The following is a 144,179-nucleotide window of genomic DNA, read 5'->3' as shown; positions in this document are numbered from 1 at the left end:
TTGTGATCCCAGGGTGGGTCACTCTGCATTAGAGGTGTCAGATCACTTGTCCCACTGCCCTGCCTGCCTCCCCCCCCGCCACACCGTTCCTCTAGGCAGGGCCGGCTCTCTACAAACTTGAGCTTAGCCCAGGGCCTGGCTCAAAACACTCACTCTGTAAATGTCGTCAAATAACTGTGTTGAAGAAATGTCCACAGGCAGAAAACAGAACCTGTGTATATGACTTCACTGTGGGATAGGGGTGTATGAGGAATTATATCTATAAGAATTAAAACTGATGTTTTTTCTCCAATTCGCACTGTCTTGGCACACGTACGTGTCACCGGCTCTTTTTTTATTGTTATTAATTTTATTTATTTATTTATGGCTGTGTTGGGTCTTCGTTTCTGTGCGAGAGCTTTCTCCAGTTGCGGCAAGTGGGGGCCACTCCTCATCGCGGTGTGCGGGCCTCTCACTATCGCGGCCTCTCTTGTTGCGGAGCACAGGCTCCAGACGTGCAGGCTCAGTAATTGTGGCTCACGGGGCCAGCTGCTCCGTGGCATGTGGGATCCTCCCAGACCAGGGCTCGAACCCGTGTGTCCTGCATTGGCAGGCGGACTGTCAACCACTGCGCCACCAGGGAAGCCCCCTAAAACTGATTTTTAAAAGTCAGACTCTAGCACTTGATTGCCAGGGATCAAATCCTGGCTCTGTTCCTTACTGGCTGTGTGACCTTAGCCAAGTTGCAAAACCCCCCTGTGCTCACATCTCTCCATCTACAAAATGGTACCTACCTAAGAGGTTTGTTGTGATGAGTACACACTATGCATGAAGCACCTGTAACAGTGCCTGCCTGGCTCATGGTAACAATGTAACATTGCTTCTCCAAGTGTGGTCCATGGACCAGGTGAATCCACAACATCTATGAACTTGTTAGAAATGCAGGAATCTCGGACCTCAACACAGACCAATCAAATCCTAATCTGCATTTTAACAAAATCTCCAGGTGATTCATATGCCTGTAAAAACTTGGGAAAGACTGCCTTGGTAAGCCTTAGCTCTTATTATGGTGTGGAAAAGAATTGTCATGCATGGGGAAAACCCCTTCCTAAAAATTGTGTGTTGCCCCAACATGCAGGGTTTTACAGAGTGAGGTGACTTTGGGGATTAGGCCAAACGAAGGACAATGCCAAGGGCCGCCACACACTTGGCCAGCAGAATCTTCTCCCCTGGCCCCGCTATACTCCATCCTTCAGCCTTGCCTCTCTTCTCAATTTCAGGCTAATGCATGCATTGCCACGTGGCTCCTGGTTTATTTCTGGGCCTGATTCCTCTCTGCAGTACAAGTGTGGCTCATTGTCCAGTGCTTGTTCCAGATGAAGGGAAGTGGTATCATCTGCCATATCCCATGCCATGGAAATTTACATTGTCAGAGGCACCCCCCTTTGTTACCACTGTAAGTGCACCTGTCATTTTATCTCAAACCAGACGCCCATTTAAAAATATATTCCTTTGTGTAAAGTCTGAGACAGCCCCACAGTTAACACCTCTGCCGCTCTTGTGCAAAAATAACGATCGTGGTCTATTTGTGTACTGGTTCTTTTAAAATTTTTATTAGAGTACAGTTGATTTACAATGTTGTGTTCCTGTTAGGTGTACAGCAGTGTGAATCAGTTATACATATACATATATCCACTCGTTTTTAGATTCTTTTCCCATAGGTCATTACAGATTATTGAGTAGAGTTCCCTCTGCTATACAGTGTTGGGAAAATAGGAAATCAGTGGATTCTGCATTAGGGGTCCTTGGGCCCCTATGTTATCATTTGACTGATAAGGGCCACCCAGGGCTGGGAATGCAGTTTCTTTGCGGGCATGGTGGTGGCTGGGTCTTCCCCAGGAGCAGCAGGCGGGCTACAGCCACCGCACAGCTCTCTGGACCTTGTGACGGGGTTGGGAGCCGGCGGGGTGGGGACGCATCGTCCACTCCCCATCGTCCACTCCCCCATCGAGCCCCTCCAGCCTCTCCCTGCCCCATGGACTCCCCCTCGCCTCCTTTGCTCACAGCCATAGCCTCTTAAGATACCATGAGATGCCAGATGCGAAGTGGTTTGGAACAAAAAGGGAGGAAGAAGCAACAGCTTCACTGAGGCCCCTGTGCTCATGCCGCCCCTCCTCCCGCTCTGGTTTAAAGATTCCGTTGTGGGCACAGAAAGCTGCGTGTCTTTATGTCCCCAAAGGGAGTCGTTCAAATTTGCAAAGCCTCCATCCCAGCACGCAGGAGTCTGAAGGTTTTCTGGACCAAATGATCTCTCCCAGTACAAATGTTATTGTTTTAATATAATGAAAAATTCAGTGACATCAAGGGCTTACAATAACCTCCATCATTCATCCTTTCAAGCCCTGCAAGTGTATTTAGTAAACGGATAGAGTAATCAGGGAGCACAAGGCAAGCTGCTCTATTATTGAGGTTATTATGGAATCGGCAATGTTTCCCTTCTTATTATAGTTTTCCAATTAGTGGGAAAGCAATGGCAATAGCCCAGCTTGGGGTCTCCAGGGAGATGCCTGAAATTTTACATGGGACTTAAAGGGGTAGTAGGAGTTATCAGGGCTGCGGACTTGTGCTAATCTTCCCTTTCACCAAGGGATTATGTGGAGAATTGTGGATTTGCAGTTTTAATCAGAGGAGCTGCTGGAACTTTCATCACGGCTCTGAATTATGCCTGTGGCTCCTTCCCTCTCTGATGGAACAGGTTCACTGGATCCTTTGTGTGCAGGATCTAGGATTATCAGGGCTTTCTGGAATTGGCAGCCATGTGGGCAGCTGTTTCCTGCTCTGAGTCTGACGAACCTTCACTCCACTCCAGGCTCTGTGCCCCCCTGTTCCTCCTTGGGTGCGTCCGAGGACACCATACTTAGCTGGGCACCTCCCCTGCTCCAGCCAGCCTGGCCAACCCCACTGCCTGTGCCCATCACCTTCCCCAGAATGATGCGTCTCCTTCCTCTCGGGCTTCTACTAATCTGTAAATAGATCCTTGCTTCTTAAAAAATAGAGTATGCTGACATCCGATTATAAGAACAATTCATTTTAGAAAATGTTGATAATACAGAATATAATATAAACCACCATATATCCCACTGCCCCCAAAGGTAATCATTTTTAGCTCTTTAACAAGGGTTTTCATATGTACATATTCAGTTACTTTCCGCACTTGACAGTGTGCCATGAGCTTTTCCTCATGTCATCAACAGTTCTTCTACAGCATTGTTTTAAAGGGCAGAATAGTATTGGGTTGGCCAAAAAATTCATTCAGATTTTTCCGTAAGATGTTACGGAAAAACCTGAATGAACTTTTTGGCCAACCCAATATTTTATTATATGGATATCTCGTTATTGTTTTAAAATCAGTTCCTTATTTTGGGCCATGTAAGAGGCTTCTAAGAGTTCTCTCAAATAAACTATGCTGTGATGAATGTCTTTGCACATATCTGTTATTAGTTCCTTGAGATAATGTCTTCGAAGCAGAATTGCTGTGTTAAAGTGCATGTGAATTTTGAAGGGTTTTGAGCGATATTAACATTTTATCCTTCCTAAATATTGCTCCAACTTCCTTTGGCCCAGCAAGCAGTTGTACTGTTATGAGTGCACCCTAGTTTCACCAGGATAAACCTGTAAGTTTATGAAGGGTGGGAACCACACCTCCTCCTTTTGTCCCTGCACCAAATGTGTGGCGCTAGGTCTCTTGCCCAGCTAATCAAGGCTGGACCAGGTGAGGAACTCACTCTCAGGGTTGTACAAAGTTCAGGGTCACATCTGGTCTTATTATTTATATTACTGATCATTTTTTTCTGCATGGAATTTTTGGGCATCAATTTTGATTTTTTTTTTTTTTCAGCACGCGGGCCTCTCACCGTTGTGGCCTCTCCCGTTGCAGAGCACAGGCTCCGGACGCGCAGGCTCAGCGGCCATGGCTCACGGGCCCAATCGCTCCGTGGCATGTGGGATCTTCCCGGACCGGGGCACGAACCCGTGTCCCCTACATCGGCAGGCAGACTCCCAACCACTGCGCCACCAGGGAAGCCCCAATTTTGATTTTTAAAATAATATTGTGGGCTTCCCTGGTGGCGCAGTGGTTGAGAGTCTGCCTGTCGAGGCAGGGGACACGGGTTCGTGCCCCGGTCCGGGAAGATCCCACATGCCGCGGAGCAGCTAGGCCCGTGAGCCATGGCCGCTGAGCCTGCGCGTCCGGAGCCTGTGCTCTGCAACGGGAGAGGCCACAACAGGGAGAGGCCCGCGTACCACAAAAAAAAAAAAAAAATTGCATTAAAATATTATTTATCTCGATTACTGATTTTTGGCACTCCCTTAAATTTTGCTCCTAAAGTGAATGCCTCACTCTCCTCACCCTATTCCTGCCCTGTGCCAGCTTTTAAGGTCTTCCCCAACCTACTGTCACTTTCAATGCAGGGCCTTGACCATGTTGTCCTGCCTGAGCTGACCATTGGCTGAGCAGTCAGCCATGTCTCTCTGGTCCTCTTTTTGCAACTGTAAATGTGTCCCATCCCTTGTAGATGTAGCTGATGAAAATGATAGCTCTAAGGTTGAGGTCATCTTTGCCCCACTTCCCTACTGGGTGTCTGATGCTTCAGGAAGGGGAATCACTGATTCAGGGCAAAAGAATGAGAGCCATGCTTCTTGGTTCCGGGCTTTCCATGGGCAGAGGTTTAATTCTGGCCAGGAGGTTCAGGAGCCTCCCAGCGATCCTCCCTTCCTTCCCCTGCTTTCTAAATCCACAGGCATCCTGCTCCATGGTCTCAATTAATGGTAATAATTATGATAGTAATAATAGACACTGTTATCACTCACTTACTGTATGCTCAAGAGAACGCATCCAGGAGGAGATGGAGTCCTCATTTAAATGCAAGTCACCTGGCCATGGCAAATTGATTGCAGATTATAGTGATTACAGCTCTGGGCTTAGCCTACTGTATTCAAAATCTAATTTGGCCATTTTCAAGGTGGGTGACTTGGGGCAAATAACTTAAGCCTCCCTAAGCAAGCCTCAGTTTCCTCAGCTATAAAATGGGAATAACAAGAGTGGCCGTCTTTTTTTTTTTAATTTTTATTGGAGTATAGTTGATTTACAATGTTGTGTTAGTTTCTGGTGTACAGCAAAGTGATTCAGTTTTGTGTATATATATATATATATATATTCTTTTTCATCTTCTTTTCCATTATACGTTGCTTATTACAAGATATTGAATATGGTTCCCTATGCTATACTGTAGGGCCTTGTTGTTTATTTTACAGAGTAGTTTGTATCTGCTAATCCTAAACTCCTTATTTATCTGTCCCCCCCACTTTCTCCTTGGGTAACCATAAATCTGTTTTCTATGTCTATGAGTCTGTTTCTGTTCTGTGAATAAGTTCATTTATATCATATTTTAGATTCCACATGTGATACAATATTTGGCTTTCTCTGTCTGACTTACTTCACTTAGTATGATAATCTCTAGGTCCATCGTTGTTGCAAATGGCATCATTTTATTCTTTTTTTTATGGCTGACTAGTATTCCATTGATGTGTACCACATCTTCTTTATCCATTCATCTGGTGACAGGCATTTAGGTTGTTTCCATATCTTGGCTATTGTAAATAGTGCTGCTATGAACATTGGGGTACATGTATCTTTTCAAGTTAGTTTCCTCTGGATACATGCCCAGGAGTGGGATTGCTGGGTCACATGGTAGTTCTATTTTTAGTTTTTTAAGGAACCTCCATACTGTTTTCCATAGTGACTGCGCCAATTTACATTCCCACCAACAGAGTAGGAGGGTCCCCTTTTCTCCACTCCCTCTCCAGTGTTTATTATTTGTAGACTTTTAATGATGGCCATTCTGACTGGTGTCAGGTGATACCTCATTGTAGTTTTGATTTGCATTTCTCTAATAATTAGCAATGTTGAGCATCTTTTCATGTGCCTATTGGCCATCTCTATGTCTTCTTTGAAATGTCTGTTTAGGTCTTCTGCCCAGTTTTCGGTTGGGTTGTTTTTTTGATTTTGAGTGGTATGAGCTGTTTGTATATTTTGGAAATTAAGCCCTTGTCAGTTACATCGTTTGCAAATATTTTCTCCCAGTCTGTAGGTTGTCTTTTCATTTTGTTGATGGTTTCCTTTGCTGTGCAAAGGCTTATAAGTTTGATTAGGTCCCATTTGTTTATTTTTGCTTTTATATATTGCCTTGGGGGACTGATCTAAGAAAATACTGCTACGATTTATGTCAGAGAATGTTTTGCCTATGTTTTCTTCTAGGAGTTTTATGGTGTCATGTCTTATATTTAAGTCTTTAAGCCCTTTTGAGTTTATTTTTGTGTATGGTGTGAGGGAGTATTCTAACTTCATTGATTTACATGAACCTGTCCAGCTTTCCCAACACCACTTGCTGAATAGACTGTCTTCTCCATTGTATATTTTTGCCTTGCTTGTTGAAGATTAATTGATCATAGGTGTGTGGGTTTACTTCTGGGCTCCAAGAGTGTCTGTCTTATAGGTCATGCTTTGCCAATAAAGTACCAAGCCCAATGCTCAGCACACAGTAAGTGGTGATTCAGTGTCAGTGTGGCAGAAGCAGTAGTGATCCTCCAAAATCTGTTCTCTCCTTCTTTTATAGTTCCAGAATATCCCATTTTTACTAGGCATATAGTCATACTGAATAAAGACGCCTCTTCACAGCCCCCACCGGTCAGTGTGGTCACCCTAATTCCAGCCCTTTAGAGGATTATAGGCTCAATCCCGGCACAGAAGCGGCCTTAAGAAATCATCTTAGTCTTTTTTTAAAAAATATCTATTTATTTATTTGTCTGTGCCGGGTCTTAGCTGTGGCACGCGGGATCGTTGTTGCGGCACGCGGGATCTTTGTTGCGGCATATGCGGACTCCTAGTTGTGGCATGTGAACTCTTAGTTGCGGCATGTGGAATCCAGTTCCCTGACCAGGGATCGAACCCAGGCCCCCTGCACTGGGAGCGTGGAGTCAGCCACTGGACCTCCAGGGAAGTCCCTCAGTCTTTATTACACAGTGTGTGTGGTCTGAGGCCCAGCAGTGCAGCCGTCACCCGTGGGCTTGTCAGAAAAGCAGAGTCTGAGATGCTACACGCAGCCCTGTGGAATCAGAACCTGCATTTTTACAAGACCCCCAAGTGATTCCGGGGCGCCCTAAAGCTGGAGGAGACTAATCTAGTCTAATCCTTGGGTCTGCCTCTCCCTCCCCCATTCATCACCTCTGCCGTCTCTCCACTGCACCCCTACCTGCTCTTTCTCCCTCTCCTTTCCCTCTGGTGGCCCTCCTCCCATATGGGGCAGAGAAATAGGACAACTTGATGCCATGTTCTTGAGAAGTTGCTTGCCTGCTTATCTAGGCTCTCAAGGTGCTCCTGCCTTGCCTCACATTCTGGTTGTCCCCATACCACCAGGCTTGGCTCTGACTTGTAGAGGAATGGTGGTTGCTTATGTGGAAGCAGAGTCACCAGCTTCTGCAGGGACTGCAGCATCCTCAAACCTGCGTGAGTAGAGAACATGTCCCTGGTGGGCCCTAGAGGACATACTGTCAACATAGGCGCTGGGCCTGGGGATAGGCCTGGAGAGGGAGCACAGTGAACCAAAGAGCTAGGATAGCTGACAACAGAACGGCACTGATGTCACAGCAGCCAATCCTCAAATCTGCAGACAGGGACCCAGTAGATCCTGTCAGAAAGGCCAAGAGGTGTGGAATTATTTTTTCAGAGTTTGCAAAAGTCAACTTGCTCCATAGTGAGGGATGAAGCTAGAACACAGGTAAAGGATGACATTAGCGGTTAAGGAAGTAAAGCAGCAGGTTTTAAGAATTGTTGCAAGGAGTGGTGAGTGGGAAACTAGTTTGGATACAGAGAGTGTGTGTGTTTGTGTGTGTGTGTGTGTGTGTCTAGTGTTGGGGCGGGTGGGATAGATAAGGGGACTTACTATTCATTTGGCATGTATTCTATTTAGCACTTGGAGAATTATACCCTAGCCAGCATTTTATAAAATTTGTTGAATTAATAAAAAACAATATCAAGGCTTTTTTTGTTTGTTTCCTTAAAAAATTTCAAAGGCATCTGGCCCCTTGTTCCTGGTACACATCATTACCATTTTATCATTGTCAGTTGAATCTAGGCGTTGACTGGCCTTCCAGTAAAATGGAGGTAACGTAGTTAAAGGACTTGTTGGCAATTTAATTATTGTTTTCTAACGACCAAGCCAAAGGATCTCCTGGGATTGGTAGGAGATTCTGTTGGGCTAAGGCTCCTTGAAGAGAAGGTGTGCAAGAACACTGTCTCCCTTTGTACAAAGTTGGCTTAGGTTTCTTCACAGCTTCCTCTCCTGCAACAGCTCAGGAAGCGTAAATTGATTGGGGGATGGGGCATGTGTCGACTGGAAAGGTTTTGTAATTTCAAGGCAACCAAACAAAACAGAACCTGCAGAAAGGTTTTACCTCCTCACTAGCACACAATAGGATTTCTCACCTACAGATGGTGAAGAGAGAAGAGCCTAGCCAGAACATTAGGTAGAAATTACTTGTCAAGTTTGATCAATTCAGAGAAAATCCAAATCCCCTTTGAAAAGGCACAGTTGATATTCGAAGATTAGTGGGGGATGTCCTTATAGATCCATTGTTTGGCTAAACTGTCTGCATATGCAGCGTGTTTGCTAAATGAATGATACATTTGCATCTAAATGGTCCATAAATAATTTGATTCTGCTCCAGACAGGGTAATAAACAAGCCCCCTTCCCACTGTTGCACTTGTGAGCCGGCTGTGAGTGTGGACTCCTCTCTTATTGCTTGGACTGTGCTATTATTTGACAAGGCACTGGGGAAGGAGTACATGAATCTATTAAGGAGAACCAGTCTCCATTATGTGCTGAGATTTGAGGGAACTGGCAGAGAAAGCTTTCATAATGTAAAGCTTTTGGCCTCCGGCTGTCTGGGCAAAAATTAAAAAAAAAAAAAAGAAATCAGAAATCAGAGTTGCTGCCACTGTAGCAAATCTGCTTTGCGCGTTGGGGACAGTGTGAGGCATTAATTACCATCTGCATGCTGCCTTTTATGAGAGCGTTAAGTACCTATGCCTCCCATCCGGCACCTGAGTGAGTATTTATAGCACACATGTGAACGTGGGACCCAGGATCTGCGTTCGAGTTGATACTCTGAGGCCTTTAGCTACTAAGTGGACGCAGCCAGGTATTAGGATCACACAGATCGTTCCCTCCGTGTCCAAGCTGATGAGTTCCAGCTCTTAATTTGGAAGTCAGGGAGCTTAACGGCGACACTGCCAACTGCCAGTTTCCATTTTGCAGTTATGTCATGCCTGTTATGTCAAAACTGTGACTCTTTATGGCCTCCTTTCATGAGATTTGTGACGTTCCGTTCTTTTAAAGGCTCCAAGGGGATAGTATACCTTGATTTAAGAAAGCTCAATACATTAAATCCAGCTTCGCGTGAGAGAAATATAGAAGTACAGTTATTCACTTTGCAGAGGATGCACAACGGGGTTCTTTAAGTAGTAAATATTATATGTGGCACTTAGTATGTGATTTAGTTCATTGTTTCAGGAATAGGTGTATTGGCAAAATGCAGTCTACTTCAAGGATTTTGGTGCTTCTTACTTCAGATTATTCACCCCTTGTTTCCCAGCCCACACTGGCACTGGGCCAAGCCAGAACTCAGGCGATCAGCCCAGTGGTAGCTACTTTGAATCCCCAGTTGTGTTCCTGGAACTCTAAGCCTCTCATTCTTTACTGTGACAGGTAGTGTAAGTTGACTTGTGTAGTACAGATTCCAGTCCCTTTCAGTTTGATTTCTGGAGCTTACAGAGCCTGAAAGCTAAGACCAATTCTGCCTAGTTTCCCTGGCATTTAGAACTCCTCATATGATTTAGGGATTTGATCTCCTGGCAGGCACAGTGGCAGGGATATCTGGCCCTTGTAGGGGAGGAAAAATACTTTCCCTCTACCCTTCTGAGTTCTTAGCTGAGATCCCTGTAATAAAACACAGATGGACAAGAGAAAAACAAACAGCAGTTTATTAACATGTACACCTCATGTATGCATGGGAGACACCCAGGAAAAATGAGTAACTCAAAGAGGTGGCTTAGAATTCAGGCTTAAAAACCATCTTAATAGGGACAGGGAGAGGCGGGGGTAGGCCTTTGCTGCGGGAGGGGGAGAAATTGACTTTTAGGAACGATGAATGGACCCTTAGAAGACCAGATGGGAGGTGTGGTAGTTTGTGATGAAGTTTGTCTGAGTGTGGTGCCGACTTCTAGTTCTCTCTCCTGTGATGAGTCCATCTTCCCTGGTTGATGAAACTCCTGGGGAGGGGATTTATGACAGTTGAGTTCCTTCTGGAGGATCTTCTTTAGGCAGATAAGGGGAGTTCAGAGAAAGCCTTTCCTTGTACAATGTTTGGGATTTTCCAAGTGCCTAGGGCTCAAAATAATCAATATACCAAAGTGGCATATTTTGGGGTGGCAAGTCCTGAACTCCTATAGTCACATTTTGGGGTGCCGTATTCTGCTTTGGGGTGCCTTCACTCTTCTGAAGCAGCTGTGGCAGAGTTTCTGACCCTAGCATCTGGCCTCCTAGTGTCAAGGTATCGAGAAGCAGAAGTCAACACAGTGGTATTTCTGCTGGAAGAATTCTGTGCAGTGGCTGGGTGTTTTCTCTGGCTGCTCCGTCCCTGACTTTGTGACTCTCTGGCCTGCCTGTGAACTACCTCATGTATTTTCTACTTAAACTAGCTGCAGTAGATTTCATTGTCCACAACTAAAAATCTTGACTGATATACTCCCCCATTCCTGTGTTGTCCTGGGTGGTTCACACTCAGGCCTCTGGTGTACAGCTGTGCAGGTGGTGCACTGCACAACTCCAGAGGGCAGCATTCACCTAGGCTGAACACCTTTTCCTTATGAACTGCTGTTCTCCTGAAAGGCTGTTGTCGGTCTCTAAGCTCTGCTGCTCCCGCTGCCTTAGTTTGGGCCTCACTCCACAGCTGGTATTGTAGCCACCCAAGTGTGAAGGGAGAATTTTCTACAAAGATGACAATTCTTTCAGCCCACATGACCTTCTCCAAGGAATTAAAACTCTTTTAGTCTATAGTTTCTTCTGTCCAGACATTTAGAACAAAATTTTCCAGGGCCTGGAAAACCGTATTAATCATGTGTTTTATTTTTTATGATGTTTTGACATCTTGGGGCCTTGAGGACCTAGAAGAGGGACAGCCCCTCCTAAGGTTAGATAGATAATTCCTAGAGAGAGCAAACAACTTGCCTGAGAGCAGGCCCTTGATATGCAAACCAACCAATCCTGAGTCCACACCCCTACCCTCCTCCTTTTATCAGGCCCCTACCCTAAATCACCCCAGGGGCCAAGTGTCCAGCAAATAAGAGACAATCCTTGTAGCCCAGAGGCCACTGAGATTCAAATACCTAATTCTAAACCTGATCAGTGTTTCCTCTGCGTCACCCATTCCTTCTCCAAAAGAGTACCAATAATGGCTTTTGCCCAGGACGCTTTCCCCTCACTCCTGCCTCCAGATCAACCCTGGTGCTTCCTTGTGTGGCTCTGTGTGGCATGGTGGGTCCCCCCTCCTCTTGGGAATTATAAGTAATAAGCTTTTCTTTCAAAGGTAGTTGTCTCTGTGTCTACCATCTTATCAAATCTGGTTAAAACAAATCCTGGGCATCTTAAAACACTGGGAAAGAAAGTATTTGAGTGGCACTAGTTAGTATTGTATTCCAAAGTCTTTATGTCTTATGACAACCTGGATTTCCCAAGACAGCACCCTTGTATTTTGATTGTCCTCTGCTTCCGGGAAGTTATTTAAAGGATTCCCCATCAATGCATTCCCCCTCATTGTTATAATGAAGCAGTAATCCTGGTGTTTTGGACAGGTCACTGACCATCAGACTCCAAGTCCCCTTTATCATTTATTTCAGAGAACCTAGGAGCTATCATGAGTAAGGCTCTCTGTGGCCTTCTAGAATCTCTAGCTCTTCTAGAATTTTGGAGGTGAATATATAGATTAAGATTCTAATAGGGCTCTAACTTCATTCTTATATCTGGAAGAAAACTCAAAATGCCTGTAGAGTTTATAGTTACTCTACCAAGACCCTAAACAATTATGGAATATCAGAGTGATAAAGGATCCTACAAATTACCTAATCTAGATATTTCCTCTATTACTCTCTTCATTATTTAGTGCTTCTTCATCCAACTCTCTTCCCGTTGCATGAATCCTTTCTGCCATTCCAACATTTGATCATCCCCTTGAATCTGTATTAAAGTTCATTGTTGTGTATTCCAGTGCAGGAGTTGACAAACTGTAGCCCATTGGACAAATCCTGTCTGCTGCCTGCTTTTGTAAATAATGTTTTATTGGAGCACAGCACACTCATTCATTCATGTATTGTCTGAGACTGCTTCCACACCACAATGGCAGAATTAAATAGTTGCCGTAGAGAGCATATAGTCTGCAAAACCTAAAATATTTATTATCTGGCCAGCCCCTGTCCTAGCAGATAGAATGGGCTGGAGTCCTGGACATTATTTACAAGTTCTTCAGGGACAATGTCAAGTTCTTCTTCCTCCATGAAGCATTTTTTTAAATCATATAAGCCTCCATCAAGTTCCTCTTCAAACCATGCCAGTTAAAGTCTTTTTTTTTAAGTTTATTTATTTTATTTCATTTTTGGCTGCATCAAGTCTTTGTTGCTGCACGTGGGCCCTCTCTAGTTGTGGCGAGCGTGGGCTACTCTTTGTTGTGGTACGCGGGCTTTTCACTGCGGTGGCTTCTCTTGTTGCGGAGCACGGGCTCTAGAGCGCAGGCTCAGTAGTTGTGGCACATGGGCTTAGTTGCTCCGTGGCATGTGGGATCTTCCCGGACCAGGGCTCGAACCCGTGTCCCCTGCATTGGCAGGCGGATTCTCAACCACTGTGCCACCAGGGAAGCCCCAGTTAAAGTCTTAATCATTTCATTAGCTCTTTATTATCTAAGGCTGTGTGTTTCTACTCGTCTAGGCATGAAGAGCCTGTTTGCTCTAGAACTATCTTTTTAGGAATATCAGTGTAAGCATAGAGACAGTGACTCCTTCTAGAACAAATTTATTTACATTACTGGGTAGTAAAAAATAGAGGTATTCCCTCCTCAGAGAGATTTGCTTATATTCCAGAGTAATAAAAATAATCTCTCTCTCCAGAAAGGAGGATGGGCAGTTTTGCTAGCAACCCCATATAAGATCAGAGTCTCCTGATCTCAGAGTTCCTCTCCCTAATGCATCCCCACTCTGTGCACAGTCAACACCTATTCATTGTTCTTTTGGAACTGGGGCTCAGGGAACCTGGACTAAAATGTTCTTCTCACTGTCAACAGTAAATCATCTAAATCCATTTGGGCTCATTGTCTCCTTCTGGCCAAATCTATGGATGCATGTAATCCAACCCAACCACTGCTACTGGGCTGCTGCTTAGGAACTGCTGGACCATTTGAGAGTTGCTTGATGCACATTTAAATGCATTTATTTTGGCTCCTTGAGTCCACTAAGACGTTCCTGAGGGCAGGGACCAGACATTCTTTTCCCTTTGTATCCTCCAGCAAGCCCAACATACATAGGCATTCAGTAATATTTTGTTGCTTAGGTTGAAGGCACTCCTACATCCTGTCCTAAAGCACTCTTCTTAATGGCACATGAAGACTTGTGACTATTTCTAAACTGCCATGGCTTCCCTGTGCCCAAGCGCCCCTGAGACTCTGGGATCTTAAGCCATCCTGGGCTTGTTAAGAAGCAGAGGCAAGGGCTTCCCTGGTGGCGCAGTGGTTGGGAGTCCGCCTGCCGATGCAGGGGACACAGGTTCGTGCCCCGGTCCGGAAAGATCCCACATGCCGCGGAGCGGCTGGGCCCGTGAGCCATGGCCGCTGAGCCTGCGCGTCCGGAGCCTGTGCTCCGCAATGGGAGAGGCCACAACAGTGAGAGGCCCGCGTACCGCAAAAAAAAAAAAAGAAGAAGAAGCAGAGGCGAGTTCGAGCCCACCAGAGCCCACCCAGAGAACAGCCCACCATGGATGCGGCAGCGGGACCTAGGGAATACCGCTCCACCAGCCCTGTGGCCGGAGAGAATTGGCCATACACTCGGCTCCCCCGATTAGAGGCAGAATTAGCAAGATGGGGACACGCCCCCTGAGGGCCTACTGTGGCTAGTAACCTGCACCCACAATGAAACAAATGCACTTTAGGGACTCTTTCCTCCTAGGTTTAACAGATTTAGCAATATTTTATTTACTAAGCAGGCTTATCCTCCGCCCTCTCTCCTCTAGAGCCCATTCCCCAACTGAGCCTCACCCTCAGGATGTGGCCACATCACTAAACCAGCCCCAGTGACCGTGGTTTTCCTGATTCTCTTGTTTCACAGAGCACCTTTCCCGGGTGGGTGAAGATGCAGGTCCGAATGTTGAGGGGATGGACCCAGAGTTTCAGGAGACCTTCCTTGAGTTTTGCTGACCGACCGCGACCTTCTGTCATTGTTTGCAGGAAGCAGGACCACAAGGTAGGTGGTGGGCTCACCTTCTGAATGATCTGGCAGCTTTTCTGTTGCAGGAAGGGCGACCCCTTCCCGGGCCTGAGAGTGGGCTCTTGTCAAACACTAGGAAATGGATTGTCCGAGGAGACACACGTGCTGATAAAGCAAAAGATTTTATTGGGAAGGGGCACCCGAGCGGAGAGCGGCAGGGTAAGGCAGCCCAGGAGAACGGCTCTCCACGTGGCTTGCAGTTTCAGGTTTTATGGTAATGGTGTTAGTTTCCTGGTTGTCTCTGGCCAATCATCTTGCTTGGCCCGTAGCTGGTCTGACTCAGGGTCCTTCCTGGTGGCGCATGTGTCTCTCAGCCAAGATGGATCCAGCGTGAGGGTTTCTGGGAGGTTGGCGGGGCATGTTGTCTCCTCCCTCCTCCTTTCGGCCCCTCCCGAATTCTCCCTGTTAGTTTTCCTCGGCAGCACTGCATTCTTCATCGCGACCTCCAGATAAGGTCCTTCAAGCGGTTATCACTGTGCCTGGCCAAGGCGGGCGGTTTCCGTCAACGATTCCCTAACATTTCGATGTATTGGGGTGCTTGATTTCCTGTTTGATTGTGTTTTGTTTTTTAACTCTGTAATTGCCAGAATTATGTGTCAAGTCAGATGTAAAAATCAAGAAACGTCTATCTCTGTGTATTAACAAAAGCTGATTTGGAACCTGGGAAGAGGCAGAGAGAAGGGAAGATTGAATTACCTCATGGATGGGTGGTAATCCATGCCCCCAACTTTATCCTTAATAGATGCTTTTCCCAATGGCCCCCTTACAGAGGGTGTACAGAGTTTATCTTGTCTACCTCTAGGCTAGTAAGAAACTAGTTCAGTGATTTCCTTTTCTCTCGCCCCATAGGCAAGGCTTACATGGGGCTTAGCTCTGAGCGGCTGCCAAAAGTGGCCTGATAATTCACATCCCTCACAGAGGCCCCTGAAATGGTGACCCCTGTTCAGGCATCCTGGGGAGATTTGCAGGATAAATAAATGCCTCCCTGGGGATTTGCAAGGTATCTCCCTGTCAGGGCTGGGGGCAGAGATTTAAATATGAATTACCATCCCAACCTGGCAGGGATTTACAAGATAAGCCCCCTTCTGTGCTCCTGGGGAAGATTTACACAGTCCCTTCGTCAGCACCAGGCTGCCAGGATTGTCACTGCGTGACACGCAGCACTGAGGACCCTTCCACGCTGGCTTCCATCTGCCAGCCCTGGTCACGGCTCCGGCATCCTGCCTGCCCAGCCTTCTCTCACTCCTCTGTACCTACCATCTCTGCCCCCAAATGACAGGAGAATAGAGTTCCCTCTGCCACTCGGTTACAGGGAACTCCTACCCAATTGCCCTCTGCTCTCCTTTTTGGTCTCCATTTAAGTGTTTCCTGCTTCTCCATCTGAAGGTAACTGTGATTGCTTCCCGTCACCTCCTTTCCTGCCTTCCTTCCTCCCGCAGAAAGACCGGCTCTCTTCTTCAGGTGGCTTTATCTGCTCCTTTATTGTCTCCTGTGGCCCCTGTTAGCACCAGTGTGCTCAGTTCTGGATTTGAGAATCTAATCCTCAGCCACATACCTCCAGCAGAATCCTCTGGGGGAGAATGTTAAATCAGAACCCTGGGTTCCACTCTGGACCTCCTGAAGGAAAATCTCTGGTTTCTAGGGCCCAGAAATCAAGTTCTGTTGAGCATTCTTAAGCACACTCAAGTCTGAGAACTAACCTTGCATCCCCGAGTGGGTTCGGGACTGGGCCTCCCTCCCCGGCTGACTTTCCCATGGGTGAGTTTCCCCCTTCTTTCAGTGGAGTGTCTCTCTGGCACTCAGCAACCTTACTGTGCGTCTCTGAGTGTATTTTTAGGGCAAGGGCAAGTGTTTGGGACACCATGGTGTGCAGAACTGTCTCAAGAAAGGCCGTGGCCTGAAAAGTAACCTGGCTCATGAATATTCATGGTGGCCCTGTGGTCAGTTTTGATCTCTCAGATCAATTCAAGGCGCTTTCTATAAACCTTTGTGAGAGCAGAAAACAGGTTCTGGGACTAAGAACGGAGGGAAGAAGATAGAGGTTAAGACGACTTGACAGGCAATAGGATTAAAACTCTTGCTCAATCCTGATCTTGCGAGTAACTAACAGTGGCCTGAAACTAAAGAATTAAACCATGAAGGCTCCCTTGACAACTGATCTGATAGGCCCAGAAGTAAATTTCAGGGACACTGTTGTCAGGCAGAGGCAGGGGAGAGCTGAGATAAGGGGGCACTGGGAGGAAGGGGGTGGGCAGTGAAGGCCGGCGAGGGAGGCTTTGGTCTCTCTTCTCAGGGTAGCACCAGATGCTGAAATAGTACTGAGGGCAGATTAGCTGCCACAGGGTTTATTCACCTTCAGCCGTACTTTCTCCCTTACATCCAATTATGACTTTAAAATGGAGGCAAAAATGAAAAGGGGAGGAAGATAATGAAACATGAGTCAAACGTGGCAGCTGGTGAATTTCTGATCATTGCACTGCTGGGTATAGCGTTTCATTTCTATTCCCTCACGTCGCACAGTAGCCTACGGAGAGAAAAAACATCCCAACAACGACAAACAACTCCAAAGCCTCGAGGAAACAATATCAAATGCAATTTAATGACATTTTTCATGGGAGACAGAGTAGAGAGAAAGTAGAATTCTAAATCTGCTGCTGTTTCTTGTCTTTAACGTCACAAGAAAGCCTAGAAAATTATATATACATCAGTTCAGATCGAGTAAAGTGATTCTCGATTTCCTTTCTCTGTCTCATCTCAATACCCTAAAAAAAGGTTAAAAAGGGGAGGGGAGTGTTTATAGTACAGTACTCAAGGTGAAATATTTTCATACAATATTGGAAAACACAAACCCTAACCCATGTGATCATCTGATTTGGGGGAAACCAAGTCAACGCTTATCTACGACAGATTTCTTGGATCTCTTTTCAGTGAAGTTTTCCTTGGCTGGCCATTCTCCAGGTTAACACACTAGAGAGCTCACCAATTCTTAAAGGAAATCTTCAGAACAAATAATCTGAAGGTCTAACAATCTACTAGGAGACTCTACTCTTGATGCTATTTGTAGCTGAACTTTAATCGAAGCATAATTCTTTGACGTCCAGTCCACAATCCCTTCCCCTTCCACCAGAAATTGCATCCAAGTGGGGGCTTCAACAAGCCTCACTTCTTTCACTTACGTTGAAGCCACTGGGATCAGAGTAACGGATTCACCATTGACCCTGGAGATTCTGCCTGCTACAGGGCACTCAGCCTGGAGTTCCTTGTGACTTTTATCCTAGTGGGAACCATACCCTTAATGTGGAAAGAGTATTGGTCTGGGTAGGCTACGGATTGTGAACAGGCTCCTTGTTGGGTTGCAGTGAAGTAGCCAGATTAGCGCTAGGCTCTGTTCTTCATGTAACATACCCTGATCTGTCCCCGTTTTTGTCCTTCAGCTTTGGGGATGTGAGGGTCCTATTTCTGTGGTCATGCATTTTATGTGATGTTTGCAGCTACTGCCCACTGTGTCATTCTCAGATGTTGGATATTTCCAATCTCTAACTGCAAAGTAAAATATTTCTTTAGGTTTGGGTCTATGTACAGAGGTAAGAAAAATGACTTATAAGAACAAGCAATGGGAGATTCTAATTTTGTAGAGTTTGGTCTTACTTTTGGGATTGGGATTGCAATAGGTTGGTTTTGTGGGACCATAATTTTTCCATGAAAGTCATCAGATAGAACTTCCCACACTAACAGCAGTAGGGAAGGATCTGGAATAGGGCAGGGAGTGCCCTTGAAGTTGCTTAGAGGCCTCAGACTCCCTTCTCCGGAACAATTTGTGTTTTCCCGAAAATTTGCTATTTGGCTAGCTTGGCTGTTATCTCTACCCCTGTCAGTGTGGCCACCAGGCTCTTGTTTCTCCTTCCAAAGTCCCCTCTCCCCACCCTGCCATGTGCATCAGAACTGTCCAGGCAGTGGTGTGCTGGTAAATGTTTTCATAGCTAGTTCTCCAAGTGGGAAACACCCTGGCTTATAGCATTGACAATTTCCATGGGGTAGACACTGCCACCATGGCCAGTTTCAAGCTGTTACCGTGATGTCACCAAACATGGGGTTGGTGGTGCATCATTATATAGTATGTTCACCACACACGTATGATCAAGGTTAATAACCTTGAGAGCATAGAAAATAAAAGAGTAGTGAAATAATTAGGAAGTGATGAGTTTTGAGTATTTATTACCTTCTTTTTAATAGAACTTATTTAATTGTAAATTTATATAATTTAATTTTTAATAGTGGCTGTGCTTAACAGTTTGTAAAATTCCTAAAAAATTTAACAACTGTTACACAAGCCAGCTCTAGCACACCGTTCTGTCTTCGTCTGGGAAAAGAGGGAGAAAGGGAAGAAATGAAAGGGCGCATTTAATACAACTCTACTAAAAGGCCTCTGTGCCATTCAGAATTTATGACTGGTCCTTCTGAGCCTTGGGTCCATGAATTTCTAGAAATGACATAGTTGGTATTGGTCTGAAGCCTGGACTTTGGAGCAAGACACACTGAATTCCAGACCCAGCTGTACCATTTGCTACTGTGTGACCTTAAAAGTGTCTAATCCCTCTTAGTTTAAGTTTCTTCATGGGTGAAATAATAGTACCTGCTTCATAAGGTTGTTATGGGGATTAAATGAGATAATATGCTCAAAGTACTTAGCTCACTAGGTTACATAGTAAACCCTCAATAAGTGGTAGCCATGAGTACTATTATTACTATTAGCCTGATCCGTTTCTTAAAGGTCCACAATAGCCACAGGTAGTGATGGGGTCTATCCCAGCTGCAAGTACATGGAGAGAAGGATAATTAAAGGCAATCTTCTTTGCGTGGCCTGACTTCCATTCTGCTGGCTCAGCCTCAAGGGCAGGAATAACCTGCTCTTCACACCTCCTGCCTCAAGGTCAAATGCTGGTAACTCATTTCTTGCTGCCAAGGGCTGCTGTCTTCCTAGGGCTACTTTTTTTTTAATTGTAATTTGTATTGGGGTCTAGTTGATTTACAGTGTTGTGTACGTGTTCAGCAGAGTGAATCTGTTACACATATACATATATCCACCCTTTTTTAAGATTCTTTCCACATATATCCCTAGGCCTACTTTTTAAATGCAAATACAGTTGGCCCTGTGCATCTGTGGGTTTCGATTGTACTATGGCATTTTGTATAAGAAACTCGAGCATCCGTGGATTTTGGTATCCAGGGGTGGGGGTGGGGGGCGTATCGAAGACCCAATCCCCTGCAGATAGAGAGGGCTGACTGTACTCCTTAGAGTGTGGGTATCAAGTCAGCACCTGGGTGTGCATGAGGCAGTCAGATCCCAGGGCTCTGTGTTGAGCGAACTCCTGGGAATCTAAAAATGAGGAACCTGCAGTGGGCGATGTGATATAGGAAGGGGCCTGAGGCCACTGAAGACCCTACTCCTTGGTTCCCCTGCCCCCCCACCCCTCCCCCTGCTTCCAGGTTGACCAGTTCTTTGAGCTGAGATGCCTCTAAAAACAAAGCTACTTCAGACTCTCCCTGCTCCCCAGACCAAGACCCAGTGGACCCTTGGGACCCCAGTCCACTGATGAGGTGGGAACATGCTGACTACTCTGTGTTCGTCTTCCTCTGGCAAGAACACCAAGTTTGCAGTTGGTGGGCCAGGTTCAAGCTGTGGTCCCAACCACTTGGTGTGTGACTTTGGGAAGGTCATTTCATGTCTCGGCACTTCTGTTTTTTTAGTATATTGAGGATGCTGATGAGGATTCGCCTGAGACTCAAATGAGGGAACCCTCTGTGACTGTAAAGCTCAACACAGCACACTTTGTTGGTACCATTTTCTAATCCCTGTTCATTGTTTCTAGTTTGCTCCTTTTTCCTTCAATTCTTCACACATGGCTATAGAGAGGAAGGGCTTCTTGGGAGCACCATAGATGGATGAAAATAACACACCTCTACCCTTTAATCTAAAGGCTTCTAGCAACCAAAAATATCTGTTCCTACCTGGGATCACTTATTCATAATACAGTCCTGTGTGCACTACTAATAGCCTGAAGGTATTCTCAGTTAGGCTCTCCTAGCTTGGCACCACAGGAAGGCAGAGGTGGTGTCTGCACGAGACCTAAGGCCCTGTGGATGGTAATTATACTCTTAACGAGGTTTGGTTTGTTTGTTTATCTGGGGCACCTGTGACGCTACACAAATGTTTTCTAAGTGGTGGAGAATCAGGAACCATGGAAGGAATGCAGCTTCTGGAGGCATCGGACTTACAGCCAAGGGGGTCTTAGGTTCTGGGGAAGGGCCTGGGGGTAAAGTAAGGAGCCAGTCTCTCCTCACATGGACCAACCAGCCTCAGCTTGTTGCCAGGCCGGTGGTGCGGTTCTAGGCGGGGAATGCTGGTGCCCTGTGGGGTGTTCTGACAGCAGTAAGGGAAAGGAGCTTACAACTCTCGGGACTGCGCACCTGGCGTTTGCCCCAGTCAGTGACACAGTGTTCACTGGTCTCCTTAGGGCTCCTAGAGAACAAAACCTCAGATCCCAGGCCCCAGCGGTTACTGTATAACTAGAGGGGGCTGCATTCCGAACTCCTCTATCAACTGACCCTGCCCTTGCAGAGCTGGAGCTGCGGGATTACCCAGTTGTTGGGGGAAGGGTGTTGTGTCTCTGGATCAATTATTTTTGGCAGAGAAGAGATTGCTGATGGCCAGTCAGGGCAAAAGCTGCCCAAAACTAAATCCTCACTGGGAGGCCTGCCAGGACCCGGCCGAGATGGCCAGGGGAGGGAACGGGACCGAGAACAACGTCTGCTTGGTGAAAGGTCCACTGGTGAGCATCGTGTGGGGTTTGGGGGGCCCCATGCAGCTGCTGCAACCAGGGATTGGCCGAGGGGAGAACAAAAATGACCAAAAGGAGGGGGAGGAGGGCGTACCGGGAAGGCTGACAGGTGTTCAGCTTCCTTCAGAAGAGACAGAGTCGACCGGACATGCTTACTTTCTTCAGAACCACGAGAGACTTCCACAAGGAGAGGCCGGCAAGTTGTTCTGACAGCCGAATAAGGGAGGGCCCTCCACCTGGAGGCAGTATGGATTTTCGTGGCCTCTTCATACTGCAACGGGGCGCTGGATGCATACTGACCAGTGATAGCGTGTGTGTGCCGAATGGGGCCCTCGGAGCGTTTTAGAAGTAAGGGAAGGAAAGAGGACCCTCTCAGGTGTCTGCATGATGGGCACAGCCCTTCAGGTCAGAGGACCTGGCTGCAGCCTTCAAGTTCCTTGTGTTTGATGCCGAATCGTGGTTCTGCTTATGAGCTGTCAAGAGCACAGAGGGCTCTTTGCCTGATACAAAAGTGCTCCGGGCTTCCCTGGTGGCGCAGTGGTTGAGAGTCCGCCTGCCGATGCAGCGGACACGGGTTCGTGCCCCGGTCCGGGAAGATCCCACATGCCGCGGAGCGGCTGGGCCCGTGAGCCATGGCCGCTGAGCCTGCGCGTCCGGAGCCTGTGCTCCGCAACGGGAGAGGCCGCAGCGGAGAGAGACCCGCGTACGGGAAAAAACAAAACAAAGCAAAACAGTGCTCCAGCCCAGGGAAAGGATTGATGGATTTTATAACTTGATAATAAAGCTCTCTCAGGAGAGAACGCCCTCCCAGAGGTGGGAGATTCATTTTATCCTTCGGTTTTTCGGCTGCTTCTCTCCCCCTGCATCTTGCCCATCCTTTTCTATGACTTGCTCAACAGAAGGCAAAGAGATTTTCAAGAAAGCACCAAACCCTTGAGGCCTTTGATTTCGGAGCAGGAAAAGTTGGCCCGGGCTGAGAGCAAGCTCATAACAGCCTGCCAAAAGAGGGTTCAACCTCTGCCTGTTACCCCCAGCCCCGGGATCAATCCAGAGGACACATGGCGTGGTGGTGCCTCCAGCCCGGCGACCTGGCCTTCGGAGGAGATGCCATCTCCTTGTGTCCAGGCAGCGTGGCCCTGAGGTTCCTGGGAAGGTGGCAGACTTGCGTCTGGTTGGTCTGAAATACATACCTCCGAGCTGGCCAGGTCCCGTTCCCTAATCTGCTGTCGGCATGCATTTCAGAGTTAGCTCACTCTGAAATAGATTAAAAAGAGAAGGAAGAAATGATTTGGACGCTAAGTCTCCTTTCAACCCCAAGAGTCTGCTTTGTGACCTTGGTGACTTTTGCTCAGTTTAGAAGCAGCGGAGAAGGGAATTGCAAGGAGAAGGTGGTGAGAAATCACCATTCTGACTGAATCCGATTAAAAGTGTTCTATAAAACGATACCAACAAATCAGGACAAACCTCACACCCAGATCTTGAATCACAAGATGTTTACGTAATATAATGCCCATGGCAGACGAATACCAAATACCACAAAGTACCTGAGACAGAAAAGGAAAGGAAGGAAGGAGAGAAGGAGGGAGAAGAATAGAAAGGAGCCTGGAGTCCTGGCCTTCGGAGATCCAAGGGCCCAGGCAGAGTTCCTCGGGGAACGGGTGGCTGCACGTGACCGTCCGGGGCCCCTGCTTCACATCGCAGCTTCCGAGGAGCAGACCTCCGTCGCCGCAGTGATGGCAATCCCGATGGCGAGGCTGCCGTTGTCGGAGAAGAGCTGGGCCAGCGACGTGTTGAGGACGAGGCAGTCCCCGTCAGTGATCACCGAGTCCACACACTCCAGCACAGAGCGGGGGGTGGCCTCCCACTTGAGACGCCGGTGGTTTCTGTTGAGCTCCAGGCGGTAGGTGAAGCAGTCGGCCTGGGTGGGGGTCCCGATGAGCAGCATGGTGGCGAAGAACTGCGGGTGCCCTGCGTGCCTCTCCCGTTTCCTGAGCACCAGCAGAAAGTGGTGGCCGAGGCAGGAGTGCATGATGATCCAGTCAGCCGGTGCCGGGAGGTGCATGTCCGTGGCCAGGAAGACGATCTCGGCTCCCTGGAGGATGTCCACCCTGTGCACCTGCCGCAGGTGGGGCACCACCACCTCCAGGTGGCCTTCCCACTGGCAGGAGAACAAGGGGCAGGTGCAGGGCGTCACCTGGGCAGCGTGTAGCCCCGCCTCCTGGTGCGGGGGGTGGTGAGGGCGGGCGTGGTGGCGGAGGTGGGGCTGGCGGGCGTGGTGGCGGAGGAGTGGGGGGAGGAGGTGAGGGGGGAAGCTGCCGGGCTCCGGGGCGCTCTGGGTGACGGTGCGTCGGCCGGACACATACTGTAGGCGAAAGAGAAGAACGTTAGTGGCGGTGAGATCAGTCTCTCAGCCTGGCTGAGACTCCCCCGGTGTTCCGAATGTGGAAAGCAGAGTGTCCCGTACCAGTAGAGAAAGCTCTATTTCTTAAAAAAATGAGACCTGCCAGACTGTTTTCCAAAATGGTAGCACCATTCTACATCCCCATCAGCCATTTAAGAGAGTTCCAGTTTCTCCACATCCTTGCCAACACTTGTTATTATCTGTTTTGACATATTTTAATGAGACAGAATTCATTGTTTTGAATGTTTTGCCAGATTTAGATGCTGAGGTCTTCTCCAAGTCATTTCATTTCAGTATAGAATGTCAATTTACCCAATCGGAAATAGAAGCTCCTTCAAGAGATTCCTCCTGCAAGAAGAGATTTTCCAAATGTATTAGTATATTTAAAAAAGAAAACAGAGCTTCCCTGGTGGCGCAGTGGTTGAGAGTCCGCCTGCCGATGCAGGGGACACGGGTTCGTGCCCCAGTTCGGGAAGATCCCACATGCCGTGGAGCGGCTGGGCCCGTGAGCCATGGCCGCTGAGCCTGCGCGTCTGGAGCCTGTGCTCCGCAATGTGAGAGGCCACAGCAGTGAGAGGCCCACGTACCGCAAACAAAACAAAACAAAACTTTAAAACAATGAGGGACGTGGTGGATGCCTTGGGTGGTTGACATTCTGAAAACTCATCCAAGAAAATGCAATATTTATGCCTTTCTGATTCTTCAATTAGGTACTCAGGCAATTTTCCCCTTCAAATAACTTGCATTGATGGTCATTAGTCATAAAGAAAAAAGAAATCAATGCTTTTCTGCTTTTTTGGTACTGTTGATATTTTTGTGCAGGGACTGGAAGTCAATGGATTTTTTCCCCTCTGTTTTATCATTACTATTATTTTGAGAACAAAATTTTGGTAAATACCTATTTGTCCTTCCAGTGCTGCCAGGGGTTGTGCTATACACGGTGCCCTTCTGGGTAGTAAGGCAACCATGGGACCCCGAGCTGATTGTGTGCAGCTGGACCACGGTCCCCAGGGCGGGAGCCTGAGCTATGACTCCTGGGACTTTGCCCCACCAGGCACACTTCTGTCCTGCTTTAGGCTCACCGTTCCAGAACAACTGGCCAGGGGCTCACCACTAGGCAGCTTCCACCCTGAGACTCTCTTGACCTTTTGTTCTTCACGACAGTGTGCCCACCAGTGCCCCCAAGACATCAGGAGCTGTGACAACACTTTCTGATCGGGTATCAGTAAACATTTACTGAGCACCTGCCATGACCAGACCCTAGAGATACAGCTGTGAGCAAAATAAACACTGTGTTTCTCGGTGTAGGTGGTACCGACATTAGTACGTATCTAATTAATTATGGTTTTGAAAAGGATCCTGCCTGGCATGAGGACTGTGATTCCTGTTTTTCAGCTGAAGAAGCAGGCTTCAGTCGTAACATGCCCAAGGTTACAAAGCTGGGAAGTGAAAGATGGGATTCATTTTCACGCCTCATGACTCTGAACACAGCAACTGCCCTCCCCTCAATAATCCCACCTCCAGCTCCCTCCCCCATTCTTTGAGGTTTTTTTCTTTAATTAGTCTGTGGGATCTGGGCTGTGCAGGGGAGGTGGCTGGTCTGCAGGGTGCTCCAGGCATGAGGCGTTCACGTGGCAGCCTTCCCTGGGCTGCCCTCAGATTCGCTCTCCAAGCCCCTCTGGACTTCGGGTGCCTTTGGGCACTTGGCTCGCTTCGGTTCCTTCCCAGCATGTAGAGGACCAGGGTGATGGGTGATGGTCTGTCTTTCATACTCATCACTGTTGCGGCCAGTCTCTATCTCCCTGGGCTCAGAGAGTGGCTGAGAGTGGAGGCCTGGCGAGCTTCCCTTTCTTTAGAGCACCCAGACACACATACACACACACTGGGGGCCCGACTAGCTCTGTTCTGGAGTTGTTCACCCCCGCTCTCTCCCCTGCCCGGAGCCCAGCCGACCTGGAGGGTGAGCTACAGGGCCCTTCCAGTAGCTCCTGCGTAGCAGCTACTGGGCAGCCTGTCGTCACCCATCCTGCACACCCGCCAAGCCACCTGTCCCAAGGGGGACAGTGTCTTCCCCTTGATGGAAAGGCTGTGTTCCGGAATCCTGCTAGTGATGGGTCTGACTCAGCCTTTAGTGTTAAATATGGGAAAGGGAATTAACTAGTATGTAGCATCTACTAAGTGTTAGGTGCTGTGGAAAGTAGATTTTTTTGTGTGTCATTATTTTATTTAATTTCTCACAGAAAAGATCAATTTTCTTACTTTTTAAAAAAGTTAAATCTGGCTTAGTTCCTACCTGCTTGCTGGTGGCTGATATCGTTTAGTCAATGGGTGAAGGAGGGGGGCCAATTCCTAGGATCCCTTGGGATTGTACAAGTAGCCCAGGCTCATACACTCCACCAGCCAGATGCAAGGACCCCTCCCAGGTCCTCCCAACAGGCCCGGCAGAAGATCAGCCTCTTCTGTTTCGCTCAAGAGGACCTGGTGTTGGCTTCTCATGGAAAGCCCCAAATGCTGTCCCCTCTCCCAGCCTCTGAGAAGCCCCCCACCCTCATTTAGGTCACAGCAGTCACGAGAGAAACATGTTATGTGTGTCTTCTAGATGAAGAAACGGACACAGAGAGGTTGAGTCACTTGCCCAGGGTCGCACAGCTTATAAGGGGTGCAGATGGGAATGGAGCCCAGATCAGTTAAAGGTGATATAGATCATAGCCTGGGAAGATCACCAGCTGGATGTTGGCCAACTTTGGTCTGTTCCACCGTTTACTTGTCCAGCAGCCTTGATTAAGTCAGTTGCCCCATCAGCAAAATATTTACTTCATAGGGTTGTTAGGGGATCAAATGAAATAGTGCCTGTCAAACAGCTTTAATAACCACATCAAGTATTACATCAGTATGGCATTTCCATTTGGATACAGTTTGGGGTGAAGCGTTTCGGTGGCCTTCCCCCTCAGTCCATGGCTGCCTGCCTTGGTCCTGGTCAGCTGACCCTCACACCTGGGCAGCACTCTGGGTTGGACACAGGCCACCAGAAGGGTCTGGAGACCCCAACATAGCACTTGGCTGGGGCCTCCTGTCCAATGCCGATGCATGATGACGGAATATCCAGAAATTCCCATCTCAGAAATGGCCTCTGGGCTATTCTCTGCCCTTCTGCAGACCCATCTTCCATCTTCTCCATCCTGTTCTGTGCAGCTAGTATCAGAGATGTGAAATCAAAGTAAGGAGGGCATGAGGAAGAAACACATCGACCTCCCTTTCTTCCCCGACTCCAATCTCCTGCCAGTGCTTCCCATTGGCTAAACGCAGTCAGAGACATAGCAGACATAGCAGAAGGAAGCCCAGGAAGTGTACTCAGCGAGGGTCAAGCCCCCGTTGGAAATGGCCCTTCACCACTGAGAAGCACGTGTGAAGAGGGAATGCCCACCTGTATGCAAATGTCTCAGTTCCCTCCTTTGTGATGTTAGCTGATCCGACCAGTCTGGGCCTCCTAGGCTGAGCTTTGATGAGGCTGACAGGGGCGAGGCAGGGAGGGCTAATATATGCCCACAATCATTAAGCCGTTCGGCAAGAATGGATACACCAGCTGACACGTGCACCGCCTCAGCACAGGCTGAGAACACTGAGCAGAGTATGATCCCAGTTCCTGTCTCAGTAGCTCACTGTGATTAGTATAATATAACACAATGCAAAAATGCAGGACCGGAGTGTGCCAAGTGGGGGCCATAGCTATTCTAGTCAGTGCCAAGTGCTATTTACCCTGGGCGAAGCAGGAAGGGTGATGCTCTAACAAAGTAGGCAGAAGGTTTGCTGATGGGGTGAATAACAGGTTCCAAGGAGCTGGATCTGAAAGACCATGGGATTTCTAAGAAATGAAAAGTTCCAAGTGGCTGTCACTAGAGGCTCTGCCAGAGATGGTGAGGAGGAGGGCTGGAGAGCAGTCCGACCGTATTGCCAAAGTCTTGGCACGGAGATGACACCCAACACTCAGGGGCCATCCGTAGGAGGGCCCAAGGGACACAGCTTCACACTTGAGGGAGCCCCTGTGGGCAGCATGATGGCCCAAGCCCACCAGCAGAGCCGGTTCCAGCTGTCACTCAGGATGGGGCAACAGTGAGTCCTGGCACTTGTCCAACCCCTGGACCCTAGGCTTGGTCATTCCACCCAGACTCTCCCCTTGCTTCCCTTTGGCCTCGTCTTCCACTGGCCTTTCCGTTGTTTAATTGCTGCAGGGTAACGGAGCAGCCAGTGGTATAATCCAAAGTGACTGAAGTGAATGACTATGCAAATAAAGCAAGACATTATAAACTCACGGAGAGCCCTGCGCTTGCTGTGCCCTGAGAAGGCGCTAAGAATAAACACAGCCTTAATTCTCCATTTCTTCCTGCTCTATCTTCTGATGCAAAATATGTTTCATTTAAATGATCTTCGGGTGAGCGAGGTCACAGGGCTGCTGGCAGGGAGAAGGGATTCTTTTAATTGGCAAAATGCTAATCGCTTTGGAAAATGAATTCTAATCTTCCCATCTGATACAGTGGATGTGTGAGTAATTACTTTCCTTCACTAAACGGTTAATGCAACATTAGTGATTACATTAATTAAAGCTCTTACGGGCTGATAAACCCCTCAGTCCGTCTGCGGATGTCTTCCTTCCATTGGCCATATTTAAATTCCCATTTGGAAGAGAGATCTTGAATTAACCTTTAGAATAATTCGCAAAATTGGGTTTAGAAGTGTTAGGCTTTATGGACTGGGTATCATTCTCTCCCCAAGCATTAGTGAGACCATTTCCACTGAGGGTGTAATTGAATTTAAAAATGCCTTCCTTAATTTCATCAGCCACACTCCCATGGTTGGTAATGGCTCTCCCTCCAAATCCTGGCATCCAAAGAGGAAACCTGCCCCTGGAAAGCCACGTGACCCTTTCTCCAGCATCTGTTCCCTCTGGTCAGCGAGCTCACTTGGAGGACTGCTTTCTCCTTCCACTTGATCCCAGGAACTGTGCCATGCTAATTAATGCATTTCAGCTGAAGGCAGATTTTTTGCACCCAATTTCAAATGACAGGCATGTGCAGGACTTCCCTGGTGGTCCAGTGGTTAAGACTTCTCCTTCCAGTGCAGGGGTGTGGGTTCGATCCCTGGTCGGGGAGGTAAGATCCCACATGCCTTGCAGCCAAAAAAGCCAAAACATAAAACAGAAGCAGTATTGTGACAAGTTCAATGAAGACTTTAAACATGGTCCACATCAAAAAGAAAAATGCTTAAAAAAAAAACGACAGGCATGTGCTTTGAGTTTTCTCATGCCCTTATTTGTGAGAATTAATGAAGTGAAGCTTTCAGTACAGGGGGGAAGGGGAAAGGCAGCAATGCTATCGATGTATCTCACACACAGGAGAGAAGAGCGGGGAGGAGTGACATTTCAGGGCAGGTATGAGAACATTGGGATAAAGTCAAGGCTGGAACTTAGTTGGGAATCAGGTCTGCAAAGAAGGGAGGCTGATACGACCCAGCAATCCCACTACTGGGCATATACCCTGAGAAAACCATAATTCAAAAAGAGTCATGTACCACAATATTCATTGCAGCTCTATTTACAATAGTCAGGACATGGAAGCAACCTAAGTGTCCATTGACAGATGAATGGATAAAGAAGATGTGACACATATATACAATGGAATATTACTCAGCCGTAAAAAGAAACGAAATTGAGTTATTTGTAGTGAGGTGGATGGACCTAGAGACTGTCATACAGACTGAAGTAAGTCAGAAAGAGAAAACTAAATACTGTATACTAACACATATATATGGAATCTAAAAAAAAAGGTTTTGAAGAACCTAGGGGCAGGACAGGAATAAAGACACAGACCTACTAGAGAATGGACTTGAGGCCACGGTGAGGGGGAAGGGTAAGCTGGGACGAAGTGAGAGAGTGGCACTGACATATGTACACTACCAAACGTAAAATAGATAGCTAGTGGGAAGCAGCCACATAGCACAGGGAGATCAGCCCGGTGCTTTGTGACCACCTAGAGGGGTGGGATAGGGAGGGTGGGAGGGAGACGCAAGAGGGAGGAGATACGGGGATATATGTATACGTATAGCTGATTCACTTTGTTATACAGCAGAAACTTAACACACCATTGTAAAGCAATTATACTCCAATAAAGATGCTAAAAAAAAAAAAAGAAGGGAGGCTGGAACCTAGTTGGGAATCAGGTCTGCAGAGAAGGGAGGGTATCTGTACCCGCTCCAGGTCCCACTCTGTAGTCTTTAAAAATCCCCTCCGGGGCTTCCCTGGTGGCGCGGTGGTTGACAGTCCGCCTGCCGATGCAGGGGACACGGGTTCGTGCCCCGGTCCGGGAGGATCCCACATGCTGCCGAGCGGCTGGGCCCGTGAGCCATGGCCGCTGAGCCTGCGCGTCCAGAGCCTGTGCTCCGCAACGGGAGAGGCCACAGCGGTGAGACGCCCGCACACCGCAAAGGAAAAAAAAAAAAAAATCCCCTCCGTTTCTCGGAAGGACAGTCAAGGCTTAGTGCTCCGCGTTCCATTTTCCTGGGACACCCACCTCTGCAACCCTCTTCCGCAAAACCTAGCATGACCGTGCATATGCATATGAAACCCAGGAGGACTCTGGAAAGCTTCCAGCAAACAGTTGAGAAATAAGTTACACGGAGATAGAAAACAACAACGGGGCTTTTATTGCCCGGGATAGACTGTCTTCCTTAGACAATGTGTCTCATGCTCCTTTCCCCCCGGACGGTTATACTTAGAACACAGAATGACTGAGAGCTTCGTGTGGGCAGCATGATAATGTCTGTAATTCTCTTTAAAACGCTTTCACAGAGGGAATGTGATAGGAATGTGTACATTTTTTTTTTTTTTTTTTTTTTTTGCGGTACGCGGGCCTCTCACTGTCGCGGCCTCTCCCGTCGCGGGGCACAGGTTCCGGACGCGCAGGCTCAGCGGCCATGGCTCACGGGCCCAGCCGCTCCGCGGCACATGGGATCCTCCCAGACCGGGGCACGAACCCGTATCCCCTGCATCGGCAGGCGGACTCTCAACCACTGCGCCACCAGGGAGGCCCGGAATGTGTACATTTTTAACCTACACTCCAGGGGCTATCAATTCCCTAATCAGGAGTTCTCACTTCAAGGTGATCGCCTAACATTTTATCCAAAGATCACACTCCAGAAATAACGACTACAGTTGCTTCAATTAGTATCTGTATTTCTGATCCACACCAGATGCTGCTAATTAACATTTCCACAGAGGTTTCCATTGGCGAAATTAGTAGTTTGTTAATCAGCATAGTAGATGCTAGAAATGGACTCTCCTTGGTGAAATTCCTGGTTTTCAAGCTACGAAGATTGTTTAAAACACTTCAGAGGAATCCCACACTTTAGGGACGAGCCGGGGAGCTTGTTCCCTGACTATTCGTGACTCTGGCCACTGAGTCAAGGACTTACCATGGTCTGGTACCATCTCTAAGAGTATCAGAATCTTGCTCCTGGGAGATCACTGCATACAAACTTTCCTCACTGGCAATTAAAATTATGTAAATTGAGCAAGGAGACACTTGTTAGCAAACACACAGAAGCCTTGAGTCCTGAGCTACATATGCCAGAAATAAAAAAGAGGAAAGTGAGTTATTATTGTGAAAAGAGGAAGATAAAAATGTGGGTGGATCAAATTTTTAGAACCCAAGGTCCATGGGTGAAAAACAGTGAAAGGGATTCATTCATACAGATGTCTACACCGGCACTGGTCCTATGGTCTCAAAAGGCTCGTGACTCAGCTGGTCGTCTTATAAATTCAGACCCTGGCTGTGTGAGAGGCTGGGAAGAAATGTGTGGACGACATTGTGAAAACCAAAAATATGACTCAGTCCTCAAGCACCCCAGGCCTTTCTTTAGTTCCTAGATCCTGGCCCACGGCCGCCCAGCGTGCCTCCATCATGGTCCCAACTGGTGTGGTCGCTTTGGGACCACCAGCGCCTGTAAGACGGGGATGCTGCATCCCTCCCTGACCTGAGGAGTCAAGCAGTGGTCAAGATCTGTCCGTACAATTCATTTCTTAATTTCAACTCGTTTTGAAAATCACTAGTGCGTGGCTTTCTCTTCTTAGCTAGGTTGGAAGTCAGAGGGCAGAGACAGGGTTTAGTTTGCCCAGTGCTTAGCCCCGTGATGGGCAATGCCAGCACCGTGCAGTGTCTGGCATCTACTAGACTCCCTGCATATTTGTTGCTTGAATGAATGAATGAACGATTCATAAATGCACCCGCGTCCTGCACTGTATCCAGGGAAAGGCTGCTTGTCTTCAGTCAGAGGCTCTGTTCTCTACCCTCCCTTCCTGTAGACGTATGTGTGGCGTGGCGTGTGTGTGTGTATGTGTGCGCACGTGTGCGTGAGTCCATAGCTGTTGGCTTATCAGGTAGGTCTCCTGGTGGCTTCTCACCCAGAACTCGACAGTGATGGGACAATGGGACCTGACCAGGAGCAGGACACTGATACGTATCCAGCTGCCATCATGGAAAGTCAAATAACAGCCTCCAAGAAGGAACTTCTCATGCCAGTGAGGTACTTTCTTTGCTTTGACTTTGTATAGAGATTATTCGGAGTCTTAGGCATTCCCTTTATCAATAGCAGATTGTTTCTTACAATTTGTTTGGGAAGGACAGTCTGCTGGATCAACCCTGGATCCAGCAGACTGACTTAGATGGTCTTAATCGAACCCTCTTAGATTGGTCTAGACCTGCTTTCCCCTCTGGCACTTCAGCAGGACCAGTGACCTAACTAAAGGTTGGATGCCCCCATACTTCCCAGTTTCTGTTAACAGTCATCAGGAAGTAACTTGAGTCCAACCAAAGATTATGGGCCCTCCCCCAGTTTTCCCCTTCCCTGTAAGGTGGGGGGACTAATGGGTTGTGCCCACCCAGTGCCCTGAACTGGCCCTTCCAGACCATACTCCAGATAACTGGGATCCTGGAATTCCCTACCCAATGGCTCTGAGTCAGCTTCTGGGAGCCTGTGCTATTTCTGGGATCCATTATCCAGAAGGCGGACCGTTAGTCATGAGATGTGGCCCATGGGGGACTATTTGGGGCTTGGATGTGTGGGCTAGGGTGTCCACTTGCCTTTGCCTGGGACTCATTTCAGTGCAGGATGAAGCCTCATTAGGAAGAAAGTGAGACGGGTTGCGGACTGGGGGCTGTGGCCATCCAGATCGTGATGAAGGGATAATTATTAAAGTAGGAGGGGACACCATATTTTAAGTGTCTCTCACCTTGATCTTTTAAGTGTTTAGACATGCAGTGTGTGGGCCTCCGCCTTCACTTTTGCCTAGAGCCCCGCAAACGTTAGGGGCGGGCCTGCAGTCAAACCACACAGCAGAGGAATCCTGCTCATTTCCACTTATTCTTTGACTCTGCCTTTTATCTGCGAGGTTTTGAGCATGCTAATGAGTTTTATGAATCTTGCAGAGGAAAGACCTTTCCTGAAAAGCAACTTTGTGAGTAGTCAGACTTTTATATCTGCAACCAGCAAGTGAAACCCAGGGTCTGTATGAGCAATTTAAAGGTTAGGATTTGATTACCTGAAGACCCATTAACTGCAGGGATCTGGGTAGGATTACTTAAGGACCCTGGGGATGACTCAAGGGTGGTGTACATAGCATGCTGGGAGCAGTCTCACCTGATCTGGATAACCTCGGGTTGTGGGCGACAATTTTGCTCATGTACCTGATGTCGCTATGGTAGGATCCGGGGCCATAAAGTTAGGGAGGGGGGTGGGTTGCTAAAATGGTTACACATGCAAATGCAAACTTCAGAAGCAGATGTGTTGGCAGGCTACGAGTGGACCGCGGTATGTCCCGGGTGGTCTGAGACATTCTGATGGCCAGGCTGCCCCAAGGCCACATGCCACCCTTGTTTGTCTGGTTCTTTAAAGACATTGTGACCAGGAACTCCACAAATCCAGCTCTCTCCACCAGGGCTCTCAACCCTCCCCATCTCCCACCCCCGGGGTACCCTTTGGCCTGGCTAAGTTGTATTCCTCCCTCCAGTGTTCTGTACTGTTGCGTGTTCCTTTAAGACACATAGCACACTTAGGTGTTTTGCTGCTGGACCGTGATGTGAGCTCAGGTGGGTGAGTGTTGCATCTGTTTCTTCCATGCTGTATCCTTAGTGCTGGCAGTGCTTGGAACATGGTAGGAACCCGAGAAATATTTGTGGAGATGATGAACGAGTGAATCCTCTCCATTGAGCTGTCACCCTAATACAATCCAACCACTTCTCACCATCTGGCTGCCCCCACTCCAAGGCAAGTGTCACCTTACTGCCTTTCTGGGCTACTATGATAGCCTCCTGACTAGATGTAGTGGGTTGAAAGGTGGCCTCCAAAAGGTGTCCACATGGTAACCCCTGGAACTGAGAATGTGACTTTATTTGAGAAAATGGTCTCTGTAGATGTAGATAAATTAAGGATTTCAAGATGAGATCACCCTGGATTATCCAGGTAGGCCCCAAATCCAATGACAAGTGTTCTTAGAGACAGAAGAGGAGAAGACACAGACACAGACGAGAAGACCATGTGAAGACAGAGGTGGAGGTTGGAAAGATGCTGCCACAGCCAAGGAATGCCCGGAGCCACCAGAACCAGAAGCAAGGAAGGATTCTCTCCTCGAGCCTTCAGAGGGAGCATGGCCCTGCCGACAACTTGATGTTTACCATTTTGGCCTCTAAAACTGTGTGAAAATAAATTTCTGTTATTTTGAGCCACCAAGTTTGTGGTTTTGTATGGCAACCCTAAGAAATGAATACACAAGTCTTCCTGCATCCATTCTTGGCCTCATACAGACTGTAACTTTTCTCACAAAATCTTTTAATAGTTTTCCATCAGTATCAGAGTGAAACACAAACTCCCTATCCATTCCATCAAGAACCAACATACTCTAGAAGACATACAGATGGCCAATAGGCACATGAAAAGATGCTCAACATCACTAATTATTGGAGAAATGCAAATCAAAACTACAATGAAGGGCTTCTCTGGTGGCTCAGTGGTTGGGAGTCCGCCTGCCGATGCAGGGGACACGGGTTCGTGCCCCGGTCCGGGAAGATCCCACATGCCGCGGAGCGGCTGGGCCCGTGAGCCATGGCTGCTGAGCCTGCGCGTCCGGAGCCTGTGCTCCGCAACGGGAGAGGCCACACCAGGAGGAGGCCCGCATACTGCAAAAAAACAAAACAACAACAACAACAACAAAACCTACAATGAAGTATCACCTTACACCGGTCAGAATGGCCATCATCAAAAAGTCTACAAATAGGGCTTCCCTGGTGGCACAGTGGTTGAGAGTCCGCCTGCCGATGCAGGGAATATGGGTTCGTGCCCCGGTCTGGGAAGATCCCACATGCCGCGGAGCGGCTGGGCCCGTGAGCCATGGCGGCTGAGCCTGTGTGTCCGGAGCCTGTGCTCCGCAACGGGAGAGGCCACAACAGTGAGAGGCCCACGTACCGCAAAAAAAAAAAAAAAAAGTCTACAAATAATAAATGCTGGAGAGGGTGTGGAGAAAAGGGAAGCCTCCTACACTGTTAGTGGGAATGTAAATTGGTGCAGCCACTATGGAGAACAGTACAGAGGTTCCTTAAAAAACTAAAAATAGAGCTACCATATGATCCAGCAATCCCACTCCTGGGCATATATCCAGAAAAGATGAAAACTCTAATTCAAAAAGATACATGCACCCCTATGTTCATAGCATCATTGTCTACAATAGCCAAGACAAGGAAGCAACCTAAATGTCTATCAACAGGTGAATGGATAAAGAAGATTTGGTATATATACACAATGGAATATTAGTCATAAAAAAAGAATGAAATAATACCATTTGCAGCAACATAGATGGACCTAGAGATTATCATACTAAGTGAAGTAAGTCAGAGAAAAATATCATATCACATATATGTGGAATCCAAAAAAGTGATATAAATGAACTTATTTTCAAAACAGAAATAGACTCACAGACATAGAAAACAAACTTATTGTTACCAAAGGGGAAAGAGAAGAGGAGTGATAAATTAAGAGTTTGGGGTTAACAGATACACACTACTATATATAAAATAGATAAACCGTAAGGACCTATAGCACAGGGGACTATAGTCAATACTTGTAATAACCTATAATGGAAAAGAATCTGAAAACAAATATATATATATATATATATGTATTCTTATATGTATAACTGAATCACTTTGCTGAATCACTTTGCTATACACCTGAAACAAGCACAACATTGTAAGTCAACTATACTTCAATTAAAAAAAAAAAAAAGAACCAACATCCTCTGGCCCCCAGCTAACTCTCTGCCTCATCTTTTTTCCCCTGCATCCCTTTGCTACTCTGCTCTAAGCACATTGGCCTCTTGCTGTTCTTTGAACACGCTGTCTACACACTTGCCACAGGGCCTTTGCACTGTCTATTCCCTTTACTTGGAACAACACCAGCTACCCACATGGCTCACTCTCGCACTTCATTCACGTCTCTGTTCCACAACTACCTCTACTCTGAGGCTGTCCTTCACTTATCTATTAAGGAAACCCTCTCAATCCCCTTACTCTGCTTTATTTCACTTCCTAGTATTTATCAGTTCTATACAATTATAACATTATATTATAGTATATATAGTGTAGGTTATATATTTATTTGTGTACCGTCTGTGCAATGTATATTTCTTGGGACTAGGAATTTGGTTGTGTTCACCGTTGTATCTCTAGAACATTATCTGATACCTAAAAGAGCTCAGTAGGTTTTTTTGTTTTTGAATGAATGGATAAATTCCTTTGGGTCTTAAACTTTTCCATCTTAGAGAACCTGGGTAAAGTGCACGTGTCACTGGGATGTTGATATGACAGGGACTCTCCCCATTCCCCCCTCCCTCCACCCCCTGCCCCCAGGTCTCCCCATCAGAGTTTTGTCCAACCCTGACCTTGCAAATTTCTCATAGCCTGTGGCTGCTGAGACCATGAACTTCTGGTGTCTGTAGGGAGCTAGGGAGGCACTGGAGAGCAGTGTTGACTCATGTGTGTCCCTGACCCTGGGTGTATCTTTGACCTGCTTATTTGCAGATTCAAAGTAAAATGCAGCAAAAACAAACCTGAGCTCACTCTGACCAGACTTTGACCCCGGACCAGTGCTTGCGATCAGGCCTAGCTTACTGTGTAAATATGAGGCCTAGCCTCTAGGACTTTCAAGCCTGTCCCATCCTGGTTCCCAGTCTGTCTCCAAATCTCCCAGCGCTGACAAACTCATACCTACACACCTGTATTCCTCTAAATCTTCTAGGCCCAAGACGACAAGACTGTGAAAGAAGCACGGGGTCCCTCTCTGTCTGCTTAGGACCTCTGCTCAGAATTCTGGTTTCCTCCCTGAGGACTTGCCTGAGGATGACTGGGGCTGGGAATGGCCTCACTGTCAGGAAACGCCATGTCTACCCCCAGGCGTGGATGTAGCAGTCTTTCCCAGGATGATTGTCAACTTAGTATCCATGTAATAAAACCAGAGCTGCACAAACCTAGAGCAGAGAACCAGGTCATTTCACACACACAAAAATCCATCTTCCAACGGCAGGCTTAATTCCCAATAATCATCCTTAGCAAATTAGGCCTTCCTATAAGCCTGTCCCTAAAATAAGAAGCGTGTCGTTTGACCAAGCGTAGATGGAAAGACAGAGCTGCAGAGTAGAAAGAAAACATTTTTGAAGTCAGACCCACTGGGGTATGAATCCTGGCTTTGCTACTAAAAGCTGTGAGACCATGGACTCATTAATTAACCTCTCCCTACTTGTTTCTTCCTCTGTAAAATGGGAATTGTAATATCTCATAGGGTGGAAGTAAGGACTGACTGAAATACAAAGTACATTGTATCATGCCTAGCCCAGAGTAAGAAGATATTATCACCGTCATCACTATTGTTATTATTGTTATTGAATAGCTGGCTAATCGAGATGTAAGCTAAGGAAGTTCACCCTACATAATTTCTAGACACATAACTGAATTGGATGGAATCATAAAAACACCAAAGCCCTTCCAAATCTCTCTTCAAACCTCCCTGACTTGGGCTTCCCTGGTGGCGCAGTGGTTGAGAGTCCGCCTGCCGATGCAGGGGACACGGGTTCGTGCCCCGGTCTGGGAGGATCCCACATGCTGCGGAGTGGCTGGGCCCGTGAGCCATGGCCGCTGAGCCTGCACTTCCGGAGCCTGTGCTCCGCAATGGGAGAGGCCGCAACGGTGAGAGGCCCGTGTACCACATACATACATTCATACATACATACATACATACATACATACATACATAACATCTGAACATCTGCCATGTGGAAGAGTTCTTGAAAAAACAAAGGCCTGGCCATAGTAAAACAGATCAGTATGGCTGTTTGGCTGAAATGAAACAGATCAACAATACCAGGTGCTGGCAAGGATGTGGAGCAGTTGAAACCTCAGACACTGCTAATGGGAGTGTAAATTGGTACAATCACTTTGGGACCCCTTTTTTGGCAGCATCTGCTAAAACTAAATATAGGCCAGCCCGTTTGACTCAGCAGTTCCACTCCTGGGCATTTACCTGTTGGGAAACAATTCTCTGTTGGGCTCTTGCATTTCTGTACACCTTGTAAGCAAGGCATTGAACGTCCTTTGTTCCAGACTATGTTTTCAAGGATGTTTGTATACTGAACAGCCTTGAGATACAGAGATAGTGTCTCCCTAGCAAAAGGCAGATTTGCTTACAGTCTTGGGACACAGATATTGTATCTCCCTCCAGAACTAAAGGCAGGCATGCTTACTGTCCATTATAAAAAAATGTGGGTTCCCCAAGCATTTGTAATACACCCTACTGTGTGTGTGGGCATCATTTGTCCCTTTCTGCATTAGTTACCCTTTAGGGATTGGGTCTCAAAGAACTGGTGCAAAAATACAAATCCTCTGGCTGCTGCTCTTGCTGTGGGTGAGAAACGGCCCTTCACCTCTGACCCAGGAGTGTTGTGTCTTCTGCCAGCATCCATGAAATCGGCAGGCTACTTTGTGAGCCTTTAAATTGAGTAAAATCTCAGACCCATCTTGGTTACATTCAGCCCCTGACAGAAGTGAGCATTGTGTGATCAAAAAACATACACATGGATATTTATAGAAGGATTAATTCATAGTAGCCAGAAATCTAAAAACCACCTAAATGTCCTTTCAATGGATACTTTGTAGTATATTCCCACAATGGAATGCTACCCAGCTATCACAAGACAATGAAAGACTGCTACACATATGGCTATATTTCAAAAACATGTTGATTAAGAAAAGCTAGACATAGAAGAGCACATACTTAATGATTCTGTGTGTATGAAGTTCAAAACCATGCATAACTGACCTATGGTGAGAGGTCTGAACAGTGGGACCTTTGTGTGGGAGCATATTGACTAGGAAGGGACATGAGGGAACCTCTGGGTGGGGGGAGATGGAAATATATTAACTTCTGATCCAGGTGGTTAGTTGGATGCATATATATGTAAAAATCTGTCGGGATATATACTAGAGATTGTGTACCTCACTGCACGCTATACGTGAAAGAACAAAAACCAAACAACAAACAAAAAAGAAAGAGAGTGGGAGAGTGGGTGTGCATGGCTGTTGTCTCCAGGTCACTGTTAAATGGGCATAATGTACGGAGCTTAAGGCAGAACCCAGAAAACCTTTTCTTTCATGTTCCCATGTGTTCATTTGATCCTCTAGTGATCTGGTTGCCTGGGATGCTAGTAACTAGGGTGATCAGAGGATGGGGATGGGAGTCACAACAGGGACAGGCTCTGAGTAGCCAGGGAGAGTTAAGAGTTCCTTGCTCTTAAAAGGTGGGGTCTGGCTGACACTCCCAGGGAGACTGGAAACCAGAGGAAAGGATTGCAGGTATTCACAGCTGTGCCTGGAGTTTGGCAAGCCTAGCCCTTTGGTCCTTAGGGCAGAAGGCTGTTCCTGAGACTAGATTGGGGGCTAAGGACTGAAACTAATACCACAGCAGGACCAAGGATTAGAGGAGACTAACCCCTGGCTGCGGGCTGAGGCCCGGCTGAGTAAATGTCTCCTCCTGTCTCTGCAAGGAGGCTCTCCCCACCCCTGCTGATGGCTCCAAGTCAATCCCCTTAAGCGAGGTGGGGGCCAGTGTCTTATTGACTCTAAAGCTCTCCCAGTAGCTGCGTACATATTTAACGCAAATCTTAGTTAGGCTTAAGGGGGAAGACATGGGAGGGCAGAAAGGGGAACTGCTGCCCCTTGGGCTTGGGAGGTTAGCAGTCTGGCCAGTCCCTAATAACTCATTTATCCAATATTCATCTTTGAGTTATGACAGTCACAGTGCGTCTCTAAGGAACACGTTTATTAGTGTCTGCAAAGATAATTAGCCCAACGTACTTCAAGGCAATTGAAATTGTCCCCAGAGCTGTATTTCTTTACAGAATTCACCACGGCTACATTTCAACATTGGTCCTGTTTTGGTCCTGTTTTCCCCATTGGAGGGTGCTCACTTTCTACAAGGGTCCCAAACACTCCAGCTGGCCCAAGGGGAAGGAGATGGTCCCCAGGCTCTGGCTCGGCCCTCTGCAGGCTAGGATGGCAACAGCTTGAACAGTGCCTGCAGCACGGGTCACCTCTGGGGTCACCCCAGGATGGCTTCCTATTTCTCTGCCATTCCCAGTGCTCTCAGGGGATGTTGTAGAAGGGAAGGCATGTGTCCTGCACTTGTATAAATCTCCTATAGCAGCGGTCCCTAACCTTTTTGGCACCAGGGACCGGTTTCGTGGAAGACGATTTTTCCACCGACGGTGGGTGTGCGGGGTAGTTCAGGCGGTAAAGCGAGCCATGGGGAGTGGCAGGTGAACCTTCGCTCGCTGGCCTGCGCTCACCTCCTGCTGACCGGTACTGGTCCGCGGCCCAGGAGCTGGGGACCCCTGTCCTATATCATCCCTTGCAGTTTCATAAGGCGCAAAACTCTCCTTTCACTGTTCCGCTGAGAGTGGGCTACACCCGTCGTCCTCAAACACTGCAGCGTGCATGCGAATTAGCCGGGCGTCTTGTGAAAGCGCAGACTGCGATTCAGCAGGTGTGCGCCGGGGCCGAGATTCTGCGCTCCTACCTGGATGCCAAAGCTGCTGCGTCCCAGACCACGCTTTGAGGTTGAGCAAGGGGCTAGGCCGCCCTTCCCCGCCCGCTTAGATCCTACTGGGCATCTCTTTTGGAATCAAATAGATGGTCCTTAAGGACCTCAGACATTCCTCTTAAGTCTCTGATTCTTTTTTTTTTTTTTTTTTTTTTTGCGGTACGCGGGCCTCTCACTGTTGTGGCCTCTCCCGTTGCGGAGCACAAGCTCCGGACGCGCAGGCTCAGCGGCCATGGCTCACGGGCCCAGCCGCTCCGCGGCATGTGGGATCTCCCCGGACCGGGGCACGAACCCGTGTCCCCTGCATCGGCAGGCGGACTCTCAACCACTGCGCCACCAGGGAAGCCCAAGTCTCTGATTCTTTAACAAACTTTGAGGGCACCTTTGTAATAGAGGTGATCTGGCTCCCCTATTCTGCAGGATAACGGCTTGATTTGTCAGTCGTATGGGGTCCCCAGTACCCAGACAGAGCCTGGTAACATGGACCCACTTCACAGGAGGGGCGGGGGGGGGCGCATAGCTCTGAGGGAATGTTTTGTGTGTGTGTGTTATTATTTTTTTTGATTTTATTGGAGTATAGTTGATTTACAATGTTGCATTAATTTCAGGTGTACAGCATAGGGATTCAGTTATACATATACAAGTATTCATTCTTTTTCAGATTCTTTTCCCATAAAGGTCATTACAGGGTATTGACTAGAGTTCCCTGTGCTTTACAGTAGGTCCTCATTGGTTATCTATTTCATATATAGTAGTGTCTGTATGTTAATCCCAAGCTCCTAATTTATCCCTCCCCCCACCAATGTTTCCCCTTTGGTAACCATAAATTTGTTTTAGAAATCTGTGAGTCTGTTTCTGTTTTGTTAAATAAGTTCATTTATATCATTTTTTAAAAATTAGATTCCACATATGAGTGATATCATATTTGTCTTTCTCTGTCTGACTTAATTTCACTTAGTATGGTAATCTCTGGGTCCATCCACCTCACTACAAATAACTCAATTTCGTTTCTTTTTATGGCTGGATAATATTCCATTGTATCTATGTGCCACATCTTCTTTATCCATTCATCTGTTGATGGACACTTAGGTTGCTTCCATGTCCTGGCTACTGTAAATAGAGCTGCAATGAACATTGTGGTACATGACTCTTTTTGAATTATGGTTTTCTCAGGGTATATGCCCAGTAGTGGGATTGCTGGGTCGTATGGTAGTTCTATTTGTAGTTTTTTAAGGAACCTCCATACTGTTCTCCATAGTGGCTGTATCTATTCACATTCCCACCAACAGTGCAAGAGGGTTCTCTTTTCTCCACACCCTCTCCAGCATTTATTGTTTGTAGGTTTTTTTGATGATGGCCATTCTGACCGGTGTGAGGTGATACCTCATTGTAGTTTTCATTTGCATTTCTCTGATAATTCGTGATGTTGAGCATCTTTTCATGTGTTTGTTGGCAATCTGTATATCTTCTTTGGAGAAATGTCTGTTTAGGTCTTCTGCCCATTGTTGGATTGGGTTGTTTGTTGCATGAGATGCATGAGCTGCCTGTATATTTTGAAGATTAATCCTTTGTCAGTTGCTTCATTTGCAAATATTTTCTCCCATTCTGAGGGTTGTCTTTTGGTCTTGTTTATGGTTTCCTTTGCTGTGCAAAAGTTTTAAGTTTCATTAGGTCCCACTTGTTTATTTTTGTCTTTATTTCCATTTCTCTAGGAGGTGGGTTAAAAAGGATCTTGCTGTGGTTTATGTCATGCTCTGAGGGATTTTTTTTTTTTTTTTGCGGTACGCGGGCCTCTCACTATTGTGGCCTCTCCCGTTGTGGAGCACAGGCTCCGGACGCACAGGCTCAGCGGCCATGGCTCACGGGCCCTGCCACTCCGCGGCATGTGGGATCCTCCCAGACCGGGGCACGAACTCGTGTCCCCCGCATCGGCAGGCGGACTCTCAACCACTGCGCCACCAGGGAAGCCCCTTTGAGGGAATTTTTAAGCACAGAATGGGAAGTTGGTTTATCTTCTTTCTTTTCACAGTGTTTCAATTCATTTTTTTAGGAGCGAGTTTAGCTTTAATTAATAAATTCTTCATTTTTTATGGCTGCCTGTAATTTCTTACTATTTCGTTTAATTGGGTTTTCATGTTTGGAACTTAGAAACAGCTTCCTCCTCCGAGTTTGAAGTAGTGATACCTAAACGAACAAGCGTCACCCCCTTCGGCAGTGTCCGTCGATAGCCATGCCGTCTGCTGTCACAGAGAGAATTCATGCATTCATTCACTCACTCATTCATTCAACAAATCTATATTGAGCTGTTACTATGTGCCATGGGATGTGCACAAGACAAGGTGGTCCCAGTCTTCACAGAGCAGACTTTCCTAGCAGGGAGAGCACATGCTCACAGGGGTCAGCCAGGGATTTGTAGGAGAATGATCAGGACAGTACCCTGTGCGGTGTCTTGCAGAGAGAAGCTGAGTGCAACCTGCCCTGTCTTTTCTGCTTTCTCCTTTCTTAATGTCGAACCCACGGGGAGGGGAGGGAAGGTAAGAGGGAAAAGAAGGTGCCTTGGGTGAGAGGTGAGGAAGGAGCTAGAATCTGCCGTAGAATCTAAGGGTCTGGTCTCTGTATAAATTACTTGCAAAGGCAGGGGGGTTTGGAAGGACTTTATCTTCCTCCTTGTACCTTCCCCCATTCCACCGTGGCCAAAAAATTCTTCCATGAATCTAACACTGGAGAAGATTTCGGAAAGGAGATAAATTGATAATGGCACAAAGGCCTTCCTCCATAAAACACAGAAATGACGAGTCCTCAGTTCTAGCCCTGCTAACGTGCCAGCCTCCTGACAAAGAGTCAGAGTGAATGGAAGTCTCTTCAGTTTCTCCCCATTACTGGAACTCGGCGTTTCCACAGCATTTGATCTTGGCCGAGCACTTAACAGTAATTTCTTGGCTAATCTTCCCAAGTCTTAGTGGACAAGACTTGGGATGAAACTTAAATTTCCTTGTGTTGGCTAAGAAAGGGACTGAGGCGTAGAGTTGAAGCCCCGACCATGTGTGTTGGGGCGGGGACAGGGGCACCTGGCCATAAAGGCTCCTAAAGAAATGCGATGTGGTCCCAATTCTTCCACTGCTTCCAAAACCCAAAGCAACTCTTTTCACTTTTCCAGGTCTTCATTTCCATAACTGTAAAATGAGAATGTTGGCACCTGCCCTCCAACTAGAGGATAGAAAGGAGATGTTGAAATGTGTTTTAAATGGTGAAATCCATTTGGAAGAAAGTATTATATGGATGCAAATCGTGGGCTGGCTGTGCCCCAACATAATTGTCCTGGCTGACACGTGCTGAGGGCCTGGGCTAAGTGCATTACACGCATCATCTCCTTTAATCCTTCTCTGGCTCCAGGAGGCGGGGACCATTATCACTAGCAATCTGCATCCCGGGAAACTAGAGCACAGAAAGGATGGGTCTCTCCCCAGCAATCCCACTCCTGGGCATCTACCCAGAGGAAACCATAATTCAAAGTGAGTCATGCACCACAATGTTCACTGCAGCTCTATTTACAATAGCCAGGACATGGAAGCAGCCTAGGTGTCCATCGACAGATGAATGCGTAAAGAAGATGTGGCATATATATACAATGGAATATCACTCAGCCATAAAAAGTTAACGAAATTGAGTTATTTGTAGTGAGGTGGATGGACCTAGAGTCTGTCATACAGAGTGAAGTTAAGTCAGAAAGAGAAAAACAAATACCATATGCTAACACATATATATGGAATCTAAAAAAAAATGGTTGTGATGAACGTAGGGGTAGGACAGGAATAAAGGCACAGATGTAGAGAATGGACTCGAGGCCACGGGGAGGGGGAAGGGTAAGCTGGGACAAAGTGAGAGAGTGGCATGGACATATATACACTACCAAATGTAAAATAGGTAGCTAGTGGGAAGCAGCTGCATAGCACAGGGAGATCAGCTCGGTGCTTTGTGACCACCTAGAGGGGTGGGATAGGGAGGGTGGGAGGGAGACACAAGAGGGAGGAGATATGGGGATATACATATAAGTATAGCTGATTCACTTTGTTATACAGCAGAAACTAACACACCATTGTAAAGCAATTTTACTCCAATAAAGATGTTAAAAAAAAAAAAAGGATAGGGTCTCTCCCTATAACTTTGGGGTTTGCTGTAGTGAAGCTGGGTTTTGACCCTTGGGAATCTGGCTTCTGCGCCTGGGAACAGAGGCCCCCAGGGCGTCCTGCCCCGTCTCTGTGTGCAGCCAAAGCTCAAGTATCCGCCTGTGGATTATCTGCAGCTCATATTTCATTTTACTCCAAGCTGACTTTTTCTTGCCATCCAGTTCAGCTCATTAGTTGGCAAGGGAGCTCAGGGACTTAGAACTAATCCTGATATTAAGTAAAGAGCAAAGCATAATTAGGAAGGTAAATCTTCTGGGGGAAAAATGCATGTAACATATTCCAAAGTCAAGCGTGGATGATTTTTCCCATCTTCTAGATGATCTACACCACTGTTTTCTTTTTCTAACCCAGATAACTATGGCTTGATGGTAGTTTTTTTGTTTGTTTTTTTTTTTACTTTTTTTTTCTCTGATCAGAAGGGAATGTATTCTGGTCAAAGAAATTTCAGAAAATTCTGCATAGTATAAAGAAGAAAATAGAAAACTCAGAAGGCCACTATCCTGTTGGTACCACTGTTAATGTTTTGGTGGGTATTTTTTTCAATGCCTTTTAAACATAAATACTTAAATATTATATGTATGGTCTTGTACACTGTTTTTTTCCATTTGACAGCTTATGGAACAATACAGTACGTGTCAAACAATGTTGATTAGCACCAGCATTTTTATTGGCTCCATTGGCCTCAGAGAACTCATGGAAGACTCATACGGAGGGTGGCATAATTGGTTTTGTGCACATCTGGCTGAGAGATACAGTTGCATGCATCCAATCATTTATTCATTCATTCAGCAGGCCTGCCAGATATTGGGCATAAAAAGAAAACTAAGATTCAGTTCAGACCTTCAAAGAGTTCACTGTCTTGTTTCAGAGTCTCTGCATCAGTTTCTTTTGTCGCCCAATCTCACTGTCCTCTGTTGTCCCCTCCGCCCTTGTCCACGGGGTCCAAGAAGTAGCTTTGTCCCTGGAAGCAGCCAGGCCTTATTCACTGACCCTCCCCCCCGCCCCGCTTCCAGTCCCTTTCCCCTTTTGCCTCTGGGTTTAACAGTAGCATAAAACTAATTTATAGCTCTTGCCAGGAAGAGGACCAGTTTTCATCTCAGCCCGTCATGCGAAAAGCTGTAGTACAAATGAATAATTGTTGACCCATGCTACCTTTTAGAGATTGTGCTGGGGTCACCTCGTGTGTTGTTTTAACACAAGAAATTAAGGGCCCTGGCAAAGGTTTCCACGGGGACTGAACTGGTAATGAGGTAGAACACTGTCTTTGTGGGTGACCTCTCCCGGTGCCATGTTCACAGCCGGGAGGAGGGGAGGGGGCCTCGCTTCCGCAACCCTCCCACGAGAAGGGCCAATTCCGCCTGTGTCCACTTTTGATGGTAGGCTTAGGGCCATTTTCTCCCAGGGTCCTTATCCACCAGCTTGTGCCTGTGAAGCAACTAGAGTATGCTGGACACCGTGTGATGTGTTGAAGGGGACACGCGCAGAGACGTCGCTGTTTTGGCCATCAGGGGGCTTGCCAGCACAAGCCATATGTGAAGCCATATGTTTCTGTGATATAAGAGAGCGTGGAGTGATGCAGGCTGTGTTCCCTCTAGTATCCAATGGCTTGAGTTATAGGAAAAGGCTTGTGCAGGGGTTGGCCCTTGAAATGGACCAGAAATGATGGATGAGAGCTGGATGGTGGAGGGTTGGGAAGAGAGTGCTTCCAGAGGCCAGGGAAGAGCGTGAGCTTGGTGAAGAGCTAGTCTTTTCATGGACTGGTGAGGCCTTAGCAGGATAATGAGAAATAAGGCCGAATTAGAGAGGTGTAACCACATTACCGAGAGCTTTGAAAGCAAGATGGGGTGGGGGGTAGCATGGGGATTCACTTTGGATTGGTTTCATATCCTGGATACATGATCATGATACACAGGGTGTATTGAATATGCCATGCTTTCTAATATTAGTGACTGAAAATTATAATGGAAATAGTGTGCATAGAACTTTTCACACAGCAGGAGCTCAACAGATACTTAATAACGCGTTACATTATTCATTGTTTTGCCTTGTCTTCAGTCAAGAACTACTGCCTTAAAAACCATCACTTTAGCATTTGAAAGTGTTTTCATGCCTAGCGTCTCATGTACCCCTGAATATAGGGAAGGTCAAGTGCACTTGTCACCCAGTTGATGACATTTGCCGATATTCCCTACATTCTAGGCATTGGTCTAGGCCGGCAGCAAAAGACTCTGGCCTAGTGTCACAGTGGCAGAGAGGCTGAGTTTTGGTGCAGATTCTGCCCGTCCAGGCTGACTCTGGAAGATGCAGGTAGCAGGAGGGGAAAACGCTCTTCATGGAGATTGGGACATTATGTAAAAGAATCAGCCAGAAAATTGGTTAAAAAAACAACAACAAAAAATGGAGTTTAAGGTTCAAGAAAGTGGCAGAATGACAGGAGTCTAGTTTTTTCCCAGCCACTAGGCCCTGACCTGATGATGAGGGTGGTGAGGTTACAGAGCACAGTGGGGTGAGCCAGGGAAGGAACTATTGAGTTAATCTTTCTTTTGTATCTTGGAGTATGGTCCCTGAGCAGAAAGGAGAGTGGGAAAAGCTTCTGGATTATTAGGATAATTCTCAGCCAAGGTATTCATACGCTAGACTGGGGAGTCACATTGGCTGTCACTAGGAGCCACTGTTCATGTTTTGGGATAGGGGGTGGGGTTCTCTGGGATGATGCACTATTTTAAAACAGAGAGCAGAGACCTCGGAGAGCTTCATGAAAGTGCCCTGCTAGCTCCAGTTAGTTCTGCATTCAGCACATTGCCGTCCCCAATTAATATGCACTAGGCAAGCGAAAGAAGGCAGAACCAGGAGTTCTGGGTTGAGCAACCTTGGATTACAAAGCCTGTTCAGTAGAGTGTGGGCAGGAGCAACTTACTCTTTGAAGTAGTTTGAAATGGGGACTGCACTTTATACAGCTCTGACTTGCTCACGTCACTGGTGGGTATGTAGAGGTGATCAAGAGTGTCTGTTGATTTGCCTAAAGCTGGAGTGTATGGATTTCATTTTATTCATTCATTCACTCAGCACGTTTTATCAACCATCTTCCATGTGCCAGGAACTGTGGTACATCCTGATGATAAAATGATAAATAAGGCCTAGTGTCTGCCCTCTAAAGAGAGGACAGTCTGATGGAGGGACAGGCTGGAAAACAGACAACTACAATACATGTATGGTCAGTGCCGTGGTAGAAATATGGCCAGGAAGTGGTGGGAGCAGAGGATAGGCAAGGAGAGAAGTCCAGCCAGGGAACGTTTCATGGAGGAGCTGATAGCTGAGCCCAGCCCTGAAGGACAAATAGGGACTACCTTGGCAAAGGGCAGGTTGTGGGGAGAAGGAAAGGGCATTCAGGTAGACAGAAAGCAAGGACATGTCGACAGAGTTGAAGGCTACAAATAATTCAGCCAGCCTGCGAAGTCGAGGTGGTCAAGGTCAAGGTGGGTGGGAATGATGAGAAATGACACAGAAGAGGCCGTGGAGCTGTGGATGCCCTGCTAAGGAGTTCAGGTCTTGTCATGAAGGCTTCGGTGGGTCCACTAAAGGATTTTAAGGGGGAAAGGGAAGAGGCTGACGTCAGCAAATTTCTTACTAAAAATTTGACACGTAGATGGGGTGGGATGTAAAGAGGGATATAAGGTTAGTAGCAGTTAGGGTGTATATTTTTATCTAATTATATACACCCCTTTTTAGAGATGCATATAGTTGTACACTGAAAACAGATTGATTCCTAGAAAGTAAATTGTGGTTGGAACTTTTACAAATAGAATGGTTTTACATATTACATTTTAAAAAATAAAATCACTTTATATGTACTTTAGGTGAGTTCATTATTACCATTCCTACTATTAATATATTAATATTCTATAAATACATATGAATTAAAACAAATCTATTTGTAAAAAGCAAAGACTTTTTTTATATTGAACATACTCCATCTTAGGCTGTAAAGCCATACATTCAAGTTTTGTGTACACTATCAGGTATTTTCTTTAATTATATTTTTATTTTGAGCTCATTTTAGACTTAGAGAAAAGTTGCAAAAAGATTTCCTATGTACCATGAATCCAGCTTCACCTAATGCTAACAACTTGTATAACCATCTTGCAATTGTCAATATCAGGAAAATAAAATCGGTGCAATGCTCTTAACAAATTACAGACCTTATTCAAATTTAGCAATAAGCTACTCCTAAGTCTTGATTAGCATATGTTTGTTCAGGGAATCACTCAAAGGGAATAAGGGGAAATGAGAAGAACATTCAAGAGAAGGAGAGGAAAATGGCTCTTGACTTGGTGGAACATGTACCAAGTGTCCTGCGTGAAGAGCCTGGGTTGACCAAGCTGGATCTAACTTCTTGTCTCACATTTAAATTGATCCACTGGGGTTAGTGGGCAAATGTGGACACACAGAGGGGTCTCCTTTCCCCCAGAGAACACCTTGAGTCATTACTGAAGGACAGTGTACAAATATGAAATGAAAATAATCAGAGAGGAAATTTGAAAAAATTATGAAACACTGTTTTACTTCAGCCTATGCAAATGTATGTATATTTTCCCTAGAAGAGATAAGTTCACAAAAGTAATCTCAGAAGAGATGGAAAATCTAAGAAGCAATAGAGGAAGCTGTCATTCCTCTCTCACACCCTCCCAAGATGCAACCACAAGGCCCAGGTGGTTCCACAGAGGAATTCCACCAAATCTTTACCAAACAGATGATCCTTATCATATTTAAATTGTTAAACAGACTAAAAGGAAATCTGATTTTTAGAAAACCATCAAAATATTAATAATAAAATTTAATGAAGATAGCACAAAAAGAGAGCTTAGACTAATCTCACTTATGAATATTGGTGTAAATTTCTAAATAAAATGGTACAAATAGAGTATGGTAGCAGCATGTTGAAACAATAATACCCCTTGGCTAAGTAGGATTCATATCAGGAATGCAAGAATGATTCAATATTAGAAAGCTGTTAATATGATTTACCATATAAATAGATAAAAAAGAATTACATAATTATCTTCCTTGATGTTGAAAAGATATTTGATAAAGCAAAAAATGAGAGAAACTATCTGCAAATCATATATCCAATAAGGGGCTCATATCCAGAATATATAAAGAACTCTTATAACTCAACAACAAAAAGACAAATAACCCAATTAAGAAATGGGTTAAGGATTTGAATATGCATTTCTCAAAAGAAGATATATAGCCAATAAGCAAATAAAAAGAGTTCAATGTCATCAACTTTCAGAGAAATTCAACTCAAAACCACAATGAGATACCAATTCACACCCACTAGGATGGCTAAAATAAAAAAAATTGATACCAAGTGTTGGTGAGGAGGTAGAGAAATTGGAGCACTCATACACTGTGTATGGAAATGCAAAATGGTACAGCTGCTTTGGAAGACATTCTGGCCACTCCTCAGAACATTAAACATAGAATTACCATATGACCCACTCCTAGGTACATACCTAAGAGTAATGAAAACTTAAGTCCACACAAAAAGTTTCACACAGATGTTCACAGAAGTATTATTCACAAGAGCCAAAAACGTGAAAAAAACCAAATGCCCATCAACTGATAAATGGATAAAGAAAATGTAGTATATCCATCCAATGGCATATAATTTGGCAACAAAAAGGGATGGGTGGGACCTTCAAGAAGGCGGAGGAGTAAGATGTGGAGATCACATTCCTCCCCACAAATACATCAAAAATACATCTACATGTGGAACAACTCCTACAGAACACCTACTGAATGCTGGCAAAAGACCTCAGACTGCCCAAAAGGGTCTTGGTGCTCCAGCCGGGTATCAGGCCTGAGCCTCTGAGGTGGGAGAGCCAAGTTCAGGACACTGGACTACCAGAGACCTCCCGGGCCCACGTAATAACAGTTGGCGAGAGCTCTCCCGGAGATCTCTGTCTCAGCACTAAGACCCAGCACCACTCAATGGCCAGCAAGCTCCAGTGCTGGACACCCCATGCCAAACAACTAGCAAGAGAGGAACACAACCCCACCCGTTAGCAGAGAGGCTGCCTAAAATGATAATAACTTCGCAGACACCCCAAAACGCACCACCAGATTCGGTCCTGCCCACCAGAAGGACAAGATCCAACCTCATCCACCAAAACACAGGCACCAGTCCCCTCTACCAGGAAGCCTACACAACCCACTGAACCAACGTTACCCAAGGGGGGAAGACACCAAAAACAAGGGGAACTACGAACCTGCAGCCTGCAAAAAGGAGACCCCAAACACAGTAAGTTAAGCAAAATGAAAAGACAGAGAAACACAGCAGATGAAGGAGCAAGCTAAAAACTCACCAGACTAAACAAATGAAGAGGAAATAGGCAGTCTACCTGAAAAATAATTCAGAGTAATGATAGTAAAGATGATCCAAAATCTTGGACATAGAATGGAGAAAATACAAGAAATGTTTAACAAGGACCTAGAAGAACTAAAGAGCAAACAAACAATGATGAGCAACACAATAAATGAAATTAAAAATTCTCAAGAAGGAGTCAATAGAATAACTGAGGCAGAAGAACGGATAAGTGACCTGGAAGATAAAATAGTGGAAATAACTACCACAGAGCAGAATAAAGAAAAAAGAATGAAAAGAATTGAGGACAGTCTCAGAGACCTCTGGGACAACATTAAGTGCACCAACATTCGAATTATAAGGGTCCCAGAAGAAGAAGAGAAAAAGAAAGGGACTGAGAAAATATTTGAAGAGATTATAGTTGAAAACTTCCCTAATATGGGAAAGGAGATAGTCCATCAAGTCCAGGAAGCACAGAGAGTCCCATACTGGATAAATTCAAGGAGAAACACGTCAAGACACATATTAATCAAACTATCAAAAATTAAATTCAAAGAAAAAATATTAAAAGCAGCAAGGGAAAAGCAACAAATAACATACAAGGGAAACCCCATAAAGTTAACAGCTGATCTTTCAGCAGAAACTCTGCAAGCCAGAAGGGTGTGGCAGGACATATTTAAAGAGATGAAAGGGAAAAACCTACAACCAAGATTACTCTACCCAGCAAGGATCTCATTCAGATTCGACGGAGAAATTAAAACCTTTACAGACAAGCAAAAGCTAAGAGAATTCAGCACCACCAAACCAGCTTTACAACAAATGCTAAAGGAACTTCTCTAGGCAGGAAACACAAGAGAAGGAAAAGACATACAATAACAAACCCAAAATAATTAAGAAAATGGTAATAGGAACATACATATCGATAATAACATATCGATAATTACCTTAAGTGTAAATAGATTAAATGCTCCAACCAAAAGACATAGACAGGCTGAATGGATACAAAAACAAGACCCATGTATATGCTGTCTACAAGAGACCCACTTCAGACCTAGGGACACATATAGACTGAAAGTGAGGGGATGGAAAAAGATATCCTATGCAAATGGAAATCAAAAGAAAGCTGGAGTAGCAATTCTCATATCAGACAAAATATACTTTAAAATAAAGACTATTACAAGAGACAAAGAAGGACACTACATAATGATCAAGGGATCAATCCAAGAAGAATATATAAAATTGTTAATATTTATGCACCCAACATAAGAGTACCTCAATACATAAGGCAAATGCTAACAGCCTTAAAAGGGGAAATCAACAGTAACACGATAATAGTAGGGGGCTTTAACACCCCACTTTCACCAATGGACAGGTCATCCAAAATGAAAATAAATGAGGAAACACAAGCTTTAAATGATACATTAAACAAGATGGACTTAATTGATATTTATAGGACATTCCATCCAAAAACAACAGAATACACATTTTTCTCAAGTGCTCATGGAACATTCTCCAGGATAGATCATATCTTGGGTCACAAATCAAGCCTTGGTAAATTTAAGAAAATTGAAATCGTATCAAGTACCTTTTCCAACCACAGCGCTGTAAGACTAGATATCAGTTACAGGAAAAAAACTGTAAAAAATACAAACGCATGTAGGCTAAACAATACACTACTAAATAACCAAGAGATCACTGAAGAAATAAAAAAGGAAATAAAAAAATACCTAGAAACAAATGACAGTGAAAACACGATGATCTAAAACCTATGGAATGAAGCAAAAGCAGTTCTAAGAGGGAAGTTTATAGCAATACAGTTGTACCTCAAGAAACAAGAAACATCTCAAATAAACAACCTAACCTTACACCTAAAGCAATTAGAGAGAGAAGAAGAAAAAAACCCCAAAGTTAGCAGAAGGAAAGAAATCATAAAGATCAGATCAGAAATAAATGAAAAAGAAATGAAGGAAACGATAGCAAACATCAATAAAACTAAGAGCTAGTTCTTTGAGAACATAAACAAAATTGATAAACCATTAGCCAGACTCATCAAGAAAAAAGGGGAGAATACTCAAATCAATAGAATTAGAAATGAAAAAGGAGAAGTAACAACTGACACTACAGAAATACAAAGGATCATGAGAGATTACTACAAGCAACCACATGCAAGAAATGGACAACCTGGAAGAAATGGACAAATTCTTAGAAAAGCACAACCTTCCGAGACTGAACCAGAAAGAAATAGAAAGTATAAACAGACCAATCACAAGCACTGAAATTGAAATTAATTAAAAGTCTTCCAACAAACAAAAGCCTAGGACCAGATGGCTTCACAGGCGAATTCTATCAAATATTTAGAGAAGAGTTAACACCTATCCTTCTCAAACTCTTCCAAAATATAGCAGAGGGAGGAATACTCCCAAACTCATTCTATGAGGCCACCATCACCCTGATACCAAAACCAGACAAAGAGGTCACAGAAAAAGAAAACTATAGTCCAGTATCACTGATGAACATAGATGCACAAATCTTCAACCAAATACTAGCAAAGAGAATCCAAGAGCACATTAAAAGGATCATACACCATGATCAAGTGGGGTTTATCCAAGGAATGCAAGGATTCTTCAATATACGCAAATCAATCAGTGTGATAAACCATATTAACAAATTAAAGGATAAAAACCATATGATCATCTCAGTAGATGCAAAAAAGCTTTTGACAAAATTCAACACCAATTTATGATAAAAACCCTCCAGGGTTTTTAGGCATAGAGGGAACTTACCTCAACATAATAAAGGCCATATATGACAAACCCACAGCCAACATTGTCCTCAGTGGTGAAAAACTGAAACCATTTCCACTAAGATCAGGAAGAAGACAAGGTTGCCCACTCCCACCACTGTTATTCAACATAGTTTTGGAAGTTTTAGCCACAGCAGTCAGAGAAGAAAAAGAAATAAAAGGAATCCAAATTGGAAAAGAAGAAGTAAAGCTGTCACTGTTTGCAGATGACATGATACTATACATAGAGAATCCTAAAGATGCTACCAGAAAACTACTAGAGCTAATCAATGAATTTGGTAAAGTAGCAGGCTACAAAATTAATGTACAGAAATCTCTTGCATTCCTATACACTAATGATGAAAAATCTGAAAGTGAAATTAAGAAAACACTCCTGTTTACCAGTGCAACAAAAAGAATAAAATACCTAGGAATAAACCTACCTAAGGAGGTAAAAGACCTGTATGCAGAAAATTATAAGACACTGATGAAAGAAATTAAAGATGATACAAATAGATGGAGAGATATACCATGTTCTTGGATTGGAAGAATCAACATTGTGAAAATGACTCTACTACCCCAAGCCATCTCCAGATTCAATGCAATCCCTATCAAACTACCACTGGCATTTTTTACAGAACTAGGACAAAAAAATCTTAAAATTTGTATGGAGACACAAAAGACCCCGAATAGCCAAAGTAATCTTGAGGAAAAAAAAAAAAAACAGAGCTGGAGGAATCAGACTCCCTGACTTCAGACTATACTACAAAGCTACAGTACTCAAGACAACATGGTACTGGCACAAAAACAGAAATGTAGATCAATGGAACAGGATAGAAAGCCCAGGGATAAACCCATGCACCTGTGGTCAACTAATCTATGACAAAGGAGGCAAGGCTATACAATGGATAAAAGACAGTCTCTTCAATAATTGGTTCTGGGAAAACTGGAGAGCTACATGTAAAAGAATGAAATTAGAACACTCCCTAACACCATACACAAAAATAAACTCAAAATGGATTAAAGACCTAAATGTAAGGCCAGACACTATCAAACTCTTAGAGGAAACCATAGACAGAACACTCTTTGACATAAATCACAGCAAGATCCTTTTTGACCCATCTCCTAGAGAAATGGAAATAAATACAAAAATAAACAAATGGGACCTAATGAAACTTAAAAGCTTTTGCATAGCAAAGGAAACCATAAACAAGATGAAAAGACAACCCTCAGAATGGGAGAAAATATTTGCAAACGAAGCAACTGACAAAGGATTAATCTCCAAAATATACAAGCAGCTCATGCAGCTCAATATCAAAAAAACAAACAACCCAATCCAAAAATGGGCAGAAAACCTAAATAGACATTTCTCCAAAGAAGATATACAGATTGCCAACAAACACATGAAAGGATGCTCAACATCACTAGTCATTAGAGAAATGCAAATGAAAACTACAATGAGGTGTCACCTCACACCAGTCAGAATGGCCATCATCAAAAAACCTACAAACAATAAATGCTGGAGAGGGTGTGGAGAAAAGAGAACACTCTTGCACTGTTGGTGGGAATGTAAATTGATACAGCCACTATGGAGAAGAGTATGGAGGTTCCTTAAAAAACTAAAAATAGAACTACCATACGACCCAGCAACCCCACTACTGGGCATATACCCTGAGAAAACCATAATTCAAAAAGAGTCATGTACCACAATGTTCATTGTAGCTCTATTTACAACAGCCAGGACATGGAAGCAACCTAAGTGTCCATTGACAGATGAATGGATAAAGAAGATGTGGCACATATATACAATGGAATATGACTCAGCCATAAAAAGAAATGAAATTGAGTTATTTGTAGTGAGGTGGATGGACCTAGAGTCTGTCCTACAGAGTGAAGTAAGTCAGAAAGAGAAAAACAAATACCGTATGCTAACACATATATATGGAATCTAAAAAAAAAAAAAAAGGTTCTGAAGAACTTAGGGGCAGGACAGGAATAAAGACGCAGATGTAGAGAATGGACTTGAGGCCACAGGGAGGGGGAAGGGTAAGCTGGGACGAAGTGAGAGTGGCTTGGACCAGTATATACTACCAAGTCTTCTAATGTGTTTTAGAATCTGTATCCCCAGTTCATACATAGGGGCACAGGAGTGAGCTGAGAGCTTTTGGACCTGGAGAAGACACTGTGTGTAGAGAAATCAGGACACAGCGGTGACCTGCTCAGACCCATGACCAGAGACCAGAGGTCAGCAAGAACTCTTAGTGGGTGTCAGTATGGATAGATGACAGTGGCTAGAAAGAATGCCCACCAAACCCAATCATTGACAGCCCATAGGCAAGTGTCTGTCAGCTCAGAAGGGCTAATTGTTAAAGTTTCAGGAATTTTATGTGCTGATTGTTAAACCCAGCCATCACTAAAATTAAATTGTGTAAACTGACAGGTAAATTACATTAAAAAAAGAAAGGTAGTAAATACTCAAAAGTTATCACTTCCTAATCATTTTACTATTATATGTGTTCTTGAGGTTATTTACATATCTATAAACCTTTGTATCTTTATCTGTAGGATGGAAGTGCTAAATAATGGTAAACATCTCTTTGCAACTTCAGGTGTAATGTGACATCAGTAGCTTGAAATTAGCCACGGTGAGAGTATTTAGGAAATTGGCAAATGCTGGAAACTAGGGCTTGATTTCCTGTTTTTTTGACTGTCTAGAGTAGGTTGAAGAAAGTAATGGAGAAAATGTTAATAAGGCAAATTACATTTAAAAGTGTGTTGTGTATATAGCTGTTTTTTTTGGTGTGTTAAATAGCGCAAAAAATTGAGGAAATATTCTTGTAGTATTCTAAAATTATTACCTGATTCAGACAAGAGGTCATTCACATCATTGAGGAGTGAGTGATATTCTGTTATTTACCTTTACTGATTTACTTTTATCTTGTTCACATAAAAGAAACTATCAACCAACATTTACAGGGAAATCATACACATTCATCAGTGCTGGGGTGACTTCTCATAGTAATCTGACCTTGTCAAAGGATGGCTGAATTGCAACCATAGGTTGGCTATGGGTACAAAAGTTCAGCAAAACCAAGGCATTCTGTGTGGTTATATGGAATTTAAAATTAAGAATACTGTATATTTTATTATTTTTTAGAATTGTCGCACATCCTCTGTATAAGTTTATAATAAACGTACGTACATATGTATACACATACTTTTCCCCCAGAGAGCTGATTGTTAAACATAGATCAGAACATCACTCCAGGGACTTCCCTGGTGGTCCAGTGGTTAGGACTCCGAGCTTGCACTGCAGGGGGCCCGGGTTCCATCCCTGCTCGGGGAGCTAACATCCCGCAAGCCGTGCAGTGAGGCCAAAAAAAAAAAAAAAAAAACAGGGTCACTTCATAGGCCCCTCAAAACGTGGACACAACTCTGGGCAAAAGTGGGGAATCTTCAACTTGGCTAAGATTGTTTCCACTCTTGACGGAATGGGAACCCAAGATATATATTAAATTCAGTTATAGAGAAAAGAATCTTGCATTTATTGCACTTCTCAAATTATGAATATGTTTAAGATTTGTACTTATTTCTCATCTGAAAGAGCTTAGTTGAATAAGAAGCTTCTGAGACCAGAGTGCCCTCGGTTTATGCCTTCCACGGCACATCCCACACGGGGAATGAGCGGGCGTCCAACTCTGTTGTAACAATATTGATGGTCCCTTCTCAGTCCTGACACATAAGAGAAGTTGATGAGGGTCAATGAGTCTTGAAGTGGACATAAATCCTGAGGCTGCCCTGCATGACCTTTGACCTTACAGTGGCTGCCGCCTTAAGGTAATTGGCTGAGTTGTTGGGAGTTAGGGTGGAGAGAATTGGGGATGTTGGGGGCTCTATAGAACCGAGACCTTTAAATGGACTCCATAATTTCCATTCCACATTTAAGGCTACCCTGGAAATTTATAGACTATGGTTTGGAAATCATTACAAGTACTAGACATGTTTTTCGTGCCTGCAGGTCTGTGGAATGAGAATCTCTGGATGTTGTAACAAATGCCCTAAATAAATCAGATGTGTCCACTAGAGACGGAGAGCTGTGTCTCATGGGGATTTTGCCAGGCATGACGCCTGATCATGGGCAGATCAGTTGCTTCAAGACTGCAAGGAAAGTTTCAGCCAAGGGCCTCAGTGATTTGGACCATTTTCCTCTAGCCTGGCTGAGACTCAAGTGAGGGAACACTGGGCTGAAAAGTGCCCAAGGTGCTTACCCAAAAAGGTCCTACCTTCATACTGACCTTGTAAAATGTTTACAATATATTAATTTTTTAAAAAGAAAGATAAGACTGTATATGCATAATGCTATTTAATGCTCCTCTTATAAAAATACAGTCAAAGGTATTGTGTTAACAATTTACTGGAAGCACAGTCACCAGAATTGTGGTTATCTCTGGGTGGGATTGATTATAGGCAATTCTTTTCTTAGTGGTTTTCTATATTTTATAAGCATCCTTACAGAGCATGTGCTGATGTTGTCATTAAAAAAGTAAATGTTATTTAAAAACTAATGTGTGTAGCAGGGAGAGAGGGAGAAAGAGAGAGAGAGAAAGGGACAGGAATGAAACAAAGCAAAAACAGAAGAAAAAACCACTTGCATTCAGAACTCCTCCTATCAGCAGGCCCCCTATTTGAGCCAGTTCCGACCCACAGCACCCAAAGTTCCTAAACCAGTACAAAGTCCTGGGGCAACAAGCTGAAGGCACAATTCAGCAAAGGTAGCTGAGGAGCTGTCAGCTTAGGTCACAGTGGCCCACAGCCAACATTCTGGACCCTCTCAGGAAACCAAGCTCTGCATCCTCCCCCAGGAGATGCCAGGGCCCTCCGGTTGCTCAACCCAACCTCCACCTTTCAGTGAAGGTGAGAGACAAGCAGGTCCGGCCCTATCCCGTGTGCACTGGGGATGCTCCGCAATGGTCAGCTGGCTGAATGGATGGATGCACTTCTGCTTCGCGTGGGAGTCAGCTTCCACACAGAGCCTGGGTGAAGGATGGTTTGTATCAGGAGCACACATATATCTTGGCTCGTGTTGTCGGGCTGATGTAGTGCTGCTGCAAACCACCCTGGATACTTAAAATCCAGGGGGTATTTTTCAGACTCTGCTACCAGTGGCTAATTTGGTGGCTTAGACATGGGGTATTGATGTGTCCTGGAATCAGAGCAAATCACACTCAGGAAATAGAAAAATGCTGCAACAGGGAGTGATGTAGGACTGGAATTTTAGCCCAGTGTTTGCGTGGAGCTAGTCAATTTCTCCACTTCTAGTCTTGGAGTCAGAGACAAACCCTTAGAGAAACAATGTGCTGCTCTATTTGTGTGACTGTTGGGAGTCTAGAATTGATACTCTACCAAAATGATTGCTCTGAACAGATTCTACTGTGAAAATTTGACAGTGAATTGTCACTACCGATTCAGTTACAGGCAGTTCTGGAGATACGAAGCAACAAATTTTACAAAGTTCCCCTGGGCCCTCTGGTTCATTTTCTTTAGTTAGAGTGAGGGTCTGCATGTACATCACCTGCAAGGGCCTGGGACAGACAGAAACCAGGCCCAGAGTCAGAAAGGAAGAAAATGCACAGCTTGCATGCCCGTATCTCTCTGGTTGGTTTCCACAGGAATATGGTTGAGGAACTATTCTGTTACGCCCAAGAGCAGTAAAATAGAGAAGTTAAGAGCATGAACTTTGGAGTTCTGGTTCAGCTGTTCATTCTCTGTGCAACCTGGGGAAAGTTACTTAACCTCTCTGAGCTTCCTATGTAAAATTAGGACAATGAGAGAAGTTCTGTCATAGGGTGATTTTAAGAATTAAAAGAGAGAGTCATGTACCTTAGCACATTGTCTAGGACAGAGGAGTTGCTAATCAGTGTTGGTAGTGATGACGATGGTGGTGGTGGTGGTGATCGTTTCTGGAACTTAGCGAGGCGGGACTAGTTGGAGGGGGTGAAGGGTGGTGGTAGTTCGTACTCTGGCCATGAGGGAGGCAATGAACCTTTCCTTAGAGAAATGAACGTTTTCAGGGAACTCCCTGGTGGTCCAGTGGTTAGGACTCTGTGCTTTCACTGCCGACGGCACGAGTTCTATCCCTGGTCGGGGAACTAAGATCCCGCAAGCCGTGCAGAAAAAAAAGTTTTCAGCCGAACTAGATTTTGAAAACTCTGTAATTAGGCTTTGTTGATAGGACAAACAGATGTTCTGGAAAAGCATTTTTAGTGCCCTCTAAATGACACCTCTTATGGGTGACTTTTTAAAATTTTTTTAATTTCAGGAAACCACTTCAGGGTCTTAGGCTATGAAACTGTGGTCCTGGTACTCTTCCTGTCCTGAAGTTTCTTGCGGACGGGAAATAACTACTTTTGCTGTCACCTGCTCCAGTTTCTCCTTCCAAGGTCCCCAGGGCCACCCTATCCTGGAGTTTGCTGCTCTTGGTTTCACTTCCACATCTTATGTACACCAGCCTCTACTGACCTAGGGCTCAGAGGTCATTTTAGGGAAAGAGTCTTCCAAAGGGAAGGTGATTCTGTCTCTGGGGAACCAGAGAGCTTTTAACCTGGTCTTGTTGTGAGAAGGGCTCAGGGCCTGAGCTCTGCACTGGAACCCTGTGGGAAGCCTCCATCTGAACTTTCAGAGATTCCTCAGCTGTCGATTGGGCGAGGATAGATGCCGAGGGACATATTCAGAGAACAGGAGCCCAGCTCTCCCCATGTGCTCCTTTTAGCCTAGAGCCACTCATCCAAAGGACACCTCCCAGCACCAGTGGAGATAGAGAAGAAACAAGTGAGTCATGTCGAGCAGACCAGGGACTTCTGAGGAGGAGCTGCCAGTGGACTCCCAAGCTGTTTGATGCAGAAACAGGACCTGAGGTTGATAATGCAGGGTCAGGCTTGGGAAGGTGTCCCAAGCTTGCTAGTTTTCACAGGGCATTCACTCACAGGGTCTCCTTTTGTCCTCACCCAAATCCCAGGAGAGAGGACGGACAAGCCCTGTGAGCCCATTTTATGGATGAGGAAACAGAGTCAGAGAGGTGACACAACTGGCCTAAGGCCTTGCAGCTAGGACATGGCAGGGCGATGGCCAGGATGTGGTCCCATTCCTAGTTTAGCCTTTCTTCCCCCCAACCTGAAAGAGGTTAATAACAGTCCCTGCTAAAGAACTTTCCCCAAGGACTTCGTTAACAGCATCCCATTAATCCTCACAGCCATTCTGGAGCAGCGGGTGGCTAATATTATAATGATTATAATGATCGTTATCATGACACAGAATCACTGGGAGCCTGGGGAACGGCTTCCTTACTGCCATGCTTTTCTGTGACCCATATGGGCGTGCACGTGTGTGTATATCTATATATCTAGATATAGATAGATAGGTAGATAGAGAGAGATAGATAGACAGACTGACCTCCCCATCCCCAGGGCATCCAGGTGAGGTAGCTCGCGCTGGGTGCTGAGAACAAGGCCTAAGGTCCCAGCACTTGTGAGCAGGTCGAGTGTGGGTAGCTCCAGGGTCTGGTGAGAGCCCTTTTCCTGGTTTGCAGATGGCTGTCTTCTTGCTGTGTCCTCACATGGTGGAGGGAGCTCTAGTCTTTTCTTAGAAGGAGGACACTAATCCCATCATGGGGGCTCCAGCCTCATAACCTCATCTAAACCTAATTACCCCCCAGAGGCTCCACCTCCTCATATCATCCCCTTGGAGGCTAAGATTTCAGTATATGAATTTTGGGGGGGACACAAACATGAAGTCCATAACACTCATCCATCCATTCAAGAAGTGTTTGTGGAGCGTAGTCCCCGAAGCCCTGACAGTCCAGTGTGAGCAAATGACAAGTAACCAGCAGTGACATCACATGGGAGAAGTGCCCTGGCACGGTGTGGTCACTGGGCGCCAGGGAATATTTAAGAGGAAAACGAGCACCATTTCAGAGTGTCGGGGGAGGCTTCCCGGAAGGAGTGACCTCTCAGGGAATGAACAAGAACTGGGCAAGCAAAGAGAAACGGGAGCAGGCTAGCTGGCACGGTCAGCAGCACCTGCAGAGGTCATGCCGCAGTGTGGAGGCTTCATTCTCATCTCGGCTCCTCCCCACAATCCCATGCTGCTCAGGTCTTTCTGGGCTGCAAGTCATGAGTTTATTTTCCTGCAGAGATCTAGCAGAAATAAAAAAATCACTGTGGGTGCTTGTTGGGTAGGGCCTGTACTGCTGCATGTTTTGGATGTGATGGTTAATTTTATGGGTCAATTTGGCTAGGCCATGGTACACAGATATGTGATCAAAGACCAGTGCACATGTTGCTATGAAGGTAAATATTTGGGGGACGAGATTAACATTTAAATCAGTAGACTCTGAGTAGAGCAGATTACCCTCCACAACGTGGGTGGGCCTCATCCAATCAGTTGAAGGCTTTAAGAGAAAACAGAACCACATACCCTGAGGAAGAGGGAATTCTGCCTGCAGTCTGCCTTCAGACACTAGTTGCAACATCAACCCTTCCCTGGGTCTCTAGCCGGCCACCTGCCCTGCAGATTTTGTTCTTGCCAGCCTCCACAATCGTGTGAGCCAGTTGCTTAAAATAAATCTCTCTCTCTCGATGCACTGATTGATCGATAGATAGATAGATAGATAGATAGATAGATACAGATCCTATTGGTTCTGTTCTCTGGAGAACCTTGACTATTACACTGGATAAGCCCTGGCGCCTTTAGGTTGCCTTGATTCATTTGAAAGTGTTACATTTTATCCACCAGGAAAGACCATGCTTTCTGGCTTTTCCTGCTGATCACAGGTGTTCACACTATGATCACAAAGGACTTGGTAGGAAAAAAAACAGCCCCGAATTCCATGCCTGCCCCGGGTCTCTAGACTCCAGACAAGTCAATGAACTTCCTGGGAGTTGGTTTCTTCATCTGTCACACAACTGACAGCGGCAGTTCAGGTGACATGGCAGCATGGGGAGCCTCGTAATAAAAATGACAACAGGTACTACTTATGTAACATTTCTCAAGGGAAGCACGTTACATGCACGATCTCATTTCATCCTCACAGCAAAGCCACCAGTTAGGAATCTTCCTCAACCCCGTGCTAGAGATGAGGAAACTGAGGCACGGAGAAACTTAGCTGCATCACCCAGATTCACCCAGGTGGGTTGGAGGCAGGGGTGAAGAAGCCCCGGCAGCTGCCCTGCTAGGCCTGCATTGAGACCGCGGAGGGAGGCTGAAGCGCCCTCTGGTTTGTGTCTGTTTTGCGCCACCCCATTGCTCCGCTCCAGGGGAAAGGCCCCAGGAACGGTGCCCTGCGGGCTGGCGACCTGCTGGCCCCGGTTCTGCCAGCCTCTTCACCTTAGGATCCTGGTGACCAGACTGGAATAAAGACAGCGAAGGCAGGCTTATCCGGTGTTCATATCCCAGCAAAAGAAGAGAGGTGTTTACAGCCACTTATTTCCACTAACAAGTGGAGTGGAAAATTATGTGCATGTATGTTCTTTAGAGTGTTGTTATCAATTAGACCAGTTGAGTTACAAAACCCTTTAGGAATGGCATTCATCCGGATGGAAACATCAACAGAAGCCCCAGGACGGCAGCCCTCCGGGGCGCACCCTCTGATTACGCTTGCTTGGCACGGGTAACGGAGCGCACCGTCCACCTTCGCCTGCTTCCCCTCATCGAGATGCTGAAGGCTCGTGGGGCTGCTCTTTGCAAAGTGTTGACATATGAGATGGGGGCTTCCTCTTGCCCCAGGCCTCACAAGTATTAGGGGCAGGTCTACTCAGGGTGATGGTGCCTGGTGATTCCAGAGTCCTTCTGAGCAGCCGCTGACCCTCTTCCCACCACCTTCCCTTCCTTCTTCACATCCTGAATAACCTGGGGAGAAAGACTCTCCACCAGGGCCACTTCTGTGAGCATCTCTGGGTTCCCAGGGGCTTCTCTTTCTCCTCCTCCCCCAGATTCTGGGGTCCCTGGAGCGGCCTCACCGGGGAACAGCCAGCTGTGGGGCATCTCTCTGACATGCTGCTTCTGGTGTCTTCCTGGAAAGTCCTCTCCTTCCCAAACTCTCCCAGCAGGCTCTGTTGCTCCTCTTCTGTGTTCTCCTCTGTGCTTTGTACATAGATACAGGTACCATTATGGGTGAGTTGTGTCCCCGAAAAAGATGCTGAGGTCGTAACCCCCAGTACCTGTGAACGTGGCCTTATTTGGAAATAGGGTCTTTGCAGATGATCAAATTAAAATGAGGCTGTTATGGTGGGCCCTGATCCAATATGACTGGTGCCCTTATCAAAAGATAATTTTGGACCCAAAGACAGACACATACAGAGGAAAGAGGATGTGGAGACACAGGGAGAGCGCCATCTACAAGCCAAGGAAGTCCTGAGGCCACCGGAATGAGGTGTGGGACAGATTCTCCCTCCCAGCGTCAACCCTGCCTGTGCCTTGATTTTGGACTTCCAGAACCATGAGACAATTAATCTCTTAGGCTCAAGCCCGCTAAGCTGTGGTACTTTGTTATAGCAGCCTTAGGGAACTAACACAGATACTGATAGCCCAATCAAAGCCTGTTACATTTATTTGATTTCTTGTCTCCACAACGATAAGCCTTCAGCTCCTTGAAGGCCTGGACCGTATTGCCCCAGGATCTAGTACAGTGCCTGACACATAGTAGGCCATCAGAAAATGTCAGTGCCATAAGAATAATTAGACTTTGAGGTGGAAAACTGCTAGAGAGAATTTTAACTGTTGTCCTAATTAACTATACAAAGATGCAAATTACAAACACGTGTTACTTAAACAGCTCTGTAGCCCTCTTAATTATCTCATCACCTAGATGGTGCCCCCAGGAAATACCTGTCCTGGATTATTGGGTCAATAATCAATGAAGTGGGGCAGAAAGGCAGTGAAGGGGGCGATTTGCAGCTCAGCAAGCTGCGTAGGAAGAGAGAACAGAACAAGTGTGCCCTGCAAGAGACCTGGAGGTGCTTCCTTACGGGCCAAATTGATTTCTGGTTCTTATGCTTCAGCACCACCCTCCAGGAAGCAGGGCTGAGGGCCTGGGGAAGAGGCAGGAGGGATTTATGAGGGCCATCAGCAGGGAATGCATCTTACCTGTGTGTTCCTAACTGGGATTCCATGCTTTTGCTCCTGGGGCATGTGTGCCCCACTGCGGGGGACACGTGGGACCCAGGGCATCTCAGAGAAGTCTGGCTCCTGGAGCTACCAGCCCAGGCCCTCCAGAGTTAGTCCTGACACCTGCTCAACTACTCACAGGGCACCTTCTGAAGACACTGAGGTCTCAACCCACACCCGTCTGATATCCTGCTCCCATAACTGGGGAACAATGAGCAGAAAAACTGCAGTCTTTCTGGAATGTGATTTGTGAACTTGTTCTTCAACTCTGATGTAAATTTCTTAGAAGTGACTATATTTCCCCACTAATCACTCATTACTTTTTCAACGTCCAGGCAGACCTCAGAGATCTTGTAGGTTCGGTTCCAGACCACTGCAATGAAGAGAATATTGCAATAAAGCAAGTCACACACATTTAAAAATTTCCCAGGGCATATAAAAGTTACATTTACACTACACAGTAGCCTGTTAAGTGTGCAATAGCATTATGTCTAAAAAACCAATGTACCTACCTTAATTTAAAAATAATTTATTGCTAAAAAAATGCTAACCATCATCTGGCAACGCAGGGTGGCCACAAACCTTCAAACGTTCAATTTGTAAACAAGACAATATCTGTGCAGCACGATAAAATGAGGTGTGCCTGTATAGTAAGCAGCATATTGGATCATGTGAAAACACACTGAGCTAAAGGGGTTTTTCTTGTAACATAATAAACTGCATTTGAATTTGAATCTTTTCTGATTTAAGCTTCAGCTCTGAATTATTACTCAGGAGTGATTAATGCCATGAAAAAGTGAGCTAAAGTTTTCATTATCAAGTGAGTATAGAGAGAGAGAGAAAGAGAATGGGGGAAAAAAGGCATAAATAATGTTAATTAATATTAATAAGGATTGCCTCTGGGCTGTGAGATTATGGGCAATTTAAGTTTTAATATTTTTATTGCCAAATTTTGAAAATGAACATGTATTTTTCATCCAATCGGAAAAACGTTATTTTTTAAAAAGTCAGTATCCTAAGTACAGTTGACACATATCTAATGTGTGAGAGCTGGGTGTACGCAGACCTGGGAGACAGAAATTCATCCTCATTCTGAAACAGGAGCTGGTCTGAAGGCTGAAGTGCTGTACAACTCCACCTCCTGCCCCCATGGCCTCCAGCCCAGCCTTAAATATGAGCTCCGTGCGGTTTCACTTATTTCCTTTATTAAAGAGCCAGTGAAGGCTGGAGGTCACATGGTCGTGGAAGTCTATGCTCGGGGTTGCCCTAGAGAGAGGCAACCACAAGGGATTCTTTTCATCCCCCCTCAGGACGGACAGCTCCTCCTTTGGTATAACTGGTCCCTTCTGCTGTAGATAATGCTGTTAGCTCTTATTTGAACCTCAGTAGAAGGTGGGCACTGTATTCCATGATGGTCTTGGGGGTACTTGCCTAATAACATAATCACAGCTCAGATTTGCATGATGCTTCAGAGTGGCGGTTTCTCAGGTCTAACTGCACAATTGATTTGCCTGGGGAGCTTTTACTGCCCGGCCCACCCCCAGCCTGCTGACTTAATCTGCTTCTGGAGTCTTGTGAAAGCTCCCCAGGTGATTCTGATATGCAGCCAGCGCTGAGAAGCTCTAGTCTGCTATTTCAGCTGATCCTCAGAACTGCTACAGGCAAGGCAAGTCTGCCCCAGTTTCCAAGGCAAGTCTTTTTATAGCTACTACTTTAGAAACCTTAAGTCTCGTTCTACCTCTGGAGTTTTTCCCATTTCCTTCGTGAAACCTACAGTTGATATGACTTCCAGCTTCAAAATTTTCCACTTATCTGAATGTAAACTCTCGGCCCTAGAGAGTTTGGTCTATCCCGTGATCCCCCCAAGCACTGGTAACATTTTGGTCTCAGACTTACACCATCCAAAGACACTAGGAAGCTTTTCCTACTCCTCTCCGCCCACATTATCCTGCCCTTCCTTTAAGACAGAGGTCTAAAGATGCAGATGCCTTCAGGGCAACCAGGTACCATGAAAATGTTCATCTGGTGGTTTAATCCTGTAGGTCCACAGTAGAGGAGGTGATACGGATTTGTATCTGGAGTGTGTCCCGCCTGTGACCTTGGGCAACTTGCTTCCTGCTCTGATCCTCAGTGTTTTTCCTCTGTAGTATCATCAGGACGTTGTTTTGATGGCCTACGTAGTAGACTCCACAAAGTTCAAAGACACACTTTCTTCCACTTGATCTCCACACACTATAACTTAGGCAATTTTTACATCCCATTTTACAAACCAGGCAAATTTGACTTAAAGAGGTTTAAGTGACTTGTTCAAAATCACACAAATAGAAGCCGGCAGAACTTGGTTTTGAAGTCAGTTCCTATTAGTTCCAAGCCCTTAATTCATCTCCCTGTGCCATATTAAGTTGCCTAAAAGTGTCAATTATGTTCTCTGCCTCAGAGGCTTGTTAGTGGGATTGAGTGTGATTAAGGCCCAGAAGCAGGCAGGGCACCTGGCGGGTCTTGCAGTCATTAAAGCATTGATAGTAATAAAAATAGTAACAGAGTAACCACGGCCCCCCAACGATTCGGTGTCTTTCCCACATTCTTCCCTCTCTCCCATCTCTGTAAGCTCAAAGGGTCTGGGCCTGACCTCATCTAATTAAAGCAGAATCTCTGGGGGTGGGGACCAGGTTTTGACATTTTTTTCTTCTTTTAAAGCTTCCTAGGTGGGAGGGAGATGCAAGAGGGAGGGGATATGGGAACATATGTATATGTATAACTGATTCACTTTGTTATAAAGCAGAAACTAACACACCATTGTTAAGCAATTATACTCCAATAAAGATGTAAAAAAAAAAAAAAAGCTTCCTAGCTGAGTCTAACATGCAGGCAAGGTTGGAAACCACTTGCTAAAATCTCTCCGGACCCACAGACTGCATCACACAGAGCCTGGCATGTAAAGAAAGGGGTGTGATGGATTTATAAAAACAGTGCACCGGGAATGGAAAATCCAGCTTTAAATCCTGTTCTACCACTTATTAGAGAAAGGGACTTATTCTTCCTGAGCCTCAGATTCCTCATTCTAAAAAAACGAACATGGAGAACAGGCCATCCTCTCCTGTCTGCAGGGCTGGGCTGAGAAGTGGATGCGAGACCTAGCGTGTGCTGATGTGCTCACATCTAGGAGTGCCAGAACGTGGTACCTGGGCAAGGCGCTGGGACAGCATCGCTAAGTATTTAGTGATTTTTCACTAGATCTTTTCTACCCATCTTTTCTTCACCCTTAAATACGAAGCCGGAGGAAATAAATAAGAAATATAATTGCACCTCACACTTTAGGACTCCCCAGGCAGCTCGCATTAATAGGTCTCTTCAGCCATCCTCTAAGTGCTAATAATTCCTGGGCGTTTTGATGGTAGCACTTTCTCCCAGAGATGAATTGACCCCAGCTAAGAGCTCAGCTCCTTCCCAAATCTCATTACAATCAGCCTTGATGGCAGACAGCCTTCAGAATGTAACAAAATTAGAGCTTTTAAATCATTATCTCGACTCTGGGAACATCACATTAATAAAATGGGAAGGAAGATGATGGAGAAAAGGCAGGGAAGGGTTGCAGTCTCCACGCCAGAGCTTCCCACCGTGCTGCTCACCATAAAACACAGGAGGGGAAACCGATTTCACCAAAGCAGGGGGCCCTGCCCGCAGCCAAGTCGGGGTGACGTGCTCAGCGGTAAATCTGAAGTGACCTTTTCGCACCTTTGTAAATTAGTGCTCCAGGTGACCACTTCTCCCAGCTTGCTTTCCTGCCGAGGGTGACGGTAGGGGAAAATAAAAAAGTCAGTGTCTTTTATGAAACCTCTTGGTAAACAGAAAGTGACTTAGGAGGCAGCCCTTTCTGTTGCTGAGACTCATTTCCCTCTCACTGCTCTCTGGAGCTTCTGAGCCTCGCATCGTCTGTTCATTCATTTCCACTGCCGTCAGAGCACGCTTGTAACAGGTAGAGTACCAGGTGGGCCCTGCGGAGCGTCCAAAGATGAAAGCCCGGTCATGTTTTCTACTTGCTACTTATCTCCCAGGTCGACTGTGTTTCCCACCACCCAGCCCCCTCCAAGGTGTGTGTCCTTGTCATTTCTTTTCTGGATATTTCGACGCCTTTAGAGGGTCTCCCACTGGCATTCTCTGCCCTGAGTTTAAGACATCTCTCTGCATTCACTCTCCCCCAGGCAGTTTTCAAGGGTCTAGGACAGGGACACTTGTCAGTGGCCCCTTGTGTCTCAGAGGACTTTCGCTTTGTCCATAGGATGACCCTTCCCCCTGCTCCCTCCTCACTACCTGGACTCATCCTCTAAGACCCAGCTCTCATCCGGAGGCTCCCCCGACTTGCCGACGAAGCCCAGGACCCTCAGCACTCAGAGGTCCCTGCCTGCCTCGCTCTGGCTCCCAACACCCCAGCCCTGAAGGTTTGTTTCTTGTTTTCTCCTCTCTTTAGCCTCTGCCCGAAAGGTGTTTTCCCCCAAGCCTTGCAGGGCTGGTTCTGGAAACGTTCTCTTCATTCAGATTTGAAGTCACGTGCAATTTGTTTAGAGAAGGCTTTCCTGGATGACCCAATTCATAGAAGCTTGTAATTCTCTGTAAAGCATGTAACGTTACCTTATATATTTGTTTATTTACTTGAGCTTTATTTTTCTTCCTCCCTGGACTAGACTGAGATCAGCCCCGTGAGATTAGGGACCTGTTTATCTTATTCATTAATATATCCCCAGAGCCTAGGACAGTGCTTGGCACATAATGTTAAATAAACATTTAGGGACTTCCCTGGTGGCCCAGGGGTTAAGAATCCGCCTGCCAGTGCAGGGGAAACGGGTTCGAGCCCTAGTCCGGGAAAATCCCACATGCCACGGAGCAACTAAGCCCGTGAGCCACAACTACTGAGCCTGCGTGCCACAACTACTGAAGCCCATGCACCTAGAGCCCGTGCTCTGCAACAAGAGAAACCACTGCAATGAGAAGCCTGTGCACCACAATGAAGACCCAACACAGCCAAAAACAAATAAATAAAATTTTAAAAAATAATAAAATAAACATTTAAATGGATGGATGGATGGATCAGTCAACAGCCTTCTCTGCAAGCCCTCCTTCACTCTCCAAGTTGTGTTATTACAGGCACTCTATGCTTTCTCTTATCACTCTCCTCGTGTCTGTGCTGCAGCCTTTATTATGCATTAATGGATTGCAGCAACATCTCAGTTCCTAACAACGGACATCCTTAAATACATTTCTTCAAATTGAACATGGATATTCCCTCTAGGAGTTTATAGTCCCACAGGAGAGAAAGGGCATCCTTGGAAAGACCTAAGTCCTCTGTGTGAGTTGTAAGTGCCCAAAGGGAAGAGGTGAGGTGCCATGGGACCGCAGGTCATCGTTTCAAAGACTGCCTAGCTGCCCACAGTCCTGGGATAACAGGCACCCCTAGATTGGTAGCCAGGCCAACCATGATCCGAAGATTCCCTAGGACTGTTTCTGGGAGACATACAGGTGGACTGGGATGAACACCGGGCACTAGATTTGTCTCTAGAGTAACCGACAGGCTGAAGACCTACTCAACACCAGTCCTCTTTTTTTTTCATGGCTAATAGTACTTCATGGCAGCTTAGTGGCCAGTTCCAGTGCTGAGCCAGTCACTGCTCTTTGATTCTCTGACCTTCTTGGCAGTTCTGGGTGGCTGTGACCCAGCTCTAGTCAATGAAATTTAAGGACCACCATTTGGAGGTGGGGATCCTGAGAAAGCTTTTGCTTTCCCTATTGTGTGTAGTGTCACCCTTTCCTCTTCTATTTATCTTGAATGCAGTCAAGATGGCTGGAGCTACAGTAAGCATATTGCAACCATGAGGTGATACCCTGACAAAAAGGGCAGGAGAATCACAGAGAGGCCAATACTGACATTTTGAGAACCTGAACTAATGCTAGAAACTATCTACTCTTAGACTTTGTTTTGTGAGAAAAATAGGCCTATATTTGTTCAAGCCACTGATGCTTAATTATTCTGTTATTTTCGACTTATTCTTAACTGATAGGGAACTAGGCAGACATGTCCAGTCTAGGCCTGGAGCTGGTCCAGAAGGTCGCAGGGTTCTGAGAGGGATTGGGAAAGTTGCAGACAGCAGAGAATTAAACCAGGCACTGGCAGCTTGCTCCCGGGACAGACTCTTTCGTCTCATAGGCTTCAGGAGATACCTAAGCTCCTGGCTACATCTTGCTCAGGTTAAAAAGCACCACCAGGGTGGTCTTGGGTCTGACTATATGAAACCAAAGTGACATTCCCCTTCCAGCTCATTGCCACCCCTATCAATAAAGCTTTACATTTTATCAATCTTTCCAACCAAGATTAATCCCTCTTTCCTTCCACAGTTCTTTGTAGCTCCTCCATTCAAGGCTGGCTTCATGGGCATCAAAACTGTGCATGTACACAGGGCCCTGCACTTGGAATGGTCCCATGCTTGATTTTAATGCAGTACTGTCACTGCTGTGAAATTCTTAATTTTTTAACATACGGTCCTAGATTTTCACTTTGTGTTGTGCCTCACAAATGTAGCCAGTCCTGCCTCTGGCCCAAACTTTGACTTTGGGCTATGTCTTAGCTTCTCTGAGCTTCAGTTTCCTCATCTGTGAAATGAGAATAATCCTAGCTGCTTTGCCCGGTTGTTGGGGAGACTAAATGAGACATAAGCAAAGCAGCCGCACTGTGCCTTGCCTCTGTGAGTGCCCTGTTCTGGTTCCTTCTCCCACCCTTCTCTTTTTTTTTTTATAGATTTATTTATTTTTGGCTGCACTGGGTCTTCGTTTCTGTGCGAGGACTTTCTCTAGTTGTGGCAAGCGGGGACCACTCTTCATCGTGGTGCGCGGGCCTCTCACTGTCGCGGCCTCTCATTGCGGAGCACAGGCTCCAGACGCGCAGGCTCAGTAGTTGTGGCTCACGGGCTTAGTTGCTCCGCGGCACGTGGGATCCTCCCAGACCAGGGAATGAACCCGTGTCCCCTGCATTGGCAGGCAGATCTCAACCACTGCGCCACCAGGGAAGCCCCCACCCTTCTCTTGAGTATTAGCCCTGGCCTGACTCATACTGCAGTTAGTTGCACCCATGCCCATTTCCATGGTTGAAGTTCACATTCCTGATACGTCATTTAGGGGGTTGATTGCCAGTTAAGCTCTTTGAGAGTCGAGATCCTCTTTATTTCTTCCCATGGTACCTGTGATGGTCCTTTGTCCTTGGCAGGCACCAGGTAAAGGTTTGATGATGTACGGATGCTGCTCTCGAAGCTTCTAGGGCTCTAGGAGAAGCCCACTTCTCCTTTGGAAGTTGGATTTAGAGAACAGCATAATTTAACAGCAGTATAACAAAGAAGGCATAGTCAATATTTTGTGAGACTCAAAACTTGCTATCCTGGCTTGGCTTACCTAATATAAAACAGTCAGAAAGATCTCTCCACATCCTCTGAGCTTACATGTGGAATTAGATTAGAGCTGAGACATGACCATAAGGAATCAATGCAACCAGGACCAGGCCTCTTTTGGGGGGCCCAAGGTGAAGTCCACTGCAAGAGTAATAAAGGTCTTTTTCAATAAGCCAGTTTCCACAGTGGGCTCTAGCTGCCCTTAGGATTGAATTCCAGTCACATCATCATGCCTGATGGCCAAGGGGAAACCTGCTTACCACGCAGAAAAGTTGACACCTAGACCCAAGTGTGGTTTCCAAGAAATCCGTCAGTGAAAATGAGTGGTATTGACAGACTTGTTAGGCGGAGGAGAGTTTTGGACAGCACTAACTCATTTTGTTGCATTTAGAAAAACTCTACCTTAAACAGATCCATACTTTTCAAAGTTTCAAGCATTTTAAGCACTGGCTTACATAGCTAATGCACAAGTAGTTAATGTCGCTGATATAATATAATCACCACCAGTGATGAAGCACTTGCACGTCCTCCCTCTCCTGCAGTACCCTGAGGTAGGGAGTTGACCTTACCTCCTCCGCATGAGTAAATTGAGGTTTAAGAGGATAAGTGACTTGCTTGAGGGCATGGAGCTGGCCAGCCCCAGCCGACTGACTCCCCAAACTGCTCGTGTGTAAAGTGCATTAATCTCAAGGGTGCAGCTTGGTGAATTTTAACATGTGCATGACCCAGTAACCGCCACTCTGATCAAGATGTGGAACACTTGCAGCGTTCTGGAAACTTCTCTCCGTCTCCCCCCCACCCCCCTGTAATTCCTCTTCTGACATCAATTAGTTTGAGACAAAACAATCTTGCTTGTTTCCCTTCCTGCATTTTTTTCCTCAGAGGAGACCAAGAGGTGCTTTCTGTCTCTCAGCCCTGCTAATAAATCCTATCTATATCTTGGGTTCAGTTATATGTAAAATCTCTATTTAGAGTAAAAAAATACCTCGTATTTCTAGAGGCTTCTGTGTTCGAGACACGAGCCCCACACTCCATGATGCCCCTCTCCTGGTGATGAGGTCAGGCCTGCCCTTAACATTAGGGAGACCCCAGGCAAGGGTAACATAGAGGCCCACAGACCACTTGTCGAGATGTTTCAGGGTTACAGCTAAGCCAATAGATTGATAAAGCACTTTTTTTTTCCATCTTGATAAGTAAACATCTTCATAACACGTTAGAAGACCAAGCTTGAGTTTAGAGTGCTCAGACTCCTCAGAATTCTGAAACATGGGGGTAGAGAGTCAGCTGGGGTTCTAGGCTGGGCAGCCTTCCCTGCCTCTCTTCCTACTTCTGGCTCCATCCCATACCCGATGTATGTACGTGGCCACCCCAGCCTGCACATCTAAGTTCTGTCCACGGTCTCCACAAAAAGGAAGGCTTAACGTTCCTTAATCAGCCACCCAGCACGCTGGTGGCATGGGGCACAGATCTGCAAAAGATAAGCTCTGGATACCCAGAGAGAGGCCTGGAAGGGAAGGTGCGAGCTCCAGGTGGGAACGTTCACTTGCGGCTGCAGATTCCTTACCCCACAGGCTTGGGGCACAGCATGAGGAGGGCCAGGTGGGACCTGCAGAGCTCGGGGCTTAAAATGCCCTTTTGTCTGGTCCAAGGGTGGTTCTACAGAATTGCGATCATTGGTCTCAAACAAGAGACCATTCTTGTCCTTCTCAAGTTCACTCTGAACAGTTGGGTTTGGTGAAGCCCCTCTTCACTGAGGGCTTGCCATCTGCCGGGCAGTGAGCCCTGTCCCGACATGAGCGGAACTTGCTCCCAGCTCTCCTGCCTCAAGTCTAGCGGGGGAGCCCAGCGGTTAACAATACTGGGTCATGATAGAGGTTTGGGGAAGGCATCCTGCAAAGAGATGGCATCTGAGTCGTCTTGATGGGTGGGAAAGTACTAACCAGACGAAGAAGCAGGGAAGGGTATTCTGGGGAGAGAGAACAGCGTGAGTTAAGAACGGTCTGTGTAGTGAGCTTAGAGCCCTCCAGCCTGGGAAGGTTTGAGCGGTGACCTGGGGTGTGTCAGGAGAGGCCAGTGTATGCTCTAACAGGAACAGGGACCATCCCTCTGGACCCTGGGGGAGCACTAAAGGCTTAAAGCAGAAGTGGGACACAGGCAAATCAACATCTGTAGCCATAGGACTCTGGTGTTGATATGGAGACCATGAAATCGAGAAGAAGATAATCCAGGCAGGAGCTAATGAAGGTCTGCTTATTCATTGATCGAATGGATATCCATTGAGCCCTACAATATGGCAGGCACTGTTCTATATTGGGGGTAGTGCAGTGGACAAGGCAGAAAAGGGCCCTACCCTGAAGGGGTTCACATTCTAATGAGAAGGCAGGGACACCACAGATACATAAAGAAATAAATACTTCAAATTATTTCAGACAGACCTAAGTCCTGTGGATAATGAATCATGGGATAGAGATGATGGAGGAGGTGGGAAGAAGAAGACGGACTGGCTCAGTCTTTCATGTGTTTCTTCATCCAGCACATATTTATGTACTGAGGGCCTGCTATGGGCAATGGCACGAAAATGGAGAGATTTAAACAGACACCGTCCCTGGGAGAGCCAGGGGGAGTCAGGCATCATTGGAATATCCCATCACTGGAGGTTGTACTTTGAATAGAAAGAGTATGGGCTTTGAGAGCATATAACCAAGGAACCTGACCTAGCCTGGAGGGTCTGAAAAGGCTTGCTTTGGGTGGGTGGAGGAGCATTCCAAAGGCGCAGTGATGGTAGAGAGCACGATGAACAGGAAGGCTGAACCAGGCCCAAGAGGCCGGAGAGTGAGGGGGAGAGCGGCGTGGCGTGAAGCTCCCCATGGTAAGCCAGGGCCCCACTATGACCAGCAAGTTCAAGGATTTGACCTTTTTTTTGAACAAAGTATACTTATGGTGTGGTAAAAAATATATAACACAAAATTCGCCATGTTTAGTAGTTTTAAGTGTGCAATTCAGTGACATCAGTTACATGCACAGTGTTGTACAGCCATCACCATTATCTCTTTCCAGAGCTTTAAAAAAATCACCCCAAACAGAAACTATGACCATTAGGCAAAAACTCCCTAGTTCCACTTTCCCTCAGCCCCTGGTACCCTCGAATCTACTTTTTGTCTCTATGAACTTGCCTATTTGAAATATTTCATATAAGTGCAGTCATGCAGTTTTTGTGTTTTTGTGACTGGCTTATTGCACTTAGCACCATAGTTTCAAGGTTCATCCATGTTGTAGTGTATGTCAGAGTTTCATTCCTTTTTATGGCTGAACAATATTCCATTATATGGATATACCATATGGATTTTGCTTATCCATTCATCTGTTGATGGACGCGGGTTGTTTCCACCCTTTGGCTGTTGTGACTAATGCGTCTGTGAACATGGGTGTGCAAATACCTGTTTGAGCCCATTTCCAGTTTTTGTGGTGTATACCCAGGAGTGGAACTGCTGGGTCAGATGGTAATTCTATGCTAAATTTTTGGGGGAACTGCACACTGTTACTTAAGCAGCTGCTCCGTTTCACAGGCTCAGCAGTAGTGCACAAGGTTCCCAATTTCACCACATCCTCTGACAGCACTTGTGATTTTCCATTGACTAGGAGCACCAAGTCTGCATCCTGTCTCAGTACCTACTCTGACCACTCAAGTCTGGCAGGCAGTCCTGGGATTCCTCATTTATGATGAGCATGCCTTCCAGTTAGTTGAAAGAACTCAGGGGAATCCTGCTCAGCACCTCTATTACCAATGTCAGCTAGGAAGAGGGATGGAGATGGGAGGGAAATGGATAAGAACTGGGAAACTGGTGAAGAATTGGGGACCTCTCCCATGGGTGTTTGTTAAGTAGGTATCTTTTGAGGGTCCTTTTTTTTTTTCTTTTTTGCGGTACACAGGCCTCTCACTGTTGTGGCCTCTCCCGTTGCGGAGCACAGGCTCCGGACGCACAGGCTCAGCGGCCATGGCTCACGGGCCCAGCCGCTCCGCGGCGTGTGGGATCTTCCAGGACTGGAGCACGAACCCGCGTCCCCTGCATCGGCAGGCGGACTCTCAACCACTGCGCCACCAGGGAAGCCCCTTGAAGGTCCTTTTATCTCTCCATGATAGAGCCAATCCTCATAGCAGGTCCTCAGTAAATATATGCTCATAGCAGGAGCTCAGTAAGTAGACACATGAACAAATGGGCTACCCCATCTTCGTTTCCCCATCACGTTCAATGCTCTGAAGACCTGCTAAGGGTTCTGCTCCCACCGGGACCCTCAGACTCCTGTCCAGTGGACCCAGCAAACCATCCTGACTCTTTTCTGGTGCTGAACACTGCTCGCCAAGACAATTTTTCTACAGAGTGCTTATGACTCTGCAAGAAATGAGGAAAAAATAGGCAGGTTGCCTTGAGTCCTTTTTAGAACAACAAGGGCTAAGCAAACAAAAGGATGTGGAAGGGGGTAATTTATCCAAATAATACTCTTCACCCACATTGTGATTTAAAGACCACAAAGCACTTTGCCAGGTATTTTCTTGTTTGACCCTCACAATAAGCCGTGGAGGTTGGCAGGGTAAGTACTGCAGTCCATCCCAGGTCTGCAGGAAGGAGCAGATTGAGAAAGGAGAGGTGATCTGCTGAAGGTCAAGCTGAAGTGTCAGGGGCGGGTCTGTCTCCATGCCTGGCACCCATTCCCTCTCCCCCAGCGTGCTGGTGATTCACCCCTGCCTTGCTGCCCCCAGACCTGCTCAGGGATTCTAGGACGAGCTCAGCCAGGCTTTCACTAATCAATCAAGAGTTTTCCTGAGGCGTCCTCACAGACTTTTGGCTAGTCTTCTCAGAAGCTGTTCTTGCAAAATGCTTTCTGATTTTTCGCCCAATCACTAGTGAGATTAAAAAAAAAAAAAGTCCTCCATTCTCTTTTTCTGTATCAGCCAGCCTGGCAAGGTCTGTTTCATTCCTGAGATTCAAATTTGAAACTGCCTTCTGTTCTCATTAATTTGGGTTGTAGCGGTCATTACCTTCTAAACAATTAATCCCTGGGTGCCAATTTCTTACTAGAATTATCCTGGACTCAACAACTGGTTTTCTTAGCGGCAAGGCTGCAGCAATTATTTCCTGGCTTTTGTAACTAAACATGCTGTGCCTGGCACTTTACAATTTTTATCATCATCACTGAGTTATCAACATTTACCTCTATCAGGGGAAAGGAAAGGCTGTCCAATTGTGAAGGCCTGGCAATCACATACACCTGTTTACCAGCATCCGTGGGGCTCCCTGGGGCTCCCTCCACTTGCTGAGAAGAGGGAGGAAGTCCCCCTGGCCCTCAGTCCTCTGTCTGAGTTGGGTACCATCTGAGAGGTAATAGTAAACCAAGGGGAAGAAGCGATCTACCTCTAAGGTCTCAGGTTACAGGGCTGTGCTCCCTGGGAGCTCAGGCCCCATAGCTGGTAGGCAGTGTCCTTGACCTCATGGGGGTTGTCTGCCTGGGTTCTCAGCTCCTTTTCTGGGGGGGCCACAGAACTTCCCTTCCAAAGCTGGGCCACTTGGAGTCAACCCAGGGAGTCTGATATGGTCTGTGGGATTCTCCTTTCCTTCCAGCAGGAAAGACAGAGCTACCCCAGGACCATCAGGCAGCTCAACCCACCCTGGGCTGGGAGAGGCCCGCTTACCTTCCTGTGAATTTACCCAAACTTAGATCTTCTGGCCTAACAGGTGTAACAGGAGACACTGGAGCAGCTCTGGGGCCAGGCTCCTGAGTTCATGCTCCTGGCTCCACCTCTCACTGCTGTGTGGCTGCGGACACAGTGCTTACCCTCTCTCTTCCTCTTTCTTCATCTGTATACTAGTGATAGTTATTGCCCTATTTCACAGGGTTATTTTGAGGATTAAGTGTGTTAATATTTGTAATTAGAACAGCTTGCCTGGCTCACAGTAAATGTGCCTTTAAAAACAAAAAGGAACTTTAACATCTAAAGGAGCTTTCTAATGTTCTTTTGTCCCTTTTAGGTAGAATATAAAGACAGAAAGCCTAAACCACAAAGCCCACTGGTTCATTTGAATACACCAGCAAACCAAGCCCAAACCCATGTTCTTTTAAAAGTACCCGTGGCACCATCATGGTAGTGACTCCCAGACTCTCCCAAAGTGGACCTTAAAACGTTTCTCAGCACCATGTAGAGAGAGAACTGACCTTCAGATGATCAACTACCCAGTTTAAGTTAGAGAAGCTATAATAGAGTGGATAGAAGTAAGAACCCACTAGATTCCTCTTTGCTCTTACACTGCATCACTGTCAGGACCTGTGGACTAAGTGTGCCCTCCTTGCATCTGGTAATGACAGCAACAGCCCTTACAACAATCCTAGGATGCAAGTACTACTGTTACGATTCCCATTTTACAGGTGAGAAAACTGAGGCAGTAAAAAGCTAGGTTGCAAGTCCAACGTTGCACAGCTTATAGCTGCGGAGGCAGTGGTTGAACCCAGGCAGCGTGGCTCCAGAGTCCCTCCCTCAGCATCACACTACACTTGATTGTATCACTGACCCCAACTGTGAACCCAGACCCAGTCCAGGCTCAGAAACCCAACACTGTCCTCAAGCAGGAGGGCCCTGCGGGGCTTGGGCCAAATTTCACTGCTCGTCTAGCTCTGGCCTTGTAACCCGACTGTCCTCCCCGTGAGTTTCCAGCTTAGCGTAGGCTTCAGGAGACAGGCTCTATCTCTTTCCCTGCCCTTGAGCCTCTGTCTTGCTAACCCGCTCAGTTCTCCTGCTTCCTTACCATGTTCTTAGAGTCCTGAGCCTTCCATTTATTAATTAGACCCGCATTCACCAAGCACCTAGTGTGCGATGGTCATTTACGCTAGGCCTAGGGATACAGAGCCTTGGGGGGTCTCACCTTGTGTGACAGGGACACAGATGTGCAAATGGTTGCATAGAGTGGAAGAGTCTGAGGGCTGCGATGAACATCAATTCAGTTGAAGCGGACAAGGCAGGTTTGATTCTCCCTGGGAAGAGGGGTTATCAGGACAGGCTACACAGAGGAGGCGGCACGGGCTGCTTCCTGCTGCTGTGCATCCCTGATACCAGTCAGTTGCCTGGAATTTTGCTGGTTGTCTCTTTGCCTGCTTGGACACACCCACGTGACCTCAGAGTGCAAGAAGGAGCTGCATTTATCATCTTTACTTTCTAATCGGTTAGTAGAAAATGGGCAGACGTCTGCCGTCCAGTGCCAGCTCCAGGAACAGGGGACTGGCAGGTTCCAGCACCCCCTAGACCGCCCAGGCGTCCTCATGTTGCAAAGTTTCACGTCTGTCTGGAGTTGCACCCCTTGCCTGCAGGGCAGTGACCCTGCCCCTGGTCTTCCCAGCTTCACGTGGAAAAAACATCCTCCCAGGGTTCCCTGTTCGACTCCCAGGTACCCTTGGGAGATCTCAGTTGTAGAGAGAACTTATTGTATTAATTCTACACCCAGATAACAAAAATATGACGTAGAGAATGTAAAAGACTCATCTGGTGACTTTGGGTAAGTTAACTAAGTCATTTCTCATCTTGAATATTTCTCCCTTCCCTGCGTGACAAGGCTCTCTTCCTGTCGTAATTTCAAACTTTCTCAGAGAGTTTCCTCTAACCCACTATTCACATAATGCCAGAAGTGTTTCCTGGAGACATCCTTATTTACCATGGGAAAAACAAATGAAAAGGGGAAGGAAGGAAGGCAAAAAGAAATCAGCGTCCACGAGGGCACTACTGCGTGCTGGGCACTGATCTAGGTGCTTTTGCGTGTATTTGTCACATTGAATCCTCCACCAGCTTCGCAGCGTTTGTCTTATTATAGACAAGAAAAATGAAGCTCACAGGGGTTGTCACTTGCCAAGGGTAGCACAGCTATGAATACTGGAACTAAATTTGAAACCACATCTGAGTCCAAAGGCCATGATCTTTCCAGTACACTGAGAGGTGTTTGAAATACATCTGTAGAATTTCACTTTTCTACTAAATTTGTCACGATAAATGGGTTAAGCGTTCCAATGAACTACTCTCATCCTCCACTTTTCTTCCATTTTATTCACCTGTTCACGCTACCATTTGGCTTCAATTGTCTCAAACCCCTTTGAAAAGAGACCACGTGTGGATGAGGTCGGCAGTGAAGAGCGGTCCTCCACACACCGAGGTCACCCAGGAGGGAGGCACAGAGCAAGTGTCACCTCTCACCTGACAGATGGAGAAGCCAAGGTTAAATGACTTGCCCAAGACCCCATGGGAACGGAGCCAGACCGCAGATAAGGGCTCCAGCCTCTCTCTGGGTTCTAAGGAAGCCTCCTCGGCCGAGCGTTTTCATGGAGCCGTGGTGAGTGCCTGGGAGCCTTCCTTTCCGCTCTCATTTCTCTTGGGTTCTTGGAGAGCCTCAGGTGTCTGGCACCGACGTCAGCAAGCACGCTGAGAAGGGTCCAACTGGCATTTATTTAATTACCAAAAACAGATGTATCACTTGGGCTTCATGAGGCAGCTTCTATTTTTCTGTCTTTTGTTATTTATTTGTTTTAATTGAACTGTAGTTGATTTACAATATTGTGTTAGCTTCAGGTGTAGACAAAATGATTCAGTTACACACACACACACATATTCTTTTTCAGATTCTTTTCCATTACAGCTTATTACAAGATACTGAATATAGTTCCCTGTGCTATACAGTAGGACCTTGTTGTTTATCTATTTTATATATAGTAGTGTGTATCTGTTAATTCCATACTCCTAATTTATCCCTCCCTTTCCTCTTTGGTAACCATAAGATTGTTTTCTATGTCTGTAAGTCTGTTTCTGTTTTGTAAATAAGTTCAATTGTATTATTTTTTAGATTCCACATATAAGGAATATCATATAATATTTGTCTTTCTCTGTCTGACTTCATTCAGTATGATAATCTCTAGGTCCATCCATGTTGCCGTAAATGACAATATTTCATTCTTTTTTATGGCTGAGTAATATTCCATTGTGTATCTGTACCACATCTTCTTTATCTGTTCATCTGTTGATGGACACTTGGGTTGCTTCCATGCCGTGGCTATTGTAAAGAGTGCTGCTATGAACATTAGGGTGCATGTATCTTTTTTGAATTAGAGGTTTTGTCTTTTCCAGGTACAGACCCAGGAGTGGGATTGCTGGATCATATGGTAGTTCTATTTTTTAGTTTTTTAAGGACCCTCATACTGTTTTCCATAGTGGCTGCACCAATTTACATTCCCACCAGCAGTGTAGGAGGGTTCCCTTTTCTCCACACCCTCTCCAGCATTTATTATTTGTAGACTTTTTGATGATGGCCATTCTGACCCATGTAAGGTGATACTTCATTGTCATTTTGATTTGCATTTCTCTAGTAACTAGCGATGTGGACCATCTTTTCATGTGCCTGTTGGCCATCTGTATGTCTTCATTGGAGAAATCTTCTGACTATTTTTTGATTGGGTTGTTTGTTTTTTTGATATCAAGTTCTATGAGCTGTTTGTATATTTTGGAAATTAAGCCCTTGTCAGTCACATTGTTTGCAAATATTTTCTCCCAATCTGTAGGTTGTCTTTCCGTTTTGTTGATGGTTTCCTTTGCTGTGCAAAGGCGTATAAGCTTGATTAGGTCCCATTTGTTTATTTTTGTTTTTATTTCTTTTGCCTTGGGAGACTCATGTAAGAAAATATTGCTACGATTTATGTCAGAGAAAGTTTTTTTGTCTATGTTCTCTTCTAGGAGTTTTATGGAGTTTTATGGTGTCATGTCTTATATTTAAGCCTTTAAGGCCCTCTGAGTTTATTTGTGTGTATGGCGTGAGGGTGTGTTCTACCTTCATTGATGTACATGAGGCCGTCCAGCTTTCCCAACACCACTTGCTGAAGAGACTGTCTTTTCAATGAGGCAGCTTCTTCACGTGCTCATCAGCTCTCCTGCTTACGGGGAGGCCGGGCAGGGCTGGGGTCGGCAGAGGTGCCTGCAGCGCCAGCCCCCTGCCCCCGCTGTGGTCCTTCAGGCCTGTCACCCTGAGGGGCGTGGGGATGAGCAGGGATCATGCGGGGCTCGGAATGGTGGTGATGGCACATCGCTCAAGTCTGAGGCACTTTCCTCGCAGAATTCCTTTAGTTCCTTCATGTCAGTATCCCCCGTCAGCCCTCTGCAGCCTCTGTGACTTTCCCCAGATGTCAGAGCTGCTGGGTGAGGTGACTCTGGGGGATTACCTTGGTGGCCTCCCCTCCACAGCGCCTGGCTGAGCGTTTTCCTCGCGCCCCCTGAAATCAGTATAGATGCTGCCCCTTGCGGCTCCAGCTTGTACCCTGGGAACAAAGCTCACAAACATCACTCCGCTCTCCTCCCAGAGGCTCACCTCTCACTCGGACACCTCCCTCAACTCAGTTCTTCCCACGGCAGCTTTGGAAGAAGGAAATGTTTGAAGCGCATTAGGGGGAAGGGTCGACCCTTCCCCTAATCAAGGTAGGGGCTCAGTTAAGTGAGGTAGAAAATGGTCATTAAAATGTCGCTCCTCTTCGATTTTAGTTAAAAAAAATAAATTTAGTAATGAAGTATGGCTGCTAATGGGAAAGGAAATTTCAAAGGCCTCTGGATCTCTCAGAGAACTGGTGTGACAGGGTAAGAGCCACATTCTCTTGAAGGACATTTTTGCTTTTGTCTAAAAAGATTTCTTTCTTCTTTTCTCAGAGAAAAAGTGGCCTGTTTAATGCTATCCCAGTGCTTAGAGAACGTTTGCATTTCTGACGTGGTCAACTAGTTCCCACTGTCATTGAGAAGCAAGTGAGGAATTGACAAGACGATCACATGTCCCAGACTTGGGGGTCCGTGCTAGTTGCAGATGATCTGTCCTCCTGTCCAGCCATGTAATCCATTTTAAAAAATGGTCATGGAGCACAAACTTCCTTTTCTGCAGGATAATTCTGAGTCGTGCACTTAAGTAAAGTTGTTGCCAAGATGTCCTTCAAGTATTTTATGCAAATCATGATTTTTATCGAGCCTGAATTGGAAGGCTAGGCTCTTTGTAGAAGCTTCCAGGTAAGCAGTTCTGTGACCGAGAGGGAGAGACAGCTTAACAAAGATTAAAAGCACCAGCTAAACTCTACCACTGATTGGATGCAGCCTTGGACAAATTACTTAATCTCTCTGTGCTTCAGCTTCCTTGTGTGTAATTTGGGGATAGATTGTTGGCATAGTTCTGAGGATTTTTAAAAAGACAATTCAGGTAAATCACTTAGCATCACGCTTAGCACTTAGTGAGTGCTCAATAAACGTGAGCTAATTCAAAAACATATACACAGGGGTCCCCTGGTGGCGCAGTGGTTGAGAGTCCGCCTGTCGATGCAGGGGACACGGGTTCGTGCCCCGGTCCGGGAAGTTCCCAGAGGCCGTGGAGCCGCTGGGCTCGTGAGCCATGGCCGCTGAGCCTGCGCGTCCGGAGCCTGTGCTCCGCAACGGGAGAGGCCACAGCAGTGAGAGGCCCACGTACCGCAAAAAAACAAACAAACAAAAACACATATCTAGTTTTAACTTGGGTTTCCCCAAATCAGAGCTTGAGATAAAAACTTGGATGCAGTGGTTTATTTGGGAAGTGATTCCAGGAAGCAGGAGGAAGGGACAAAGTCACTGCCATTGGACACAGGTGTCCATTCCCCCAGGCAGCCCACGGGAGCCTAGAGCATGCCTCCCAGGATCAGCCCCCAAGAGCTGGGACATCTGTGTGTGTTTGATGTATGCAGACACAAGGTGAATGAGACAGGATCTTAGCGCAGTATTTTTCAATGAAATATAATATACTCAATATTAGTCCTATGGCCAGTTGTTTGTTGTGAAAAGAGAACACTGAGGGATGACATACCAAGAAGTGCTTAAAAGCACAGGATTTTAATTTTAAACGGCTCCGCCGCAAACAGTTGTGTAAGATTGAGTAAGCTCTCTTCCTTTCCTTTGCTTTGATAGAATGATAATATACTATTTCCTAGGGAGAACTAAATGCATAGCATTTAACACAGTTCCTGGACATAGCACGCCTTCAATAAATGGTAGCTATTTTGTGGTTGTTCTGATCATTATTGTTATTATTGTGTGCATAACTGTAACAGCAGAAAACTACAGTCTGTGGATTTCAGGATATGTGGCCAGCTTAGCCTAAGTCACGATATACGTCTAATTTATAGAAAGGGAACGCGAGGCTCTGAGTGGCTACTTGCCTGGGACTTCCCAGCACATCCTTGGTGAAGTCGTAGGAATTAGATCTGAGGGACCATGGCATTGGCTACAAAGCTGGGCAGATCGCTAGATGGGCTGGCCAGTCTTTTGTAAAATCTGGTATTGATCTGATTTGGTTCTGTCTCTGTGGGGCCTTCCTAATGCCATGCTAACCCTGTCTTCCCTCCCCAAACGTGGTCTGCGATGGCCTTTCCCTTCCATAGAGGACACTCTCCAGTTTCGTCCTGCGGGGCCCTGTCCCTTCCACAGGCCAGTGTCTCCTGGCTGGAGTTCCCGGTGCCACCTGGAGATAGCTCTGCGGCTCACAGGTCTCTCCTAATCACCGGTTCGTGATTAAACATACATTAAAGGACCAAGGAATTATTGAGCTACAGCATCTTGCAAGTAGAACTGCTATTTCCTGTTACACCACAATTCTAAATTATCCACAAAGACCTTGTTCTTCTGCTAAAAACATTAGGCTGGTTTCAGATTGGTTTCTGGTGGTGCTTTCATCCTGGGCCCAAGGTCAAGATGAAAATGCAGCCTTTTGTAGCAGAACTTGATCCGCCCTGCTATGTGAAAGCCTAGGGTTATGACTTCCTGGCTTGAGTGATGTCACGTAGAGCCTCATCTCAGTCACTCGCTATGTATTTGTGCCAGCACTAGAGACATGAGGAACGTTGCCTTCTTAATGCCCCACTCTTACCCGGCTGGTTTATACCTTGGCAAGGTCCTGAGGACAGGGACCCTTTGGGAAGATGCCCAGTGTGTGTGGGTCATAGCAGACAGGCAGCATCCTTATCCAACGCCCCTACCCCCCAGCAGTGTGGTGGCACAGGAAAAGCAGTGCACCCTGCCCCTCATCAGCTGTGACCTTGGGCATCACCCCTTTGGGCCTTATCTGTTAGACCAGGACCTGGAACTGGAGCATGGCTCTGGTTCTCTGAGCTTGGACCTGCCATGCTCAAAATCTTGGTCACTCAACAGACAGGTCCTTTTACTGCTGACCCATCCCTCTCTTTCCCCCAACATCCAGTTTGAGTAGAAGTTTGATCACTCATACAAGTTGGGCAAAAGAATCTTGGTCACATCTTGTGTATCAGGTAACATCTCTAAGGGACTCCACTTACTAGCAATGATAGTTACCATTTATGGAGTATGTAGTAGGTGCTGGGTACTATGCTAAGCACTTTATGTATATCATGCTATTTCACCTTCAGAACAATCATTTTATAGTTGAGGAAATGCGGGCTTAGGGGAGTCAAAGAGATTACTCAAGGCAAGTGACAGCATTGGATTCAAACCCAGATCAGTGTGACTCCAAAGCCCATTCCAGGACCTCAACTAGAATGTTGCTCTTTTCTCGCCCATCACCGTCTTCTCCCTTTTACCTCTTTCCTGAGGCTGGAGTGGTCAGTTACAGGTTGGGTCGGGGAGAGGGATCTTGTTCATCTCCATGCTTTCCTCCACAGTGATGGGGACCAGGTTTCCCCATCCACTGGGCTTCGTACCCTGTGATCTTCATATATGTATATATATACACACGCACACACACACACATATTTTTTGGCTGCATTGGGTCTTTGTTGCTGCACGTGGGCTTTCTCTAGTTGGGGCGAGTGGGGGCTACTCTTCGTTGCTGTGTGTGGGCTTCTCATTGCAGTGGCTTCTCTTGTTGTGGAGTATGGGCTCTAGGTGCGTGGGCTTTAGTAGTGTGGCACGTGGGTTCAGTAGTTGTGGCTTACAGGCTCTAGAGCGCAGGCTCGGTAGTTGTGGTGCACAGACTTAGTTGCTCCGCGGCATGTGGGATCTTCCCGGACCAGGGATCGAACCCGTGTCCCCTGTATTGGCAGATGGATTCTTAACCACTGCGCCACCAGAGAAGCCCTGTACCCTGTGATCGTGCGCTATTCAGAGACCACTCAGGGTACAAACAGGTTGGCATCTCAGAACCTCCGTTGACTCTGTGTGTGTGTGTGTGTGTGTGTGCGCGTGTGTAGAAACTCAGGTTGGAGTAAGGGAACTCAGCCCTGTGGCCTACCTCTGTGCTTTTTAAAAAGTGTCTGATGACAGCGGGATCCAGGAATTCTTTCTTGGCTTAGAAAGGTCGGAGCACCTCTCGCCTGCCCTTGATGCCAGGGGCTGCGTCCTCCATTAAGCATCAACCCCCTTCATCCTGCCCGGCTCAGAGGGAAGCTACTTCCTCAAGGCAGAATGAACTGAAGGGCAGAGAGGAAATGTGCAGTCTCCCAGGGGGCTTGCAGTCTTTGCCCACCTACCTCTCCCTACCCCGCTTCATCTCTCAGTGGTGTCACTCAGCCTCAGACCCACGCCCTCCGGATCAGGCGCCCCTCACAGGGCAGCTTGCCCCTGTGCTTAGTCAGCTGCCTCTAATGAAAAGAAGGCATGCATAAGTCACGAGGGCCCGTCCTGGGGTGGGAGGAAAAGGGGCCTCATCAGCACGGCTCCTGGCTCCTATGACGGACACCAGGTCCTCAGCCCCTGTTCCACCACAGGCACACGTGTCCTCCCAGCCCCAGCCCCTCTCCCACTGCACTTCTGGGCTCAGAACCCAAGCAGGGTTCAGGGCTTTCTTTGAAGTTTGACAGTAAGGACAAATCTGACTTTTACGTAAGGCAAGAAATTCTTCCGTTCAAAATCTCTTCAAGGCCAAGGGCAATTCACGAATACCAAGGAACAGCAAGCACCGAGGCCTGCAGGGAGGGAGGGGAGGCGGAGAAAGACCGGAGGTGGGGTTTTGGAGAGTTGACTCTAACTTCCCAGGAGTCGCTTTTAGTTTTATCGTAATGACCCGTGTTGACAATAACTGCTGCTATTTACCGACTCTCTCCTCTGTGGTGGACATTTTCCTTTTGTGAACTCATTTACGCCTGCAGCGGCCATAGAAGGTGGGCATTCTTTTTTTTTTTTTTAACATCTTTATTGGAGTATAATTGCTTTACAATGGTGTGTCAGTTGCTGCTGTATAACAAAGTGAATCAGCTATATATATATATACATATATCCCCATATCCCCTCCCTCTTGTGTCTCCCTCCCACCCTCCCTATCCCAACCCTCTAGGTGGTCACAAGGTGGGTATTCTTTTCTCCTTTTTATAGAGGGAGGAAATGGAGCCTCTGAGAGGAAGTCATTTGTTCAAAGTCACACATTGGCCAGTGGCACAGCCTGGATTTGAATTCAGACTTGTCTGCCCCAAAGCCCATGTTTTTTTCCTACACCCACTGCTTCTCCCCATATTGACCTGGTGGGTTTATAAAATATGTACTAAGGGCAAAATATAATGCTCTATGCGTTTTTTTTTTTTTTTTGGCCTCGTGGTTTGCAGGACCTTAGTTCCCTGACCAGGGATTGAACCCAGGCCCTCAGCAGTAAAACCGTGGAGTCCTAACCACTAGACCGCCAGGGAATTCCCTATGCTCTACGCTTTTGACAGTGTATCTCTTTATATTTGATTTTTAAATATGATGTGCATGCCTCCATGTTAATTATATATTTTTTTAAAGAATTCAGAAAAGAAAAGGGAAGAAGATTTATGGAGTGGGTAGGGGCATAAGGGAGGAAGATGAAGAGGCTCCAGATTGAAATGTGGATCTGACAAAGGGGAGATGGTGGGTGTGTGGTGCAGCCCATGGGGTCACACTGCTGGCCTGGGCCTGATGAGGTGCAGGAAGGGGGGTCCCCACAATTTTCTGCTTCCACAGCATGCACCCAAGCAAGGGATATTTAGTTAGGGCTAATTGGAAGGCAGCCTGGGGCAGTGCAGGGGATCTAGGTCTGACATCAGGAGAGCTGACTTCTGGTTCCTAAATTCTGTCACTAAATAGGTTGACTCTGCAAAAGTCAAGTAGTGGGTTGAAAAGATATATTCACATCCTAATGCCTGGAACCTGTGAATATTACCTTAACTAGCAAGAGAGTGAATATTATATGACCGAAGGTGTGATTAAATTAAGGATCTTGCAATGAGAAGCTTATCCTGGATTATCCAAGTAGGCCCTAAATGCAATAACCTGTATCCTTATAAGGTGTACACACAAAGGAGAGAAGGAGGCCATGTGACCCCAGAGGCAGAGATTGGAGGGATGCGGCCACAAGCCGAGGAACACGTGGAGTTCTCAGAAGCCAGATGAGGCAGGGGACAGACTCTTCCTTGGAGCCTTGGAGAGGCCTGGCCCTGCTGACACCTTGACTTTGGACTTCCAGCCTCCTGATTTCTCTGAGAAATAGATCACTCTGATTTTCAGCTGCCCCATTTGTGCTAATTTGTTACAGCAGCCGTAGGAACAGAATACAAGTCATTCCCCTCTCTGGCCTCCGTTTCCTCAACTGTAAACTAAGACGGTTCAGGCTCCCAGTTCTGACATTCTCCCCATGACTCTCAGCCATAGAGAATGGAGCTCCATTCTCCAGGTAACCCCTTCCATGTGGCACTTTGTGTCTAAACAGGCCACCTTTCCGCTTTGGGGAACAGAGTTGGTTGAGTCCAGATGACTTTGCTAAGAGTAAAATACCATCCCGGACAGTTAATTTTTTTTTTCTTATTGTTAATTGCTAGGGAAACATTCTGCCTTGCCCCAGGGAAGCCATCCAAATAGCTCTGACCTCTCTGTGGATTTCAAAAAAAGCCTTCAGTCTCTGTTTTCTCATTTTTTCCAAACAGTCCCTGCAGCTTGAGGGACCGTGGTGAAGGGAGAGCCACAAAATTTGCTCTGGGGCTGCCGGGTAAATGCAGTATGGAGGCAAGGGGCTCACGTCACCTCTGCGCCAGCTTCAGCCTCCCCTGCTTCCCCATCACCAGCGCGCTGCTAACCGAATGGCTGCTCGGGGCTTGCGCCTCCAGTTATGTGACTCAGGAGCCTCATCTGCAATCTCCAGTAACCAGAAAAGCCGCATGACTGCTCTGTGCCTACAGTGTAGAATGTCTTATAATATTCACAGAAACCAAAGGGCTGGAGGAGGCAGCCAGGGAAAGCCTTTAGGATAAAGCTCACAGAGTGAGGACAGCCAGCTCCTCCCTCCTCTTTTGCCCGCCCCCGTCTAAGGTGCTGTTGGAGCTGTGAAGAGCCTCCAGCCCGGGCAGCAAAGGAAGGTGGTGAAATGTCCAGAAGACTGGGGATGCGACCCTCAGACATGGCTGTGTCAGGAAGAGCTGAGCAACCCACACCCTGCCTATGAAACAATCTTATCGGAAGCCTTTAACTGCCTTAAACCAGTTATTCAGGCTGAATACTCCAGGGCCACCTCTAAATCTCTAAAAACGATGTTCATGTCTTTAGCTTTCCTTCAGCTGCCTGCCATGCTACGTCAAGCGGAGTTAGTGAAAGCCCCAGGGCAGGCGCGGGATCTCCAAAGATCAGCCCATGAACGGTAGAGGTGAGGGTTGCCTTTGTCCCCCCACCTCTCCTCGGCTCCCTCCTTGGATGATCCCCAGCGCACCATCTCCACCATCACTCAGAACACATTCATCCATATGGGTTGGTCTTAGAATGAAAGGTACGTGGATGCTTCAAGTGATGGTACTAAAATGCCCTAATTTTAGATTTAGTATCTGTCAGGCACAGATTAAAGCCATCATTGTCCCATATGCCCTTCCCACTGTGTGTGTTTGCATGACTGTGAGTGTGTATGTGTGTGTGTGTGTGTGTGTGTATCTGTTTGTCTGTCTGTCAACTCAAGGTTAACGGGTAATAATCGAAAAGAGCTGCAGGGACTGGACCAGCTGGATGGAGGTATGAATAGCCTCCGAGGAGAGGTGGGGAGGTTCCGCCCTCAGGTCTGGATGCTGGGGAGGGCACTGGGGGTCTCAGCAATGGACATTGGCCCTGGTGAGGGCCTTTTGGAAGTCTGCCAGAAAGTGTTTTGCTAGACTTCTTTCAGAACCTGGTTTATCAAGCGCTGTGGCTACAGGGAGGAAGTCGCCCAGCCAGCCTCAGCTCAGCACCTGTCCGCTTGGGAAGTGCTGAGCACTGACCCCAGAGGGGTCTGGCTGCCACTACAGACCCTTCCCTGGAGAGGCCTGGGTGCAGAGACTGGCCAGGTCACCCCTCACAGGGCACCTCTGGGGATAGGATGGAAGCAGGGAGGGCTGCCCGGGTCAGGGCATTGTACAAGCAGCCAGTGTCGATGGGAGAGGGGCCAGGAGAGAAAGGCTTTCTTGGTTTGGAAACAAGCAAAGGACACGAGGGAGAAAGCAGTGCTGAATCAGGACCAGGAGCCCGCACCCTCCCCGGTGCCAGCCTGCAGCCCATGGGCCACATTTCAGTGACCTCCATGAATGAGGAAGCAGATGGCAGCCAGCCAAGATCACCGGCTCCTTGGTGGTCCCTTTTCATGGGGTGGGAAGGAGAAGTGGGGGGCCTGATCCCTTTAAGGAGCCATCCCTGTAGGCAGAGACAGACAGACAGACACAGGGCAACACAGAGTGCCATTTGCAGTCCACAGAGCCAGCTCTGCTATGGATTCTTCTTGAAGCAGAAGACCCTCCTATTCCAGGCCAGCGACTCTAAACACCCCTTTAAAGTAGGGTGGGCTTAAGGAGTGTCATGGCTTTAACTGGGTTGTCTGCATTCCCCGGGAAGGCTTCTGCCTTCCACTTAGAAGGAAAGGCATCAGCTTGCTTGAAGGAATCCCAGTTACCGAGTAATTGCCTTAATAAAATTGAGAATGAAGGTGACCCATAGAAGCATGGTAAATCCACAGTTTTCTCTGTTCAGTAAGTGAATTTTGATTATAACTCAGCACTTGCCTCAGGTCCTAAAGTACTGCTAGCATTCTCAGGAAAGGACAAAGTGCAAAAAATGCTTCCACAAGGAAAAACACAGGCTTCCCAGCCCTCTTTGTAGCAATATGCAACCTAGAAAATTGAAAGCAAGGTTGCAGTCTCTCTGTCCTTGGTCACCATTTTATGTACCAGCCTGTCATACAAAATGCGGGGAAGCACCGCAGATCAATAGCTATTCTGGGTTAACATTGCCACAGCTTTTTTTTTTTTCTTTAAAAAAAGAATTTTTCTTCCTATGTGGATCACAGCTTATTACATCTAAGGCATATTTCTGTGGTCTGTCTATGGAAAGGAATGCTGAGAAGGAGCACTTTCTTTCGAGGTTTTATGCATTTTTTAATATCAGTGATGGGGCAGTAATGCTCCTAGAGAACTGTTCCTTTATCAGCTCCAAAGGGTTGTTAGCCCTCAGGTTTGAGAAGCAGGTAAAACTTACCTGATGGACCACCTGGAGCCTGGCTGAGACCTCACCAGGGACAACCTGAGATGCGGAGGTCTGTCTCCGCCTGGTACAGCCTCCGTAAATCCTGTGTGTCCCGCTGCAACCCCTGGTAACATTAGCGGCCGTCGATCTGATTTGTTTATCTGCAGTGACACTCATCTGAGCAAAATCTCTAAGTGGCTTTTTATAGGAAATGAAAAGCCAAATGAGAATGTACGTGAAAAAGTGAGCCATGGGAAATAGCCTCTCAAAGCATATGTCAACTATTTTTATGTTACTAGGTTGGCTGGAGGCTTTAAGTGATAACTTTTGAAGTTCCTAATGGAACCCTACAAATTATGTACAATAATGTAATCTTTTTTTGGAGGAGACCATTATAAAGCACATCTACCTTGAGTATCATCTCTTTTTCAGCCTCACAGAGTCGTGGAGGAGGCAGGCTAAAGATTCATAGGTTCATTTTGAAGGTGAGGAAGGGAAGGCTCAGAGACATCGAGTCATTCAAGGTCACACAGCTAGTCAGCACTGACCCAAGGACTGCCACACTGACTCTGGACTCCTGAGTCCGGGCAGCAGGACTACCTATCAATGTCCGGGCTGACATCACTGAAACATACACATAGAGGCTTTTCACTCCAGCCCACACCAAGACCTTAGCACCCTTCCTCCCCTCCATCATCTGCCGCAGCCAACGAACCATCTAAATTCAAACTTCGGAAATGCTAAGTTTCATAAAAAATTTGTAAAGCTTTTAAAATGCGAAACAGGAATAAACAAAATTTCTTGCCACAGGCAACTAACTAATGTAAAGCGACAAAATAATGGGAGTTTGAATGCGGTCTCAAAAGTGGCCCTAAAATGGAATTCAGAATCCTATTTTAGTAGGTACATCATACACTCGCTTTGCCAAGGATGACTGGGGGGTGAATTCTCATTTATAAAAGTAAGCCATGAAGGGAAAAAGAAAATAGAATGAGGGGAAGAGAGAGGAGGGGAGGAGAAGAGGGAGAAAGGGAGAGAGAGTGCGAGAGAAGGAGGGACTGGGATTGGGGAGGCTGAGCAGTTGAGGGAGATGGTATTAGTCACAGCTGGGTACCACAGAAAGCCGGTTCCTAGGTCAGGAGCACCATAGCTGTCCCCAAGTAGTGTATCACCCCTCCATCCAGGAGTGGCCTTGGCATACGGCCCCAGGGACTCCAGACAGCTGTCCCTCCTGAGGACTTCCAGGAATTGTGGGGAAGGGGGGGGGCGGGTGTTGCAGGGAGGCATCCTTCAGCACTGGCCTGCAGGGCTCCAGCTGAAGAGAGTCTGACTGCAGGAGTTTAGAAAGTGTGGAGCAACAAGCAACATCTCCTGCCCAACAGCAGTGGTCAGAATGACAGATCTATTCTGGCAGAGACTATTCCGTGGCTCAGCCGCAGACGTGCCCTTCCCCCGTCACTCCGCCTTGGGTATAACGAGAACAGGAAAGCAACTCCCAAGCGAGTCCATCGTTTATTTGGGGACAGAGCCCATTGGGCTCAGACTTTCCCACTGCGGGGAGTTCAGCTGCGCCCTCGCACCGCCCCTCCCACCCTGCCTTCCCGTCTCCCCTGCCTCCCCTAGCCAGGGGCTCTGCATTCACTTCCCCCAGTCTCGGCGGTGATGTGAAGCGGTCCCTCCAGCCCATATTTTGGCTGTTCCCTTAAAGGGCATTGACCTAAAGGCACAAACGCCGCGGCGTCGGAAGCGCAGCCCGACGGCGGCCACAGCAAAGAGGCACCCGCAGCGCCTGCGGTGATGCGGGCAGTGGCGGCTCGGGGCCGGTTTCATTTCGATACTCTTGAAGCACATCTGCCCCTCCTGTCCCCCGCGCACCGGGCGCATCTAGCTCGCAGGAAGGAAAGGAGACAAACTCCTCCCGACATCCCCGCCCCCACCCCGATCCCCACTCACGCCGAGTCTGAGCACAGGGGGAAAACACTTTGAAGAAGGAGCCGCTCTCCCCCAACTCCCAGATCCCTGCCTCGGGGTTCCTGTCCCCCCACCCCGACCCCAGTTACTTCAGCGGCAGCCAGAGGGGCTTCCTAAATCCGTGTGCTTGCCTGCCTTTCCAGCACGTGGGACAGACTGCGATTTGGGTAACTTTTCAAATCCTGTCTCCTAAACACTTGCCCACAAATATTTGGGAGAGAGAGGGGCAAGCCCCCTGCGCCGTCCGCCGCCCTCACTTCTGACCTCCGCCCCACTCCTAGGCTGACAGCGTGGAAAAAAAAAAAAAAAAAAAGAAGACTCTCACTCCAGTTGCTTTTGCCAGTCGGGGAAACAACACACTGTCGCCGAGAGCATCCAACCACCAAGAGAGGGAGAATGAGCCGAGGCACCGGCCCCGGGTACCCAACACCGTCCAGGCGCCAGCGGACCAGCCTTTGCCGCGCGTTCCCCGCGCTCGCGGGAGGGTCACAGACGCCCCCGGAGGATGGACTTGAACCCAAGCCGCGGGAACGTCAAGCGAGAGAGAGCCACTCACCTTTAGGTTGTGCGTGGGGTTTACAACGCAGACAAGTTGCCCAGCGGCGGAGAACACCCGTTTAGCCTTGTAGTGCTGAAAGCGGAGGTGAATGAGATCTAACACAGCCCCAAAGCACTGGGTGAAGAAAAGCATCACAACTTTTTTTGGGGGGTGGGTGGTTGTTGGCACAGGAAGGCAGCGGAGGAAGCTGTAAGTCCTTGGGCTCTGGAAGGAGCGCAGCCTCTAAGACACTACGCTCCAGCCCGGCTTAGTGTGCCTTCATATTCATCATCAAAATAAGACGGTTAGAATCTTGCAGCAGCGAGGCGGCCAATCGAAAGGACAGAAATGTTATCCTTGAGGTGCAGAGACAGCCAATAACAAATGCCTCCCCGACCGAAACTCCCTGATGAATTGAGCCTGGCGGAGAATGTATCATTGAACATTACCATAGATCAGCACATTGCATTTATCTTGTGATTACAGCCAACCATACATAATGCTGGGGAGATAGGCTGACAAAATTGATTGCTTAATGTGTCTCCATTTATTAATTGACTTAATTTAACACGAGAGGCTTTCTTAACGCGCTGGCAAAAACGTAAAGCATTTCAACCGCCAAATAGTAAAACACGCTGCACCAAAGTAAGCAGATGGATAACGCAGATCGCGGCTTGATTCACCAGAGCTGCTTGGGAGAAAATCAAATATTACAAGACTCCTCCGATTCCAGATAAGGATTTGGCAACAGCAGAAACGTGCATCTTTCAATCTTGTGCTCTGACTCTCTCTGCTGTTTGGATTTCAGCCCCTTGATAAATCTGCCTTTCCACTCTTTATCAGAGAAAAAGCATTCCTGACAAATAAATGCGTTTGGAGTTGAGGGGGAAAAACATGTATGTATATCTATAATGCTGTAATTACTGAAGCCTGAAAATATTAAAGCATAAAAGTGTACAGAGTACGCTTCTAAAAATAATGAAATCCCTGATGCATGAATGCACACACACAGAAAAACCTACACGGAGAGGAGAGTGGCTTGTAAATCAGCAAAATAATTACAGATGCGGAGGGCTTTTGCTTGTCATTCATTTGCATATTGGTGGGCAGCAAATTGCTAATTAACCACTAGATGGTTGGAGACGTTAAAATAGAGGTTAAGAGCACACATACAACATCATTTGCTTGTCTCTGCGAATGCCAGCAGCACATTTCTGTGCTAGAGCAGGCAGAGGGCATTCCAGTCCTCAGACTGCACTCCCTCTCTCTCCAGAACTGGGCTGGTAGAGGTGCTAAGCCCATGCACTGGTTCTGGAAGAAAGGCTCCTGAGCAGTACACGAGGAGTCTTAGGGTTTGGGGGGAACAAGCTCTGATGGCTTAGTTAGTCTTTGGGACTAAAGCAGGAGAATTGCATGTGTTGTGTTTCTCATTCTCTTTGGTTGTTTCTCTGTTGGGAAGCCAGCCCAGACGCAGTGAGCCTGGGTGAGCATCAGTCTTGGGTGTGAATTACACTCAAGAGTGTGAGCCCATTGCTTCTCCCTGAGTGGCTCTCGCTCCACTCTGGCTACAGTCCTTGGGTTGTAATGTAGGCAAAGCATACACACACCTGGGACACCTACATCTGTGACCTTGTCAGGCAATTAAACCAACTACTGATTAAAGTATAGGGGGAAAAATGCACAGTTTTCCTGAAACCAGGACAAAGCCCAGGTGTTCATTTTCACTTGAGTTTAAAACCAAACCAATATGTTCAGAAACAAATAAGCCAAGCACCAATTAAAATGGAAACTTTGTACTTTCTAGAATAATTGCACTGGCACAAAATTAGAAGATGACAACGTTTGAACTGATTAGAACCTCATCTATGTGATGCTTTTATAGGATATGAGTCCCTGGACCCATTCATAATATGGTTCATAAATAAGAGTTGCTGACCTACAATACCAGAATTCTCTTTCTAAAGTTTTCATTTTCCAGAACAAGCTTTCAGCAGTTCAACAGGAAAATATTCAGTATTCTTTTTTTTATTTTTTATTTTTATTTATTTATTTATTTTATTTTAATATATTTTTTTACATCTTTATTGGAGTATAATTGCTTTACAATGGTGTGCTAGTTTCTGCCTTATAACAAAGTGAATCAGTTATACGTATACATATGTTCCCATCTCTCTTCCCTCTTGCGTCTCCCTCCCTCCCACCCTCCCTATCCCACCCCTCTAGGTGGTCACAAAGCACGGAGCTGATCTCCCTGTGCTGTGCGGCTGTTTCCTACTAGCTAGCTATTTTATGTTTGGTAGTGTATATATGTCCATGCCACTCTCTCGCTTTGTCACAGCTTACCCTTCCCCCTCCCCATATCCTCAAGTCCATTCTCTAGTAGGTCTGTGTCTTTATTCCTGTCTTACCCCTAGGTTCTTCATGACATTTTTTTTCCTTAGATTCCAAATATATGTGTTAGCGTACGGTATTTGTTTTTCTCTTTATGACCTACTTCACTCTGTATGACAGACTCTAGGTCCATCCACCTCATTACAAATAGCTCAATTTCATTTCTTTTTATGGCTGAAAATATTCCATTGTATATATGTGCCACATCTTCTTTATCCATTCATCCGATGATGGACACTTAGGTTGTTTCCATCTCCTGGCTATTGTAAATAGAGCTGCAATGAACATTTTGGTACATGACTCTTTTTGAATTATGGTTTTCTCTGGGCATATGCCCAGTAGTGGGATTGCTGGGTCGTATGGTAGTTCTATTTTTAGTTTTTTAAGGAACCTCCATACTGTTCTCCATAGTGGCTGTATCAATTCACATTCCCACCAGCAGTGCAAGAGCGTTCCCTTTTCTCCACACCCTCTCCAGCATTTATTGTTTGTAGATTTTTTGATGATGGCCATTCTGACTGGTGTGAGATGATATCTCATTGTAGTTTTGATTTGCATTTCTCTAATGTTAATGATGTTGAGCATTCTTTCATGTGTTTGTTGGCAGTCTCTATATCTTCTTTGGAGAAATGTCTATTTAGGTCTTTGGCCCATTTTTGGATTGGGTTGTTTGTTTTTTTGATATTGAGCTGCATGAGCTACTTGTAAACTTTGGAGATTAATCCTTTGTCAGTTGATTCATTTGCAAATATTTTCTCCCATTCTGAGGGTTGTCTTTTGGTCTTGTTTATGGTTTCCTTTGCTGTGCAAAAGCTTTGAAGTTTCATTAGGTCCCATTTGTTTATTTTTGTTTTTATTTCCATTTCTCTGAGAGGTGGGTCAAAAAGGATCTTGCTGTGATTTATGTCATAGAGTGTTCGTTCAGTATTCTTTTATTGCCTTCTTTAAAAGAAAGAAATAAAAGTGACCATACTCCCCTAGTTCATAATTCAGAAGGTCCGAACTTCCTCTTTCTACATCCTTTGTTAGAATGGAACCATTATGCTGTTTGTTTCTACCTCTGGGTAACCTCAGACAGGTTTCTTAAAACCTCACTTAGGCTCAGTTCCCACGCCCGTAACATGGGGATAATAGCAAATTATTTGCCTCTCAAGGTTATTGTGAAGACTAAGATGATGTATCTGGAAGAACCCAGCACAGTGCCTGATTCAAAGCAGCCTTTCAATACTTGAGTCTACTGAGTGTCTTTTGTGGAAGAGTGATTATCTTCAGAATGTTTTTCCTTCCTGTTCCACGAAATATTTTTCCCCATGAATATTCACCCTACCATCCAGGGTCACAAAAGCAGAGGACATGATAAGAGCAGACTTGACTCTTGCTATGTTCTTTTTTTTTTTTTTTTTTTGCAGTACGCGGGCCTCTCACTGCTGTGGCCTCTCCCATTGCGGAGCACAGGCTCCGGACGCGCAGGCTCAGCGGCCATGGCGCTCGGACCCAGCCGCTCCGCAGCATGTGGGATCTTCCCAGACCGGGGAACGAACCCGTGTCCCCTGCATCGGCAGGTGGACTCTCAACCACTGCGCCACCAGGGAAGCCCTCTTGCTATGTTCTTAAGGGTGGATGATCCTGTTATTACCTGAACACTGGGTCTGGGAGTGAGGGCTGAAGGGCTAAGGAGTGCATATTGACATCAGTGGTGAGAACAGTGCCACAGACCTGCTATTATGGATGCTTTTCCTTAATCCCAGACCTGACCTTTTGCCCTACTCTCTACCCCAAAACTGGTTTACATCACTCTACTTTTGAATATTAAGCATACCCATCTGTTCTCGGAATCAGTCCTCAAAATAATCATCCATCAGGAAATGTCTGAAGCTAACCCTGATAACAAATGCTCATGGTTAATGTCCCCAAAACAGGGTGGCACAAACTAGCCTTCGTGTAGAGATTTAGAGCTGTGTTCACCTCTTGCCACTAAGTTGGCCCCTCTGCGGTAGCCACACCAATCCTCTCATGCTGCACTACGATGCCCAAGTCTTCCCGTTCACCTCCAAAGCAACCAGATTTACATTTTATCTGGACCAGAAAGTCTCAGAGATTGGTAATTAGACAAATTTGGATTGAAAGCCTACATTGCTACTTACTGTTACTTTGGGTAAATTATGTAATCTTACTGACACTTAGTTTTGTTTGTCTGTTAAAATTAAGCTAATGACTCCCTTGTAAAGTAGTTTAAAGATGAAGTGAGATAATATAAGTAAAATAACCAGCTCAGTGACTGGTTTTCATAATAACTTTAATGAGAAGCTATTGTCATCATCATTATCATCATCTTCTCATCAAAAAAATTTTTGTCCAAGTCAACCCAAAGTTCTGGTGAGCATATGGAACAACCAAAATTCTCATGCACTGCTGGAAACCACTTTGGAAAGCTGCTTGGAAGCATCCAGTAAAGCCAAACATATGGGAACCCTATGACCCAGAAAGCCCACTCCATATACCCAACGGAGGTGTGAGCGTGTGCTTAGCAAAAGACTGGTACTAGGATTTTCCTTGCAATGTATTCATAATATAGTTTCATAGCAACTGTAGTCACAATAGGTAAAAACTGGAAACAACCTAAGTATCTATCAAAAATAAAATGGATAAATTACATTACTTTTTTCCTTCCTTTGTTAAATACTACATAAAAAAATAGAATAAACTACTGCTACGTGCAACAATGCAATAACATGGATGGATCTCACAGATACAGTTTTGAGGTAGAGAGGCCAGATGCAAAAGAATACATGTTGTGTGATTCCATTTATATGAAGTTCAAGAACATAGAATAGGTTATCCACAGTGCAGGAGATCAGAAGAGTGGTAACCTTGGCAAGGGGTTACGACTGAAGGGGACATGAGGTAGGTTTTAGAAAGCTAGGTAGATTCTGTTTCTTGATCTGTGTTCTAGTTTCATGAACATTGTGGATTGAATTGTTTTCCTAAAAACAGATATGCTGAAGCCCTAATCCCCAGTGCCTCAGAATGTGACCTTATTTGGAAATAGGGTCATTACAAAGGTCATCAAGTTAACATGAGGTCACTCGTGTGGGCTTTAATCCAATATGACTAGTGCTCATATATAAAAAGGGAGAATTTTGATATAGAGATATATACACAGGGAGGATGCCACATGAACGTGAAGACAGAGATTGGGACAGTACATCTATAAGCCCAGGAACACCAGAGATGACCAGCAAACCACCAGAAGCCAAGGGAGAGGCATGGAACAGATTCTCCCTCATAGCCTCCAGGAGGAACCAACCCTGCTGACACTTTGACATCAGACTTCTAAGATGTCTCCAGCACTGTCAAGACAATAGATTTATGCTGTTTAAGCCACCCAGTTTGTGGTGCTTTGTTATGGCAGCCCTAGAAAACAATACAATGGATATATCTGTTGGGTGGAAATTCTTTAGGCTGTGAACTTATGATCAATGCCCTTTTCTGTATGTAAGGTATATGCCCCAATTATACTGAAATAACATGTGGATGAGCATATAATTGAACTTTGAAGTAGTGAAGTATTCATAAAGATTTTAAAAGTTTATTGAAGTAATCACAAAGGCAAATACTTGGTTACATAAAATGTTAAACTCTATGTCAAAATAATGTCTGACAACTGACATTGAAAAAACCCAAAATATTGAGGGATATACTTGCAGCAATTATGACAGCAAAAGATTTGTATTCCTAATAAAGAACTCTTGTATATCATTTTAAAGAACTAAAATTATATAAAACAAGATAGACAGAGGATATAAACAGTACACAGAAGAAGAAATTTTAAAATTCATAAATGAATGATAGATGTTCAATAGAACTAGAAATCAAAGAAATGCATTTAAACAAGATGGCATCTTTGGGCTTCCCTGGTGGCACAGTGGTTGAGAGTCCGCCTGCCGATGCAGGGGACACGGGTTCGTGCCCCAGTCCGGGAGGATACCACATGCCGTGGAGCGGCTGGGCCCGTGAGCCATGGCTGCTGAGCCTGTGCGTCCGGAGCCTGTGTTCCGCAACGGGAGAGGCCACAACAGTGAGAGACCCGCGTACCACAAAAAACAAAAACAAAGACAAAAAAAAAAACAAGATGGCATCTTTTATGTATCAAATTGGCACTTTTTATTTTTAAACAATAATAACCAGGGCTGATGAATCTTCATTGAGAAGGACATTGTACTCTGCTGGTGATGTGAATAATAATAAACATTTAAATGCTTTGTAGATATCAGGCACTATGCTAAATAGTTGGCCTTTGTAGTCAAGTATATCTACAGTCAAATATCTTATTTTCCTTTTCACAATAACTCCATCAGGTATTCTTCTCGTTTCCAGACAAGAAAGCTGTGGCTTAACGTCCACGGTTACCTAACTGGTAAATGGTAAAGGTAGGGTTTGACCCCAGATTTCTGCAGTGCCAGATACTGAGATTTACTGCCTCTGAGAATGTGTACTTGTTGTACCCTTTTCTTGAAAACAATTTGACAATATGCATTAACTGCCTAAGAAGGTTCATAAACTTTGACCTACCAACTAAATATCTAGAAATCTGTTCTTATGATATAAACAGAAATGTCAACAAATATTTAAGTATGAGGATGTTCATTGTTGTATCACTTATACTACTGGAAATAATAGAAAGAACCTATGTGTCCAAAATTATTTAAGTAGACTTAAGTAATTTAAGGTACATCTAGCCACAGCATGGAATAAATTATAGCTGTAAAAATAGGTTTCTGGAAAAAGTATAGAAAGACGTATGCATAAAGCTATTCACTGTGGCACTATTTGTAATAGTACAAGACTAGAAACCTCCACATTATCCCTCCATAGGGGACTGGTTGAATAAACTATATATATTTATAAAATGGTGACAATTAACCATAAAAAGAAATGACAGTTATCTCCAAATACTGCTAAGCAATGAATTCAGGTTATCTTGGTAGATTAAAAAAAAGTAATGTGAAGAATTCTGTGCATAACGTGAAAATATTTATCTTAGAATGGGGGGTATCTATTTATTTGTTATTTATGTTTTAAAAATGGAAGAATGAATTAAAAACTAACAATAGGGCTTCCCTGGTGACGCAGTGGTTGAGAGTCCGCCTGCCGATGCAGGGGACACGGGTTTGTGCCCCAGTCCGGGAAGATCCCACGTGCCACAGAGCGTCTGGGCCAGTGAGCCATGGCCGCTGAGCCATGGCCACTGAGCCATGGCGCTCCGCAACGGGAGAGGCCACAACAGTGAGAGGCCCGCGTACCACAAAAAAAAAACAACAACAAAAAAACTAACAACAAAGTTACTTATAGGGGTGAGAAGGGAAGAGGGTAGAGGAGGCAAAAATAAAACTAGACTTCTCTGAATATATCTTGTTCTGTAGTTGGACTTCAAAACCTTGAAATTATTTTATAAAATTATGAAACAAAAATAAAAAAGAAATCTTCAAAAGTCAAAACCAAAATAAAACAAATCAACTATTTGACAAGTTGGTGGCATATGCACACAGAAAAGACAATTTTAAGTTACTTTGGAACACAGTAAGATGACTATAAATCCTTAGTAAAATATATTCCAAGGACAGAAAGAAGTTCAAAAAATTTAACTACCTTTAGCAAATGTATTGCTGGTGGTAGTGTCTGTAGTGGTTTAAAAATATATCACCACCTTCAGAAAGTGGAGCCTAATCTCTCTCCCCTTGAATGTGAACCAGACTTGATGACTTACTTCTGATGAAGTGTGGAAATGATGATGTGTGATTTTTGAAGCTAGATCATCAAAGGAATTGCAGTTTCCCCATTGTTCTCTTGGATCACTTGCTCTGGGGCTGGATTTCATGCCATGAAGACATTCAACTAGCCCTCTGGGGAGGCCTATATGGAAAGGAACTAATGTCTCGTGCTAACAGCCAGTACCAACTTGCTAACCGTGCAGATGAGATAATTAGGAAGCAGATCCTTCACCCTTGGTCAAGCCTTCAGATAACTGCAACTCTGGTCAAATTCTTTACTGCAACCTATAAAAAACTCCCCACCAGAGCTACCTAACTGAGCTGCTCTCAAATTCCTAACTCACAGAAACGGTGACATAATAGTTGTTTAGTGTTACTTTAAGCCACTAAGTTTGGGGATAATTTGTCATGTAGAAATAGATAGCGAATACAGAATTTGTTCCAGGACTGGGGTGCTGCCATGACAAAACCCTAAAATTTATGAGCGGCTTTGGAATTGGGCAGTGGACAGAAGCTGAGAGTATTAATGAAAGCCTAAAGGGCCTCGAAAAGACTGTGAATAGAAGCCCAAGGTCAAGAAGGGCTTATTTTGGAAGAGTTTTTGAATGTGGTTTTGTCTGAGTGGGCTACAACCAGAATCATAGGAGATCCATGAAGTTTTTAAGAGAAGTAAACTAGCAGAAGTACCACATGGATTGGATTGAAAGGGGCAGAATTAGTATAAAATGATAAGAGGCCTTTGGACCCTGAAGCTTCTACTGGTAGGAAGTAAGCTGAGAATACTCTTCAGTAGAAAACATGGGCTACCTTTTATGAAAAAGAGAGGATGACCTACAGGGTGGAAACAAGAGCTCAGAGGCTGGAGCTTAAAGCTATGGAGACTCATTTTCAGACCTGGAGTCCTAAACAAGGAACTTTCAACATTTGCCCTGATGGATTTTCCTATCTTTTGCTTCTGTGTGTCTCCTGTTTTCCGTTATTTTGAATGATGGTAGTGGTGGTGGGGTGATGGTCCATGGTAGTTATCCTGTGCTTACCCTACCATTGGATGTTGCATGTGTGTGTGTGTGTGTGTGTAGGTGGCAATTAACTTTTCTTTTTAGATCATAGGTCTTCAGATTGTGAGGAACTGTACTCGAGGAGCTGTTCTCTAGGACACCTGAGGAGTCTCCTCTGCACTTGTACCTGATTTAGTACCAAGATCATGGACTTCAAGCTGATGCTGTAAGAGAATAAGACTTTGGGGGAGTCTTTGGTAGGGGTGAGTATATTTTACATTTATAATGTAAATTAAGTTGCAGCCAGAGAGTGAAAAGAAATATGCCTGCAAATTCTTTGACATTCCCCTTTCAGTGGGTAGAGACTAATTCTCCCTTTGAATATGAGCCATACACAGTGATTCACTATCACAATAGAATGTGGTAGACATGACACTGTGTGATTTTTGAGGCTAGATTACCAAAGGCCTTGCCATTTACACCTTGCATTTTGAATAGCTCACTTTGGGGGAAGCCAGAGATCATGCCATCTGGACCCTCCAGCAGCCCTCTGAGACCCACTGAAGTCTTCTTTCAACACCCAGCATCAACTTGGTAGCCATGTCAGTAGGTCCCCTTGGAAGCAGATCTCCCAGCCCCATTCGTACCTTCATATGACTGTGGCCCTGGCTAACATCTTGTCTGCAATCTCATGAGAGACTCAGACCCAGACTGTGCAGCTAAGCTGCTTCTGATTTGCTGATCCATAGAAACTGTAACATAATTAGTGTTTATTGTTGCTTTGAACCATTAGTTGTGCGGTAATTTGATGTGTGTGTATTGTTAATGAAGCAGAGGAGTAATTATGTTGGTGTCATTGATGTAAGGGAAAGGAGCCACAGGTGTAAGATTGATGAGGTTAGAAAAAATACTGTAACCTTGAATTCAAATGGCGATCATTGCAACGGCGTATTTTATGTTAAAGAGCAGTAAGGGCAGAAGGAGAGGAGGAGGACGAGGAGGGACAGGGGAAAGCGAAAGCAAAGTTTCTTAATTCTGTCCACAGAAAAGACCTTGAAAATGAATACCTTAAAACCCAGATTCTATATAAAATTTCCCACTTAAAAGCAAACAGGGCTTCCCTGGTGGCACAGTGGTTGAGAGTCCGCCTGCCGATGCAGGGGACATGGGTTCGTGCCCCAGTCTGGGAGGATCCGACGTGCCGCGGAGTGGCTGGGCCCGTGAGCCATGGCCGCTGAGCCTGCGCGTCCGGAGCCTGTGCTCCGCAATGGGAGAGGCCACAGCAGTGAGAGGCCCGTGTAACGCAAAAAAAAAAAAAAAAAAAAAAAAAAAAGCAAACAAACTAGATCTCTTTAAAGAAATGGCTAGTTCTAGATCTGGAGCAGAAAATGTTTAAGATGAGCCTGGAACATCCCATAACAACAGAAAGTAAGGATGCAATTTAAAAAAAATTACTAGAAAAAAAGTGCAAGGATCTTTGTCAGTATTCAGAAAGCAAAGTGAAGAGGCTCCCACGGCCTGAAGATGGGACAGTTGGAGCATGATTAAGAACAGTAACTGCAAGGGACTGAAACACATCAAATATGTTTAAATCTACACGTTCATAATGACACCAGAAAAACGAATTAGTTCCCTTTGCATGGCGCTTGGCACTTAATTCATTACCTTGATAACTGGCAAATAAAGGGAATAAATAAGGTATTTATCCTGCCTTTCTTCGATGAGCTGTACCTCAGTGTAATTAAATAGTCAGTGAGGAGAAGTTTCTCTTTATAGCAGTTAACGAATGAAGAAATAATGGTAAAATGAGAATATTCACCTTTTTGAAATTCCTAATGAAGTAATGGATCTGGGCGGTGATCATCATTGGCTGCTGACATCACAGAAAGACAACCAGGTATTGGGTACCTCCTGGGAAGTCACAACAGAGCATTCTTACCAAAGTAACCACATGAATCTGATCCATCTTTGAGATGTAGCTACTGATTTTCCGGAAATACAGGGGACACAGGAACATGATAAATGACAACATGGAGATCCAACTAGCAAAATCCAGGGCGTAGGAAACTCTACAGGAAAAATGACCAGGTTCTTTAATAAATAAATAAAACAGTGCTTAGAGAGAGAGGGATGGGGAAAAGGAGTGAGAGAGAAAGACATCATGTTTCAAACGGTTTTTAGAAGGTGCAAAAATGCCCAATGTATATTAAGTTAGGAAAATCAGAATATAAAATTGTATTTATAAAACAAATCCATCTTATTTTTTGAAGAAACATGTAGCACAAGAGAAAAAAATGTTCAAAAATAGTAACAATGTGTGTGGGTAGCAGGATTATTGGTAATTCTGGAATATTGTATTTTTCAAATCTGTTTTAAGATGCAAATATTTTTATAATCACTGTCTCTCTTGGAATAAAGACAAATAGATAAATTACTAAAAATATGTCTATAGTGAGGGGAAAAAAAGCATATTACTTTAACACTTGTGTTACATGTGGTGGCCCTGTGCTGTCCATTGAGATTCTGTTTTCTGAAAGAACACTGACTAATGCCATTGTAGTGTGTTGATGGGTCCCATCTCCCTAGTAACAAGCATATATTTTATTAAGGGTCCTTTGGGAAAGACCTGAGTTCAAAGGAATAAGCCAGCCCTTCTAACTCTGAGATGGGTGTGAGAAGTTAGCCCTCACATAACTGTTGAGGAAGTCAGCATCTGAATTATGAAGTCTGGCTTTTGGTAGGTGATGAACAGGAAAAGGAAACAGATCACCTCGACATAGCCCAGGTTGGGTACAGATGGTCTAAAAGCAACAAGTTTCTTCTGTAATGTTGCCAAGGCAACAGCAGCTGCTTCTGGCATTGCAGAGGGTGAGGGGAGGGAGAAAACAGGAGAAATAAAGAGGCAGAATGATTCTGTACATCTTTCCTAGGAAAATAGGAAAGAATACTGTAAAACATTGACTATTTTCTGGGTCAACATGCTTCCATAACTCTTAAAGTGTCATCAGTGAAAGGCAAATGGTGTTTTTCACATTGTAATCTGCCTCGAACTAAATAGGAACGCGGTCCCTCTTGTCATAACTGTCACAAGAAAACATCAAGGTGTTTGAACACTCAAGGGGATAGATAGCCCCGTCCACCGCTGTTCGGAGTCATAGACGGGAAAATGACAATATCCCCTTGAGTGTTCAAACACCTTGATGTTTTCTTGTGACAGTTACTGCAGCATCTATTCACGTGGCTGAAAGATGCTTATTATGTTTTGACTGTGTCTGGATTTGCAAGGGAAGAAGAGAGGAAAGGAATAGCCTTGGTCCTCTTCCTCCTCTTCTCCTCCCCGTGGCTCCTGCCTCCAGATCTTTCCACCTGCAGAGGAAGAGGGTGAAGCAAGGAGAATGTGGCAGTGAGGAGGGAAAGAGAGCAGCAGGTCTGGGGAGTGTGCTAGAGATATTTGCAGCCAAGGTCTACCTGGCCACAAGGCAGCCCGCACGGGGACACTGGGAGCCTGGGAAGAGTTGAGTCAGGGCGAGTTAAGCAGGGCTGGAGCCCAGCTCTGCATGTGATGGCCTCAGAGAGAGAGATCAGAACTGGAGATGAAGACAGAGCTACGGAGACGATCGGTGGCAGATGTTGAGCATCAGAATCATTCTCTACCTGGAGACACTCACAGCTCTGACGCCCTGGCTCAGGGGAAGACTCTCTTTCCTGCCTGAACCTCGTTTTGTGTGTTCAGAACCTGCAACGGTCTCTGGGCAGTTTTCACTTGCTCAGAAGGGAAGAGAATTTAGAGCCCTGGTCGTGCCCAGTTGAGGCTGAATATTTTTTCAAATGCCCAACCACTTTTAACACAGCAGAATAGCCTCGAGATCAAAAGTCTGAACTTGAGGGGCTTCCCTGGTGGTGCAGTGGTTGACTCTGCCTGCCGATGCAGAGGACACAGGTTCGTGCCCTGGTCCGGGAAGATCCCACATGCCGCGGAGCGGCTGGGCCCGTGAGTCATGGCCGCTGAGCCTGCGCGTCCGGAGCCTGTGCTCTGCAGCGGGAGAGGCCACAGCGGTGAGAGGCCCGCATACCGCAAAAAAAAAAAAAGTCTGAACTTGAGAGTCAGGCAAGTCAGGGGAGCCTGGATCCCCTGACTGGACCTGCCGCTCCAGCTGCTTATTCATTACTTGTTATATATTATTTCACTGGCATCACATTTACAAGGATGGAAGCAGGTGGCTCAGCTTCGCCAGGCCTTAGCTTCCTCTCTGTCAGTGGGGATGCCAGGGCCAGCCTCCTAGTGTTGGGTTGTGACTAGGACTGCACAGTGGACTGCAGTTCAAGTCCCCTGTGCCTAGTGTTGGCACAGCTTCTGTGACATTACCATTACTATCATCCTCATTCGTCTTTGAACATGTCTTTGAAAAGTGGGAAAGAATGGAGTTCACCTGTGCTTGCTTCTTGGATTTGAAAGGGACACTAGAGTAGGTAGAAACCCTGACCAGAAAGTTAGGTCACAAGTTGGCAATGGACCTGTATTAGGGTTCTCTAGAGAAACAGAATCAGCAGGAGATTTTATATAATGTAATATTATATATATAATGTTATATGTTATCTCTCTATTACATATAGCTATAATTATATATAATATATATCTAAAATCTCTATGTATTAGAGAGAGAGAGCGCAGGGGCTGGGGGGTTGGAATTTATTTTAAGGAATTGGTGCACACATCGTGGATGCTGGCAAGTTCACAATCTGCAGGGCAGGCCAGCAGCCTAGAGGCCCAGGGAAGGGCCGACGCTGCAGTTCAAGTCCACAGGCAGTCTGGAGGCAGAACTTCCTCTTCTTAAGGGGAAATCAGTTTTTTCTATTAAGGCCTTCAACTAATTGGATGAAGCCTGCCCACATTATGGAGGGTAACTTGCTTTACTCAAAGTCTGCTGATTTAAATGTTAAGCTCATCAAAAAATACTTTCACAGAATTATGTAGAGTTATGTTTGACCAAATATCTGAGTACCATGACCTAGCCAAGTTGACAGATAAAATTGACCATGACAGGGCCCCTTAGAGCACTGTCCAAACATTGGTACCTCCTCACGAGTCAGTAACCATGACCCCAGAGAGTCACTCACACAATAAATAAGTTCCATTAATGCAGCTCATTTCATCGCATCTGCAGAATAGCTGGGACCAGATTTCAGTTTTTCTTTATTGGTGCTGCACCCTTCTTTAGGAGAAAATCAAAGCACAGCAAAAGTTGATAGCAGGAATTATGTCAAAAAGGCAATTTCTGCCACAGGTCCTGGGGTTAATATGTATTTATTCCAATCTCTTAAATATTAAGTGAAAGAGGGAAATATTTAAAGGGAGCTCTAGACTGGGGACCAGAGGTTCAACACTCTACCCTGCCACTTAGGCAAGTGTCCTGATCCATAGTGAGGCAGATAATCACACCTGCACCAAATCAGGTAGTGGGGAGGACTTGCCACGATCATCTGTGTCAAAGCGCACAGATTTCAGTTATATTTGAATCTGGAAATGGGTTGAAAGCTGAAACCTTGCTGTGTAAACAGAAAGTATTGCTGCGTTTAACACTAAAAGGAAGGGAAGAGGGAACCAAGCCACATATCTCTGAGGCTGACACCTCACTCTTTTCTCTCTTTCTGTTGAGCAAAATTTCGCTATGTCCTGACAGCCCATCTCAGCTGTTCCTCCAGTTTATGGCTGCCTGCCCATCTTTCTTTGTCTGGTGCACACGAGTGGTACAGAGCTCTTTCTGTAAGCTGCAGTCAGGAAAGGAGTGTGTCCTGGTTGGGAGTTCAAGGGCAAAGATGATACACAGGATTTTAAAAGGTGCCTCTCGTGCATCTAGGAGAAAAGACTCAGACACTGTTGCTACAAGTGTAAATCGGTACAAATCCTGGCGTATAGTTTGGAAATATTTAGCAAATGCTTAAAAAAGGGAAAGATACCTAGTAATGTCATTCTAAGGACTTTATCCTTAAGTAAGTAACAGACAAGTATGCAAATATATGTACAGGGATATTCATTAGGGTCTTCTTTTAAAAGTGAAAAACTGCAAGCAGCCTAAATGCCCAGTGATATCCAGGATTGAATAGATGAATTACAGTCCATCTTGAGAGTAGAATATTATTTAACCATTAAAAATAATAAGCTGATGATGTGCGCGCATGTGTGTGTGTATAAAGATACTCATGATACATTAAGGGGAAAAAGTAGGTCACAAAATATTAAATTTAGATTTAATTCCATTAAAAATAACCACACACAGATGTGTGAAAAAGTTTTGATGATGTCTTAGTTCGTTTGGGCTGCTATAATAGAATACCACAGACAAGGTGGCTTATAAGCAACAGAATTTTTTTTCTCATAGTTCTGGAGGCTGGGAAGTCCAAGATCAAGGCATGGGCACATTTGGTGTCTGCTAAGGACCCACTTCCTGATTCATACCCTCTCCTTACATGGCGGAAGGGAAGAGGGAGCTCCCTGAGGTTTCTTTTGTAAGGGCACTAATCTCATTCATGAGGGCTTTGCCCTCGTGACCTAATCACCTGCCAAAGGCACTGCCTCCAAATACCATGACATTGGAGGTTAGGATTTCAACAGGGGAGTTTCTGTTTGAGACATAAACATTCAATCTATAGCAATGGATATACACCAAAATATTTACAGTCATCTTCTCTGGGTACTAGAATGTTGGTTGGTTAACTCTTTTTAATATCTGTATTTTCTATTTTTCTACATTGAGTGTATGATTATTTGTATCAGTATAACTAAGAAAATCAAGGGGGAAAATGCCTTTCCTGGATATTATTTACTGCCCTACGATCTGCTCATCCTTGATTAGAAGGGTGAGTGCTGTGTATTCTTGAGGCCCATCAGGACATCTGAGGAGGAACATTGTACTCAGCATTATTTGTTATTTTTCACCCTCCATGGCGTTTTAACATCACTGTTGACAGTAACCTCTCAGATTGATTTTCTCTCTCTTGTAGAAAAGAAAATCCTAGCAGACACTAAACCAGAGAGCTCTTTCTAACAAGGCTAGATCATGAACCATTGCAAGGTAAAGCAGCCATTTAATCCCATAAGAGACCCTAGCACCCATATTGTCATAAAGACTGCAATCTTTGAGGTTTGTTAACAGAAATTCATCAAGAAGTTTCTGGGGTTAATGGCAAAATCAGAAGTCAGAAATATAAACAAAGGTGGCACTGAGAAACCTTGATAAGTGTGTGTGTGTGTGTGTTTGTTTCTGTAAGCAGAGTTGATAATTTTTCTTCCTCTTGGCCAACCATGAGACCTGATATTTTTAGTGTATGTAATAGCAGGGCTTGAAGCGATGCTATTTCTTGATAATACTGGGACATTTCACCCTGAGTGCTCATAGTGTAGATAACCTAGAAAACAGCCAGCACTTTTCAGATTGGACACTGCAGAAATGCCAGCATGTAATCATGTTACCCTGTTCTCCTTTTGCACCGTTGACCTGTAATCAGAGGTTTAGTCTCCTGATTGCACATATGTTAGGACCCCTTGAAGTCGTTTCAGGCTTCTAGATCCTGAAACACCAAGCAGAAGGCCAAAATCACTCTATATCTTAAAGAGGCAGCAAATAACGAGTCAAGATGGAGGGAGAAAGGGATTGCAGGCAGGAAGGCCAACACACACCCCTGTATCTGCAGTCTCAGATGGGCTTCAGGAGGCCAGGCAGTCAGCGTTTTGATGGGCCACTTGCCTCTCCCCAATCTCATTAATCATGGAGACGATAGATTCTTCTCTCGCCATGTCTCTACCACCTTAGAACTCCTACTAGCCTTTATTTGCATTTCTCTCAGGGCATTTAACTTATTCTGCCTTGTGTTGTAGTAAAATATAAAGACTTCTTAGACTCTTACTAGATTGCAAGCTCCCTGAGGACACTGACAATTTCTACATTGGCTTGTCATTGATGACGTACAGTACCTAGCAGATATTCAGTAAAAAAAAAAAAATCATTGAATGAATGAATAATAGACAGTAGCACTCAAAATCTCCTCACTTCCACTGACAGAGAGAACAAGAAGTTGAAGCTCTTTAGGAAAAACAAAAGCTGATTTTTCAGTCTCCTAATGGTTCAGTGGTTGTGTGTGATTCTTCCTTTCAAGAGAGGAGATGGCTTTGATATCCCACCATCACCACTGTGGTGCTTCCTTATGCTTCCCCTCTCAGCAGAAAAGGTGAATTTAGCAATGCAATCCAAAGGGCTCATTATTCAAGGGCCTGTTGTGTATCTGGGACCCAGCCTGGTCCATTTCTGTTTGCGCACCACTGTTGACAAGCTGTCTGATGGTGGAACAGGTCCTCCCACTTACAGTCTATGAAATGGATTCGTAAAATCAGTCCATAGGGATTTATTATTCAACTGTTATGTGCACAATCCTGAAAGATACAATACTCACATTTATAGAAATTTTGGACTGAATAGGAAAGCAAAGTGGTTTCTCGTAGATTACAAGGAGTAGTCTAGATCACTTAATCCATCCTCGTTACAGAAAAGATTGCACCAGGGCTTCCCTGGTGGCGCAGTGGTTGAGAGTCCACCTGCCAATGCAGGGGACATGGGTTCATGCCCCGGTCTGGGAAGATCCCACATGCTGCTTAGCGGCTGGGCCCGTGAGCCATGGCCGCTGAGCCTGCGCGTCCGGAGCCTGTGCTCCGCAATGGGAGAGGCCACAACAGTGAGAGGCCCGCGTACCGCAAAAAAAAAAAAAAAAAATACAGATTAAAAGACCACAACAGTGAGAGGCCCGCATACCGCCCAAAAAAAAAAAAAAGATCGCACCAAACGATTCCACGCCATCCTTAGCAGCAGCACCTCCTCCTCCTCTCCCTCTCCCCCTCCTCCTCTGTTCTCTAGTCATCACACAATCTTCAACAAAGGACCTGTGCTCAGAGTACTATGCTAAATGCATAAAATGAATACAGAGGACTGTTGGATCAATATATGCGCGCTCATAGAACTGTTTTTCATGGTGTAGTTTTACACCGTGGGCTGAAAGAGACCATATCTTCCATTTCTAATGATATCCTAGCACCTTGTCACTTCTTTGAAGGACATGCTAATAACGTTCATAGAATGTACAGCGATTTGCTGGCCCCATGCCCCTCCCCATCTCCCAGGGTCCAAAGGAGCATGGCCAGTGGCAAGCTCCGGGTGTTTCTGTTAAAGGTGGCCATGGCTTCCCCGATGAGAGCTCCTGGGAGAGGGAGGCTGCCCCTGAAATTCGGCCGTGGCCCCAACTTGAGCTCCCCCAAGAAGTGTGAGCTACGAATTTCATTACCCGCACCAGCCCTTCCTTCCTTCCTCCTCTGGTACCTGTAGGTCTTTCTTCAGTGAAGGAGCTCCACTCTTCCCTTACCTGAGATTTAAATGGCGCCTCCCAAGGGCCCCCAAATCACTGGGTCAAATCCTCCAGGGATCATAAAGGAAAAAAAAAAAACAATGTTTCCAGGAGTGAGTTATATATGGCAGTGAATTGATGCACTTTCTGTAGCTCCTCATTTCCTTCCATTATGTTAATTCTTCCAACTCAATAACCTAATTCCCTGCCCCCCACTGCACACATTTTTTTTCCCCCTCAGGGAAGAAGCTGATTGATGCTGAAGTCAGAATCCATCCAATTTTGTGATGGTCTAAGTACTCCAGGCAATCGCCCTGCAGCTGCTAGTGGCTATCTTAAGCCCCCACCAGAGCAGCCACGGTTTCAGCAGGCTCCTTTAGAGCCGCAAGGAGGTCAGAGGTGTGTGCTAGGTGTGCATTTAGGAGGTTGTTTGCACCACGTGTCTTGGACAAACGCCAAGGGCAGGAAATCTCCAGAGGGTTGTCCGAACACTTCCTCTCTAACCTGTCTCAACCTGCCTCTGTGCCACTTGGGGAGGTGCAGCTCCTGTCTGCTGCTGACGCCCCCTCATACCGTCTGTCTTGACTCAATGCTTATTTATTATTCAGTGATTAGAGTTATTGGACGTGTTCATGGCTTAGTACCCTCTGGGCGCATTTACAAGTAGGATAGGAAAAACCCACCGCAGCTTAATTTCTGTTGTTACCACGAAGTGTGCACTTACTGTGAAACGTAGTCTTTGTTTCACAAAGCTTTTATGGCATATTCAGCCTCTCAAAGCTTGATTTTCCTGTTAGGGGCTACCTAGAATGTAGATATGCATCTTCTATACAAAGTAGGTTAGAAGCAGGCGCTACTCATCCACAGGCTGAGCTAAGAGCCAAGAGCCACACTTACTGGGAAGAGGAGCCCATGGAATAAAACCTGCTTCCTGAAGGTGATACCCGGTCTTGATCATGTCAACATTTGCTTCATAGACTGTGTTTCCATCCCTTTCTGGTCTTTCTCAGAAGCTTGTTCTCTCTCTTCCCTGTGTTGTGTGAACAAACACATGTGCGTGCAAACGCACACACACATACACACACACACACACACACAGAACTGCCATATCGCAGGCTCTTATCCACAACACAAAGAAGTATTAACAGTTTTCTGGGGACAAAGGGGACACATTTCATGTCATCATAGCCAACCTCTCTTGTGGATTCTTTCAAAGGAGAGAGGTTCCGAATTTTCTGCCTTGCTGTAAACCCTGATGCAGAAGGAAGGCCGAGAATATATGGGCTGACTGTACCTGGGGCTGGTCTGCTTCTCTGCGTGTAAGATGATAATGGATTTGTAAAGCACCAAGAATGCAGACCATCTCTCCTTCCTGCTTCTGAAGAGGAATGCTGGGATGAAAGGGACAGGGGAACCCAAGTTTTATTATGCTGGCTATAAATATCCAGTGATTGTCAAGAACGCAGGGGAATGTGAGAGTTCCGTCATTTCTCCTTTCTCATTTTCTCTCATTCCTGCGTTGTCTTAGTGCAACCCATCCCAGTGATTAGGTGGACACCCCTGTGACTGGGTGCCCTGGCATCACTGCAGGACCATCTGGAGCCCAAATGATGTCCCTGCCTCCTGGCAGCTCATGTCACAGGCCCTGACCCTATCTATCCGCCGGGTATTTACCAGAATCTGTGCGCTGCCTTCTTGTAGTTCCCTGCAGGAACAGGGCAGCATGTACCTCTCCTGGCGATAACACCTGGATGCTTTATCCACTTATCTTTTCAAGGCTTGAAGGGAATGGGTCCCAAAGTACGTACAAGCAGCCAGAGCCTAACGTCCTCTGGTCACTCTCCAGAGAAGGACCTGGGACCAGCCCAAGGCAGAGGCCATTGGAAATAGTCCGTATGGGCTTTTGCTAGATGGGGTTTTGTCTCCCTGGAGACAGCATTCCATAGGCTTCCGCTCTGGCCTGTGAGGGAGTCACCGTTTCTGAACTTGGGAGGTACAGGAAAGTCACAGGGCAACAAGGCCTTCACTCCAGGGATCCCGAAAGGCATGAGACCAGAGGCCTCTGGTCTCCTTAGAGCATATGTGCAATTCACATGGATCTGAGTTGGGGGATGTGGCTTGTTCTGCCCAGGGTCCCACTCAACCAGTGAAAGCAATGCTGACTCTGAAGCACTGGAAAGGAACATCTGGAGTAATTTAAATGCTAAAGGATTGTTTGCTGGTTGTCCAGCAAACACTGCTCTCTTATCTGCTGCTCTGTTACCGGGCGGGCCAGCAGCGCTTTCACCCCCAAGTCACTCCTTTCACGTAATTTGCCGACCACAACAGGACAGCACCTGAACAAAGCACTCTTCCCTGGGAGGCTGTGTTACAATGCCATTTTCATCTCAGCATCCTTCGTCCTTTAGGGATGCCTACAGCAATTCTCACTCCCTGCTGCATCTGTAAATAGTTTCCACTGCCCATTTCCTGATGATACACTTTAGTTTGTCTCTCAGAAACATTGTTATTCCACTCCAGAAACACAGCCCCCGAACTGTTGCGTCCAGCCATTTTTTTTTCCCCCTCGGCTGTTTGAATCAGGGGATGAGGGTGCCTGATGCTACAGTACAATAACCCGCAATCACTTATTGTACCGGCTCCCTAGAGGAAAAGCTTTGCCATTGAATTGCAAATGGCTGATCAAAGCAGTAAACCTCTTCCAAGAACAAGGTCTGGCTTTGCCACATTGGGCTTGGCCAAATATTTCAAATAGCCTTTCTGATCTAAGCAAGGTGGGATGTTGGTATTTATCATTAGTCTAAGGCAGTGTTCTTAAACTATAGGTCATGATCCACTAGGGGTGTCTAAAATCAGTTGAGTAGTTTACAGCTAGCATTAAAAAATAGAATTGAGGGAATTCCCTGGTGGTCCAGTGGTTATGACTCCATGACTCCACCTTTCCACCACAGGGGGCATGGGTTTGATCCCTGTTATGGGAACTAAGATCACTCAAGCCGGTGGAGCGGCCAAAAAAAAAAAAAAAAAAAAACCAAATTGAATAAAATCAACACATGAATACACCTCATGTAATAAAGGTAGATTTCTTTGGAAAATTTTTCTTCTAGTGTATACACATGCACACAGGTCTATAAATGTGTGTACTGGGATAGGACCTAAAAAGTATTTTTGGTTGTTGTTTTGTTTTTTTTTTTTTTGCGGTACGCGGGCCTCTCACTGCTGTGGCCTCTCCCGTTGCGGAGCACAGGCTCCGGATGCGCAGGCTCAGCGGCCATGGCTTATGGGCCCAGCTGCTCCGCAGCATATGGGATCCTCCCAGACCGGGGCACGGACCCGTGTCCCCTGCATCGGCAGGCGGACTCTCAACCACTGCGCCACCAGGGAAGCCCTGTTTTTTTTTTTTTTAATCTTTATTTTTCTTGTGAAATATATTAAACTCCCAGCAGCATATATACAATTTATATATTTTAGAGACTAGTAAAGCAAACCCCTGCATTCCCATCACTACGGTTAAGAACTAGGACAGAGCCGTGCCATCTAGAAACCACCTGAAGGACCCTCCTCCCCCACAGAGGCAGCCACTATCCTATCCTGACTTTTATGATAATCACCCCCTTGCTTTCTTCATAATTCCCCCCCCCCATGTACATCAGGAAAGATAGAGTTTAGTTTGGCCTGTCTCTGAGTTCTTCCTAACAGTTCTTCTGGAATCTGCTTTTTCCACTCAGTATTTGCTGAATTATTCCCATTGGTGGAATTCATTCATTTTCAGCACTGCATGCTTTTCCTCCTATGAGTGCATCGTGATCCATGTTCTGCCCCAGGGCTGGTAGACATGGGGGTGGCTCCAGATTGGGTGTTTGCAAACAGGGCTGCTACGAACCTTCTCCTTCATTTCCTTGGCACACCTGCAAAGGAGTTTCTCTGGATACACAGGAGAGGGGTGCTGGGTTTGTGATTCCTGCACATTCTCCCGGGTGAGGTGCAGTTCAGTGCTTGTACCCATTTCCCCCCCCACCAGCCCACACATTGTTTTATTCAGATGTTTTTCTGACTGGGGGCTGTGATCAAAAAAGTTGGAAAACACCAGTCTAAAGGTTCCTAAGGTAAGAATGGTACTTTTTATAAAACTCGGGATTTTCTCATTGCCCGGTGGTGGTGGTGGTGTGTCTCTGTGTCTCTGTGTGTGTGGAGGTGGCCTTAGAGGAAATCGGAGCCACAGAAAGGGTAAAAGGATGCTCACATTGACTGAGCACTTGTTCCCTGCCAAGCATGGAGCTCAATGCTTTTCCACTTTCCAAGTATCATCTCCTAAATCTTCACATCAGCCTTAGGAGATGTGGTTAATCCCACTGGATAGAAGAACTGAGGTTCAGAGAATAAAGAACATGTCCATTTCTCCAAAGAAGATATACAGATTGCCAACAAACACATGAAAGGATGCTCAACATCACTAATCATTAGAGAAATGCAAATCAGAACTACAATGAGGTATCACCTCACATCGGTCAGAATGGCCATCATCATAAAATCTACAAACAATAAATGCTGGAGAGGGTGTAGAGAATAGGGAACCCTCTTGCACTGTTGGTGGGAATGTAAATTGATACAGCCACTATGGAGAACCGTATGGAGGTTCCTTAGAAAAGTAAAAATAGAACTACCATATGACCCAGCAATCCCACTACTGGGCATATACCCTGAGAAAGCCATAATTCAAAAGGACACATGCACCCCAATGTTCATTGCAGCACTATTTACAGTAGCCAGGACATGGAAGCAACCTAGGTGTCCATTGACAGATGAATGGATAAAGAAGATGTGGCACATATATACAATGGAATATGACTCAGCCATAAAAAGAAATGAAACTGAGTTACTTGTAGTGAGGTGGATGGACCTAGAGTCTGTCATATAGAGTGAAGAAGTCAGAAAGAGAAAAACAAATACCGTATGCTAACACATAGATATGGAATCTAAAAAAAAAAAAAAAAAGATTCTGAAGAACCTAGTGGTAGGACAGGAATAAAGACACAGATGTAGAGAATGGACTTGAGGACACAGGGAGGGGGAAGGGTAAGCTGGGACAAAGTGAGAAAGTGGCATGGACTTATATACACTACCAAATGTAAAATAGATAGCTAGTGGGAAGCAGCTGCATAGCACAGGGAGATCAGCTCGGTGCTCCGTGACCACCTAGAGGGGTGGCCTAGGGAGGGGGGAGGGAGACGCAAGAGGGAGGAGATATGGGGATATATGCATATGTATAGCTGATTCACTTTGTTATAAAGCAGAAACTAACACACCATTGTAAAGTAATTATACTCCAATAAAGATGTTTAAAAAAGGATTTGAATAGACGAAAGAAAGAAAAGAAAGAAAGAAAGGAAAGAAAGAAAAAGAAAAAAGAAAAATGAGATATATGAATGACTAGTAACTACATAAGAAGATGGAAGATATTCAGTCTCATTAGGAAAATAGAAAATAAGGTCACAATGAAATATACAAAAATCACTAATAAATTCTCATCTATTAGCATGGCTATAATTAAAAAGACAAACAATAATGTGTTGGCAAAGATGTGGAGAACTGGAACCCTTTTGAGTTATTGATAGGAATTGAAATGGCATAGCCACTTTGTGAAACATTTTGGCAGTTTCTTATAAAGTTAACATAAATTACCCTCTGACCCAGCAATTCCAATCCCAAGACTCTCTCCAAGAGAAATGAAAACATACATTCACAAAAAGACATGTGCACTAATGTTCATAAAAGCATTATTCATACTACCCCAAAGTGGAAATTATCCAAATGTCCATCAGCTGGTGCATGGATAAACAAAATATATGCATCCATGAAATGAAGAAATGCCACAACAGAAAGAAGAGAGGCACCAATATATGTCACAGTATGAATGAACCCCCCAAACTGTATGCTAAGTGAAAGAAGCCAGATGCAATAGTTTATATACTGTATATTTATAGGAAATGTCTAGAAAAGGCAAATTTATAGAGACAAGATAAATTGGTGGTTGCCAAGAGCTGGTGGTAGGAACTGGGATTAACTGCAAAAGGGCACGAGTGGACTTTTGCGGGTGGTGGAAATGTTTTAAAACTAGATTGTGGCGATGATCATACAACTATAAATGTACTGCAATCATTAATCTATACAGTACAGTTACATTAGGTGACTTTTAAGCCATGTAAATTATACCTCAATAAATCTGTTTTTTAAAGCATTAAAAAAAAAAAAAAAGAACATGTCCAAGGTCGCACGCAAGGGACGTGCTGGAGCTGGAACTTGAACCCAAGCCTGTCTCTCCCCAAAGGTGCTCTTTCTGGTGCCCTTGCACCTCCAGGCTGCACTCCTCTGCCTCATTGGCACGTGACTTTGACCCACAGCTGCCCTGACGTCACTGTGAAGGAGGCCTAATTCATTCCAGCGAATTCCTCCCAATGTGAGGATGACCCAGAACAGAGCCCCTAGGGATTAAGTAGCATGAACAAGAGAGAAACTTGTTTTTTAAGCTGCTGCGTTTGGGGAGCTGTTTTCCTGCAGTGTAACCTGGCCAGTCCTCACAGGTACAAATATGCAAGCACATTCACACGGTCTCTGTTTCTGAGTGCTTGTTTTGAGTGCGTATTGGAGCGCCTTACACAGACGGAGGCTTTCTTTTGGTGTGAGATATTCTCCCGACCACGAAGAGGTGAATCACGGTGGGGGCGGCAGGGAGATGTTATATTATCAAGGTATTCTTAGAGTGTTCTTAGGATGTTCTCAAAGCTCTAACAGGTCGTGCAGGAATTAATATATTCAGACAGATTAGTCACTTACTAGCAAAACCCTCGATTTCTGTAGCACCGCTGGAGGCAGAAAACTCACGGTGTTTAACTGACTTAATTAGTAGCTCAGGGTCACGAGTGAGATCACTTATAAGGAAAAGGGACAAGATGCGGTGGCAGGAAGGACTGATCACTAAAGACTGAGAAAACATGTTATCCAGGGAAAAGAAAGAGTTTCCATGTCATCGAATGGGGCTCACGTTCAAAGGGCCAGTCCCTACAGAATAGGGACTTACATTCAGCGAGGTGCTCTGGAGAACCTACATTACCCCCATCTTCTCTTCAGTCCTACTCCACTCCAGGAGTGTGCCCTGAGGCCTCAGGTCCTGGACCTTCAGCTGCTGGACAGCATGGCACGGAGAGCCCTGACGGAGAAGCCAGAAGTCAGGCGTGCACAGCGCTCATCCTTTATATATCACATGTGATATATGTATCCGATTATAGATCATAGTTTTTTAAACCAAAGTATCATTGATTTACAATGTTGTGTTAGTTTCAGGTGTACAGCAAAGTCAGTTATACATGTATATATATTCTTTTTCCTATTCTTTTCCATGATAGGTTATTACAAGATATGGAATATAGTTCCCTGTGCTATATCGTAGGGCCTTGTTGTTTATCTGTTTTATGTATAGTGGTTTGTATCTGCTAATCCCAGACTCCTCATTTATCACTCCCTCCCTTTCCCCTTTGGTGAGCATAAATTTGTTTTCTATGTCTGTGAATCTGTTTCTGTTTTGTAAATAAGTCCATTTGTATCATATTTTAGATTCCACCTGCAAGTGATATCATATGATATTTACCTTTCTCTGATTTACTTCACCTAGTATGATAACCTCTGGGTCCACCCATGTTGCTGCAAATGGCATTATTTCATTCTTTTTTATGGCTGAGTAGTATTCCATTGTGTATGTGTATGTGTGTGTGTGTGTATCACATGTTCTTTAGCCATTCTAGATCATATATTATATACCATATACATTTGCTGTATATAAAGAGATTTGATACAAGGAATTGGTTTACATGATTGTGGGAGCTGGCAAGTCCAAAACCTGTGGGGCAGGACAGGAGGGTGGGAACTCAGGCAGGATTTCTGTGTTACCGTCTGGAAGCAAAATTTCTTCTTCTCCAGGAAATCCCAGTTTTTGCTCTTAAGACTTTCAGCTCATTGGATGAGACGGTTACAGACTAAATTTTGTCTCCCAGAATACACATGTTAGAACCCTAACCTCCGATGCGATTATATTTGGAGATAGGGTCTCTAAAGAGATAATTAAGGTTAAATGAAGTCATAGAGTGGGGTCCTAATCCAACATGACTGGTCCTTATAAGAAGAGGAAGTGACACCAGGGAGGGGCACTCAGAGAAGAAGCCTTGTGAGGACACAGAGAGAAGGTTTTCAAGCCAAGGAGAGAGACCTCAGAAAAAACCAAACCTGATAACACCTTGATCTTGGACTTCCAGCCTCCAGAACTGTGAGGAATAAATGTCTGTTGTTTAAGCCCCCCGGTCTATGGTATCTTGTTATGGCAGCCCGAGCAAACTAATACAGAGGCCCACCTACCTTTGAGGCTAATCTTCTTTATTGAAAGTCAGTGAATAGCAGGTGTTAATTGCATCTTTAAAATACCTTCACAGCAACTGCTAGACTATTGTGTGACTAAACAGGTGGGCACCGTAGCCAAGCCTCGCATCATCAAGCTCACAAGCACTTCAGCAGTAAAATGGTATGTCCCACACTAAGTGAGATACAGTCTGTTACTAGGTTCCCTTGACTTCAGGGCAGGTTTTGCCACCAAATGAGTTTTTGCAGTTTGGGAATTGTGGGTACAGATAAAAGGAGACCAAAGGCGCATTGCCCTTTCTTCACAGTTTTGATTCTGGTCAGACCTGCTTGCACTGAAGAAGGAGGCCACTTTGATGTGTCCTAATAGTGACAATAATGAGTGTCATTCACGGACGTGTAACACTCTGCCACGTGATGCACACCCGTTTTCTCCTGCGTCTTTCACAGCAACCCTCTGAGGTGCATAGTATTATGCTTATTTTACAGGAGAGGAAACTCAGCTCAGAGAGGGAAAGTAATTTGCCCCAGACACACAGCTGCAAAGAGGCGGAGCTTAGCAGAGCTCCCGACCACCTCGCTCCGCTGCCTCCTCCCACGAGATGTGCACAGAAAGGGAGAAAGTGTACCTGCTCAGAAAACAGGGAGAGTCTAACCCTGAGGCCGACATCACCGTCAAATACAGTAAGTCCCCTACGTATGAACCTCCGAGTTGTGAACTTTCAAAGATGCGAACGTGTGTTCACATGTCCAGCCACGTAAGTTAGTTCACGTGTCTGGACTACGTTGTCACGTATGTGCATCCTGTACAAGTGGTTGTCCTTTTGTGTACTCTACTGTGCAGCACTGTATAGAGTACAGTAGTACAGTATCTTTATTTCAAGCCCAGGATATCCAGAAGCAAGCTTAAAAACAGCAGTGAGGGACTTCCCTGGTGGCGCAGTGGTTAAGAATCCACCTGCCAATGCAGGGGACACGGGTTCGAGCCCTGGTCTGGGAAGATCCCACGTGCCGCGGAGCAACGAAGCCCATGCGCCACAACTACTGAGACTCTGCTCTAGAGCCTGTGAGCCACAACTACGGAGCCTGCGTGCCACAAGTGCTGAAGCCCATGCTCTGCAACAAGAGAAGCCACTGCAACAAAGACCCAATGCAGCCAAAAATAAATAAATAAAATAAATAAATTTATTTTTAAAAAAACAGCAGTGATGTAGCTGGTACTACTGTACTTTTCAAGGTACTGTACTGTAAGATTAACACTGTTTATTTTTTGTGTTTGTTTTTTATGTATTATTTGTGTGAAAAGTATTATAAACCTATTACAGTACAGTACTATATAGCCAGTTGTGTTAGTTGGGTACCTAGGCTAACTTTGTTGAACTTACAAACAAATTGGACTTATGAATGTGCTCTCAGAACAGAACTCGTTCGTATGTAGGGGGTCCTTCCATATGGGGGTGTCCCCCAGATCGAGGCTGGAGGAACCTTCCTAAAGATCTGGTATGGGCACTCCCTTCCTCACGGTCCTCAATGGCTCACCATTAATGACTCAACGTGGGCAGTGAGCCTCCCTCCAGCACTCAGAGTCCCCCAGGACTTGGCCATGACTGGGTTTTTGCCGCTATTTTTTTGTTTTTTGTTTTAGCAGCACTGCATTTTATTGCTTCTTTCCAGCCCCTCTTTGCTCCACCCCAACTGCAAACCTCCTCTCTCCCAAGCTGCTGTGGTCTCTCCTCCGAGGGTGCTGAATGGAGCTTGTGGTTTGATGGAAGTGGGGAGGTCTCTGGGTTAACCATCTGGGTTAACTTGTGTAAGTTATTTACTTGATCTGAGCCATTTTCCACTTGTATGAGATGCACAGCATTGTACCTAATATGCAGGGTTGATGTGGGGACTCAGAAAGATAAGGCATATAAAGCACTTGTCATTTGTAAGGACTTTGAGAAATACTATTTCCTTCCCCCATCAAGGGAGCCCATGTGTGTGGAGAGAAGGGAACCCTCCTACACTGTTGCTGGGAATGTAAATTGGTGCAGCCACTATAGAGAACAGTATGGAGGTTCCTTAAAAAGCTAAAAATAGAGTTACCATAGGACCCAGCAATCCCACTACTGGGCATATATCCAGAGAAAAATATGATCCGAAAGGATACTTGCACCCCAGTGTTCATTGCAGCGCTGTTTACAGTAGCCAAGACATGGAAGCAACCTAAATGTCCACCAACAGATGAATGGATAAAGAAGATGTGGTACATAGAGACAGTGGAATACTACTCAGTCATAAAAAAGAATGAAATAATGCCATTTGCAGCAACATGGATGGACCTAGAGATTGTCATACTGAGTGAAATAAGTCAGACAGAGAAAGACAAATAGCATATGATATCGCTTATATGCGGAATCTAAAAAAAATGATACAAATGAACTTATTTACAAAATAGAAACAGGCTCACAGACCTAGAGAACCAACTTATGGTTACCAGGAGGGAAGGGTTGGTGGGAAGGGATAGTTAGAGAGTTTGGGATTGACATGTACACACTGCTATAGTTAAAATGGATAACCAACAAGGACCTACTATATAGCACAGGAAACTCTGCTCAATATTATGTAACAAGCTAAATGGGAAAAGAATTTCAAAAAGAATAGATACATGTATAACTGAATCACTCTACTGTACACGTGAAACTAACACAATATTGTTAATCAACTATACTCCAATATAAAATAAAAAGTTAAAGAAAAAGGGGAGCCTGTGAGCCAGAGATCCAGAGCAGGCTCAACCTTGCCCCACAAGTTCAGTGTTTACTATCCCTTTCTGCAGCCCGTGAGTGGCCTCACACCTCTGGTCCCATTCACTCCCAGAACAGCAGAAGCCCCTTCCTGACTGCAGACACCTGTCCATGATTGACATGCTTTTTTTCTGCGGGTAGAGCTGGAAATGAAACTCCACAGGCTTGAAAAACTGTCAAGCAGAGTCTCACTGAAATTGCTTTTTTTCCCTTCATTTTAAAAAAATAAACTTATTTATATTATTTATTTATTTTTGTCTGCATTGGCTTGTTGCTGGGTGCAGGCTTTTCTCTAGTTGCTGCGAGCGGGGGCCACTCTTCATTGCAGTACGCGGGCTTCTCATTGCGGTGGCTTCTCTTGTTGCGGAGCACAGGCTCTAGAGCACAGGCTTCAGTAGTTGTGGCACGCGGGCTCAGTAGTTGTGGCTCGTGGGCTCTAGAGCGCAGGCTCAGTAGATGTGGTGCATGGGCTTAGTTGCTCCGTGGCATGTGGGATCTTCCCAGACGAGGGCTTGAACCTGTGTCCCCTGCATTGGCAGGCGGATTCTTAACCACTGAGCCACCAGGGAAACCCCCCCCCCCACTTCACTTTTAATTTGAAGAAAACAAAAGCCCAAATCCCTGCAGTGGAAGATTCATTAAATAATTGACTGCACTTGCCATTCTAAGTGGTAATTTAGTGCAACCCTTCAAGCCACCTTTATTTTTATTTATTTATTTATTTATTTTTGTTTTGTTTTTTTGCGATATGCGGACCTCTCACTGCTGTGGCCTCTCCCGTTGCGGAGCACAGGCTCCGGACGCGCAGGCTCAGCGGCCATGGCTCACGGGCCCAGCCGCTCCGCGGCATGTGGGATCCTCCCGAACCGGGGCACGAACCCATGTCCCCTGCATCAGCAGGTGGACTCTCAACCACTGCGCCACCAGGGAAGCCCTTCAAGCCACCTTTACAACAGAACTTTTCCGAACCCCTCCTAGAGCCCACCTGGTCGGTGAGAAGCAACCTTCTTGGGGGAGGAGGATGTGTTCTCTAGGAGGCCTAGAGAGCAGGAGACGCCCTCAAAGGTTTTCCGGCCCCCCGACAAAAACCCACTACATCTCAGACACAGTTGTTTAACAACTCTGCAATTCCACGAAGATCAATTTACCTTCAAGGGTAGACTATGGAGATGTTTAGTGAGAAAAGCAAATGTGTTTAAAGGCAGCCTAAAGACTTGCCAGTGTTGAGTGTGCCTCAGATCCTAATTCAAGGGGATCTGAAAGGAGGTTTGCAGTCTTTGGGATTTAACGACTCTTCATTCTCTCACTGGCCTTTCAAAATTTAGAGTGTTTTTCTCTTTGCAGAGTTCACCCCGGTTAAGGATGCCTTGGTTGTTATTAATGAATAAATCCTAAATGGATTTATTTCTTCCTTTAATGCATTAATTGCATTATTATTTCTTTCCAGTTTGGAATAAAATCCTCAGGAAATCACTTTTAAATCACTTTTAAAAAAAATTGTGATAGGACACGTAATGTGAAATTTACCATTGTAACTATTTTTTAAGTGTACAGTGCAGTGGCATGAACTACATTCCTAGTGTGCCATTGGACACACTTTTGCATCTCCTCCTACCCCTACCCCCAGCAGTCTGGACTTACTAGAAGTGGCATAGCAGGATTTTGTTGATCAATTGATACTTCTGCTGGTTCTGTTCCAGCTCTCTTGGGATATTGTGCCTTTATCCTGTGAGGGTCTCTCCATTTGAACAGTAGGTACCATGAGATGCTTTCGCTTTAGCCAAACACCCAGTGAACTGAAGGATGACATCTCTCTCTCTCTAATTCGTGGTCACTCTTCTTTACAAAAAGAATACAAAGAGGGGCTCCCCTGGTGGCGCAGTGGTTGAGAGTCCGCCTGCCGATGCAGGGGACACGGGTTCGTGCCCCGGTCCGGGAGGATCCCACATGCCGCAGAGCCGGTGGGCCCGTGAGCCATGGCCGCTGGGCCTGCGCGTCCGGAGCCTGTGCTCCGCAACGGGAGAGGCCACAACAGTGAGAGGACCGCGCACTGCAAAAAAAAAAAAAAAAAAGAATACAAAGAAAAAGAAAAGTTACAAGAGGGGAAGGAACCAATGTTTATTGGGTGGCTCTGTGCTGCTTTCGTGCTAACCCAGGTACAGATGTCATCCCATTCAGTGTTTACAAGCATCCTCCACCGTACTAGCTCCATTTAACAAATGAGGAAACTGTGGCCCAGAGAGGTTAAGGACCAAGGTCACACAGCTGGGATCGAACTCTAGGTTCAAATGAATTCAAAATCCGATATGGTATGTGGCCTAAGAGAAATGGAACCCGGAAAGGCAGGAAGATTCTAGGAGGGAGATTGGGAGAGTGAATAAGTGAGTAAGAGCGTAAAAGAAAAGAGCGCCCGTCTCCCCTTTCCAGGAGGAATCAACACCATTGACTTCTGCTCTTAACAACACTCACAGGATATCTCACTAGCCGGGCCTCTTTCTTATGGAGAGACCTCTCCAAAAGGGCTCCCGGGCCCTGCTTTCCCCAGTTGGGAGTCTGATTACAGACATTTCAGATTACTTTGATCACTTGCATTCTCCTGCTCAAAGGGTCACTCGGAGCCGTAGGCAGAGTTTCTGACTTTGCCTCAAATTAAAACGCCAACTATTTGTCAAGATAGATTTTCCTAACCAACCGTCTTCACATGTTGGAATGTCTCTGGTTGAAAATGCCCCCCGGAGAGTTACCATGGCAACACTTGTCTGCTGAATAGCGAGAGGGAATCCTTAAAAGAGATTCCAAATTGCTACGGCCACTTCCAGCCACAGGTCCGCACTGGGTTTTTGCTTTGGGAACCTGATGTCTCTGGCCTAGGGGATAAAAGACCAGGAGGAAAACTCCAAGGTTCCAAAGACAACGCATGAAGCGTCTCCCCAGCCTCAGGAGAGGGCTTGCAGCATCTTTATCAGGCTGTGCTGATTTTCCTCTGTTCTTCCTCTGTCTTCAGGGCTTGAGGGCAAACACTTAAAAGCAGATTTATTTCTTACAGAAAAGGACTGAATGCAAGTTAAGGAAGAGGCAGCTGGCTCAATAAAGGAAGATAAAAGAAGATAGAAACAGTTGAAGGTTTGAAAACTGGAATTGGGTTTTGATAAAGGATTAAGATAATTTCCAAAAGAGGTCAGTGATTTTCTTTCTTTCTTTCTTTCTTTCTTTCTTTCTTTCTTTCTTTCTTTCTTTCTTTCTTTCTTTCTTTCTTTCTTTCTTTCCTTCCTTCCTTCCTTCCTTCCTTCCTTCCTTCCTTCCTTCCCTCCCTCCCTCCTTCCTTCCTTCCTTTCTTGGAAATGGAATAGAAATGTAAGCAGTCAAGAGATTTGGAATGTATAGTTTGACGTAAACAAGTTTTACAGTTATATGAACTCCCCTGCCAGTATTTAATTAGTGCCGTGATCCATCTAATGATGGCAAACAGCATACTGTAGCATTTAACAGCTGTACAAGCTCAGTTACATGTGAGTGTAGGGTTTTGTGGGGGAGTATAGAAAAGACCTGTAAATGTTACAGAAGCATCAGGCATTTCCAATCCCTCCTGTTTGTTAAACCTGGTCACACTGTTATTTTCATTGGCTGTGACCACCCAGGAGGACCCCAGCAGAGTCCACTAGCCTCCTCCTCTTGTCCTTTCTGGAGCCCTCCTGTCATCACAGTCTGACCCCAGAGCAGGGACAATGTGGACCCCAGCAGTAAGGGTCTCTGAAGCACATGGTCAAAGAACCCCAGACTCTCGGAAAATTCAAAAGAATGAAACATTCACTTTTGTCATAGGTTGGTGTATTAGTTTCCTAGGGAACCCATAACAAAGGACCACAAACTGAGTGGCTTACAGGAACAGGAATTTATTCACTCACAGTTCTTGAGGCCAGAAGTCCAAAATCCAGGGATCAGCAGGACTGGTTCCTTTTGGAGGTCCTGAGAGAGAGAATTCTTTCGATGCCCCTCTCCTGGCTTCCGGAGATCGCTGGCAATCCCTGATGTTCCTTGGCTCGTAGACACATCCCTCCAGTCCCTGCCTCCACCTTCACGTGGCCTTCTCCCTGTGCCTGTCTATGACTCTTCTCATAGGGACGCCAGTCATAATAGATTAGGGCCCACTCTAATCCAGGAAGACCTCATCCTAACTTGATTTTAATTACAAAGATCCTATTTCCAAATGAGGTCACATGCACAGGTCGGGGAGGGAAGGTTAAAGCTTCCGCACGTCTTTTTGGGAAACACAGTTCAACCTGCAACAGCTGGGTTCCTCCTGAAACAGACCCTGAGACAAAATTTTGAATGCAAATTCGGGAGGTGAGGGCTTCCCTGGTGGCACAGTGGTTGAGAATCTGCCTGCTAATGCAAGGGACACGGGTTCGAGCCCTGGTCTGGGAGGATCCCACATGCCGCGGAGCAACTGGGCCCGTGAGCCACAACTACTGAGCCTGCGCGTCTGAAGCCTGTGCTCCACAACAAGAGAGGCCGGGATAGTGAGAGGCCCGCGCACCACGATAAAGAGTGGCCCCCGCTTGCCACAACTAGAGAAAGCCCTCGCACAGAAACGAAGACCCAACACAGCAAAAATAAATTAAAAAAAAAAAATTCTGAAGGTGATCCCAGGAAGCGCTGTGAGTAGGCGGAGAAATGAGGAAGGGAAGGGAAGGAAGGCAATACAGAGGGCATGAGGTCGGGATTCAGTCCTGCCAGGGAAAGGGGGCCTCCGAACACCATGGAGAATGTCCCACCCGAGGAGGTTGGAGTATTTGTCCTCCACCCCTCTTCTGTCATTGGCCTGGGGCTGCCGGGGCATTGCCTCCTAGCGTCTCCATTTCCTGGGAAAGCCCTCGGGCAGAGCTGGAGCCAGGGCAAGTGGAGGTGGCTGCCTGCAGGAACCCCGAGGGCCACATCGTCTGCTAAAACCGCAGATAGCTGGGGCTTTCTCTCACACAGAGAATAAGGAACTTTTATTGTAAGTCACTTCAGTTCCTTTTGAATGTTGGCAGGTAACCACTGTCTAATAAATCATGAGGAAGAAAGATACTTTACTCCAAAATCACTTGCTTCAGATATTGCCCGATGATAGATCATCCCAAAGATATTCAAAGTGATAACTGCATTATCTAAACTTGAAAAAACCTTGTCTCTGGGACATAATTTTTCATCTTCCTCAAAGTTAGATTTTCAGGCCTGTGCCTTCCCCTCCCCAGCCCATGCCCGTCCTGGTAAATTTCTATTCAACCTTTAAGACCAAATTGCCTCTGCTCATTGATGAATGAGCTTCTGACAGTCATCCTGGAGTACTGAGCACAGTGCCCTGCGTGTGGACGTTATGCCATAAATGTTTGCTGAATGCACGAACGAACGAATGAATGAATGAATGTGGGATCATTGGCTATGTCAAGCTCTTCACCACACAACTGGGAAGTGGCACCCTAACAACAAAACTGTACCATTCGTTATTCTTCCCAATGTGCCATAATCCAGGACATACTTTATAGTCACACCGACACCTTGAAAAGTTACTGACAATTTGTTCAGGTGTCACTGACAAGACCACTGTAGGAGCCATTTTTCTTTCCACAGTGCGATTGCTCTTTGATGTACAACCACATTACTCTTCCCCCCGGGCCTGGCACAGCCTTTTCTCTTGGGCTCGGGGTCAGTTTGCTCTCCTCCCTCAAAGGAGCCAGCCCCGGCCCACCATCCCACAGCAGGCCTGTCCCTTTGTCACTCTGGCGTCCCGGCATGTCACGGCTCCACTCTCGGGACGGTGCTTCCGCTGCTCCTTGGGGCAGACGTGGGGCAAATACCAAGTTCTTGTCCGATCTCAGAACTTTGGATTTCTTTCTCTGGATTTCTGCAGGAGCTGAGGAACATCTAAAACACCGGCCACCCATCTTTAAGTTATCCAGTGTGGCCATAATGAATTCATCTATGAGTCCATGAAACCCCGTGCTACCGCCAGGACCAAGGTCTATAACGATCATCCTGAGTTTCCTCTTCACTGTTACTGCCTGTCTTGTCATCACTGTCAGCACCCATTACATCTGCCAAGCACTGAATAGTGTGAGCTGTTTTCCTTGGAGCTGGAGATGAGGTAACAGGACCCTTTAAGCTTCCACTTTAAATTCTATTACATTGGCCTAATTTTTCACAACCATTTTTGAAATCCATCCAACTATTTAATATATATTTATTGCAGGGCCATTGTACCCAGAATACAATGGTTTAAAAAACCCAGTTCCCCACAGATATTCATAGCAGTGTTAGTCATCATAGCCAAAAGGTCGGAACAACTAAAATATCCTTCAACGAATGAATGGATAAACAAAATATATACACAATAGAATATTACTCAGCTATACAAAGGAATAAAGTGCTGATGCCTACTACGACATGGATGAACCTTGAAAACATGGAAGAAGCCAGACACAAAAGGCCACATGTTATGTGATTGCCTTTAATTGAAATATCCAGCATAGATAAATCTATTATAGAGACAAAATGCAGATTGATGGATGCCGGGGGCTGGTGGGGAGGAAGTAGAGGAAGTGACTGCTCGATGGGTACAGGATTTCCTTCGGGTTTTTTTTTTTTTTTTTTTGCGGTACGTGGGCCTCTCACTGTTGTGGCCTCTCCCATTGCGGAACACAGGCTCCGGACGCGCAGGCTCAGTGGCCATGGCTCACGGGCCCAGCCGCTCCGCGGCATGTGGGATCTTCCCGGACCTGGGCACGAACCCGTGTCCCCTGCATCGGCAGGCGGACTCTCAACCACTGCGCCACCAGGGAAGCCCTTATTTTTGTTTTTTAAAGCAAAGCTCTCTCTCTCTCTCTTTTTAAATGTAATTGATTATTTATTTTTGGCTGCGTTGGGTCTTCATTGCTGTGTGCAGACTTTCTCTAGTTGCGGCAAGCAGGGGCTACTCTTTGTTGCTGTGCCGGACTTCTCATTGTGGTGGTTTCTCTTGTTGCAGAGCACGGGCTCTAGGCACACGGGCTTCAGTAGCTGTGGCACGTGGGCTTCAGTAGTTGTGGCTCGTGGGCTCCAGAGCACAGGCTCAGTAGTTGTGGCTCACGGGCTTAGCTACTCCGCGGCATGTGGGATCTTCCCGGACCAGGGCTCGAACCCGTGTCCCCTGCATTGGCAGGCAGATTCTTAACCACTGCACCACCAGGGAAGTCCCAGGGATTTCCTTTTGGATGATGAAAATCTTTTGGAACTAGATATAGGTGGTGGTTGCACAACCATGTGAATGTACTAAATGTTGCTGAATTGTACACTTTAAGGTAGCTAATTATATTATGTGAATTTTGCCTCCAAAAAAATTTTTTAAAGACCTAGTTCCTGTTCTCCACAGTCCATTATTTCCAAAGTTTCATGTTCAGAGTTGTACAGGCACCCAAAGAATCTGTAAGGTAAAGGAGGAGACAGACAACAGTCTTATGGTGGAGGCAATAATTGATATCACTGAGAGCTTTAAAGTGGAAAAGGACGTGAAAACTATCAATGGATAAAAGCTAACATGGGGTTAGCAGAGAATTTAGGCCCTTTGGCCCTGTGGTGGTCTCGGCTCAGTCCTTCATTAGGAGAGTTGTTTGGTTCGGGTTTTGGGTTTTTTTTAGCACTACTTGGCAGCCACTGGGCAAGTTGGTGGAGGAAGAGGAGATACAAGGATGAAGGAGACGCAGATTCTGCCTGCTGTCCAACCTACCTCCCACTGGCTTGCATTCTAATGGGGAAGAGACCTGCCCGCAGACAGTGAGAAATGCGGTAGAATAATAAATGCTATGAAAGTGAGTCATATCAAGATCTCCGGTCAAGTCCTGGAGGAGGCAGGGAAATAGTCTTCATCCAAGAGAAGGAACCGCTGTATACCCCTGCAGGGCCCGAGGGTCAATGCCAAGGGCTTAAGAGGCCTCCAAGCCTCAGACTTTGCCCTGCAAGCTTATTTGATCCCATTAGTAAGGGAGGCCAGTTAGGTGTGTGGCAAATTGTTTCCCAGTTAGATCAGCAACCCGCTGAGAATTAAGGAAGTGCCCCAGATGCTGGCTGATTCTGGTCTTATTTTTCTCTCCCCAGGAGATGCCCACTTGGCTTTCCATTTCCCCCGGGTTCTCTGTTGGGGGCAGGAGGCATTGAGGGTCAGGGAAACCTCTATCTGGGGTTTTGCTCTGCCAGAAGAGGGTGCTCCGTGCTTTACCTGTGGTATCTCTCACAGTCATCCTTTGAAATAGGGATTACGAACATTCCTCTTTTGCAGATGAGGTCCAGAAAGATTAAATGATTTGCCAAAATCACACAGCCAGTAAGCGATGGAATCAGGATTTGAACCAAGACTGGTGTGACGTCACAGGCTCTGCCCTGTGTGCCTCCAACCCTATTTGGCTAAGAATCAGTGCTATAAGGCATAAACCTTAATTAGGACAAGTCCTCCAATTGGAATCATGAAAGGAAAAATGAGTATAAGGCTGAAAATGTTGACAAGCTATGGCCGGACCTATATTCCTGAACATTCCTAGGAGCTGGGCGGCCGTGCTCCAACTGGGCAAGCTCCATCACTCACAGGACCACCCCGTCTCCCCTGGGCACCTGTGGCCTTGACCATTGCCCAGAGTCGTGTCCTCAGCCCAGAGCTGAGACCTGCAAGTTTTCTGATGAAGAAAGAACAAAGTATATGCAGACCTGAGTTACACTCTGTCACAATGAAAATGCTGGAATTGGCATTTTAAAAATTCATCGTCTTCTAATAATAAAACTGTATTTACAGAGGGCCGTGCTTCTGAGAGCATCAGGCTTATGCAAACATCACTTCTGGACTGTTCACAGCAGAGGCTGAGGAAGTGGGAAGGTGACTCGGATCGGAGTCTCTGCAGCTAAAAGAAACAGGCTCAAAGGAAAAGTGGCCTGCTGCAGGCGGGGCAGAGAGCTGCTGGAGGGATGTGATGTGAGTTCAAAGAACAAATACTTGCAGAGCAGCTACATGTACGAGGCCGCCACAGGCACGTGAGCAAGCCTGCCTTTGCCCTTGGAGCATCTATCTCCTGGGTCCTGTGCTCATTTCCTTATTCCCTGAGTGCAAAAGTCATGGAGGCAGAGGAAGCTGGTCCTTAGAGAGCCAGGAGGGGGAAGTCCACCTTGGTCGCTTCCCCACATCCGCTCTCATCTTGCACTCACGCGCTTTATGTCAGGCTCTGAGCCTTCGTGCATCTGAGTCTTCCGCAACCTGCCCAGCTGGCAGGGGCCCCGCTCATCCTCTGGCCTTAGCCCAGAGACCCCCTTACTCTGTAAAGCAATGATCTTGCCTCCATCACTGTATACTTCTTTTCCTTTTCCCCGCTGGGCTGTCCTCTGCATGAGAGGAGGGAACGTGTTTATGAGGGGGCGTCTCTAGTTCCCGGTGCAGGGGCTTCAGCCAGAACAACATTCCTGGCCCTCCTCCCCCCGCTCACTGTTCCTTCTTTGCAGAGGAGTAACTGGTGTATGGAACCTGTGAGCTTGGAAAAGGGCCTGAGACTGGTACGGTCCTTTCTCTTTCAGATCTGGCCCCCGTGGAGGTTTGCCTGTCAGCTGTCAGCTTGGGGCCAGCTCCCTGGGCATACACGCTTTGCCCCTTGCGGGAGGCTGGCTCTCCGGGGGAGGTTGGGCAGGAGTGGGAAATAGTAAGAGGCTGCATAGCTAAGCCACATCCTCCAATCCAGCTTTTACTAATAATAAAGCTGATATATATATATATATTTTTTGCGGTACACGGGCCTCTCACTGTTGTGGCCTTTCCCGTTGCGGAGCACAGGCTCCGGATGCGCAGGCTCAGTGGCCATGGCTTACGGGCCCAGCCGCTCCGCGGCATGTGGGATCCTCCCGGACCGGGGCACGAACCTGTGTCCCCTGCATCGGCAGGCAGACTCTCAACCACTGCGCCACCAGGGAAGCCCCCGCTCGCCCAACTTTGATGTTGGGCAAAGTGCTTCATTTCACTGTGCCTCACTTGTAAACTGAGGATAAAATCATCTGTTATCTCAGAAGTTGTTGTGCAAATTAAATAAACTAATATTATGTGCCACGACCTATTTTAATCACCTCGTTGTAGGTCCAGGAATTCCATCCTCAGGAAGCTTCCCCCTAGTGCATCTCTTTGGAAATCAGCCATTCAGATTGCTTCCTAGAACTCTGGGAAGCAAGGCCCTCCTGGGAGGGGCCACAGTTGGCACTGGGGTAGAGCATGATGAGTTGATAGGATACTTATAACCACTGCCAATAACAGGGCTCTGTGTCTGTTCCAGGCATGAGTTAATCCTCCCAACCTCTTTGTGAGGTAGGTCTGTGCTGTTATTCTCCTTTTGCACGTGAGGAAACTGAGGCATGGAGACGTTGAGTCACTCACTTTACTTCACAACCTAGTAAGTTTTATCAAGTCGGCTTTGTGCGGCATGTGTCCTGCCTTTCTCGCTCCTGTACCCACCTTCCTCCTCACCCCCACTTCATCCCCGGCCCAGATTGGAAGGAGACCATTGAAAATATCTCTGTAAATTAGAGGTATGGATGGTACCCACCCCGTGGGGCTGTCGTGAGGATTCAGTGAGGTAATTATGGGACATGCTTACAAGGGTGCCCGGTGTAGATTAGGCATTCAATAGATATTGACTCTTAAGATTGGTATTGGATTCATCCTCTGAGCCAAAGGATTCCTGAAGGAAGAAAGAGAAGGAAGCATGGGAGGGGGGAGGGAAAGGGCAATAGGGCCTCCATGACCATTAGTGCCCTGTGATCAGATCTTAGACTCTTTTCAGAGATACATCAGGGCCTGAGTGTGCTAAAAGAAATAACTAGTGCTTGTGGTCACCAGATCGCATAGCTAATCGTGGCTCTCCATCTGTGATTATAAAGTACCAGAGACTTGAGAACGGAGAGCTTGTTAGGTAAAAATTGAACAAGCATCAGCCACTTCTAGAGGCACAACTTACAATGAACATCAGAAACGGCTGTGTCTTAGGCATTAATCAGGCAATGGCTTATGATTTTTTTTCTTTTTAAATATCCAACAGCAAACCTCAAATGCCTTAAAAATGAGGACCCAGAATAGAATATGAGTCTAAAATACAGGAGGACCAAATGAGCTCTATTTAAGGTTCTAAATAAGGCATTGAGTTTATCACTCAGTACAGAAGACTGTCCTCAGCCTTCAGCTGCTAATTATGGTGTTGACTTCATTTCTTCTCTTTCTCCCTTGTGTATGTTTTTATTTCCTAACAAGTCTGGGGTCACTTGTGGTGATTTCATTCTCCCCACACCACTGCCCCCAATTCTCACTTCACCTCCTCAAAGCCTGGACATCTGGGTAAATTAGGGGTCACATCTGATCACTGTGTTTCTTTTGCTGCTCAGACAGGGAGCAGAGGCCATGCTTCCCACGCTCACCGAGGCGCAAGATCACGGTGGAGGCAGGGCACGATCCTCCACAGGTACGTGGCAGTGCCTGCCTGACCAGTAGCTTCCACTGCACACACCCAGGGATGCACGCGAGTCCCTGGACTCCATGGAAGGCACCTGACCTAAGGGCCGCGGTCATCTGGCTTACAGAGATGCACTAGACCAATCAAATGCCTTTACTCAGAACTCTAAACTAAAAACAAGAGAGACGGGGGCTTCCCTGGTGGCGCAGTGGTTGAGAGTCCATCTGCCGATGCAGGGGACATGGGTTCGTGACCCGGTCCGGGAAGATCCCACATGCCGCGGGGTGGCTAGGCCCGTGAGCCATGGCCACTGAGCCTGCGCGTCTGGGGCCTGTGCTCCACAACGGGAAAGGCCACAACAGTGAGAGGCCCACGTACCGCAAAAAATAAAAAATAAAAAAATAAAAAATAAAGAGAGACGGTGCATTCACTGGCTGGTTGCAAGAGCTCCAGCTCAAAGGCCATGCAGTGGAGTTGGGCATGGGGAGACCTCGCCTAGGTGGAGGGTCTGCGGGTGACCCAGCAGGTAGAATCCGAGGTGAGGTGGTATCTGACCAAGGTGGGGCACCAGAATGAAGGGCCCCAGATCCAGACCCCAGGTGTGTCCACGAGGGGCTTGGCCTGATTACAGCTCCGTCTGGATCCTCAAGATGAGCTTGATTTTATGTAATACCTAAGTAGAATCCTCTTTACTGCAACCGGGTGAAACAATCCTGGTCCTCAGTAACTCAGTACTCTTCCGCAGGATGCCATCCGAGTGCAGATCTCTGACGTCAGAGCACATCAGCCTGGCCTTGGCTCTGGGCTGGGGCGGAGCTGAACCAATGGTGCTGTGAGGCTGATCTGTGTGATCGCCAGGACTGCTCTTGGAGCGGGGGAGTGTGAACAGCTGTGGCTCTGGGAGCAGCCTCTAAATCAAGCACTTGGGTCCATTTCCACTTAAGTGGCAAGTGCTTCTTAATTCTGAAATTGCTTACTGGGGCCACCAGCATAGACATAGCCATTCAAGGAGTATGTATTGGGTCCCTCGGACATTCAAGTTAGGCCACTAGGTGCTGAGCATAATTCAGAGATAAAACATGTGGGCAGCTGTTGCTCTGGACTTACAATTTTTTGAAAGGGATGCGTGCACAAGTCAAGATAAAAAGTGATGATTGTCATAAAGATGTAAAAACAAAATGCCGCAGGTATTCAGAACAGGAAGCAACTACTTCCTTCCAGAAGTATTCTGTGAAATGTTGAGTCTGGGATGACGTTGTGTCTGGGCCTTGACCATCGGGTAGGATTCGAAGGCTGGTGAGTGGGAGTGAGTGGGAGTGCGTGTTTAGCCGGAGAGCGAGAAGCGAAAGGGAAGAACGTAAGTCACATTGGAGAAGCAGATCGAGGGCCGATCACAGATGATGAAAAACATCGCACTGTGGCATCTGGGCTTTATGTTGAAGGCAATGTGATGTCACTGGAGGGTGTTGAACAGAACAGTGGTGGGCAGAGAGAGCCTCTGGAAAAATTACCACTGATGGTAGGAGAGAGGGAAGCCTAGTGATGCTTAAGGAACTGTCCATTCTCACCAAGCTGCGGGGAGGGTGTGCTTCCCACCTGAGGCACCTTTACTTCTGCTTCCTCCAAGGCATTTGAACAGCCTGACCGCTAGAACTTTCCCCTCATGACAAATTCCTTTTCTCTTCCTGACGGACCCCGCCTCTCTCCACTGTAAAACATTGCCAAATGGATTTAATTCAAATTCTATGTAATAAAAACATAAAGTAAGGCAAAATAAATGGGAATGCTTTAAGTAACATGCTCTGGCATCTCATAAAAGCTTCTTAAATTGATTACACAAGAGCTCATGGTGTAGACGCCAGAAAAAGGAGAGTTTTATGGGAACTCTGGCAGAGCCCCAAAGGGGAGTCGTGCAGTGGTTGCTGCAATCATAACTCTTCCCCAGATCACGTTTGTGCTTGAAATGCTGCGCCCTGCACAATGAGTTTTCCTTCCCTAACCAGGGCATATATTTAAAGACAAAAACCCGCAGTCATTAGCCATTCGTCAGCTCTGACTGGTTGCTAAGGTCCTGAGGTCTGTTTTGCACTAATTACAAAAACCAGGAGTGTGAAAGGGTTATCGCAGAAGCTGGGAAAGATCTGCCTTTGTACCAGTCTGGCAGCCCTGGGGGACTAAGTTTGCACGATGCTTAGCCCCAATCCTGGTATTCAGTGCAGAGGGAAATGACGGCTAATCCTGCTGCTGGAAAACCCCTCGGGAGCTGGGGAAGATTTCTTTCTAATCCCGCTCTGGAGTCTTCTCTTGTCTCTCCAGTCCTCTTGTACAAGATGCCTGCGGAGTGCAGATCTCTGCTGCCAGACCAAAGCAGGCTGGCCGTGGCTCTGGGCAGGGGCGGGGCTGCTATGAGGACCACCTGATTGTCAAAAAACCGGTTTGAGAATGGAAACACTTGGCTGGTCTTGGGAATAATTTGTGACTCACAGAAGGGGGAGACTTTTTTAAGCCAGATGCCAGGCTGTCGGAGGAGTGATGTACAGCTAGCCAAATTCAAGGGGCTGATTGATGTGTTTTCTATGGGTGATTCAGAGTGGTGCTTATAAGGGGCTTATGTCGGGTTGGCCAAAAAGTTCGTTAGGGTTTTTCCATAACATCTTACAGAAAAACCTGAATGAACTTTTTGGCCAACCCATTCATAACTCCCATGGTTAACTGTGCCCACAGTTCACCTTTCTAAGTGTGTATCTTCTGGCTTGTATCTTCTTGAGAGATAGATCTGGTGCTTATGGCCAAACCAGGAGGTTTCTTTTTATAAAAACAACCTGTATTAACTTGCAGTATTTTCCCCCAGAGGCAAGATGCTTCCAATAAGCCTAGAACTCCCTTGCTTTTTCCTTGCTCTCTCTCCCTCTCTCCCTCCTTCCTCTCTTCCTTCCCTCTCTATTTCTCTCCCCGTCCTTCCTCTCTTCTTTCTTTCCTTTCTCCCTTCCCCCTTTCCTTCTTTCTTCCCTCTCTCTCCTCCTTTCTTTCTACCTTCCTTCCTTCTTCCTTTTTTCTTTTTCTTTTCCTTCCTTCCTCTCTTCCCCTCTCCTTCCCTTCTCCCTCCACCCACACCCAGTATCAACTGAGAATCTAGTAAGTGCCATTCTGCCACAGATGGGGGGCAGCGAGATGCGTGGTAAAAAATGAACAAAGCCCAGTCCTGGCCTTCCCAGAGCTCACAGTTCAGTATGATAATTCTCAACAATCTCGACAGTGAGTTTCATTGTGCACATCAGAATCAGCTGGAGCGCTTGGGACTTCCCTTGTGGTCCGGTGGTTAAGAATCCGCCTTCTAGTGCAGGTAGACGCCGGTTTGATCCCTGGTTGGGGAACTAAGATCCCACATGCCGCAGGGCAACTAAGCCCGTGCGCCACAACTAGAGAGAAGCCCGCACGCCGCAACAAAAGATCCCTCGCACCACAACTAAGACCCGACGTAGCCAAATAAATAAATAACTTTTTTAAAGTGTTAAAAAAAAAAGAATCACCTGGAGCACTTAAAAAAAAAATTCCTGAGTCCCACCCCAGGAATCTTCAAAGGTGCAGCCTAAAATACCTTTTTCATAGGTATTATGAAAAAAAAAATCTTCTCAAGTGACTTTGTTATATAATCAAGGAGACAACCACTGGCCCATTGGAGAAAAAATAGCTGCAACAGTATGTGATATATGAACACAGAGCTGCATCAGCAAGGAGGGAACTACTAATGCAGTTGTTGGTAGGGGGTTGGTGGTCAGGGAAAACTTCATAGAAGTAATGCTTGAACTGCGTCTTGAAGGATAAATAGGAGTCTGCTAGGGGGTTACCAGGGCAGGTAAAAGCGGGATGGGGTGGGAGAGTCCCTTTAGACAGATATGTACACGTGAAAGGAAAATGGCTGCATGCAGCTCCACGGGGCTGGAATGGGCTAGACTGATAGGAAGCGCCTTGAGGCAAGGCCAGAGGGATGGCTGGGCCCAAAGGACGCTAGCTTTAGAGGTCTTGCCAACTCATTTGTATGTTTTCCCTGCAAGCCACAGGAAAACATTGAAGTGTTTCAAAGAAGACACGATAGAATCACATTTACGTTTGAGAAGGATAAACCAGGGGCTGCGTTGTTGAGGCTGAAGCAGGCAAGATCCGCTAGGAAGTTCTTACATTAATTCAAAAGACAGACCCGGCATCTCTTATGGCCCAATACCGTCAGGACAACAGGGCTTTGTCAGACACCCAGGCAGGACCCATCAGATCCTTTACAGGTGTGTCCAAATTCTTCAGTTTCCATTTGTTGCCATGGAAACTTAGTGCTTTCTCTATTGCCCCCATTGTACCATTAACCGCACACACCTGGTGTGAGAAAGGGCTTTATAAGCCTCAACCAATGCGTTCCCTGCTTCTCAAAGCCGGGCTCAAGATGGCAGCGTGGACGGAGGCCTGACCGCGGAGCCAGTCTGGACAGCGTTTACCACGGATTTGATCATCTCTGGCAGGTAACAGCCATGGAATAAAGGCCTTCATTTTATGTGAAGGATGTTTTCAAAGCAGCACAAACTTTTGTTTTATGGTTAAGTCAAAAAACAGCTTGTTAAATTTACTGTCTTGTGACCACATCCCCTACTTTATGGTCTTTACCCCCAAACGTATGGAACTGATAAAATACAAATGAATGCAACATTCAGAAGAATTCCCATAGAGTAGCATACAATGTCCATAGTCGCTGCTAAATGGCTCAAAGATAACTTTTAAATCAAATGCTTCCTTAGATCCAAGAAATTTGAGTCTGCTACAGAAAGCTTTGTGACCTAAAAAGTAAGCAAATGTAGAAAGAGCAGGTTCAAAATCTCAAATGAATGAGGTTAAAGCAATGTTTAAGAAAGGTTATAAACGGAAAAGCAGATGGAAGAGCCAGATACTGAGTGAAACAACTAAAAGTTACGGGTCAGACCTTGTGATTGCATGTTACAAATGAATGCTTTAGAGTGTAACAATAGATACAGTGGTATTTACAAGTTGTAAGCCCAGCGTATATTATATCTCCATGATTTTGTACTATTTTGTGTTGCTTATTAAAAAAACTTGTTGTGAGAAGGATTTAGAAGCCTCAACCAATACACTCATTGCTTTTCAAACCCCTGGTCCTCTATCTTAAAGAGTATCAAAAAGCAAAAATGGGCTGAAAAATGCTTGGGAGACTTAACATTAGGCATGTGAGCCTGATTGTGATTTTTATATGCATAAACCATGATGAAATCATCCAAGAGGTCGGAACAAGCCACAAGACCCTAGAGAAGCTATTAACAATTTAGTATTTCCAGATCATGTGGAAATTTGAATTCCGTTTACCAAAGATACGTGCAGAAATGGTTTTCATGATGATTAAGACCTGTAACTGTAAAAATGTGAAATTTATATTATCGTAAAAAGGTTCGTATAAAATGCAAATATCTCAGCTGGGTTCCTGTCTGAGCTCATTACCATTCTGAGTTCAGCATGGGCATTGTTTTTTTTTTTTTTTAAAGACAGCATGTTGTTCTTAAGTAGCTTTGATTATCTTCTGAGCATTGTGATGGCCTCTTCAAATAGTGAACAGCTGTGCAAGGCAAATACGTACACCAAAAGTGTATGAACTGGGGGTAAATCAGGGCATTTTCCTGCGCTCTTACCACTATGAAATAGCTCGCTCAAGTTTCAGTAAACTAACGTTATCTGGTATGCAAGAGAAGCCAGAACCGCTGAGATCACATGTTTATGGACGTAAAGGTTGGAGGAGGCATAGACGAGTACAAGATGAGAGAAAGTGGAAATGGAGAAAATAGAAGGTGGGGTGAGGTTTGCGTTCAAAGGAGAAGGGAAGGGAAAATAGATGACCTGTAGGCTTTGATTTGAAAAGCATGGTGAGGTACTGAGCACTGTAACTGGCGCCGCCTGAGCAAGTGTAATTATCCTTGGGAACTCCTTTCATTGGCCCCATCCTTAGCTAATCTAACAGGCTGATTAGGCACAGTCCGCTCTCTGGGAATTATCCCTGCCCTCAGCTTCCACGGAGGGGGCAGGTCTTGGCAGCCTTGCGTGTATCCTGTGGTTGTGATTGGCCGTTCACACTTCAGTCATGGCTGGATGGACCAGGGTCCAATTCAGTGGCTGCAGAGTAATCAGTTTCTCTCCTGGGAATTTGACCTGAGACCCTGACAGTCTGTTGGAAGTGGATGCTACACCTATGTTATCATGTAGTTGGGGGTGTTTGGAAATGTACGGAGGTATTTTAGGTTGTAACAATGAATAGGTAAGGAGGTGCTACTGGCATTTACTGGGCAGAGGCAGGAGATGCTAAGTAACCAGCAACTCTGCACCGGACAACAGGCTCAGTAAAGAATTGTCCCACCCAAGTGCTACAAGACAAGGCTTGGTGGAAGACATGGACTGTTTAAAGGGACGGAAGAAAAAACATTCCATATTAAAGGAATATTAATTGACCCAAGTTTTAGGCCATGCCAAACCATGAACACATGCCAAAAATATCATAGCATCCTCTCCTCTCTCCCTTACTCCCATAGATTACTTAGCTTTTCCCAAACTGCCGTAAGCCAGAAATATCCCAGGGAATGCTCTTTTCTTTTCACACCTAAGCTAGAGCAGGCTTCCAGGTAGAGAAAGGGAAATGGGGAGAAATGACCTTTCATTGAGCACCTACTGTTTGCCAGAAACTTTTGGGTACTCTACAAATGTTGTAACATTCAGTCCTCACAATAGCCCTGCCAGGTAAATATTTATTCCCCATTTTGTAATAGATGAAGAAGCTGAAACTCAGACTAGTCGACCTGCCCAAAGCCAAACAACTCACAGGCAGAGAAACTCTGATTTGAACCCAGGATGGTCAGAAGCCAAAACCAGGTCTCTGTAGGTAACTCCACACTTGAACCATACTATTAGCCAGCCATACATCAAGAAGTATCTGTTCTGTGAATGACTGTGAGGTTGTGAGCAAATAATTCAGCACCTGGTGGAGAATCAGCAAGTCAAGAAGATCTAAAGTAGATTTAAGCACCTAAATCACTGGGAAGGGAAAACAGGGAGTTTCTGTTTAATAAGTTGCAGCTACGCAAGACATACGTTCTTGATGTGCCTATAGTAAACCACACGGTAATGTACACTTAGATGTTTGTTAAGAGGGTAGATTTCATGTTGTGTGCTTACCACAATAAAACAAATTAAATCACAAAAATATTACAAATAAAAATACACCGAAAAAAATTGTCCCACCCAAGCTGCCAGGGGTGTGCCCATAGGACAACCACAAAGTATAAAAAAGAATTGGTTAGGAGTCAGGGGTGCAGGCGTGGAGAGGAAGCAGCTGCAAAGAAGGGAGACAGAGGCACAGTGATGAGGGGACCGTGGGCTCGCGGAGCAGCAAGGGAGTGCTTCCCCCTTTCCCATTGCGCTCAGGCCTGCCTGCAGCTCCTGTACTTGGTTCTGCCAGATGTTCCTATAACCTTCAATAAGGCACTTTTCAACCTGACCTAGTTTGAGTTGGATCCTGTTTCTTGCAACTTGATGATTCCAGACTAAGACAAAAATACATGACATCCCTTCCCTAGAACTGGATTGTAGCTGCAACAGAGTGGGCCCCGTAAGTGAGGCCACAGTTACGTACCTGTTGTATCTGCAGAGTTATTAATAGGGCCTCCTCTCCCCATCTCAAAAGCATCCCAGTTTAAATGCCATGGCCATGCTACCCACGAGGCACGAGGACTCCAGGCTGCTTTTCACTGACTCAGAACCGGTAGACAGACTAGAAGTTGTGCTCTAGGAACGGTCTCTGGGCCCTGGAAGCAGCCATCTATTCTTCATCTGATTATGATTATTATTATTATTTTAAAGTGAATTCTCAGATCCTACCCTAGCTCCACTGACTTAGGAATTCTGGGGTCGGACATGGCATATGTGTTTTAAATTTATTTATTTATTTATTTTGGGCTGTGTTG

At 45.8% G+C, this 144,179-nt stretch overlaps 1 protein-coding gene across 1 annotated transcript; it reads right to left on the bottom strand.

Moving 5' to 3' along the window:
• Positions 1-23,075: 23,075 nt before the first annotated feature.
• On the bottom strand, positions 23,076-95,116 carry SIAH3 (siah E3 ubiquitin protein ligase family member 3). The gene is made up of 2 exons (XM_081214871.1): positions 94,967-95,116; positions 23,076-23,822 (listed from the first exon to the last, which is right to left on the bottom strand). Exons 1-2 carry the CDS (start codon positions 95,099-95,101, stop codon positions 23,151-23,153), a joined length of 807 nt encoding a protein of 268 aa, XP_081070997.1. The 5' UTR covers positions 95,102-95,116; the 3' UTR covers positions 23,076-23,150.
• Positions 95,117-144,179: the final 49,063 nt, after the last annotated feature.

The sequence above is a fragment of the Mesoplodon bidens genome, assembly GCF_964165515.1.
Source record: "Mesoplodon bidens genome assembly, chromosome: 17".
NCBI classification, from domain to species: domain Eukaryota; kingdom Metazoa; phylum Chordata; class Mammalia; order Artiodactyla; family Ziphiidae; genus Mesoplodon; species Mesoplodon bidens.
Note: the sequence above shows the minus strand (reverse complement) of the source record. Positions and strands in the feature narration are given on the sequence as shown.

What these genes read in the sequence shown, in the direction of transcription:
- SIAH3 (XM_081214871.1), bottom strand. Translation starts at nt 95,101, where the DNA reads ATGCTTTTCTTCACCCAGTGCTTTGGGGCTGTGTTAGATCTCATTCAC. An exon ending in ACCCCACGCACAACCTAAAG is followed by an intron (nt 23,823 to 94,966) that starts GTGAGTGGCTCT and finishes TTTCGCCTACAG; the next exon opens with TATGTGTCCGGCCGACGCAC.